General features: G+C 43.6%; 1 protein-coding gene across 2 annotated transcripts; it reads left to right on the top strand.

Annotated features, from left to right (window-relative positions):
- The first annotated feature begins 36290 nt into the window (after nt 1–36290).
- On the top strand, nt 36291–141985 carry IPMK (inositol polyphosphate multikinase). Of its 2 annotated transcripts, none has more exons than XM_073596340.1 (6): nt 36291–36725; nt 83761–83864; nt 89372–89468; nt 90230–90402; nt 129680–129761; nt 133245–141985. In XM_073596340.1, exons 1-6 carry the CDS (start codon nt 36569–36571, stop codon nt 133871–133873), a joined length of 1242 nt encoding a protein of 413 aa, XP_073452441.1. In that variant the 5' UTR covers nt 36291–36568; the 3' UTR covers nt 133874–141985. The 2 variants fall into 2 exon arrangements, with proteins under 2 accessions (XP_073452441.1, XP_073452442.1); XM_073596341.1 differs by having other exon boundaries at nt 36292–36725; nt 83779–83864.
- The last annotated feature ends 2194 nt before the right edge of the window (nt 141986–144179 follow it).

Below are 144179 nucleotides of genomic sequence, written 5' to 3'. Positions count from 1 at the left end.
GGAAATTTTTGTACGGAAAGTCTGAATCGGATGTTGAAAATTGTGTACACACTTTATGAAAATCGAAAGATCGTGCCTCGTACAGAATTTTTCTTCCGATTTTCTCGTAGTATGTACCCCACTTAAGACATGCCATAGACGTTGCTGGAGACATACTTTAGAAGACAGTCATAAACTGGAGAAATCCTATTTCAAACTCATAGAGATCAATGGTATTAAAGCCCCTTTACATATTCATACTTACACATTTCTGGATCATACACCTTCCAAGATCCCAAAAACATAAAAAGGAACTGACACCACAGGAAAAGGGAGAAGGTAAATTAAATAAACCAAACCATTCTATATTCTTAGGGCTCATGTACACGAACGTCAATCTCAGAAGAGAGACAAATACAATATGATTTCAGGTGCGCCCGAGCACTTGCTTCTTACAACGTTAATAACATAAGGGAACAGGCGCAAACACTATAATTTCTCTAATACCCAAAGGGGTATATAGGAAGTCCATTAAAAGCCATGAAGATAAGTTGGAGTCTATACACTGAGGGCTGCCACCAACATAGGAACAGAAGCTGAATAGAAGCTGAATTCCAGCACAGCTGAAAGTAAATAAGGGAAGAGGCCCCTCTTTATTAAAAACATCCAAATGGCAACTCACATGTAAATGGAGTACAGAGGCGGCTCTCTAATTAGGCAAAGTAGGCGGTCGCCTAAGGCCTTGGGTGTACAGGGGCCTCGCGGCCGCCTAAATTGCTTGACTTGTGTGTGGGAGTGGAAGGGAACGTCCCCCAGTTGATCGGTGTCCCCAGGCTGGCGGGGTGAGCGGCCCAGCATTCTGTCAGATTAGCGTGACAGAACAACACCGGCACATATTAGAAGTTCCACCCTGTAACATCCTCGTCAGCGGCGACAGCCAATAGCAGGCTCCACCTCTGTCCTAGCCGGCACCACATTGCATGATGGGAGATGTAGTTCCCCACAGTACACACTAGACTCGGCCGGGCGGTGCATGCACTCTGCAGAGACTACACCTCCCAGAATGCACTGCAGGGCTGGCGCTCAAAGTGGACAGTCAGTCGGCTTCTCCTGCTTGTAGTAAGGAACGGAGGACTCAGAGGAGCGATCATCTGTCCTGTCTGGCTTCTGCACCGGGATCATCTGTGGATGTGACTCCACTGTTTGGTGAGTGCTGCTGCTGCTGCTGCAATGTGATGTTACCTTAATAGTCAGGTGAGACTGAGAGTTTCTGCTTGTCATGACCATCTCCTGTATGTCTGCATAGTCCCTGACCATCTCCTGTATGTCCGCACAGTCCCTGACCATCTCCTGTATGTCCGCACAGTCCCTGACCATCTCCTGTATGTCCGCACAGTCCCTGACCTTCATGTAAATGGAGAAATATGTTTTTTGACTTTTGTTAGAGAAAATTCTATAAACTGTGAATTCATAGTTCATAGGATTTAGGGCTCCTAATATATGCAATTTTTTACAGTTAATTTTTGTCTCTTGAATTATTTTTTCCATTATGGGCGTGAGTGGGGCCTCATGTCTAGGTTTTGCCTAAGGCCTCACAAAGCCTAGAGCCACCTTTGATGGAGTATAACAGGCACATCTGTATAAAAAGATATCCCAAGAGGTAAGGGCTGTGAACCGTGTAAAAAATAAATAAATAAAAATAAATAAATAGAGAAATACAAAAAAAAAAAATGTCAATAAAAAATAAAAGTAAAATTAAAAATAAGATAACATAAAAATAATAGGCCAGTCTCACTGATAGGGTGGCTTTAGCACAGGCAGATGATCCATAATGTCTGTGCAGATGGGGAAAGATAATATACTACCAATAGAAATGTACAGGGGAAGGTGTGGGGTGCTAGACTAGAGTTCACTCACTGGTGAGGATATACCCGCCACCCCTGTAATACCTGAAGAAAAACAAGAGTTATTGGTCAATATAGAAGTTGATGTTTAAAAAAAATAAATAAATAAATATATATATCTATATATATATATATATATAGATATATATCTATATCTATATATCTATATAGATATAGATATAGATATATCTATATCTATAGATAGATAGATAGATAGATAGATAGATAGATAGATAGATAGATAGATAGATGATAGATAGATAGATAGATAGATAGATAGATAGATAGATAGATAGATAGATAGATAGATAGATAGATAGATAAAGATATATATAGATCTATATATATATATATAGATCTATATATCTAGATATATAGATCTATATATATATATCTATATATATATACATATTATTGTAGCAGGGCAGTACCTTGCCAGGATCCAGGTCTAATAAACAGCCAGTTCACTAATGAGTCACTTGTGTTCTGGGCTTTAAGTACTCACCAGACCAAGGCTCTAGGCTCCCAGCTGGAGACGACTCCACCCTGCAGACAGGAGGTCTGGGCATGGGAGTCAGTAAGGCTTCACCTAGAAGAAAGAGGTGGGAGCCAGTGTAGCACCTAGCTACTTGCTGTACGCACGGAGGTGCTGAGCGTCCGGTCTGTGGGAGACAGACCAAGGCCCTAAAGTGTAAGGCCTGAGCTGGAGAGCTGCATTTACAACCCAGGAGGGCTGAAAATCATTTACTTTGGTAGCAGGACTGAAATCCTAAACAAGTCCAATCAGTATAATCAAACACAGCTGGACTCAAATGAAGGTGTAGAACCATCTCAAGGATGATCAGAAGAAATGGACAGCACCTGAGTTAAATATATGAGTGTCACAGCAAAGGGTCTGAATACTTAGGACCATGTGATATTTCAGTTTTTCTTTTTTAATAAATCTGCAAAAATGTCAACAATTCTGTGTTTTTCTGTCAATATGGGGTGCTGTGTGTACATTAATGAGGAAAAAAATGAACTTAAATGATTTTAGCAAATGGCTGCAATATAACAAAGAGTGAAAAATTTAAGGGGGTCTGAATACTTTCTGTCCCCACTGTATATATATATATATATATATATATATATATATATATATATATATATATATATATATATATATAGCTATAGATATAGATATATATCTATAGATATAGCTATATATATATATCTAGATATATAAATATATATCTAGATATATCTAGATATATATATCTATATATATATATATATAAATATATATAGATATACATATATGAATGAACCTTTTCATACCGCAAAAAAGCTAAAGTACTAGAGAATGGTGGCAATTTCTATTCCCTCATTCAAACCTCCTGGCGAAAGGGCATAGAGATTATAAATGCAGAGGAGGATCTGGGCATCTGTTCTATAACCCACACCTGAAGACCAGCAGTAGATTATTTGTGGAATTCCGCAAAATGTCGTGGGGCACTATGTTTGTCCTTACCCTCTTCTATGCGTCTTCTATGTTCGCTGAAGTGCCGTCTAAGGGCGCGGATGGTACGGCCAACACAGATCAATCCACAGGGGCAGGACAACCCATATACAACAAAATCAGAAGAGCAATTGTAAAAAATTCTCTAACTGATAAGTTTTCCCTTAAGAAAAAAAAAATGTTTGCCATGCTGAACAAATTTGCATGTCTTACAAAGGGCCTTCTGACACTGGTACATACCAATTTTATTTCTAAGGTTTGGGGCCCTGCAATAGGTGACTCTGTGGTGATCAGGAAGAATAGTTTGAAGGTGGGGGTCCTGCTACAGTATGTTCCAATAGTTGGCAAAAATTATTTCCATTTTCTTGTGCTGAAAATGAAAGGTAGTAATGAATCTGGTGGAATGGTCACCTGATTCGCGAACCTTCTTGGGGGGCTTTCCTTTGAGATAAAATTTGAAATCTTGATCCACCAAAGGTTCAGGATAAATTTTTTTTTCAAAGATACGCTCTGTTCAACATAGTCCGTATCTTGCATACAATTCTGTCGTAAATGATAGAACTGTCCTTTGGGAATGTTTTAGATCCATTTGGGAAGATCTTTGCATATATGCTGTCCTCATGGTGACTTAATTCTAGGTCTAGGAAGGCCAAGGTGTTTATATCTTGAACATATGTAAACGATAAACCATACGGGTTATCATTACAGTAATTGACAAATTGTCTAATGAGGTTGACAGATCCATCCCTAATGATGATGATATCATCAATGTATCTTCCGAAAAAGACAATGCTGGCAGAGAAGGGATTCTGTCACCATATGTGGTTGGTTTCCCAAAACCCCATATCCAAATTGGCAAAAGATTGTGCAAAATTTGCCCCCATTGCAGTAACTTGTTTCTGTAAGCAGAAATCACCATCAAAATTAAAATAATTGTGCGTAAGACAGAATCTGGTTGCTTCCAAGATAAATGTGGCCTGTCTGGGGTTAAAGAATGGGTCTTGGGCAATAAAGGATTCTAAAGCTTGCAAACAAACATGTTGTGGGATCAAGGTATATAAAGAATTGACATGCAGGGAGAGCCATATGTAAGTGGACTCCCATCTGTATGGGGACAACAGTTCTAAAAGTTGTCAGGTCACCTGAGTCCAGGTGACAGATGCACACCGTTGGAGTCAGGAGTGCACCGCTATGGTAGTGGACCCTACGGCTGACTGCTGCGGATGGAACTCTGGGTAGTTCAGGAAGGCAGGTCCATTGGAGCACCAACACGCATCGCACTGGGAGCTAGAGAATAAAATTCCCCAGGGCGCGGAGTCTAAGAGCCAGCAGGTGTTCACCAGAGCCTCTAGTGGTGAGGATGGACTGCGCTGCAACTGGTTCCAGGTCGTGGCCCCCGGGTCTCCAAGCTCCCACTCACTGTAGGCTACAGGAAGATAGAGAGGAAGCAGCAGCCCAGGACAACAAGAGATAGTCAGGAAATAAGCCAAAGGTCGGGGTAACTAGCAAACAAGGATAGACAGAGAACACACCAAAGGTCAGGGTAACAAGCAGGCAGGGATAGTTAAGAACAAACCAAGATTGGTAACAGAGACAGACGTAGAGCACACGGCAAGCAGGAGACAGGAAACCAAACACACAATATTGCTTGGCAAGGCAGGCTTGGAGAACACGGTGTTAAATAGTGGTTCCTGTTAAGGCTAGGTGGAGCCACACTGAGGGAAGATTACTTAACCATGCAGGTGTGAGAGTGCAGTCCCTAAGGCTGATAGACAGACCAGGTAAGAGACAGACAGGGCATGTTATATGAAATAAAATAGTTCAACTCACCATAATGCTGAATCAGTGGGAGCCCTGAGCGTGTCACTTGCCAACGTCACCTGCTTTCAGATGCGGATTGTCACTTGCCACGACATCACCTGCCTCACATTGCGGATTGTCACTTGCCACGACATTACCTGCCTCACGTTGCAGATTGTCACTTGCCACCTGCCACACATTGCGGATTGCCACTTGCCACCTGCCTCACATTGCGGATTGTCACTTGCCACAACGTTACCTGCCTCACATTGCAGATTGTCACTTGCCACGACATTACCTGCCTCACATTGCGGATTGTCACTTGCCACAACATTACCTGCCTCACATTGCGGATTGTCACTTGCCACGACGTTACCTGCCTCACATTGCGGATTGTCACTTGCCACAACGTTACCTGCCTCACATTGCGGATTGTCACTTGCCACGACGTTACTTGCCTCACATTGTGGATTGTCACTTGCCACGGTGCCACCTGCCACACATTGCGGATTGTCACTTGCCACCTGCCACACATTGCGGATTGTCACTTGCCACCTGCCACACATTGCGGATTGTCACTTGCCACCTGCCTCACATTGCAGATTGCCACCTTGCCACGACGTTACCTGCCTCACATTGCGGATTGTCACTTGCCACCTGCCTCACATTGCGGATTGTCACTTGCCACCTGCCTCACATTGCAGATTGTCACTTGCCACAACGCCACCTGCCGCACATTGCGGATTGTCACTTGCCACCTGCCACACATTGCAGATTGTCACTTGCCACGACGCCACCTGCCTCACATTGCGGATTGTCACTTGCCACCTGCCTCACATTGTGGATTGTCACTTGCCACCTGCCACACATTGTGGATTGTCACTTGCCACCTGCCACACATTGTGGATTGTCACTTGCCACCTGCCTCACATTGCGGATTGCCACCTTGCCACGACACCACCTGCCACACGTACCAGATTGTCACTTGCCACCTGCCACACATTGCGGATTGCCACTTGCCACAACGCCACCTGCCTCACATTGCAAATTGTCACTTGCCACCTGCCTCACATTGCGGATTGTCACTTGCCACCTGCCTCACATTGCGAATTGCCACCTTGCCGCTACGCCACCTGCCACACGTACCGGATTGTCACTTGCCACCTGCCACACATTGTGGATTGTCACTTGCCACGACACCACCTGCCACACATTGAGGATTGCCACTTGCCATAACGCCACCTGCCTCACATTGCAGATTGTCACTTGCCACCTGCCACACATTGCGGCTTGTCACTTGCCACGACACCACCTGCCACACATTGCAGATTGTCACTTGCCATGACGCCACCTGCCTCACATTGCGGATTGTCACTTGCCACCTGCCACACTTTGCGGATTGTCACTTGCCACCTGCCACACATTGCGGATTGTCACTTGCCACGACACCACCTGCCACACATTGCGGATTGTCACTTGCCACGACACCACCTGCCACACATTGCGGATTCCGCTATGCTGCTCTGCTCTCTGCATACCAAGCCTCGTTTTGGGATCATCCACCGCACGCCCATCTCTACCATCAGCGGAGAGCAGCGAGGACCCTATGCTTTGCAGCACCACGAGCAGAGGCATCTGACGGTTCACCGCCCTTACCTCTTTGAATATCTTTTTACACAGATGTGCCTGTTATACTCCATTTACATGTGATTTGCCATTTGGATGTTTTTAATAAATTACTTTTACTCCTACACTTAGGGCGGCTCTTCCCTTGTTTATTTTCAGCTGTGCTGGAATTTGGCTTCTTTTCCTACGTTGGTGGCAGCCCTCAGTGTATGGATTCCAACTTATCTTCATGATATATAGACTTTTAATGGACTTCCTATATACCCCTTTGGGTATTAGAGAGCGCCTCTTCCCTTGTTTTTTTCTTACAACAATGTAGTTACTTTAGTTTGCCACTGCAATGTTCAAGCAGTTGCTTTAAGCTATTTCTGAATTGGATTTTCATTCACATTGACTTGTATGGGGACAATCACCATTTTAGGCCCTAGGTGTAGGGCCTATTACTCCGTCCCCCCGTGTGGCCTGTGGCCTCCTATGTGCTGTTCCTGCTGTGGAGGCAGAAACACCTTAATACCAGCCATGCCATGGTGGAGAAATTTGGGCAGATTTTTTCTGCAACCACATCCACTCATAACTGAAAAATACATTTAGAATAGAGCAACCCTTAGTGAAATGTATTTTACACATATTACAGTAAAAAATGGGAGTTGCCCTTATCTATAATTTTACTTCTTATTAATTTGTGTTTAGCCTCTAGTCTTTCTTTATACACCTACATCTTTAAATGGCTCTGGAGCTGTTGGCTTCTGTGATTTATAGTAGCAAAAGGATTTCTTGGAGGGCACTATGAAGCAGTATATTATTTACTTGACCCTATCCATAATAGGGAAATATGACTTACACAGCTGCTAATGCCAAAATAAAAATTGTGCACAGATATAGCCAGTACAATAGTAACAAGATGCCTAGCGCAATAACCACACAACGCACAGAAGTGCTTTGTGAACAGAGATGAATGAACTGATTTATCATTCAGTGAGGATTAGGCATGTTTTCCAGTCATATCTTTATTTGATGTTTTTACTGAACATGCATGGTCTGTACTGTCAGTGGCAAGTCACACAAGTTATGATTATGGTTGCTTAGATTCATAAACTGTTCAATTACTTACAAATCACACACCATCTATATACGTGTATTGTATGAGAGTGACAAATCAGAATTCCCCTTGAAAGTATCAGATTCCACTTCTTTGTCCGATTCCTGGCACACTGCTATACCTGAGTCATTCATCTCTATTACCCATATAAATCAAACAAAAAAGACAGCAAAATGAGAACAACATGGCCTATTTCACTGAACATGACACTGTCGAATCTAAAGTACAAAAATCAGCATTTGTTATCACTTAAAAGCCATCTCACCAAATTGTTCATATGTTTTGTGGCAAATGATTGACAAACCCCATGCATATGATGATTCCTGTCTTAAAGAATGATTTTGTTTCTAGCAGAGATAAGTGGACAACCCAAGAAATAGACTGAAATGCTGAGCGGTGGATGACAGATGGAAATGTGAAGCTTTCACTAAGCTCCTGAGCCTGTGGCAGTATATGTGGGTGTTAAACTCCTGTGGATTCCAAAATAAGAACATGGAAAAAAATATCTGCTGCGCTGATGAGAACATGGAATTAAAAAATTCTGACGATTGCATCTAAGGAAGAATTTTCATTTGATATTCCTGTGAGCCCAAATTAAGCAGAAGTAGAACAAAATCGATGAAAGTTATCCTTATAAAAAGCTTGTCGAAATTATCAGGGGCACATAATTGCCATGCAAGGTCCAGAGGCACATAAATCTATGATGCAAACCAGCCATAAAGTTGTCAAGGGTACAAATTTTCTCAAGAAGGTTTCACTCATGTAAACGACCTCAGATGGCACATGGTATAAAGCAGGGGTCTCCAAACTTTTCTAAACAAAGGGTCAGTTTAATGTCCTTCAGACTTTAGGAGGGCCAGTTTGTGGCCAGTGGGGGCAGAAAATGTGCTGGAGCCAGCATCAGTGAGAGTAAATATGGCCTTAGGGTTGGTGGTCAGTACGAGGAAGTGTAGTGCCTCTATTAGTAGGAGGACTAGTATCCCATCATTGGTATCAGTGGAAGAAATAGTGCCCCCTTGTTGGTGTCAGTGGGAGAAATAGTGGGTCATATCAGTGGAAGAAATAGTGCCCCAAGGGCACTTCCTGTCAGGGCTGCGCTCAGCCCTTCCTTCTTTGAGCTGGCTGCTCAGGTATCAGCTAATTGCCAGCTCCTATCTCTCCACAGGTACCCAGCTGTCGATGATATCCTGCTCGTCAGTCCTTCCTACTTAAGCCGTCCAGTCAAGAGGATCTCTGCCTTCGCCTTAGTCAACATCACAGAGGCTTGCTTGGCTGACTGCCCTTCTGGCTCCAGATCCTGCTTGCTGTTTTACTACGCTCATCTCCGGCTCCCTGACGTTTGGCTTGTCTGACTATCCATTCCGGTTCCTGAACTCTGGCTATGTTTTGATTACGTTTGTTCTATTTACTCTTATTATTAACAGCTTCAGATCCGGGCCATTGCCAAACGACGGCAACAGCGCGGATCTAAATTGCCGGGACGACGTCTATTGACGTCGTCCCGTGCATGAGCGGCCTGCGCGCCCCCTGCAGGGCGCGCGCGGCGCGCTCGGTGATCAGCGAGTCTATGAGACTCGCCTGATCACAGATCAGAGTAAGGGGTTGGTCCCGACCCCTTACCACATGATCAGCTGTCAGCCAATGACAGCTGATCATGTGATGTAAACAGAGCCGGTAATCGGCTATTTTTCCTCCTCGCGCTGACAGCGCGGGGAGGAAAAAAAAAACCCGATCACCGGCGGCCGTGATCGGGACATCAGTCCCGATCACGGCGATCTTCTAACACAAGGCAATAGGCAGCAGTGCTGCCTACCAGTGCCCACCAGCGTCACCCATCAGTGCCAACAATCAGCGCCACCCATCAGTGCCCACAGTGCTACCCATCAGTGCCCACAGTGCTACCCATCAGTGCCCACAGTGCCACCCATCAGTGCCCACAGTGCCACCCATCAGTACCACCCATCAGTGCCACCCATCAGCACCCACATCAGTGCCACCCATCAGCACCCACATCAGTGCAACCTATCAGTGCCCATCAGTGTCACCTACCAGTGCCCATAAGTGCCCATCAGTGCCACCCATCAGTGCCCCCCCATCCGTGGTACCTATCCGTGCCACCCATCCGTGCCACCCATCCGTGCCACCCATCCGTGCCACCCATTCGTGCCACCCATTCGTGCCACCCATCCGTGCCACCCATCTGTGCCACCCATCCGTGCCACCCATCCGTGGCCATCAGTGCCGCCTTATCTGTCCCCATCAGTGCCGCCTTATCTGTCCCCATCAGTGCCGCCTTATCTGTCCCCATCAGTGCCGCCTTAACTGTGCCCATCAGTGCCGCCTTATCTGTGCCTATCCGTGCCCATCAGTGCAGCCTATCAGTGCCCACCAGTGCTGCCTCATCAGCGCATATCAATGAAGGAGAAAAATTACCTGTTTGCAAAATTTTATAACAAACTATTAAACATGATTTTTTTTTTTCAAAAATGTCCATCTTTTTTTGTTTGTTTAGCAAAAAATAAAAATCCCAGATGTGATCAAATACCACCAAAAGAAAGCTCTATTTGTGGGAAAAAAAATGATACAAATTTCATTTGGGTACAGTGTTGTATGACCGCGCAATTGTCATTCAAAGTGCGACAGTGCTGAAAGCTCAAAATTGGTCTGGGCAGGAGGGGGGTTGAAGTGCCCAGTAAGCAAGTGGTTAAACAAGTGTGATACAACTGTACTTCTGTCTCTGTCTGATTTCATGGTTTCTGACACTTCCCTCCTATCCCCATTCCCCCATCCCTTCCCTTGTCTCTTGTCCAGTAGACACAGTAGTAATTTGTGAGTATTTTATAAATATGCCATGATAGATTTCCTTGCATCTGTGATATATGCTTATTGTATAAATGTTGAACATTAAATGTACTTATGTTTGTACTATTGTACTTCTAAATTTTTGCACCCTGCTCTGTTCTCCCCTGAAGAAGGAATTTTGTATATTCTAAAACATGTTGGGATCTCTACTGTGACAACTATCCATGGCTAGGTCATATACCCTACAGAACTAGTCAGTTGTTCTGGGTGTTAGAGCCTCAGGGTTGTATATCTGTATAATTTACTATTGTCATTTTGATTTTAAACCGTACTCAATGTGATTGAAAATTTGTGGATCACATTTTTACTGCTTGTGGATAAAGTTTGCTGATTTTACTCTATTGCACATCCATACTGTATCTATAACTGCCTTCAAAGTCCCAACGGGGTTACATTTTTATGTTTGTTCATTGACATAGGGGGATGTGGCAGGAATTATATAGACTTATATAGCACTAGGCTAGCATTTCACAAGGGCCTGATAAAGGCATGCAAAGGGCCACATCTGGCCCATGGGCTGCAGTTTGGAGACACCTGGTATAAAGGGTGGACAAAGAAACAGCAAGAAGGAGCACAAAAAGGCCATAGAAAAAGTGTTGGAAATACATAATAGGTATTTGCAGCAGTAAAAACTGACAAAGTTCACAGTGGGGCAAACTGGCCTTACAGTGATATTAAACTCTTGTTTAAAAAAAGTATGTATGTATTCTTAACTCAAAAACGTATTTTCGATTGCTCTCAGTCCCGTGAAAATCTCCAAATTAAATGTTTTGCTGCCGTGGCCTGGCTTCCTGTTAGAGAGTGGCTATATTCATTCAATATGGTCTCACTGTATGCATACTTGCCAAGTGTCCCAGATTTGCCAGGGCAGTTACGATTTTTAGCTATTTGTCCCACAATGTTTGTTTCCTGACCTGTGTCTCGGGAATCACAGTGTTGACAAGAGTAAATGTGTTTGGGGGCAGGCCATAGGACACCAATCACTGTCTAGTGTGGGGCTGTAGAGGCCAATGATTGTATAGTGAGCAGCAGTGGATGGGTATTACAGGATGCTTGAGGAGAGGCTTTCTTGCTCTCTGGATCCATCAGGACACTGTGCATAGTGTGTGGAATAGGTGCATCTCTCAGTGCCTCCCCTTGCTGTGTATCCAGTGATGAGTTCCTGGTTTCTCTAACCCTGTATGTAGATATCATTGCTTCTCATCATGTATGCCAGTTTAAGAGGTGATAGCACTGGGAGGAGGGAAGTAGAGGACACTATGTGTGGGGGTTTACATTAGACTGTAAGATCTGCATCTAAGCATGTGACATTTCACTGCCTGCTATCCATTCCATTTCTAGGAGCAAATACACACATGTACACTACTAGGGGCTTCTGGAGAGGACTAGGAACAAGTCTCTTACCCACTGACTATGGCCCAGGGAGAGAGCAGATCATTCTCTAATGATGGACCACCACTTAATGGACACTGAGAACGTGGTTTGGATTACTTCAGATGGGACAGTAATATTTATCCACAATATCTCCCATGAAATATATAAAAACTATTCCTGGTTTGTTTGATTCTGAACTATACATGTTAATTGAAAGAGCTGGTCACATTGGCCTCTGGGACTGTGTAGGAGATGGACAGTCTGCTACTGAGGTCTCCTGCTATTGTCTGAAGGTTTTCTGTGTTTATACTTATGTTAATGTGTATTGTACCTTCTGAGCTTGAAGCTGGTAAGTCTGACCTGCTTTAAGACATCTGAGTCATCCAGGTGGTTAATTAAGGTAATGTTTATAGTATGACAGTTGTTGTAATTATATTTCTGGCTACAGTTTGTATTGTTAGGGTAATATGATCAGGAAGGGGGAATGTCCTCCTGTGATATATATTTTGTGTGAGTTTGTTCAAATAGACATTCCATGTTCCAGTTTTGTAACTAAGCTACTCTCGCCTGGTTCTTGGTTGCAATATGTGGCTGTAATATCTGACATCTGAATGTCCAGACTGGAGGAAGCAGTGTACTGACAGTGTACTGACAGAAGCACTCAAGAGGAGTGTGGGAAGCACACTTCCGTTACACCACCCACATCCCCCTCTGCACTGCCCTGTCACCCTCTTCACTTTCTCCATCCCCCTCTTCACTTCTCTTTTCCCCTCTTCACCTTCCAAGTCCCTTCTTCACCCTTTGACCCCTATTTCAACACTCTTTACATAGTTGTGTAGGCTTTTCAGTGTTCAAACAGATGGTGAGGAGGCGATATGATGACCACCTGTCAACTGCCCACTCCTCCACAAATTGCTTTTCAAAATGTATTAATGAGCACTAACAGATGTAACTAGATAAACAAATACATAAATACATTTACTAATTAAGGGCTTGTTTACACTTGACTAAATCTCGAATGCTTAACAATTGCTCCTATAGTGTTAGTATGGGCGTTAGATCCGCGTTAATGAGCTTTAGTATGGACATTAGGCTGGCATTTTACAAGCATTAACAATGAGTTAAAAATGCTCCCCAAATACCCTATGGGCAGTTTTGAAGCGTTTGAGGAGCGTTAAGGCATGTTAAAACCGCTCTACAAATGCCTATTCCATTACAGTAAATTAACCAATTAATCTTAACACCCTGCAACCACACCACAAGTGCCTGCCAGAGCATTTGCAAAGCGTTACCATAGAGTTGAATGGGAGGTGTTGAAAGGCACTAAAGACACTAACGCTTCATGTGTGAACAGCACTGTGGGCCATCTATGTTAAATCGCAAACCAATGTGAACCTAGGCTAAAGGTGATTTGCTACTAGGGTTACAAAGCAACATGTTATAGTTGCATGTGCACCAGGGAAGTTACAAGCAGTATCAAACATTTTTCAACGTAACTTACGTATCTGTAAACTAGCCACAGAAGTTACGAATGGTTACAGATCATATGAAGAAATTACTGGGAAATCAAATAAGCTGTAGATAATTTCAGTGGTACAAATCTACTGTAGATGTTAGCAGATATACAACAGAGAAGTTTCCCAGCGTATGAAGTGGTTATTGCTGTTTTTTAGAATTACAAAAGGGACCTTTATATTTACAAGTGTAAAGAACAGTGAGTTAAGTTAGCAAAAACACAAAATAACTTATTTTTGTATGAACTGCCTGTGGATCACCTTCCTGGGTGTAGCAGAACTTACTAGTGGTTGTGAAAGTACTTTATAACTTATCGGCTGTATATTTTATATATACAGTGGGGACAGAAAGTATTCAGACCCCCTTAAATTTTTCACTCTTTGCAGCCATTTTCTAAAATCATTTAAGTTCATTTTTTTTTCCTCATTAATGTACACACAGCACCCCAAATTGACAGAAAAACACAGAATTGTTGACATTTTTGCAGATTTATTAAAAAAGAAAAACTGAAATATCACATGGTTCTAAGTATTTAGACCCTTTGCTCAGTATTTAGTAGAAGCACCCTTTTGATCTAATACAGCCATGAGTCTTTTTGGAAAGATGCAACAAGTTTTTCACACCTGGATTTGGGGATCCTCTGCCATTCCTCCTTGCAGATCCTCTTCAGTTTTGTGAGGTTGGATGGTAAACGTTGGTGGACAGCCATTTTTAGGTCTCTCCAGAGATGCTCAGTTGGGTTTAAGTCAGGGCTCTGGCTGGGCCATTTAAGAACAGTCACAGAGTTGTTGTGAAGCCACTCCTTCGTTATTTTAGCTGTGTGCTTAGGGTCATTGTCTTGTTGGAAGGTAAACCTTTGGCCCGGTCTGAGGTCCTGAGAACTCTGGAGAAGGTACTTCATCCAGGATATCCCTGTACTTGGCCGCATTCATCTTTCCCTCGATTGCAACCAGTCGTCCTGTCCCTGCAGCTGAAAAACACCCTCACAGCATGATGCTGCCACCACCATGCTTCACTGTTGGGACTGTATTGAACAGGTGATGAGCAGTGCCTGGTTTTCTCCACACATACTGCTTAGAATTAAGGCTAAAAAGTTCTATCTTGGTCTCATCAGACCAAAGAATCTTATTTCTCACCATCTTGGAGTCCTTCAGGTGTTTTTTTTAGCAAACTCCATGCGGGCTTTCATGTGTCTTGCACTGAGGAGAGGCTTCCGTCGGGCCACTCTGCCATAAAGCCCCGACTGGTGGAGGGCTGCAGTGATGGTTGACTCTCTACAACTTTCTCCCATCTCCCGACTGCATCTCTGGAGCTCAAAAAAAACAAGAAAAATAGCCCTGGGACTTTAGATGAGGTGAGAGAGGTTTAGCCAATGTCCACAGTGAACACTGAGACAAAATCAATTTATTCATTTCAAAATGTTATGTAACTAAGCGGTAACAACAATGATTGTGAGTTACCAGGCATAATAGCCAATGTACACAACACAGATGAACGTAAATATACAAAGATTTATTACAAATGTTATACATCAATGAGCAACAATAAAACTTGAAAGTTGCTGGGTCAGTAAGTACACATACAAAATAAGATGATAAAATGTACATACATGTGGACAGGGAAGTATGTAAACATAATGCAGACATCAATAATACCCAGCATGTACCGGCATAAAATAAGCATCAATAAAGCCCTATGCATTTCGCGAGACCCTGCTCGTTCTTCAGGGGCGGATGCATGAATGTTGTATCTGCAATGTAAGTAATAAGATCAATAAATGTATGTGGTTGGTAAATGGGGGCAGATGGAATGATTAGCAAGAGAGGCCTGATGCAGAGACCTCATACTTACCGAAGTCTGAGATGAATCGCCAAACGCTGGATATCAAGATGGCAGCAGTGTAATGCATCCAGCTTGGGAGCTGAGGAGGCGGAACAAAACAAAGGCCACAATAGGAGAACATCCGGAGGATCAGCACGGACTGGATAGGGGTATTTCTCACTGCGTTCTCCACTTAGCCCCTTAAAATTGTGTCTGGAAAATGTCTGCAAGGATGCATATATATCAGAGGGCATCATAAATGCAAAATGAACTTATTGTATAGGGTTCTAAGCTTTAATTTATATATACATAAAGATGTAAGTAAGTGCATTAAGCTTATAAGAGTATCTTGGTATGAACAAACTAACTGAGATATGGAATATAGTAAATGCATGAATGCATGGTTATAAAACTGGTATGAGCAGAAAAACTATGGGGCAATGTAGAATGATATAGTATTACATGTGTATAAAAACAATGTAACAAACCCAATAGATGTCAGGAAAGTAAAAAAGTTGTACCTCAATGGAGTGAAAAACATCCAATGGTTGTCAGTTTGTTCTTAGAGATGTGACCGCTCTATCCAATCGCCAAGTAGTGAATCAGAATCCCAACCATGCTGAACGTCCAGATATACCCACAAGACCCGGAAGGCTACACCCCCAGCATCATGTACGGGCGGTGACACATGGGCGTCCAAAAGACATCCACCATCAAAGGAGGGTGCACAGATGCAACAACCACCCAACCGTCCGGGATGACCCACACAGCCCACACCTGAGTTACCTCAGAGAGACGTCAGTGTATGGGCGTGGAAAACATGGCGCCGATGTGCAGGTGGCCACCCCCGTCAACAGACAGGAGAGGACAGCAAGAGATCAGGAACAGAGCTCCCCTATGCACATCGCAGCCCCTGAGCTGGATGAAAACCACTGCCACAAAAGACCAACAGCGAAAGGGGAACAGCTCAGCCCAGCAAGGCCCGCTGGGAGCAGTATGCAAATATAACTGGCCAAAGGGTGATAATACACTAGATGTAATATGGACAAAGGCTAATGGTAACAACAGACCAGTGTGTGGGCTGAATGGGTGTCTTCCACCCGGGTTCAATCAAAAAAAAGGAAGATTAAGGTCTGGTGTGACCCCTCTGACACCTCCATCCCTAATAGGAGCTCAGCCACAGTGATCTTTGGGTTCTTCTTTACCTCTCTCACCAAGGTTCTTCTCCCCCCGATAGCTCAGTTTGGCCGGACGGCCAGCTCTAGGAAGGGTTCTGGTCGTCCCAAACATCTTCAATTTAAGGATTATGGAGGCCACTGTGCTCTTAGGAACCTTAAGTGCAGCAGACATTTTTTTGTAACTTTGGCTAAATCTGTGCCTTGCCACAATTCTGTCTCTGAGCTCTTCAGGCAGTTCCTTTGACCTCATGATTCTCATTTTCTCTGACATGCACAGTAAGCTGTAAGGTCTTATATAGACAGGTGTGTGGGTTTCCTAATCAAGTCCAATCAGTATAATCAAACACAGCTGGACTCAAATGAAGGTGTAGAACCATCTCAAGGACGATCAGAAGAAATGGACAGCACCTGAGTTAAATATATGAGTGTCACAGCAAAGGGTCTGAATACTTAGGACCATGTGATATTTCAGTTTTTCTTTTTTAATAAATCTGCAATAATGTCAACAATTCTGTGTTTTTCTGTCAATATGGGGTGCTGTGTGTGCATTAATGAGGAAAAAAAACAAACCTAAATGATTTTAGCAAATGGCTGCAATAAACAAAGAGTGAAAAATTTAAGGGGGTCTGAATACTTTCCGTCCCCTCTGTATATATATATACACACACACTATATTGTCAAAAGCATTGGGACACCTGCCTTTACACGCACATGAACTTTAATGGCATCCCATTCTTTGTCTGTAGGGTTCAATATTGAGTTGGCCCACCCTTTTCAGCTATAACTGCTTCAACTCTTCTGGAAAGGCTGTCCACAAGGTTTAGGAGTGTGTCTATGGGAATGTTTGACCATTCTTCCAGAAGCGCACTTGTGAGGTCAGGCACTGATGTGGACGAGAAGGCCTGGCTCACTGTCTCCGCTCGAATCCATCCCAAAGGTGTTTTATTGGGTTGAGGTCAGGACTCTATGCAGGTCAGTCAAGGTCCTCCACTCCAAACTCGCTCATCCATGTCTTTATGGACCTTGCTTTGTGCACTGGTGTGCAGTCTTGTTGGAACAGGAAGGGGCCATCCCCAAACTGCTCCCATAAAGTTGGGAGCATGAAATTATCCCAAATTTCTTGGTATGCTGACGCTTTAAGAGTTCTCTTAACTGGAACTAAGGGGCCAAGCCCAATCCCTGGAAAACAACCCAACACCATACCCCCCCTCTTCCAAATGATTTGGACCAGTACAAAAAGCAAGGTCCATAAAGACATGGATGAGCGAGTTTGGGGTGGAGGAACTTGACTGTCCTGACCTCAACCCGATAGAACACCTTTGGGATGAATTAGAGCGGAGACTGTGAGCCAGGCCTTCTAGTCCACATCAGTGCCTGACCTCACAAATACGATTCTGGAAGAATGGTCAAACATTCCCATAGACACACTCCTGAACCTTGGGGAAAGCCTTCACAGAAGAGTTGAAGCTGTTATAGCTGCAAAGGGTGGGCCAATTCAATATTGAATCCTACGGACTAAGACTGGGATGTCGTTAACCACTTGACGACCGCCGCACGACGATGTACGTCGGCAGAGCGGCACGGGCAGGCAAAAGGACTTACAGGTAGGTCCTTGCCTGCCCGCGGGTGGGGGGTCCGATCGGACCCCCCCCCCGGGGCCTGCGGTGGTCGTCAAATCCTCCCCGGCGATCGGTGGTGAGGGGGAGGCCATCCATTCGTGGCCCCCCCCTTGCGATCGCTCCCAGCTAATGGGATCATTTCCCTGCCTCTGTATTGTACACAGAGGCAGAGGAAATGATGTCATCTCTCCTCGGCTCGGCATTTTCCGTTCCGGCGCCGAGGAGAGAAGACTGGAATGTGAGTGCACCAAACACACACACACAGTAGAACATGCCAGGCATACAATACACCCCCGATCCCCCCCCCCGATTACCCCCCGATCCCCCCCCGATCACCCCCCCCCCTGTCACACTGACACCAAGCAGTTATTTTTTTATTTTTTTTCTGATTACTGCATGGTGTCAGTTTGTGACAGTTACTGTGATGGGACAGTTACTGTTAGCCCCCTTTAGGTCTAGGATACCCCCCTAACCCCCCCCAATAAAGTTTTAACCCCTTGATCACCCCCCGTCACCAGTGTCGCTAAGCGATCATTTTTCTGATCGCTGTATTAGTGTCGCTGGTGACGCTAGTTAGGGACGTAAATATTTAGGTTCGCCGTCAGCGTTTTATAGCGTCAGGGACCCCCATATACTATCTAATAAATGTTTTAGCCCCTTGATTGCCCCCTAGTTAACCCTTTCACCACTGATCACCGTATAACCGTTACGGGTGACGCTGGTTAGTTAGTTTATTTTTTATAGTGTCAGGGAACCCGCCGTTTATTACCAAATAAAGGTTTAGCCCCCTGATCGCCCGGCGGTGATATGCGTCGCCCCAGGCAGCGTCAGATTAGCGCCAGTACCGCTAACACCCACGCAGCAGCATACGCCTCCCTTAGTGGTATAGTATCTGAACGGATCAATATCTGATCCGATCAGATCTATACTGGCGTCCCCAGCAGTTTAGGGTTCCCAAAAACGCAGTGTTAGCGGGATCAGCTCAGATACCTGCTAGCACCTGCGTTTTGCCCCTCCGCCTGGCCCAGCCCAGCCCACCCAAGTGCAGTATCGATCGATCACTGTCACTTACAAAACACTAAACGCATAACTGCAGCGTTCGCAGAGTCAGGCCTGATCCCTGCGATCGCTAACAGTTTTTTTGGTAGCAATTTGGTGAACTGGCAAGCACCAGCCCCAGGCACCGTCAGGTTAGTGCCAGTACCGCTAACACCCACGCACGCACCGTACACCTCCCTTAGTGGTGTAGTATCTAAACGGATCAATATCTGATCCGATCAGATCTATACTAGCGTCCCCAGCAGTTTAGGGTTCCCAAAAACGCAGTGTTAGTGGGATCATCCCAGATACCTGCTAGCACCTGCGTTTTGCCCCTCCGCCCGGCCCAGCCCAGCCCACCCAAGTGCAGTATCGATCGATCACTGTCACTTACAAAACTCTAAACGCATAACTGCAGCGTTCGCAGAGTCAGGCCTGATCCCTGCGATCGCAAACAGTTTTTTTGGTAGCGTTTTGGTGAACTGGCAAACACCAGCGGCCTAGTACACCCCGGTCATAGTGAAACCAGCACTGCAGTAACACTTGGTGACGTGGTGAGTCCCATAAGTGCAGTTCAAGCTGGTGAGGTGGCAAGCACAAGTAGTGTCCCGCTGCCACCAAGAAGACAAACACAGGCCCGTCGTGCCCATAATGCCCCTCCTGCTGTATTTGCCAATCCTTATTGGGAACCCACCACTTCTGCAGCGCCCGTACTTCCCCCATTCACATCCCCAACCAAATGCAGTCGGCTGCATGAGAGGCATTTTCTTTATGTCCTCCCGAGTACCCCTACCCAACGAACCCCCCCAAAAAAGATGTTGTGTCTGCAGCAAGCACGGATATAGGCGTGACACCCGCTATTATTGTCCCTCCTGTCCTGACAATCCTGGTCTTTGCATTGGTGAATGTTTTGAATGCTACCATTCACTAGTTGAGTATTAGCGTAGGGTACAGCATTCCACAGACTAGGCACACTTTCACAGGGTCTCCCAAGATGCCATCACATTTTCAGAGACCCGAACCTGGAACCGGTTACAGTTATAAAAGTTACAGTTACAAAAAAAAGTGTAAAAAAAAAAAAAAATATATATATATATATATATATATATATATATATATATATATATATATATATATATATATATATAAAAAAAAAAAAATAGTTGTTGTTTTATTGTTCTCTCTCTATTCTCTCTCTATTGTTCTGCTCTTTTTTACTTTATTCTATTCTGCAATGTTTTATTGTTATTATGTTTTATCATGTTTGCTTTTCAGGTATGCAATTTTTTATACTTTACCGTTTACTGTGTTTTATTGTTAACCATTTTTATGTCTTCAGGTACGCCATTCACAACTTTGAGTGGTTATACCAGAATGATGCCTGCAGGTTTAGGTATCATCTTGGTATCATTCCTTTCAGGCAGCGGTCGGCTTTCATGTAAAAGCAATCCTAGCGGCTAATTAGCCTCTAGACTGCTTTTACAAGCAGTGGGAGGGAATGCCCCCCCCTACCGTCTTCCGTGTTTTTCTCTGGCTCTCCTGTCTCAACGGGGAACCTGAGAATGCAGCCGGTGATTCAGCCAGCTGACCATAGAGCTGATCAGAGGCCAGAGTGGCTCCAAACATCTCTATGGCCTAAGAAACCAGAAACTACAAGTATTTCATGACTTAGATTTCGCCGGATGTAAACAGCGCCATTGGGAAATTGGGAAAGCATTTTATCACACCGATCTTGGTGTGGTCAGATGCTTTGAGGGCAGAGGAGAGATCTAGGGTCTAATAGACCCCAATTTTTTCAAAAAAGAGTACCTGTCACTACCTATTGCTATCATAGGGGATATTTACATTCCCTGAGATAACAATAAAAATGATTAAAAAAAATGAAAGGAACAGTTTAAAAATAAGATAAAAAAGCAAAAAAATAATAAAGAAAAAAAAAAAAAAAAAGCACCCCTGTCGCCCCCTGCTCTCGCGCTAAGGCGAACGCAAGCGGCGGTCTGTCGTCAAATGTAAACAGCAATTGCACCATGCATGTGAGGTATCACCGCGAAGGTCAGATCGAGGGCAGTAATGTTAGCAGTAGACCTCCTCTGTAAATATAAAGTGGTAACCTGTAAAGGCTTTTAAAGGCTTTTAAAAATGTATTTATTTTGTTGCCACTGCACGTTTGTGCGCAATTGTAAAGCATGTCATGTTTGGTATCCATGTACTCGGCCTAAGATCATCTTTTTTATTTCATCAAACATTTGGGCAATATAGTGTGTTTTAGTGCATTAAAATTTAAAAAAAGTGTGTTATTTCCCCAAAAAATGCGTTTGAAAAATCGCTGCGCAAATACTGTGTGAAAAAAAAAATGAAACACCCACCATTTTAATCTGCAGGGAATTTGCTTTAAAAAAATATATAATGTTTGGGGGTTCAAAGTAATTTCCTTGCAAAAACAAATATTTTTTTCATGTAAACAAAAAGTGTCAGAAAGGGCTTTGTCTTCAAGTGGTTAGAAGAGTGGGTGATGTGTGACATAAGCTTCTAAATGTTGTGCATAAAATGCCAGGACAGTTCAAACCCCCCCAAATGACCCCATTTTGGAAAGTAGACACCCCAAGCTATTTGCTGAGAGTCATGTCGAGTCCATGAAATATTTTATATTGTGACACAAGTTGCGGGAAAGAGACAAATTTTTTTTTTTTTTTTTTTGCACAAAGTTGTCACTAAATGATATATTGCTCAAACATGCCATGGGAATATGTGAAATTACACCCCAAAATACATTCTGCTGATTCTTCTGAGTACGGAGATACCACATGTGTGAGACTTTTTGGGAGCCTAGCCGCGTACGGGACCCCGAAAACCAAGCACTGCCTTCAGGCTTTCTAAGGGCGTAAATTTTTGATTTCACTCTTCACTGCCTATCACAGTTTTGGAGGCCATGGAATGCCCAGGTGGCACAAACCCCCCCCAAATGAACCCATTTTGGAAAGTAGACACCCCAAGCTATTTGCTGAGAGGTATAGTGGGTATTTTGCAGACCTCACTTTTTGTCACAAAGTTTTGAAAATTGAAAAAAGAAAAAAAAAAATGTTTTTTCTTGTCTTTCTTCATTTTCAAAAACAAATGAGAGCTGCTCACCATGCCTCTCAGCAAATAGCTTGGGGTGTCTACTTTCCAAAATGGCGTCATTTGGGGGGGTTTTGTGCCACCTGGGCATTCCATGGCCTCCGAAACTGTGATAGGCAGTGAAGAGTGAAATCAAAAATTTACACCCTTAGAAATCCTGAAGGCGGTGATTGGTTTTCGGGGCCCCGTACGCGGCTAGGCTCCCGAAAAGTCCCACACATGTGGTATCTCCATACTCAAGAGAAGCAGCTAAATGTATTTTGGGGTGCAATTCCACATATGCCCATGGCCTGTGTGAGCAATATATCATTTAGTAACAACTTTGTGCAAAAAAAAAAAAAGGGTCACTTTCCCGCAACTTGTGTCAAAATATAAAATATTCCATGGACTCAACATGCCTCTCAGCAAATAGCTTGGGGTGTCTACTTTCCAAAATGGGGTAATTTGGGGGGGGGTTGTGCCATCTGGGCATTTTATGGCCTTCAAAACTGTGATAGGTAGTGAGGAGTGAAATCAAAAATTTACGCCCTTAGAAATCCTGAAGGCGGTGATTGGTTTTCGGGGCCCCGTACGTGGCTAGGCTCCCAAAAAGTCCCACACATGTGGTATCCCCGTACTCAGGAGAAGCAGCTGAATGTATTTTGGGGTGCAATTCCACATAGGCCCATGGCATGTGTGAGCAATATATTATTTAGTGACAACTTTTTGTAAATTTTTTTTTTTTTTTGTCATTATTCAATCACTTGGGACAAAAAAAATAAATATTCAATGGGTTCAACATGCCTCTCAGCAATTTCCTTGGGGTGTCTACTTTCCAAAATGGGGTCATTTGGGGGGAGGGGGGGGGTTGTACTGCCCTGCCATTTTAGCACCTCAAGAAATGACATAGGCAGTCATAAACTAAAAGCTGTTTAAATCTCAGAAAATGTACCCTAGTTTGTAGACGCTATAACTTTTGCGCAAACCAATAAATAAATAAATATACTGACATTTTTTTTACCAAAAACATGTGGCCGAATACATTTTGGCCTAAATGTATGACTAAAATTGAGTTTATTGGATTTTTTTATAACAAAAAGTAGAAAATATAATTTTTTTTCAAAATTTTCGGTCTTTTTCCATTTATAGCGCAAAAAATAAAAACCGCAGAGGTGCAATTAGCAGTTAAAGTGACACAGTGCCAAATTGGAAAAAGTCCTCTGGTCCTTAGGCAGCATAATGGTCCAGGGCTAAAGTGGTTAAAGTTCATGTGCGTGCAAAGGCAGGCATCCCAATACTTTTGACAATATAGTGTATATATAGTACAGGGTGCCACACCAGGGATGGGTTCTGGATGGCAGGTATATTTCTCCTTTATTGGGTTGTGGTCCCTTTACGGGGACAATAAGAGACTTTTTGTGTACACTGGGTTCTCACCCATGCAGGGTAAGTGGTTCTGAGGTAGTCCATTTGGAGAGAAGAGGACTAATTGGCAGTTCTCTCAGGATTGGTAAGTCCTCATTTGAAGACTTTGGGTGGGAAAGAGCCTCCAAACCCTAATTACATGGACTTTGGTCCCAAAAGGGTTGATCCACCTGCAAAGGAGGCTTGAAAAAGAGCAAATTTATAAAGGTCTCTAAACTGTCAAAAAAAAGGGAGCGGAGAGATGAAATTACAGTCTGCTTAGCTCAGAAAGGATCTATGCTTTACAAAGCACACAGAAGGCTGTCAATCAGCTGGAGCCCCCGTCACCTTCTTTTTCTTGGTGTCAGGAAAACTTATCAGAAGTGATTCATGCTGATAGCAGAGGAATGAAGCAGGCAGAAAGGACACTTTGTGGTATACTGTATAATAATAAATGTTAATAACATGTTATAATAATATTCTCTAACTGAATAATGATGTATATATTTTGTATACTTTATACTGAGCTAATCATTTGTTACTTTATTATGGCTCTAAAAAAACTGATCCAGGAAACGCTGATAAAGGGAATCCAGCAAATATTGATATAAAGGGAGTTACAGTGATAAGGACTGCAGGGTGCCAACAGGATCACTCATGGAAAAGGTAACAGAGGCATGCCAAAGAAAGGAAGTATTATTCTGTGCTACATGCATGCTACAAATCCTTTCCCATGTTAATATACATATACAGTATTCTGACTATTGTGACACTAAACAATAGTTCCTAATAGCACTGGGTAAACAGGAAAATCACAGACACATTCGGTCTGATATACTATTGTTGTGCTAAGAGCAATGATAATGTACCAAGTAGAATGATCTGTACAGGTCAGTCATTTCTAACATACTAAACAGTGAAAGATTGACAGATACTGTTGATTTATCTTCATCGTTATATAAAACAAGCATTCAAACATCCATATAAATGTATTTTCAAGCCATATATCTGATGCAGTCCAACTTCCTGCATGATGGAGAGCAATAGACATACAGTATGAGTGTCTTTCTCATCTTGCTAATTATCTCATGTAATGTCCATCACAGTGGCTCAATGGAGTGACAACTTTGTGCAAATTAATCAGCTAACTCATCCAGCAGACAGCTAAATATAACAATATCCAATAACAAGTTCCATTTTGTATAAACTTAAGCCTGCCATAGACAATTTGAATCTTGGATGGTTCAGCAGGGACCGCCTGGGATTTGAACCATGTATGGGCAGGCTGATTGTACCCAAGTTGTTCGATGGGTACAACCCGCCTGTTGGATTTTTTATGCGATTATTGCCAGCGGATATAGCCGCTAGGAATAATCACTGTGTTCTCCCAGCAGGGAAGCCGTCCCATCAACAATGACTGTGTTGATGGGGGAATCGAGGAAATAGCACTATCTATGGTTGGCGTAAACTTCAAAATATGTTGTTGAACCCTTTTGAAAAATGTTGTGCAACCCTGTATTTGTGTTGCTGTTTCAATAAAACTGCATGTCCAAGCCTACGTGGCGAGATGGGAGGCAGATCTTAAAGCTCATAAAATGGAGGAGGAATGGTCTGGCACATGGTCCACCATTGCCACTTGCACTATTAATCAGTGGTGTCACTAGGGTTGCTGTCCCCCGGTGCTGAAAAAATTGGTGTCACCCCCTCCTCCACCAACTACCTCAGTACAGACCCCCCCTCCACTAACTACAGACCTCACTCCATCAATATAGCCCCCCTCCCTCAGTACAGACCCCCTTCCATCAATATAGACCCCCCCCACTAAGTACAGACTCCCCTCCCTCAGTACAGACCCCCCTCCATCAGTACAGACCCCCGCTCAGTGCAGGCCGCCTTTCCTCAGTATAGACCCCCCACTAAGTACTGACCCCCTCCCTCAGTACAGACTCCCCTCCCTTATTGCAGACCCCCCCATCAGTACAGACACCCTCCCTCAGTGCAGAGTCTGCAGACCCCCCTCCACCAGTATCAACCTCCCACCTCAGTGCAGACCCCCCATCGGTACATACACCCCCCCTCAGTGCTGACCCCTATCAGTATGGAATCCCCCTCTCAGTGCAGACCCCCCCATTAGTATAGAATCCTCCCTCAATGCAGACTCCCCCATCAGTATAATATCCCCCCCTCAGTGCCAACCCCCATTAGTATAGAATCCCCCCTCAGTGCAGAGCCCCCATTAGTATAAAATCGCCCCTCAGTGCCAACCCCCATTAGTATAGAACCCCACTCAGTGCAGACCCCCCATTAGTATAGAATCCCCCCTCAGTGCAGACCCCCATCAGTATAAAATCCCCCCTCAGTGCCAACCCCCATTAGTATAGAATCCCCCCTCAGTGCCAACCCCCATTAGTATAGAATCCCCCCTCATTGCAGACCCCCCCATTAGTATAGAATTCCCCCTCATTGCAGACCCCCCCATTAGTATAGAATCCCCCCTCAGTGCCACCCCCCATTAGTATAGAATCCCCCTGCACATGTCCACCCACATATACATAAAGTTTACAGACCTCAGAACAGCGTGGATGATACACACAGCCGTGTGTGTCCCTCGGGCTCCTCCTCCTCTTGTGTGGATGTAAACAGAGAGGAGGGGGAGGCGGCTTCACTCCGCTGCGCTGAGACACAGCGCAAGACCTGAGGTGCAGATCAGGGCAGCGGGGAGTGTTAGCAGTGCGTGCCGCTACCTACGGGTGTCACCCCTCTGGCTGGTGTCACCCGGGTGCGGCCCGCACCCCCCGCACCCACCTAACAACGCCACTGCTATTAATGTCACAACTCTCTAGTCGGCCTATAAGGTCTTAACCAGGTGGTATTTTTTGTCTTTTTAACCTTATACAAGCAATTAATCTCATGTAGTTGAAAGCTTAAAAACGGGCAAAGCAAGATGTTTGTTAAGGGACTTTTTCCAAACTCACATCTGGACCCTGGCCTGTTCTCTGTTCTAATCGGCTAGGTCATTTTATGAGTTTGTCCCATAAAAGCCCTATACAGCCCTACATACGAACATTCTACTTACTTTCACAAACTTTCACAGATACGAACATGTCCAATCCTGTAAAGCTGGGTACACACACTCAGTTTTATTCATTCAACCCAGTGGGCTGAGCAAAAAAAACCTGACAGATCGCCATATGAACACAAGAAATGTTGGCGCAGTGATCTACAATGCTGTGCATTTTGTGTTCTGACAGGGAGGCTCCCCCCCCACCAAAATACACTGATTAGCGCTCGCAGCCTTTGTCTGCAAGCACTGATCTTTGCATTTTATTTTTTGTCCTAGGGTTTACAACCACTTTAAAGGAGAAGTCCGGCCTGAGCTTGTTAGGCTGGGCTTCTCCTATGGGTCACAGGAGTGAAATTCGTTTTGCACTCCTGTGACCCGTTTTCAGCAGAGAACGCACGTTACAGGAATTAGTACAGCCACCACGTCATCACGACAATAAAGTCTGGATCCGCCAGGTGCCTGGACTGATGCCCGTCTCAGCCTCACAGCGAGCCGCTGAGAGCCTGAGACAGCCATTCCCAGCCCCTCCACAGCACAGCGCTCCAGTGAACGTGGGGGGGGCAGAGCGGAGAGCTGCTGACAGTCAGCAGCTCTCTGCTCGGGGAGCTGTGAGAACCGAGCCATCTGCGTTGTTTGATCGCTCGGTTCTCAGTGTAAAGGTGGCGGGTAACAGATGCAGCATCGATGCTGCATCCACCTAAGTATGAGTCTGGAAAAAAACAAAAAAAAACCCATACTTCTCTTTTAAAGTAGAACTTTAATCAGAAAAAGGAAGTCCTGCTAGATCACTTCATGTTGGCCTTTTTTGCAGGCATAGCTTTGTAAAATATTTAAAATAAATGCCTATACTGATAAAAAATCCAGTAATACACAGTCTCATCCTGCTCTGCAGTGGCGGCTGGTGCTCAAAATTTTTGAGGGGCGCAAACAAACTGAAAAATTCTGAAAAAAAAACCCATCAATTGCAGCCTCACTGTGCCCATCAAACGCAGCCACTGTGCCCATCAAACGCTGCCACTGTGCTATTAAACGCTGCCACTGTGCCCATCAAATGCTCCCACTGTGCCATCAAATGCTCAGACTGTGCGCATCAAATGCTGCCACTGTGCCATCAAATACTCCCACTGTGCCATTAAATGCTGCCACTGTGCCCATCAAATGCTCAGACTGTGCGCATCAAATGCTGCCACTGTGCCATCAAATACTCCCACTGTGCCATTAAATGCTGCCACTGTGCCCATCATCGCTGCCACTGTGCCAATCAAGCGCTGCCACTGTGCCCATCAAACGCTCCCAGTGTGCCATCAAATGTTCCCACTGTGCCCATCAAATGCTCCCACTGTGCCCATCGAATGCTGCCACTGTGCCCCCCCTCACCCGCCATCTGCCCGGCACTTACCCTGTCTCGGTGAAGCAGCAGGTGACAGCGGCAGGCAGCATCTTTCATGCTCCTCCATGTCCTCGATATCTTCTCCCGTCCTCTCCTATGATTGGACGCCAATCACAGCGCCTGTCGTTTCAGCCAATCAGGTGACGGGTAACAGCAGAGGCCAGGAGGCTCCACCTTGGGGATGTCACTGTATTCCTGCAGGACAGTGGCCGTGCCTGAAATAACTGCTGGAGGAGCGAGGTAGGGGGAAGATACAGGGGACGGAGATTCCAGTCCCCATCTACCAGGATGTGATGAGCAATAAAAGTAGTGGCTGTAATCTGTCCCGGCCCGCTCCTGTCACCTCTAACAGCAGCAGCGCTGGGCTCCCTCACTCTGGGATAAGCAGGGTGGTGGGCGGCAGTTCTGCCACTGCTCCTGGGTGGCAGTTTGCCGCCCCCCTGAAAGTGCCGCTCGGGACCCATGGTCCCACCGGGTCCTATGGTAGGGCCGGCCCTGGGTCCAGGCTACACTAAAGCTATGGCATTTGGAGGATCCTTCCATATTGAATATGGAAAGATCCTCTTATCCTGTAGTGCTCCTAGAACTAAAACCTATGTGGTGGTTAACTGGCTTTTACCAAAAACTGGGTACGGTCTGTGTGCTTGGTCGTAGAAGGAACAAATGTTTGTAAAAAATGTATGCAACAAAACAATGATAATAGCAAGGCTGGAACAGTCACCAGATCCCAAATCTAGTCAGATTGTGGTAAGAGCTTTACCATAATGTCGGTCAGTAAGATGGACTACAAGACAATTGCACCTTTATTGAACAGAAGCGATATACCTGTAATTGTGTTAAAGCAATTTAAGTGTGTTAAATCAAATAAGGAGACAGAATGTAAAATGAAATTGAAATCTGCCAATATGGAAAATATCACCCAGGAACAATTTGTTTTTATAGTATTGGGTATCTAAGTTACAAACACACAAGAAGTGGAATTATCCTGGTACCAGTAGACAGTGAACTATCAGTTTTTAGGGCTCAATTAAACTTGCTTCAACTTCAACACACAGTAAAGTGCTTACCGCTTCAACATAGTTTTTTGATGAGTTTTTGATGCTTTAGAGATGCTTCGATCATGCTTTTTTGAAGTTTTAATGAAGCTTGGCAAATGTGTGTGTGTGTTGAATTTCTATTTGTGTTAAAGGAGCCCAGTAGAACCTCAGCTCAGTAGTAGCCCCAGTCAGCAGATCCCCAGCTCATTATTACCACTCCTTCAGCAGACCCCCAGCTCATTATTACCCCTCCTTCAACAGACCCCCAGCTCATTATTACCCCTCCTTCAGTAGACCCCTAGCTCATTATTACCCCTCCTTTAGCAGACCCCCAGCTCATTATTACCCCTCCTTTAGCAGACCCCCAGCTCATTATTACCCCTCCTTCAGTAGACCCCTAGCTCATTATTACCCCTCCTTTAGCAGACCCCCAGCTCATTATTACCCCTCCTTTAGCAGACCCCCAGCTCATTATTACCCCTCCTTCAGTAGACCCCCAGCTCATTATTACCCCTTGTTCAGCATATCCCCAGCTCTTTGGTACCCTCGTTCAGCAGATCCTCTGCTCAGTATTACTTCTGATTTGATTTCAGATTCGCTGAGGAAGTCCATACGAATGATACGCGTGCGAGGGGCTTTGTGACGTCAGTACAGCCACCCATCTGGTTCTATTGTGTATATGCTGTTTACTCCTGCACTGGGGAACAGTGCCACCCTTGTGAGTAATATTCTTTTATACAATAAATTTTATACTTTTTTCGTATGGAGAGCACTATGTCCTGCTATTTTGTTTTTAACATGATACATACTTGCCGATGAGATTGACCTTTGTACACTGCAAGTGGACCTTCATCTTTCTAGTAACCCTGTGGAAGGGAAAGCTTGAGTGACCTTTCTGTTAGCGCAGAGGGTCCACTCGATAAGGTGAGCGGCCTAGAGTCCTGGTGCTAGAACACGATGGTGTTAGTACACAAATGCTAAAGTTTATCTTATCACTACACCCTTCCTTACCATCTGAGGATATTCTTTTCCACAAATGGGCAGTCATTCATCTCCTCGGACATTTGGGACTTTGCCTCATATGTTTTAATCTTGTTTTTATTTTTCTGTAGAAGTTCTATTAAGCGCTGCACTGCTATATTTTGTCAGTAGTACTTCCAGCTCTGCTGATGCCCCCTAGAGATGTAAAATTTCGGAAAAAAAATCTTTTTTTGGGAGGGAAAAACTGAAATTTTCTGAAAAATTGAAAAAATGCTACATTAGCACTTTTTTGTCTTTTTAAGATTGAAAGTCATTCTGTTACTTTAAAACATAAAATATGACTATGGACAATTTGACTTGGCATAAAATTATCACAACTAGCATATTAAAAATATAGTGTAGCCAAACACATATCACAAACAGAATTTACTTTTTTATAATATTTATTTGTAACAAAGGGAGCAACAACCTCCTGAACTGCTTACTAGTTTATGTGGAACAGCCAAAAAGCCTCCACAAAACACTTTTCAAAACCAAAAGTAACAATTTTTCATATTTCCTCTCCACAGTATTAAATAAAAATAAAAACCCCATTCTCATAAAAAGAATTGAAGATGGAGGAAGTGTTAAGAGAGTGGGACTAAGTTTCAATGGACATTTAATCAGAATCATTTTCTGAGCTGAAAATGTCAGTATCCGTCTCTGCTTCTGCAGCTACTCTTTTTTGTCTGTCATCACAATTAGGAACTTCTAAAAACTTAAGGTGAGCACCCTGTCTTAAAATATTTTATTCGTCATGTTAAAATAAAATATTCCACAATTTGTTTTTCTTTTTTCAATTTTTCCAATTTTTTGGAAAAAAACAAAAAAGCCTTCGGGAAAAAAAAAACGTTTTTTTTTTCTGAATGTTTCCGTTTTTTTTTCAGGCCTTCACATCTCTATGCCCCACTCAGTAGTATCCCCAGTTTTGCTGATCCCCCACTCAGTATTAACCCCTGGCTCTGCTGATCCCCCACTCAGTAGTAAAACCCCGGCTTTGCTGATCCTTCTCAGGGCCGTCTTTAGCGCAGGGCAAACGGGGCACTTGCCCTGGGCCCAATCTTTGTGGGGGGCCCTCGCTAGCCTTGAATTGGGGCCCCGATGACAGCTTTGCAGAGCGCACAGAGGACACGGGAGGATGTATTCCGCGCTAGCCAGCTGAGAGGGGGCGGGGCCGGGAGCTTCACTGACGCTCTGACCCCGCCCACGTGCAGCCTGTGTACTCGAAAAAGAGCTTCTGTAGTGAGAGCCAGTGATCTGAGTTGGAGTGTCAGTGGAGCTTCCGGCCCCGCCCCCTCTATACTGGCTGCTGAATACAGAGGTCCGAGGGCGGGGCCGGGAGCTCCAATGACACTCCCACTCCGATCACTGGCTCTCACTACAGGCACTCTATTCCCAGTACACAGGCTGCACATGGGCGGGGTCAGAGCGTCAGTGGAGCTCCCGGCCCCGCCCCTCTCAGCTGGCTAGCGCGGAATACATCCTCCCATCTCCTCTGTGCGCTCTGCAAAGCTGTCATCGGGGCGACCATTCACGGGTGACGTAGGCCCCCAACAAAGCATCAGTGGAGCTCCCAGCTGCTTTAGTGAGAGCAGAGAGTGGAAGCCCCGCCCACAGTCCTGAATGTATGTAGTAAGTTTGGCTGACCAGGTATGTCCTTACAACCATAAAATGCCTGACTGTTTAAACCCTGAGCTGTGTTATTTAACTGTAAAGCTGTGCATTGCTGAAAGTTCTCTGACCATCCCCTGTATAATGTCTGCAGTCTCTGATTGTCTCCTGCAGTATGTCCGCAGTCTCTGATTGTCTCCTGCAGTATGTCCGCAGTCTCTGATTGTCTCCTGCAGTATGTCCGCAGTCTCTGATTGTCTCCTGCAGTATGTCCGCAGTCTCTGGTAATCTCCTGCAGTATGTCTGCAGTCTCTGAGTGTCTCCTGCAGTATTTCCGCAGTCTCTGATTGTCTCCTGCAGTATGTCCGCAGTCTCTGATTGCCTCCTGCAGTATGCCCGCAGTCTCTGTTAATCTCCTGCAGTATGTCCGCAGTCTCTGATTGTCTCCTGCAGTATGTCCGCAGTCTCTGATTGTCTCCTGCAGTATGTCCGCAGTCTCTGATTGTCTCCTGCCGTATGTCCGCAGTCTCTGGTAATCTCCTGCAGTATGTCCGCAGTCTCTGATTGTCTCCTGCAGTATGTCCGCAGTCTCTGGTAATCTCCTGCAGTATGTCCGCAGTCTCTGATTGTCTCCTGCAGTATGTCCGCAGTCTCTGATTGTCTCCTGCAGTATGTCCGCAGTCTCTGGTAATCTCCTGCAGTATGTCCGCAGTCTCTGGTAATCTCCTGCAGTATGTCCGCAGTCTCTGATTGTCTCCTGCAGTATGTCCGCAGTCTCTGATTGTCTCCTGCAGTATGTCCGCAGTCTCTGATTGTCTCCTGCAGTATGTCCACAGTCCCTGATTGTCTCCTGCAGTATGCCCGCAGTCTCTGATTGTCTCCTGCAGTATGTCCGCAGCCTCTGAGTGTCTCCTGCAGTATGTCCGCAGTCTCTGATTGTCTCCTGCAGTATGTCCGCAGCCTCTGAGTGTCTCCTGCAGTATGTCCGCAGCCTCTGAGTGTCTCCTGCAGTATGTCCGCAGCCTCTGAGTGTCTCCTGCAGTATGTCTGCAGTCTCTGGTAATCTCCTGCAGTATGTCCGCAGTCTCTGATTGTCTCCTGCAGTATGTCCGCAGTCTCTGAACCTCTCCTGTAGTATGTGTATTAATGTGCCCCTTTACTTGCTCAATTATTTGGGATTGCTCCACTGCTCAGTAAGAGGTAATGATGTGTATGAACCTCTAGCAACCAATCAGCAAACAGTAGTGATCTGATTTAATCTCTAGCAACCAATCAGTAAGTGCTAATGATGTGCTGTAACCCCTAGCAACCAATTAGTGAGCGCTAATAATGTACATTAACCTCTAGCAACCAATCGCCAAGCAGAAATTATGTGTTGTAACCTCTAGAAACCAGCCATTGAGCAGTAATGATAGGCTGTAACCTCTGGCAAACAATTGAAATCGCTGCGTGATCTGCTGCAGTAAACTGATTTTGAGTCTACCTGCTATTTTTTGTATGTCTCCAAATGGAGGGGGGCCCCAAGAAAATGTTTGCCCAGGGCCCAATCAAAATTAAAGACGGCCCTGATCCTTCTCTCTCTCTGGTCCCCTCTCATCTCCCGCTATATTGCTCCCATGCTGCATACCACCTATGACAACTACTAATTTCCTCTGCTCCGGTCCCCCAGCTCTGCTGATCCTCTGCTGCTCAGTCCTCTACTTCTGTTTCTTCTCACCTTCCGCTATAGCGTTCCCATGTTGCACACCATGTGGTTATCTGCTCGTTTTTATATCGATAAAGCACTCTTGTTTTACCACTTACTACACGATCAGCACCCCCTTCCTTTTTGCTCTTCCACTCGTGGCTTTGAGCCAGAGTGTGTTTCATTTCAGAGCAAGAGTATTACGGTGTCGGGCTCAATTCCGCATCCCTGTGAACCACCTCTATTCACCATCAGAAGCGAACAAGAGACCGGAGACACCAGATGGTTCATCAGTCCCCCACAGAGGGCTAATCTGTCTGACTGTATGTCCCTGTGCAGGAAGGGGTCCACCATCTCTGGTAAGGGTTCCTATATACAGAGCCCTGCCTCCAGTTTGTGATCCATCTCTCCATCATCTACGATCCGTGGAGGTGGAGACAGGGACCTCTGAACCTTACCCGTACTGACCCCTATTGTCAAAATACACCCATCTTTGCCCATATCTATTCACGCTGTATTTGTACCACACTAAGGACATTTGTTTTTGGCTTTATTGATGCACCTTTGGTGTTGATGGACTTTTCTATGTTTATTTTATCAATTTACACAGTATTCATTGTTTTGTCACATCCTATTTATGCACTTTAGGTTGACTTGTGGATTTATGAGGTGTAATTTTTCAATTTATGATTTTTTCATCTGAATAATCATAATTTCTATTTGCAATTTAGCGCAACTTTATTTATTTTTTACACCATGTGTGCTGTCTGCTATTTGCTCTGCTCCAGTCCGGATTCCGCTCAACTTCCTCCTGCTCCACGCTGCACGCCAGATTTGATATCTGCACCAGATACTTCTAGAATATATATATAATATATATATATATATATATATATATATATATATACACACATGAATTGGAAGCGACTGCTAATAATGTCTTTCTGGTTCGCTTGTTGGTTTTCCAGGGCATCCTGGGATATCTCATACCTGCAATACTTCCAAACCAAAGCGAAGCTAAAGCTGAATAAAAGTCCCTCAAAAGCTGCAGGTGCTACTAGTGAGCTTTGCCATAGACTTCTATGGAGGCTTTGAAGATGCTTTGAAGCACCAAAAAAGCTACATGGGGTAAAATTTTTGAAGCAAACACAACATGTGAACAGGACTGTAAGCTTACCATTTTAGTGACAGGTGCTTTGATTGGGATTCAGAGCGCTTTAAAAAAGTGTGTCCAATGCCACATTTTGCAGCATGTGTAAACAAGCCCTTAGAGGATTGTCTAATGTACATTAGACATATTTACCTGCCCATTTCCCAGATCTCCATCCTGAAACATCCCCATATGCCTGCAGCAGCTGCTGGAGGCTAGCTGCCATAACCCCGGTATCCTCTTCTTCTGCGGGCGGTCCGCTTCAAGACAAAAGTGGTCTCTGTGGCGGATTCGCTGCAAGTTCACTTTTATCGGCAGGGCCCCCCTCCCGCCACGCTCCGGTGCCCTCCGCCGCTTACCGGAGCCATCTTAGCGGAGGAGGCGATCAGATCATCTCCCTAGCCTCACATGGAGATGAGTGAGGGGAAGATGGCCCCCACCCATCCCCATGTCATTGCAGGGAGGAAGAGACGTCAAATCGTCACTTCCGCCCATAGATCTTAAAGGGCCATTTTTAAAAAATGACAACATTTTTTTTTTATTGCAGTTTAGTGTAAATATGAGATCTGAGGTCTTTTTGACCCCAGATCTCATATTCAAGAGGTCTTGTCATGCTTTTTTTCTATTACAAGGGATGTTTACATTCCTTGTAATAGGAATAAAAGTGATACAATTTTTTTTTTTAAAAGAACAGTGTAAAAATAAAAAATAAAAGGTCAAATAAATAAGCAAATTTTTATTTTAAACGCGCCCCGTCCCGTCGAGCTTGCGTGCAGAAGCAAGCGCATACGTGAGTAGCGCCCGCATATGAAAACGGTGTTCAAACCACACATGTGAGGTATTGCTGCCATCGGTAGAGCGAGAGCAAGAATTCCAGCCATAGACCTCCTCTGTAACTCAAAACATGCAACCTGTAGAATTTTTTAAACGTCGCCTATGGAGATTTTTAAGGATAAAAGTTTGTTGCCATTCCATGAGCGGGCGCAATTTTGAAGCGTTACATGTTGAGTATCAATTTAATCGGCGTAACATTATCTTTCACAATATAAAAAAATTGGGCTAACTTTACTGTTGTCTTATTTTTTAATTCAAAAAAGTGTATTTTTTCCAAAAAAAGTGTGCTCGTAAGACCGCTGCGTAAATACGGTGTGACAGAAAGTATTGCAACGCCCACCATTTTATTCTCTAGGGTGTTAGGAAAAATATGTATAATGTTTGGGGGTTCTAAGTAACTCTCTAGCAAAAAAAAATGTTTTTCATTTGTAAACAACAAATCTCAGAAAGAGTCTCGGTCCTTAAGTGGCTAGCTCCCTCCTGTATCCAGTGAGGTAAGCAGTCATACACCTGAGTTGTAGACTGGTAACTGACCCAGCTCACCCTCCCCTCCATCACACACACATCACCGACACCGCCTCAGCAAACACCGCCTAGCCCATTGCTGTGATTTGCATGGCAGACACGCCCACTTAGCGACGTGCCGTTCGATGCCACGCCCCCTCTTGAGCTCTCTGAACGGGGATTGAAGCTCGTCTGCAGTGTGCGAAAGCGTACTCGTGACGTCAACAGGCGAGAAGTGGGCGGGCCCGGGCTGCCAGAAAAGTAACGCGGTGACGCAGGAGGCTCGGAGGTTGTCAGCTGCGCCCAGTCGTGCTGTCGGCAGCCGCGTGTGTGTGAGCCGGGGGAAGGGACAGTGAGTGTCGGCATGCTGGGGGTGAGGAGGATGGGCAGCAGACGGTGAGGGAGGGGACGCTGCTCCTCTTACCTGGGCGCACACCATCTCACCCCCCATCTGCTGCAGGATGGCAACCCAACGCCAGCACAGGGGCGCTGAGCCCCCGGACCCCCGACAGCGCCCTCCCGGGGACAAGGAACTGCACAGGAACGACAAGTTACTCAACGGCTGCGTCCCCCTCTCGCATCAGGTGGCTGGCCATATGTATGGCAAGGATAAAGTTGGTGTGTATTGCTGAGCTCAGCATCATCCCTCTAATATATATAGATGTGTGTGTGTGTGGTGGGGGCGGCTCAGCCAGCTGTTTGTGCCAGTTGGTCAGGTGAGCACAGGCTTGACCCAGCCAGGTGTGAGTGTGCGTGCCACCCAGCCAGGTGTGAGTGCCAGTTAGTCAGGTGTGTGTGTGTGTGTGTGTGTGTATGCACTACCCGGCCAGGTGTGAGCGCCAGTTAGGTATGTGGCAGTTGGTATAGGGGGTTGTGTGTGCTAGTTGGTTAGGTGACCATAGACTTGACCGAGCCAGGTGTGTGTGCCAGTCGGTCGGGTCTGTGCGCGCGCACGCCAGTCGGTCGGGTCTGTGCGCACGCCAGTCGGTCGGGTCTGTGCGCGCGCACGCCAGTCGGTCGGGTCTGTGCGCGCGCACGCCAGTCGGTCGGGTCTGTGCGCGCGCACGCCAGTCGGTCGGGTCTGTGCGCGCGCACGCCAGTCGGTCGGGTCTGTGCGCGCGCACGCCAGTCGGTCGGGTCTGTGCGCGCACGCCAGTCGGTCGGGTCTGTGTGTGTGTGTGTGTGTGTGTGTGTGTGTGTGTGTGCGCGAGAGCCAGCCAGTCGGGTCTGTGTGTGAGCGAGCCAGTCGGGGGGGTGTGTGTATATGTGCGCGCGCGCGCCAGTCGGGTCTGTCTGTCTGTCTGTGCGCCAGTCAGTCGGGTCTGTGCGCGCGCGCCAGTCGGTCGGCTGTGCGCGCGCTAGTTGGTCAGGTGACCATAGACTTGACCAAGCCAGGTGTTTGTGTGTGTGCATGCTGGTTAGTCAGGGGAGCATAGGCGCGTGCGCGCCAGTTGGTCAGCTGTGTGCGCGCGCCCCAGTTGGTCAGGGGGGTGTGTGTGTGCGCCAGTTGGTCAGGGGTGTGTGCGCACGCCAGTTGGTCAGGTGACCATAGCCTTGACCCAGCCAGGTGTGTATGCCAGTAGGTCAGATGAGCACTGGCTTGAGCCAAATGTGCGTGCCACCCTGCCAGTTGGTCAAGTGTGTATGGCCAGGTGAGTGTGTTCCCACTTGAGTGCTACTCTGCCAGGTGTGTGTGCCAGTTGGTCAGGTAGCCATAGGCTTGACCCAGTCAGGTGTGTCTGTGCCAGTTGGTCAAGTTTGCGTGCACGCCACCCAGCTGGGGGTGTGTGTGTGCGCCACCTGGCCAGGTGTCTGCGCGCCCACCACGTGTATCAGTTGATCATATGAGCACAGGCTTGACCCAGCCAGGTGTGTGTGCTCCACCTGGCCAGGTGTGTGCCAATTGGTCAGGTGAGCACAGGCTTGACCCAGTGTGCATGTCAGGTGTGTGTACGTGCCACCTGGCCAGGTGTGTGTGTGTGCCAATTGGTCAGATGAGCACAGTCTTGACCCAGTGTGTGTGTGTACGTGCCACCTGGCCAGGTGTGTGTGTACGTGCCACCTAGCCAGGTGTGTGTGTGTGAATGTGTGTGAATGCACGCGCCAGTTGGTCAGATGAGCACAGACTTGACCCAGTGAGGTGTGTGTGCACGCCAGTTGGTCAGGTGTGTGTGTACGGCAGTTGGCCAAGTCTGCATGCGCGTGCCACCTGGCTGGGGGTGTGCGCGAGCGTGCGCCACTCGGCCAGGTGTGTGCCAGTTGGTCCACCCAGCCAGGTGTATGTAGTCTTGTAGCTCACACAGGTTGGGTCAGTACGTTGCTGGAAATGAGCCATGGCTGGGTAAAGCATCCATTTCTTGTAGATGATCCTTGAGTTGTTGCTGTATGGAAAAAAGTAAAGTACAGGACATAACATTGGCAGTATATGAATTGTGTCATCTGATGAAGCTGATTTGAGCACCTTTTTAGTAACAGTTGTATGGATGGCTTTGTCCTAACACGTCTACACATATTATTTGAAGGACTGATAATTGTATTTTCTGAACACCACAACATAACCAAAACGTATTTAAGTTTTGAAAAGGCTAGGGAAGAGTTTAAACCCCTGTAGTTGAAGGCTAAGTTCACCTTTTTGTGCATTTATAATTTTTTTTTCCCCTCCCTGTCTTTCAGGGCAGCCAAAATGAGACCTTGGCACCTCCCCTTCCTTAGGAAAAACTGCGCCAGCCCAATACATTTTCACTTGCCCCTGCCGGACTTCGGTTGTTTTTGTTTCCTCCGGGGTGGGGGGGGAGACAGTTTTTGGGACCTGGCCTGACAGTCAGGGAGACTGTGGCTACTTGTAGCCCTGTAAGGGCGGCAGGGGCTCTCCCAGGGACGCGGGAGGGTACATAACCGCCGCACAGTTTGCCACCCCATCTTCACTGAGTGTGGGAGGAAGATTCGGGGGCCCACCATCGCATCCACAGGGAGGCAGCTCCGCTCTCCCTGTACACGGGTACAGGCAGCATTTGGAACCAGGCGGGCCGTGTGGCATGTAACGTCATTTCCGGCAGGGGGCGGATGCTTCCCTTTGACCCGCGACTTCCGGGTCGCGGGGCTGATAGTGGGCCGGGTGCAGTCTGGAGAGGAGTCGAGAACGCGGCACAAGCAGCATGAGATGCCACAAGCAGCAACCACCAACGTGTGGTCATGTCTGAAGCAGACGCCCAGACAGCGCACAGCGATGCTAGCTCCAGCCATCCTAAGGTAAGAGCACCCTGGGGAAGGGTCCTCTCTATCTAGGATTTCCCCCCTAACGAATGGTTCCTGGTAGGTTCAGATCCTTACTTTTAAAAAGGGTCTAGTGCACTCCCCAGGGTTGTATCCTATATGCAAAGGTGATGTTACTTATTTTTTTTCTTGCATGTATTTCAGGAAGCTGCTGAAAAATCAAGATCCTCACGTAGTTCTAAAAGAGAGTGCGCCTCTTGTAGTGACACCCTAGGGGAAACTTGGACAAAAGTATTGTGCAAGGACTGTATAGATGCTTTAGTCAGAGAAAGGGCATCAGAGCAGGAAGTGGGGTTAGCGGCTTCAGTGAAGGAACTTTCTTTCACCTTTCAGTCTTTTTCAAATCTTTGAAGGTTTTCAGCTTCCTTCTAATCCCTCACCTGCATCCCAAAGTACAACCCTTCCACAAGCACAGGGCTCTGCATCTTCCCAACCCCTCCACAAGCACAGGGCTCTATATCTTCCCAACCGGTTGCCACTGCCATGGTAGATGGATCTAATGGGGCCTCCAGAGTGGAGTCCAGGGAAGAGACCTGGATAGTGCCACCTCTGGTTCCCAGGAGGAATCGGAGGGAGAGGACTGGGACGGGGAGTCCAGGAAACCCTCAAGATATAAACTGGACCTCTTGGGGGCAATTTACACCACCCTTGGAATTCAGGTGGACAAGAAATCCCTGGCACTCCACGATCAGATGTACAGGGGCTTCGGGGAACAGGTTTTCCCAGTCCATGATGTCCTGGTAGAAACAGTAAAGGAGTGGCAGGATCCTGAACGGAAACTTTTTTTTTTTTTTTCCCTCTAGATCTTTGAAAAGAAGGTTCCCGTTTTTCAGAAGATCCATCAATAATAAGAACCCTAAACTGGACGTTGCCTTCTCCCAGGTCTCCAGACATACAGATCTGGCCTTTGAGGATATGGGAGCTCTTACAGATATTATGAATAAGGGAATAGATTCCCTCCTAAAGACCTGAGAATCAACTATAGGGCCTTTAAAACCAGAAATGACTGTCACAGTAGTGGCCCGTAACCTGGAGCATTGCCTTTCCCAAATTCAGGCTCATATTGAAGTGGAAACTATATTGTCATCTTCCTACTATTTTGCGAGGAGTGGCATATAGCGGATGCATCCGCAGACTATGTCTGCATCTCGGCCAGAACCGCGGCTCTAGCCAACTCGGCCAGAAAAGCTCTCTGGCTAAAAACTGGCCGGGCGATAGTGCCTCGAAGGGTAAATTGTGTGGGATCCCACTGATGGGAGATCTACTTTTCGGCTCATGTCTAGAAGCTGTGCTAGACTGCACAGCGGACAAGAAAAAAATCCATCCCGGTTAAGCGTAAACCCCCAATTCCAACAAAGAAAGGGTTTCGTTCACAGAAACCCCAACCTGGGATCTGGGGCCTCAACCCGGAGGGAGAAAAGATAACTTGGGGGCAAGGGCAGAGGAGGTGCGATATTTATTTTTTTCCTCAGGAACAGCCATGAAAAAGCCAATGACTCCAAACACGGTGGGAGGAAGTCTGGGGGCCTTCCTCCCATAGTGGGAGGCGGTTTCCCCCAGTCAATTTATCCTGGGGATCTTAAGGAGGGGGTACTACCTGGAATTTACAAGACCACCATTTACAAGACCACCCCCACACAGACTCCTTGTCACACACCTTCCCAGGTGTGCGGCAAAGGCCGAGGCCCTACTGGGGGCATTAAAGGATCTAGAGGAACAAAACGTGGTTCGCAGAGTTCCAAAAGGGGAAGGGGGGGGCTTTTAGTCACATTTTTGCGGTGAAAAACCCCTCGGGAAAATAGATTGATCCTGAGCTTAAAACCCCTGAACCAGTCGATTTCCTACAAGAGGTGTCATATGGAATTGATCTTTACAGTCAGAGCCTCACTACCCCAGAATTGTTACATGGTGTCACTAGATCTCAAGGACGTCTACCTCCACATCCCTATCGCAGAAGCTTTTCAGAAGTTTCTTCATCTAGCGGTGAACATAGGAGAAACAATCCATCTACAGTTTCAGGCGCTTCCATTCGGCCTATCCTCGTCACTCCGAATATTCACAAAGGTCATGGCAGAAGCCATGGCCGTTCTGCGACTCAAAGGAGTCTCAATTATTGCATATCTGGATGACCTGCTCCTCTTCGCAGTATCTCTAGAACAGCTAACCAGAAATCTGGAACTGACAAAGGAAACCCTGACAGGTTTGGGGTGGCTGCTGAACCTGGAAAAGTCCAGCTTGATACCATCTCAGCGCATTACCTACCCAGGGTACCTGCTAGACTCCACTCAGTTGAGTTTTTCTCCCAGCAGAAAAAATACAGAAATTGGACAAGGCAGTAGCCCCTTTCCAAAACAACCAGCAGGTCTGTTAACTTCAACCCTACCAGCAGTTCAGTGGGCAGGGCTACATTTTTGTCCCCTGCAATCCTTTGTCCTAAAAGTGTGGGACCACAGCCAGGAATTGTTAGACACCTTACTATAGGTTCCACCTCGGGTACAAAGATCCCTCTGGTGGTAGAGGAAAATGGTAAACCTGTCGCAGGGGTGTCTGTGGCTCATCCTGGTCTTCAGGGTGGTAACCATGGACACAAGCGGCAAAGGCTGGGGCGCACACCTGGGAAACCTACTGGCACAGGGCACCTGAAGGGACTAGGGGCTCAAAAGATCGTCCAGTTGGAAGGAACTGAAAGCCATCAGGTTGGCACTCAAGGCCTTCAGGAGGGAACTCCAAGGCCACCACATTCAAGTGTGCTCAGACAACTCCTCGTAGTCGCTTATGTAAACAAGCAAGGTGGCACGAGGAGCGGAATCCTGTTGGCCCTAGCAACAGAAGTCCTGTGCTGGGCCGAGGCCAACGCACTTTCCCTATCGGCAGTTTTTCTAAAGGGGGGGGGGGGGGAGAGAATGTGGTGGCGGACTTTCTCAGCAGAAAGCAGCTGAGAGAGGGCGATTGAGTTCTCAACCAGGAAGTCTTTAGCCTTATATCCAAAAGATGGGGACTCCCTGAGGTGGACCTTTTTTGTATCAAAGAACAGATGCAAAAACCCTGTTTCTTCTCACTGAACAGGTGGGAAAACGCACTAAGGGTAAATGCGCTAACGCCGAGCTGGTGTTTCAAAAAATGCTATGCCTTCCTGCCTCCGGTCTTGCTACCTACCGGCTGTGCTGAGAATTTCAGACAGAGAACACCTCTCTGATCTTGGTGGCACCACATTGGCCCAAAAGGGCCTGGTTCTCGATCCTCAAACAGTTAGCAGTAGAACCTCCTTGGTTCCTCCACTTCGGGAGGACCTCCTTTCACAGGGCCTGGTCCTCTGTCCCCAAGTACACCAATTGGAACTTGGCAGCCTGGTTACTGAGGAAGGAATAATAAAAACCAAGGGATTTTCAGAACGGCTGATATCCACTCTTCTCAATAGCAGAAAGGAGACTCGCCGGATCTACAAAAAGGTCTGAGTTCGCTTTAACGAGTGGTGCGCAGGAAACTCCAAGATGCAGGGCCCTCTAGCAGTTTTGGAGTTTTTGCAGTGCGGTGCAGATAAAGGGTTAGCCATTAGTACCCTTAAGAGCCAGGTATTAGTGCATATTTGGAAAAACCTCTGGCCACCACCCTTGGGTGGTCAGATTTTTCAGAGCTCTAGCAAGACAGACCAGTTCAAGGCCCACCCTTCCCCCAAGTGGGGACCTATCTTTGGTCTTACAGGCCCTAACGGAGCCATCATTTGAGCCTTTTAGAAAATTTGTTCACTAAAGGATCTTAATTTCAAAACAGTATTTTTGGTTGCAGTGACAACTGCCAGGAGGGTCAGCGAAATAGAGGCTTTATCAGTCAAACCCCTTTTTTGTGTTGTTTTTTTGGATCGGGTAGTTTTCAAAACTGATCCGGCATTCTTACCTAAAGTGGCTTTGAAATAGACCATAGATGTAAGGAGATGTATCCTGCAGTACTTAGAGCTGACGAAAACAGTAAGGAAGTCAAACTCTTTATTTTGTTTTCTGGGGCATGATCAAGCATCTTAACGCACCATTGCCAGATAGCTCAAGGTAACCATTGGCCAGGCCTATACATTGGCAGGAAAAGAAGTTCCTGTTGGTATAAAAGCACACTCTACTAAGGCTATGGCGGCTCCCCCAGCGGAGAGGGCTGGAACGACGCCCGAACAAATTTGCAAAGCAGCAATGTGGTGCAGGTTTGCCACCTTTTGTGAAACATTACAGGATGGACCTGGTGTCGGCGAAAGGTTTTGCAAGCTTTAGTCCCACCCTAAGTGGTAAATGCTTGTCTAGCCTCCCATTGTGGCTGTCCTGAAAGACGGGGAGGGAAAATTAAAGTTCTGCATTCCGGTGATTTCTTTTCCAGTAGTCTTTCAGGACAGCACTAGTTACTAATCCGGATTTATGGGGGGGTCTTGAGGAAGACATGAAAGCAGGCACAATAGTAATATGTGATGGTATGTTATTAATGTGTTCTTGTGTCTCCCCAGCTGGCCAGAGGTGCTCTTAGAAAAACTGAAGTCCGGCAGGGGGAAGTGAGTATTTATTGGCTGGCGCAGTGTTTCCTAAGGAAGGGGAGGGGCCAAGGTCTCATTGTGGCTGTTCTGATGTTACCGGTAAGCGTAACTTTAATTTTTCATAGGAGCCTGCAGAACATTGCACCCACGATCAGTGGATCACAGGTGCAATGCCGGGCTCTTGCACACACTGCTTGTACAGGTTTTCTGGTTCTGTTCTGAGAACTAAGACGTTTGCCACAGTGGCAGAGGGAATTTGTAGTTTTCTTATTCACAGATTCCTATGAATGAATGGCGCAGCTGTGCAGGTTCTGTGCTGGTCCAAATGTGACAAGCAGGTACAGGGAGGGTGCCCGCTGTCACATGGAGGGGGGGAAATCATAGATGAAGTAGAATGTTGCACATTGCACCATAAGGCTTCATGTACAGGGGACGCTTTTTACAACCTCTCCTGAATGATTTAACTTGACAGATAGTAACAGACGTTTAAAATGTCCGTTATGCGTATGGGAATCGGAAAGTGAAGCCTTGCAGCTTTACAGCCTGGTTCCCTACTGCACATGCACGAGTTGCACTGCGTGTGCTGAATGGTCCCTGCTGTCTTCTGGGACCTGTGTCTCCCAGAAGACAGCGGGGGGGACGGAGGAGAGGCCGGACATGGCGTAGTTCGCCACGGATTTTGCGGTGCTCTTTCACCGGAAGTGGGAGCAAATACCTATTTCTTTCTCGTACATCACAGGACACAGAGCCTCAGTAATTACTGATGTGTTATATAGGGTATCACTAGGTGATTGGACACTGGCACACCCTAGACAGGAAGTTCAACCCCCTATATAATCCCTCCCCTTACTGGGAATACTTCAGTTTTTTCGCCAGTGTCTTAGGTGTTGGTCACGTGTAAGATGTGCTGAGCTCCAAAGGAATATCCTATACTGGGGCAAGCCGTGCAACCGGATCCCTTCAAAGTGCTTTTTCCAGGCCAAATTGGATGGTACCCGGGCCTCGTGTCTGAAGAAACGAGGTTTTACCTGTAACGCTTCTCTTTTTAGAGAGCTGGTCCCCGGGATCCAGTATTTTTTTTATTTTTCAGCCATATCCCTGGCGGGGTGCTTTACAGGGCCAGAACTGCGGATCCCCCTATTCAAGGGGGCCCCAGTCTCTGAAGGTTTTTTCAAACGGAGCTCATCGTGAGAGGTGAACAATTGGGTCTGTATACAGAACCCTGCAGCTGGATAAGGTAAGGGAGACTCGTCAGGAATTTTTAATTCTAGTAGGTTTTCTCCTTTAAGTAAATATATGCTATGCCTATTGTCGCCACCGGGGGCTATTCATGCCGGTTTCCGTCGGTCTCAGTGTCAGCGCTGTACTCTCCTCCAGCCAGGCTCCAGGTAGAATGGTTAATGGGGGTTTCTTTCCTTAGGATTCTCCCCCCATGGCTTAGGAGGAGCGTTAATATACCGCGCCGCCATGTCATATCTCTCTCTCTCTCTCTCTCTCTCTCTCTCTCTCTCTCTCTCTCTCTCTCTCTCTCTCTCTCTCTCTCTCTCTCTCTCTCTCTCTCTCTCTCTCTCTCTCCACATCGCTGGCTATAAAGTGCACTCTCTCTCAGGTGCACTCAGCCTATGGAGGGACACAGAGCTGATGGGCGCATGTGAGGTGGAACACAGGCATTTCCCAGACAGCATTTACTTAAGCACCAGACTGGGTATTGGTAGCAGCGGCAGTTGCTGAACTACATCACTCAGCAGTCAGTGCTTTTTAGTGGTACCTCTACCTTGTTGCTTGGCACTATGGGTAGAACAGGGACAGTTACCACGAAAAATATGGGCTCTAAGGGATCTCCCTCAGGCTCTGAGGACCCCCCTCTGCAGCACCTTCCCCCCCGAAGGACCTGGGATGGCTGGCCAGGGTGAGCCGTCGGGGTCAGAGTCTGCATCTGCTTCTGGCACTTCAGCCCCTGTATACATTACGCAGGAGGCTTTTTCCTCAACCAATAATGGATTAGAGGAAAGACTAATGGCCTTAATCGCATCTTCACTTGGTGGAAGAAAACGCACTAGGTCTCCCTCTGCCACCCAGGACCCTCAAGGGATGAGACTGATGATTCCTCTTCTGAGGACTCAGGTGGAGAAGGGCCCTCTTCAGCTTCTCAGGATGAGAAGGTGTTAGTGCAAATTCTTGCTGGATTGGTCCGCTCCACATTCAAGTTACCCGTATCTGAGTCAGTTGAAGAACCCTCCTCTTCTTTGGGTTCACTGAAGCCTCCTCAAACTGCACATGCCTTTCCTGTTCATAGTCTACTGGAAAAGCTTATCTATTCTGAGTGGGATCACCCCAGATAAACATTTTTTTCCGCCCAAAAATTTTGCAACACTTTATCCTACGGAGGAAAAATTTACAAAAATGTGGGGTATACCGGCAGTTGACGCTGCCATTTCCTCCGTAAATGAAAGTCTGACTTGTCCGGTCGACAATGCTCAGATGCTTAGGGATCCAACTGATAAAAAAATGGAATTCCTGTTAAAAAATGTTTTTTCCTTGGCAGGTTCAGTAGCTTAACCTGCAGTGGCAGCAATCAGTCTGTCAATACTTGAGAGACCATGTTAAACAGGTCCTCAAAGTTTTACCTGAACAGCAAGCCTGGGGGTTTGCCAACCTACCAGCGGCTTTATGTTTTGCTGTTGACGCAATCAGAGATTCTATCATCCAAACCTCTCGCTTGGGTTGGTGCATATGCGTAGAATCTTATAGTTGAAAAATTGGTCAGCCGAAGCACCATGTAAGAAGCTTCTGGCTGGATTTCCGTTTCGTGGTGCAAGACTGTTTGGAGAGGATTTGGACAATTATATCCAAAAAATCTCTAGTGGGAAAAGCACTCTTACCAGTTAAGTAGGGGAGTAAACGTCCCTCTTTTAAATGGGCTCTTTCTTCAGTGCCAGGAGCATCCGCCTCCACGCAGTCACGACGGCCTCCTCCGTCAGGCTCAAGAAATAAATCTTAGAGTTGACCCCAGGGACAAAAGAAGTCCTGGGGGAGGAAGCCTACTAGACAAGACGCTAAAGCCTCATTATGAAGTGGGGGGCAAGACTGCTACAGTTCTCAAGGCTCTGGTGGGAGGATTTCCAGGACAGATGGGTGATCTCCACATTGACTCTGGTTACAAACTAGAGTTCCGAGAATTCCCCTCTCCTCGTTTCCTCAGATCAAATGTCCCCAGAGACCCAGAGAAAAAGAAGTCTCTCCTAGCGTTGGAGCGACTATTGTCGCAAAAAGTTATCGTGGTTGTTCCCACGGAAGAGCAGGGTCTGGAGTTTTATTCAAACCTTTTCACTGTCCCAAAGCCAAATGGAGATGTCAGACCCATTCTGGATCTAAAGGATCTAAACCGATTCTTAAAGATTCGGTCCTTTCGCATGGAATCAATCCATTCGGTGGTCTCCATCCTACAAGGAGAACTCCTGGTGTCAGTAGACATCAAGGATGCGTACCTGCATGTACCTATTTTCCCTGCTCATCAAAAGTACTTGCGTTTCGAAGTAGAAAAACGCCACTTTCAGTTTATAGCTCTGCCTTTCGGGTAAGCCTCTGCACCTCGGGTGTTTAAAAAGATCTTGGCTGCTCCTCTGGCCAGATTAAGGGCCCAAGGTATAACCGTGATAGCATACCTAGAGGACCTGCTCTTGATAGACCGGTCGGTAGCCTGCCTGGACCAGAACTTGGTCACCACAGTCAACTACTTGAAATACCTAGGTTGGATTCTCAACTTAGAGAAGTCTTCTTTAAACCAGTAAGAAGACTAGAGTATTTGGGCCTGGTCATAGATACAAGCCAAAAGAAGGTATTTTTACCTCAGGCAAAGATCAGTGCCATAAATGAACTGATTCAGGTAGTCAGGGCATAGAAGGGTCCCTCTGTTCGCTTTTGTATGAGGCTGCTGGGAAAGATGGTGGCTTCGTTCAAAGCAGTTCTCTATGCTCAGTTTCATTCGAGACTTCTGCAACACGGTATCCTGTCTGCCTGGAACAAGAAGGTGCAGGTGTTAGATTTTCCAATGCATCTGTCTCCTACAGTGCGTCAGAGCCTCAATTGGTTAATACCCGAAAATCTGCAAAAAGGGAAATCCTTTCTACCGGTTACCTGGACAGTGGTAACAACGGATGCCAGTCTTTCGGATTGGTGAGCAGTTCTGGAACAGTCAGCTGTCCAAGGGATATGGTCCAAAACCGAGAGGACCTTACCCATCAATGTTCTGGAGATCCGTGCAGCATATCTAGCCCTAAAGGCCTGGACTCTAAGGCTACAGGGTTACCCTGTCAGGATCCAGTCCGACAATGCAACAGCAGTGGCTTATATCAGTCACCAAGGATGCACCAGGAGTCGTGCAGCTCAGGGAGAAGTGAACCAGATTTTAGTCTGGGCAGAAAAGCATGTGCCATGCATATCGGCAATTTTCATTCCAGGGATAGAGAACTGCCAGGTGGACTACTTGAGTCGCCGGCAGTTAGTTCCAGGGGAATGGTCTCTTCACCCCGATGTCTTCTTGGCCACATGCCAAAGATGGGGGGTTCCGGATGTAGATCTCTCTGCATCCAGATTCAACAAGAAGATCGACAAGTTTGTGGCAAGAACAAAGGATCCTCTTGCATGCGGGGTGTGTTGGTGACTCCGTGGCATTGGTTCTCACTAATTTATGCATTCCCTCCTATTCTGCTACTGCCACGACTTCTTCGCAGGATCAGGCAAGAAAAGAAGTCGGTACTTCTGGTGGCCCCAGCTTGGCCCAGGAGAGCTTGGTATGCAGAAATAGTAAAAATGACAGGTTCCTCGTGGACCCTACTGTCACGTCCAGACCTGTTATGCCAAGGTCCAGTATTCCATCCTGCCTTACAGACGCTAAATTTGACGGTTTGGCTGTTGAAACCCACGTTCTGAAGAGTCGTGGGCTTTCTGGTCCTGTGATCTCTACCTTGATCAAGGCAAGGAAGCCAGCTTCCAGAATGATTTATCATAGAGTCTGGAAAACGTATGTCTCCTGGTGTGAAGCCAGGGGTTGGCATCCCAGAAAATATGTCATAGGTAGAATTCTTGATTTTCTGCAAATGGGATTAGAAATGAAGCTGGCCTTGAGTACCATTAAGGGCCAGGTCTTGGCCTTGTCAGTATTATTTCAACGGCCACTTGCTTAGCATTCTTTGGTCCGAAGCTTTATGCACGAGGTAACACGTCTTAATCCTCCGGTTAAGGCGCCCCTAAACCCCTGGGACTTGAATTTGGTTCTGTCAGTTTTACAGAAACAGCCTTTTGAACCAATACGTCAAATTCCCTTGGTCTTGTTGACAAGGAAATTAATTTTTCTGGTAGCCATTTCTTCTGCTAGAAGAGTATCAGAATTAGCAGCTCTTTCCTGCAAAGAACCTTACTTAGTCATGCACAAGGATAGAGTGGTATTGCGCCCTCATCCTAGTTTTCTACCGAAGGTGGTTTCAGATTTTCATCTAAACCAAGATATTATTCTGCCTTCCTTTTTTCCAGACCCCTGTTCTACGGAAGAGAAGTCACTACATTCTTTGGATGTAGTGAGAGCAGTCAAAGCCTATCTGGAGGCAACAGCTCAAGTTCGCAAAATGGATGTTTTGTTTGTGTTGCCAGAAGGTCCCAATAGAGGACAGGCAACGTCAAAGTCTACCATTTCAAAATGGATTCGGCAAGTGATTGTTCAAGCTTATGGTTTGAAACAGAAAATTCCGCCTTTTCAAATCAAGGCACGCTCCGCAAGGGCTATTAGTGCTTCGTGGGCAGTGCATTACCAAGCTTCTATGGCTCAAATCTGTAAGGCTGCAACATGGTCTTCAGTTCATACATTCACCAGATTTTATCAGGTGGATGTAAGAAGGCATGAGGATATTGCCTTTGAGCGTAGTGTGCTGCAGGCAGCGGTACGAGGTCCTCAGGTCTGATAACACTCTACTTCATTATTGTTCCCCTCCCCTCAGATAGCATTGCTCTGGGACATCCCATCAGTAATTACTGAGACTCTGTGTCCCGTGATGTACGAAAAAGAAAATAGGATTTTTATAACGGCTTACCTGTAAAATCCTTTTCTTTTGAGGTACATCACAGGACACAGAGGTCCCACCCCTCTTCTATTACACGTATATTGCGTTGATACAAAACTGAGGTATTCCCAGTAAGGGGGGGGGGGGGGGTTAAACTTCCTGTCTAGTGTGTGCCATTGTCCAATCACCTAGTGATACCCTATATAACCCATCAGTAATTAGTGAGACTCTGTGTCCCATGATGTACCTCAAAAGAAAAGGATTTTACAGGTAAGCTGTTATAAAAATCTTATTTTTAAACAGATGGGTATCTGCTCCCCCCTGAAAGGTGCCAAATGTGACACCAGTGGCGGGGGGGGGGGGGGGTTGCCGGATCAGCGGAAGTTCCATTTCTAGGTGAAACTCTGCTTTAATCTCCACTTTTCTAAAGAATAAATTCAGTTCCTCTAATCTTTCCTCATAGCTGAGCTCCTCCATGCCTCTTATCAGTTTGGTTGCCCTTCTCTGCACTTTCTCCAGTTCCCTGATATCCTTTAAGAACTGGTGTCCAAAACTGAACTGCATATTCCAGTACTTGTGGTGGATTGGACTGGGTGTTTTGTGTATACCTAAAGGTTTTTTTGTGAAGAAGCTTTATATTACCCTACTGGAGAATAGCAGCTTTCTTTTTTACATTTATTTCATACACATTCTTTATACATTTTGGGTAATTTCTTGGTGAAATTCTGTTAAAATTCCCTTGACATGCTATAATGAGAATGCAGCCTAATTGGAACACATTTGTTTTGCGGTCTAATACAAAAATGTATCATTGGTTACAGAAGCATCCCAAATATGCTAGTGTCTGTCTCTAATTTTATTTGTTTATGCACAGTGTGAGGAGGAGGGAGGGGGGTGGTAAATGAAATAAAAAAAATGTACTCTATATTTTAGTAGTAGTTATTAATATTATTATCAGCTTTAGCTTTCACCATGCAGGGTAATGTTAAGTTTGCTGCATAGCAGGCGTCCCTGGGTTTATGTACTCCAACCTTCCACTTGCTCCCCCACCTCCCATGTGACCTTACTATCTATATTTCACAACAGTGATGAGATGACAGAATTTGTGTGTGTTTTTTTATTTCCAGCATTCACTTGTGCAGTTTTGGTGATGCTGTTCACACCGTAGCCTCCTTTCTGTTGACTGACTGGAGAGAACTGCTTCTTCTGTTAACCCATGGTTCAACCTTTGATGTGTACATTAAGAGGGCTCTTCACTGGTGTAATGTGGTTTTTTATTTTTTTTCAGATTTTCTTTCAGATTCATACTTGCCTAGGTGGGTGCAGCAGTAATCTGATGCCGCATCGGTCCACCGGCGCCTCTGCACTGATAACCGAGCGTTTGAACAATGCCGATCGCTTGGGTCTCACAGCTCCTCAAGCAGAGAGTTTGTGACTGTCAGTCACAGCTCTCTGTTAAACCCCCTCCTTGATCACTTAAAAGCTGGCTGGCATGGGGGCAGGAGCAGCCGGCTCAGGCTCTCAGCAGCTTGCTGAGCCAGTTGTCGGTCCAGGGATCCGCCGGATCTGGGTGGATTCCAACTCCATGATCGGGATGATGCCCAGCCTGGGCTGACTCTGACGTCAGCAGAGAGCGAATTTCAGCCTGCTCTCTGCTTAAAATGGGTCACAGGAGTTCAAAACTAACTGTACTCCTATGATCCATATCTGTACAGCCAAATGCGCTTTGGCTGTACTTCTCCTTTTTAAACTTAAATTCCAGGTATGGGTATTTTTGTACATTTTTGTCCAGCTGGGACCGTTGTAGCTGTTCAGGATGCTTTTTTTTTTTTTTTTCCCCCCCACAAATAGAGCTTTCTTTTGGTGGTATTTGATCACCTCCCTGTTTTTTCAATTCTTCTTCTTTTGTTTTTTTTTTTTTTTTTTTTTTTTTTTTTTTTTTTTTTTTTTTTTTACTTTTTCTGCAGTAAAACAGCCAAAACATTGAAGAAAAATCCAATTTCTTCATCAATTTAGGCCAATATGTAATCTGCTACATATTTTGGTAACATTTAAAAAAAAAAAAAAAATAAGCGTATATTGATTGATTTGTGCAAAAGTTATAGCTTCTACAAACTTTGGGATATTTTTCTTTTTTTCTTACTAGTAATGGCGATGATCAGCGACACCGCCATTAGTGGGACTGCGATATTGCGGCGGACATTCTGATAGCTGACAACACTTTTTTGGGGACCAATGACACTAATGCAGTGATCAGTGCTAAAAAAAAATATGCACGGTCACTGTACTAATGACACTGACTTGGAAGGGGTTAACATCAGGGGTGATCAAAGGGTTAACTGTGTTCCTAGCTAGTGTTTGTGTGTACTGTGGGAGGTGCTTTCACTAGGGGAAGCCTAGTGACCGAACGACAATCTGCTTTGTTTTACATATGAAAAAGAATCAAAGGTGGGAACACCCAGAATAATCACAGCGCATCAACCCCTTAATCTGAAACCACCCCCCATACACAGATGCGCCGGTCAGAATTTAGTGCCCTGATGAGCTAGATCAGGGATCCTCAAACTACGGCCCTCTAGCTGTTGCGGAACTACACATCCCATGAGGCATCGTAAAACTCTGACTGATGGGAATTGTAGTTCTTGAACAACTGGAGGGCCATAGTTTGAAGACCCTTGAGCTAGATGTAAGTTCACCGTGTAAAGCAATATAAAACTGTATGATACAATATGAAACAAAATGACAGATTTAGCTTATGTACGCTAGATGCTGCGGGTAGCCTAGAGTGCTATACAGCACACGATTAACCACTTACCCTGGGCTCACACTGATGCGGGAACCAGTGCGATCACAGTGCTGGTTCCCCCATCGCTCCTCTCCCACAGGCAGTTCACACTGCCTTGTGCGAACTGCTGTGGGTGTCATTAACCGCTTGCTGACCGCTTCACACAGATATTGCTGCAGAAGGGCACATACAGGCATACTAATGTACCTGTACGTTGCCCTTTTAAGAAGTGGCTTGCGGGCACGCACCCGCTCCTTGAGTGTGATCGCGGGTTCCGCGACCGTCTCACGGAGAGGAAGAACAGGGAAATGCTGATGTAAACAAGCATTTCCCCATTCTGCCTAATGACAATGATCACAGCTCCCTGTGATCGGGAGCGGTGATCAGTGTCATGACACACTTAACCCCTCCAGCGCCCCCTCCTGGTTAACCCCTTCACATTTACACAGTAATCAATGCATTTTTAATCTCGCTGATCGCTATATGGTCCCAAAATAGCGTCAAAAGTTTCCGATCTGTCCGCCATAATGTCGCAGTCATGATAAAAATCGCTGATCACCACCATTACTAGTAAAAAAAAAAAATGCCATAAAACTATCCCCTATTTTGTAGACACTATAACTTTTGTGCAAACCAATCAAACGCTTATTGCGATTTTTTTTTTTTTACCAAAAATATGTAGAGGAATAAACTGAGGAAGTTTTTTTTATATATTTTTTTGGGGAGATATATATATTTTTTTTTTTGTTTATAGCGCAAAAAATAAACGCAGAGGTGATCAAACACCACCAAAAGAAAGCTCTATTTGTGGGGGGGAAAAAGGAAGTCAATTTTGTTTGGGAGCCACGTCGCAAGACCGCGCAATTGTCAGTTAAAGCAACGCAGTGCCGAATCGCAAAAAGTGCTCTGGTCTTTGGCCAGCCAAATGGTCCGGGGCTTAAGTGGTTAACAAAGTTAATGACACCCCCAGTTTAGCAGTGCGAACTGTGAACTCGCACAGGAATCGGATCGCATAGGTGAGAACACTCATGCAATCCGATTCTGCGTGGATAAACAAGACCCTGCACTATTTTCTATGCGAATCCAGTGCGAGTTCAGCCATACAACTGTGTGGCTGAACTCGCATTGCTCATAGAACGCATATGATCGGCACCTGCGAATCACATGCGATCTCTGAGATCGTGCTAGTGTGAACCCGGGCTTAAGGACCGAGCCTCTTTTTTTGAGATTTGTTGTTTACAAGTTAAAAATTTTTTTTTTTTTTTTTTTGCTAGAAAATTACTTAAAATATATATTTCTCACAAAAGTGAGTACACCCCTCACATTTTTGTAAATATTATATCTTTTCATGTGACAACACTGAAGAAATGACACTTTTCTACAATGTAAAGTAGTGAGTGTACAGCTTGTATAACAGTGTAAATTTGCTGTCCCCTCAAAATTACTCAACACACAGCCATTAATGTCTAAACCGCTGTCAACAAAAGTGAGTACACCCCTAAGTGAAAATGTCCAAATTGAGCCCAATTAGCTTTTTTCCCTCCCATGTGACTTGTTAGTGTTACAAGGTCGCAGGTGTGTTAAATTTGGTGTTATCGCTCTCTCTTACTGGTTACTGGAAGTTCAGCATGGCAAAGAACTCTCTGAGGATCTGAAAAAAATAATTTTTGCTCTACATAAAGATGGCATAGGCTATAAGATGATTGCCAAGACCCTGAAACTGAGCTGCAGCATGATGGCCAAGACCATGCAGCGGTTTAACAGTACAGGTTCCACTCAGAACAGGCCTCGCCATGGTCGACCAAAGAAGTTGACTGCACGTGCTCAGCCTCATATCCCGAGGTTGTCTTTGGGAAATAGATGTAGGAGTGCTGCCAGCACTGCTGCAGAGTTTGAAGGGGTGGGGGGTCAGCCTGCCAGTGTTTTAGACCATATGCCGCACACTGCATCAGATTGGTCTGCATGGCTGTCCCAGAAGGAAGCCTCTTCTAAAGATGATGCACAAAGCCCGCAAACAGTTTGCTGAAGACAAGCAGAATAAGGTTATGGATTACTGGAACCATGTCTTGTGGTCTGATGAGACCAAGATCGTTTTTGGTTCAGATGGTGTCAAGCATGTGTGGGGGCAACTAGGTGAGGAGTACAAAGACAAGTGTGTCTTGCCTACAGTCAATGTCGGAGGTTCAGAGAAGACCTTTAGATGGGAAAAGAATTTAGACCCTGATTACAGGGTTGACAATTAACACTCGGATGTGGGCAATTCCAGCCGTTGGAAGTAAAAATTGACCTTTTAAAGGGCCAGTCCCTATTTTTTGGCATGTTCTGGGTCAGAGCAGAACAGGCACTACACTGGGCCAGTGTTGGTGCCTCTTTCCTATTAGGGGAAGCACAGAAGGCCTACTGATAAGTGTTGAGTTCATGGTTGAGGAGAATATAGTGGAAACTTCCGCATTACAGTTTGTGTGAAGAGAATGAGGGGGAAAGTTCCCCTGATCCCATGCACCCTGACCTGAAAGTGTCAAGAGGTACATTTGGTGTGGCACATTTAAAAAACAAAAAAAAATGCTCATTAAAAAGTTATAGCAGTTAATAGGGCATCACAAGTGCCTCAGGCTGAAAAAAGGCTTTCCCACTTTGTGGTCAATAGTGAGTTGCTAAAAGTCCGGGGTGAGGTGGCTGTCCAGTTACTGGCCCCCAGCCCTTTTAGATGCATGGTACTTGACCTGGTTCATGACACATCGGAATGTTTTCAGAGGGCCAAGGAAACAGGAACAGACTGGTTCTACTGGTCTGGAATAACTGCTGTAAAATATTATAGTTCATATCCCACTTGTCAGATAACTGCCCCAGGAACATATTTTGGGAATCCCTTCATGCCTCTGTCCATAATCAAGATACCAGTTGAGATGATTGTGATGGATCTGGTGGGTCTTTTAGTGAAATAATCTTGGACACTGCAGCTCACAAATCGGGTTAAAGGGCCAATTGCAGCGTCCCTTTACCATGTGAGTCAGCTGTGTCTAATCACAGCTGATTACATGTAAACAGTCTTGCCGGTTATTAGCAGTCCTTTCCTCCCACGCTGCCCCTTTGGGAGGAAAGGAGAGCCGTTATCCAGCAAGCCTGATAGCACATTGTTTTCACTGGTAAAGCTTTATTATAATGTATAATTCCTTATATGCAATCCTATGTACCCACAGTTGATCCAGAGGAAGGTGAAAAACCCAAGCAAAGCATGATCCAATTTGCTACAGCAGGGTAAAATATATAAGGGGTCCATATAGTGAACTTTGGTGTTATTCACTTTACAGTCTCAACAGAGGACAATGGGGCACTCTTTACGCCTAGAGGAAAAGGGATTTAATCTCCAAATACGAAAAGGTTTCTTCACAGTAAGGCAATGAGATTTTAAATAAAATAAATTCAGTTCTTCTAATCTATCCTCATAGCTGAGTTCCTCCATTCCTCTTATCAGTTTGGTTACCCTTCTCTGCACTTTCTCCAGTTCCCCGATATTCTTTTTGAGAACTGGTGCCTAAAAATGAACTCCATTTTCCAGATGAGGTCTTACTAATGATTTGTACAGGGGCAAAATGATCTTTGGAGTCCATACCTCTCAGTACAGGAGAGGATTTTGCTTGCTTTGGAAACCGCAGCTTGGCATTGCATGCTATTGTTGAGTTTATGATCTACCAAAACCTGCAGATCCTTCCTTCTCCACTACAGATTCCCCCAGTTGTATGTCCCCTAGTATGTATGATGCATGCATATTCTTAGCCCCCCCAAGTGCATAACTTTACATTTATCTACATTAAACCTCATCTGCCACATAGTTGCCCAATTAAACAGTGCATTGAGGTCGGCTTGTAAGTTGGAGACATCCTGTAAGGACGTTATTTCACTGCATAGTTTTGGTATCCTCTGCAAAGACTAAAATGGTACTTTTAATCCCAGACCCTATATCATTTATAAAGGTATTAAAAAGTAGGGGTCCCAGCTAGAGGTCGACCGATATGGGTTTTTCTCTGGACGATGCCGATATTTTAGAAATCGCGGTGGCCGATGGCCGATATAAGATGCCGATTTTTTTTTTTTTTTTTTTTTTTTTGGGCCGATATATTAGGCAGATTCTTTTTTTTTTTTTTTTTTTTTTCCCTTCATCTCATAAAATCTAACAGTTAGACCCCTTTCACACTGGGGCGTTTTTCAGGCGCATTTGGGCTAAAAATAGCACCTGTAAAGTGCCTGTAAAATGGCTCCCCTGCAGTCTCAGTGTGATATCCTGAGTGCTTTCACACTGAGGCGATGCGCTGGCAGGATGTTTAAAAAAAGTCCTGCAAGCGGCATCTTTGGAGCGGTGTATACCGCTCCTCCACCACTCCTGCCCATTGAAATGAATGCGCACCGCTGCCGAAGCGCCTGCAAAGCGTTTCGGCAGCAGCGCTTTAGGGGCGCATTTAACCCTTCCTCAGCCGCTAGCTGGGTTATAAGTGCCCCGCTAGCAGCCGAATAGCGCTGCTAAAATGACGGTAAAGCGCCGCTAAAACTAACAGCGTTTTACCGTCAACGCATGCCCGCTCCAGTGTGAAAGCAGCCTTAAGTAATACAGAAAATTTTTTACATTTAAACATTTATTAAACAAAACAAACCTCCAATCGGTTCACTTGTATGTATAATTTAGATTAAAAAAAAAATAACGATATCTTAAATACACAAAAACAGGTAGTCAAAACTTTTGGACGAAAAAAAATGGGCTAACTTTACTGCTTTTTTTTTTTTTTTTTATTTCATTAGTGTATTTAAAAAAAAAAAAATGCGTTTGAAAGACCGCTGCGCAAATACCGTGTGACATAAAATATTGCAACAACCGCTATTTTATTCCCTAGGGTCTCTGCTAAAAAATATATATATATATATATATATATATATATATATATATATATATATATATATATATATATATATATATATATATATAATTGGGGGTTCTAAGTGATTTTCTAGCAGAAAATACAGGATTTTTACTGTCAGAAAAGATTTAGTCTTTAAAGCGGGGGTCCACCTATCTATCGTGTTTTTTTTTTTTTTTTTTTTTTTTTTTTTTTTTTTTTGAGTTCATTCACAAACTTTTCTTCTCAGCATTACATACTCACATATTGTGTGTAATATGTCCGCCTGTGTCAGATTTCGTTGGCAAGAATAACTTATATTCCCTGCAGGCGGTTTCCATCTTCATTGTGGGCATTTGAAGCCCACAAGCATTTATTTCCTGAATGTGGTGAATGCTGTGCTCCCAGCATTCACCACTCGTTCCCGCACATGCTCAGTGGCATCCTGGGAAGCCTGAGACTAGCTCCCAGGAGTCTGGGAGAGGCTAGAAACACGCCTACTCCCATGGGAGGAGAACCAGGAAGTGCAAAGAAGAATAGAAAAATAAAAGGTAATTACGGCGATTTAAATTTTTTTAAACGGCATGTCAGCATCTAGGCAAGGAAGAGAATACATACAGATATTGTTCAAAATTTGGGTGGAACCCCGCTTTAAATGGTTAAACTAAGAGCTTCTACACACAGAGTTCAGCTCATTGATAAAAGAACCTGAAAAGATACAATGTATCTTCTTATCAGACTTGGCAGGCTGCCCAGGGAGAAGAGAAGTCTTTCTACAGATAACCTCAGGAAACTTGCATTGACTTCTATTACAGAAGTCATTTGCAAGTCCCGCTGAAGTTATAATCGGCTTTTTTTATCAGCACAATTGGCCGATGCCGATTAAGTAAAAAAAAGCCAAATATCGGCCAGCCGATATATCGGTCGACCTCTAGTACCAGCACTGAAGCTTGGGGTACACCACTGATAACCTTCAAGATGAGAATCAATAATTTGGTCTTTTTAGCCAGTTTTCTGTCCATTTTACCTTACACATTAGCCTTGTGTGGGGAACTGTATCAAATGCTTTTTGCAGAATCCAAGTATACCATGTCCACAGCCACCCCTCTGTCCAAGGTTTTACTTACCTCCTCTTAAAAAGAAATCGGGTTGTTTGACAACTTCTGTCTTTCATGAACCCATGCTGTCTGTTGCTTAACCGCTTCCGGACCAGCTGCCACAGTTATACTGCTGCAGGTTGGCTTCCCAGTGCGAGCCATCGTAGCTGTACGTTGGATCTTTAAGACTCCTCCAGCGGCGTGTGTCCCCAGAGCCGATGCGGGCGCAATGACCGCTGGGCACCCACTATCGCTTGTGACAGAGCGAGAAGCGGGATCTGTGTAAACACACAAATCACAGCTCTATCAAGGGAGAGGACAGATCGTGTGTTCATACTAAGTAGGAACAACAATCTCTCTTCTCTAGTCAGCCACATTCCCCCTCAGTTAGAACACACCTAGGGAACACAGGTAACTCCTTGATCGCCCCCTAGTGTTAACCCCTTCCCTGCGAGTGACATAAATACAGTAATTGGTGCATTTTTATAGCACTGATCGCTGTATAAATGTCAATGGTCCCAAAAAAGTGTCAAGTGTCTGTCACAATTTGCAGATCACTGCCATTACTAGTGTTACAAAAAAAATTGCTTTAAATCTATCTAACTTTTGCACAAACCAATCAATATACACTTATTGGAATATTATAGCAAAAAATATTTGTTTTCAAAATTGTTACTGCAGAGGTGATCAAATACTGCCAAAAAAAGGACGTCAATTTTTTGTTTGGGTACAGCGTCGCATGACAGCGCAATTGTCAGTTAAAGTGACGCGGTGCCGTATCGCAAAAAATGGCCAGTCGTTAAGCAGGAAAATCTTCCGGGGCTGAAGTGGTAAAAATATTTTCCAGCAAGAACTCATGTATGTGGTCTTTTATTAAACTCTTCAGTATCTTCCCAACCATAGAATATAAACAAACGGGTCTATAGTTACTTGGCAAAGACTTTAATCCCTTTTTAAATTTAGGCACCACATTGGTCCTACGCCAATCCAGTAGTACTATTCCGGTCATTAATGAGTCTCTAAAAGTTAGATACAATGGCTTTGAAATGACAGCTCAATTCTTTTAGGATCTGTGAGTGGATGCCGTCTGGTCCAGGTGCTTTATCCATCTTTATTCTGTCTAAATATTTCTGGACCATATCACTTTTGAGCCACTGTGGATCATTTGGGGCTGTGCCAATACCACCCCCCCCCCCCGCACTACCATCACCACCCCTACTAGATGGGCTGCTCTCCTGGCTGTTAGGGGTAGCAGTGACAGCCAGGGCTGCCACCTCTGTTTGCCACCTCCACATCTTCACTCAACTTAATAAATTGTTTTGGTGCACAAACACAGGATCAAAATTGTGACTTTTGACTATCACTTTTAAGTCCAGTGTTTAGACTAAATTGGTGCTGCTGCTTTTGGCTGGTCTAAGTATGAGTTTACTATTCCCCTTGCAAAAAAGATTTCCTGAAGTTTCATTTTAAACTAAAGGTGTCAATACTCCTGCGCATGAACTAGTCCTTCTGGCACACAGGGATCGACCGGTCGCTGTAAGCTAAGCTGTGCACACACAGCTCCATATTATTATTATTATTATTATTATTATTATTATTATTATTAATTTTTTTTTTCTTTTGTGGGATCGCTGTGAGCAGGCAGATAAGTGTATATTTTTATTGCAGTAAAAAGCCAGCCTGCTTGCAATATGTAACAACCTAGTTCTGCTTTTAAAAGTGTGTGGTGTGGTGTGTTTTTTTTTTTTTTTTTTTTCTCCTTTTTCATTACCTGCTGGGTTGTACTCCATCTCCAGGTGAATGGACACTGGTAGACCAAAGGGCTTTAGACAGGAAGTGATCCCCTATATAATCCCTCCAACACAGGAAGCATTTCAGTTTTTTACCAGTGTCTGCAAGGCGGATGGCACGGTTTGTTTGAGCTCTCTGAGCTCCATGTCTCTAGTCCCACAAACGGTTCTTAAAGTGGAGTTCCACCCACTTTTACAACTCTTCAGCATCCCTCACTAAACTGTGCACTGTAAACGAATTGGATATATATATATATATTTTTTTTTTCTCAGCACTTACTTTATATCTGCTGTATTCATTTTTCACTTCCTCCTCCCTGGCTGTGGCCCATTGCATGATTTCCTGTTTGCAATGCCTTCTGGGAAGGGGCGGCAACTTCCTCTGACACTGCCATTGCTACGGAAACCTGACCTGAAACCTATTACACTGCTTGTGCTGCACTGAGCATGTGCGAGATCTGCAAGGATGAGATCCAGAAAGAAATAGTCTGGCTTTAGATGCCCACACTTAAGATGGCCACGACCTGCTGTAAGTTTTTAAAATAACAAACTACTGCTATAAACAAAACAGACCTTAGTTTACAGACAAACTTTACTAGAATACATTAAGCTTGTGTATTACAGGGTATTTTTATTTAAAACGTATAATTTTGGCCGGAACACCACTTTAAATGAATCAAGGGATTGACCGATCTGATCCATTTGACACAGGCTTTATATGCTTGGATAAATGGTACCCGAGCCTCGTAAAGAAGACTCAAGATCCTGCGAGGTTTTGCCTGTAATGTGGCCTCCGGGTCTCTGGACCCTGCGAAGGGTAATCCTGGAAACCACAGTGCTAGGGCATTTCTGCAGGGTGCTGTACGGGTCCAAGGGAGTGGACCCCAAACATATAAAAAGGGTACCCAGAACTTGAAGATCCTCAAGTGACAGGAACCTGCCGTGATGGATGAAGTTTGTGCTCTTAGTTTCTAAGCTGCCCTGCGCCTGGACGGGTACAGGTAAGTGAAACACCTTTACTTATTATTGTGGGGTGTCCCAGTGATTGTAACAATCAGTCAAGCTAGCTAGAGGCTGGACACTTGTGTGTGGTGACAAGACGGGGAGAGTTTTGGGCTAGCTGTGGGTGTTTGCCAAGTGTACCTTGTGTACCCTTTTTTTTTTTTTTTTTTAATTTTGCCTTGATTCACTTGGGTGCGTGTGTTCGCAAGAGTGCCGCTGTGCTTAGTTTGTTTGGCTGCCATGGCACAGTAGCCTTTATCTGGGCTCACAAGGATTCGTGTCATACTCAAATACAGCCACGCCCGTTCGCCGGGACTGCGCACGCACAGTAAATTACGGCACACACCCAGCTTATTTAAGTTGTATAGGCCAAGCATACGGTGCTTCCAGAAGGCAACTGTGGTACACAGAGCAGGCTCTGAACAGACACTTGCAGCGATTAATTTTTCCTTACCCGGGTCACGTGAGTCATCAAGTGTTGCTTGGCAGGCTAAAGGTGCTTAGCAGGATTGTTACATGGGGGCTTGGCGAGCCCTATTAAAGGGTCTCCCTTCTGAGTTGTTTTAATACTACACCTAAGTACTCTTTTTGTGGCTGGTAAATGTCTTCAAAAAAGAGGTGCAGAACTAACGATACAGGGAAGGGCATACCTATGTTGTCAGTATTTCCTGATGAACCTAGTTGTATCCCTAGTGTTGTAACCCCTGAAAGACCAGAGGCTTCCGAGCAATCTGAGCCGCTGCGCCTATCTGGTATTGTGCCTACAGTCAACACTGCTGCTTAACCCTTTATCACCAAGGATGAACTGTCCTCAACCCTAGCCGGGTTAGAGCACAGGATTGCTGGCATGATTGCCTCCATCCCACAGGGAGCGTGACAGATCCCCCTCCCTGGAGCCACCTAGTCTGGAGTAGAAATGGGTTGAGGATGGGGAAGAGCTTAAAGCTCAGGACTCTGTGGAGGGCCCAGCAGATGAGTCTGCTTCCGAGCAATCTGTACAAGAAGATATCCAGCTGATGTCTACCTCTGTCACAGAGGCTTTTGATCCTGACCGAAATGGTTTGTTCTGCCTTTGTTGCCTCCTGCAGAGGTGACTGAGCCCCCCTGGTGGTCTTTGGGATCCCTGAGGTCTCTTCTGGCTGCACAGGCTTTCCCCCTTCCCCCTTCCCACTACACCCCCTGTTGGAACAGGTGGTGTTTGCTGATTGGGAACATCCTGACGGGATTTTTGTTCTTCCTAAGAGGTTTTCCCTTTTTATATCCCATGGATGAAAAGTTTGTTAAAAAAATGGAACATGCCAGGGCTTGAAAGACCCTGTTGACAAGAAATTGGAGTCATTACTAAAGGCTTCCTTTTCTTTGGCCCGTGCAGCTATTCAGCCAGCTGTTGCAGCCATCGGTATCTGCCAGTCCATAAAGGATCAGGTCAAATGGCCTAATAGGCCTAACCAGGAGGATGATCTGCCTGAAAGTAAGAAAAATCTTTCTCGAGAGCTGTGTTTTGCTATTGACACCTTTTAAAGCACTGTGGTCATCAACCCTGTCCTCAGGGCCCACTAACAGGCCAGGTTTTATGTATTGCCTTGGGGAGATGCAGACTAGAATACTGAAATCGCTGAGCAGCAAATGATATCACCTGTGATGTATTTCAGTTATCTTGCAAACCTGCCTGTTAGTGGGCCCTGAGGACAGGGTTGATGACCACTGCCTTAAAGGATTCAATACAGCAGGTTTCTCGTTTGGCTCTCTCGTCTGTGCACATGTACAGACTCTTGTGGCTTAAGAACTGGTCATCCAAGCTTCCTTGTAAAAAGTTATTGGCAGGTTTCCCTTTTCATGGGGAACGTTTATTTGGTGATCATTTGCACAAATATAGCCAAAAGATTTCCGGAGGGAAGAGTTCTGTACTCCCTGTGAAGAAAAGCACCAGACTTCCCTCGTTTAAAACCTCAGGGACTTCTTCCTCCAATGTTTCAGCATCAAGGCGGTTCCGCCGCCAACAGGGCATTAGGGCCAAGGGCAAGCCCCAGGGCCAGGGCCAGAAGATGCCCTGGGTCCAAAATTCTTCTAAACCCAGCACCAAGCCCTCCTTAAAGAGGACGCCCCCACTCCATCAAGTGGGGGGGGAAGGCTGCTGCACTTTGCAGACATTTGGAGAACAATAATTCAGGAAGAGTGGGTCACCTCAATTATGTCACGGTTGCGGGGGGGGTTCCCCCTCAGAGGTTTTTAAGATCCAGTGTTCCCTCGGATCCTCCAAAAAAGAAACTTATTGCTTCAGGCACTACATCTAGTGCATCTTGGAGTGATTGCAGAGGTTCCTGTATCCGAAAGGGGCACAGGGTTTTACTCAACCCTGTTTATGGTTCAGAAACCAAAGGAGGACACTAGGGATCTTGTTTCCAAAATGGGCTTTAACAAGTATCTACTGATAGTCTTTTCGGATGGAGTCTGTCCGCTCAGTAGTAGCCTCACTCCAGAGGGGAGACTTTTCTAGCCTCCATTGATATAAAAGACGCGTATTTACACATACCTATCTTTCAGCCTCATCAGATTCCTATGTCTTGCAGTAGAGGAACGTCATTTTCAGTTTGTGGCTCTACCCTTCGGACTTGCTAAAGCTCTCCATTGTTAAAGGTCCTAGCACCAGTACTGGGTCTTTTTAAGGGCCTAAGGGATCCGATCCTAGTGCTCGGGTATCTGGGCGACCTCCTGCTCACTCATTACAGGTTCTAGAGCAGAGCATAATATGCACAGTGTATTTGAAAAGCTTAGGCTGAGTCATAAATACCGAAAAGTCAGCCTTGAAACCAGCTCAAAGTCTAAAGTGTTTAGGTCTGATCCTAGATACAGGTGGCAAGAATACTCTTGCTTGAACCGTAAGGTTCAGGTGAGTCAGATAAGGGGCACCAGACAACCCTCCATTTGGCTCTGTATGATTCTTCTAGGGTGGATGGTTTCTGAGGCAGTGCCCTATGCACAGTTCCATTCCAGGCCTTTACAACAAGACATCTTGTTGGCCTGGAACAGAGGACAAGCCCTGGATTATCCAGTGTGCTTATCTCCTTGGGCATGCTTAAGCCTAAACAGGTGGTTGCAGGATCAGAACCTGCGAAAGGGAAAATCCTTTCTCCCGGTAACATGGAGAGTACTGACTACAGATGCCAGTCTCTCAGGCTGGAGAGCGACCCTAGAGGGGCTCAGGGGAAATGTCAGGGACAGAACAGATCCTGCCCATCAATGTCCTGGAATTACGGGCAGTACGTCTGCCCTATCAGGGTTCAGTCCCACAATGCCACTGCAGTGGCCTATATAAACCACCAAGGCAGTACCAGGAGTCGTTTAGCTCTGGAGGTGAACTACATACTAGCCTGCACAGAGGGACATGTGCCAATGATATCTGCAGTCCATATCCCAGGAGTAGAGAACTGGAAGGCAGATTATCTCAGCTGCTGGCAGATCTGCCCAGGGGAATGGTTCCTACACCCAGGGGTGTTCCAGGAAATTTGCCAATGTTGAATGGACAGAGGTTGACTTACTGGTTCAACAAGCTACAGCAGTTTGTGTCCCGAATAAGAGATCCTCTGGCAATCGGTGCAGATGCTCTGGTAGTTCCATGGAGCCAGTAATCCCTGGTTTATGCTTTCCCTCTGATCCCTCTCCTTCCACATTTTGTTACGCAGGATTCTGAGAGAGGGGGTTCCAGTCATACTGGTGGCACCAGCCTGGCACAGAAGTTCCTGGAGATTGTGAGACTGACAATAGATGGGCCATGGACACTTCCACATCGCCCCGATCTACTGTCTCAAGGTCCTATATTCCACCCCAATTTACAGTCTCTAAATTTGACGGCCCAGGGTGCTGAAGGACCGTGGCATCTCGGGACCAGTAGTGTCTACCCTAGTGAATGCCAGAAAAGCGGTCACTAGGAAAATTTATCATAAGGTCTGGAAGATTTGTATTGCTTGGTGTGGAGCCAGAAAGTGGCTTCCTTGGAAATGCGTGATTGGGAGAATTCTCTTTTCTACAGTCAGCTGTTGAAATCGGTTTGGCTTTGAGTACAATCAGAGGTCAAGTTTTTCGGCCCAATCAGTATTCTTCCAAAGGCCTTTAGCCTCCCATTCACTGATCTGAACCCCCCCCCCCTCCCCCATTAGGTCACCTATGTGTCCTTGGGACTTGAACTTGGTGCTGTCTGTGTTACAAAAACAACCATTTGAAACTATTAGGGAAATTCCATTAGACTTGCTGTATCACACAAGCTAGCCTTCCTGATGGCTATCACCTCGGCTAGAAGGGTGTCAGAGTTGGCAGCCCTTTCATGCAGGGAGCTGTACTTGATCCTTCACCATGAGTCCTGTTAAGACCTGTTCCATCCTTTTTGGCAAATGTGGTGACAGCCTTTCATTTAAGTCTTTTTTTTCTCTCAGCCTCGTTCGGCGGAAAAGAGACTACTGCATTCTTTGGATGTTGTCCGAGCAGTCAAGGTTTATCTGTCTAGATCTGACTAGACTCCTTTTTGGTAAAAAAAAAAAAAAAAAAAAAAAAAAAAGACCCAAGAAAGGGCAGGCAGCTTCCATTGCCAATTGGATCAGTCAATTGGTCATTCAGGCCTACAGTCTGAAACTTAAAGCTCCTTCCTTTTAGGGTGAGAGCTCATCCTACCAGGGGTGTAGGAACCTCCTGGGCTTTTTGCCATCAAGTATCTGTGGTTCAGATTTGTAAGGCTGCCACCTGGTCTTCAGTGCATACATTCACAAAATTTTATCAAGTTGATGTTCGAGCAGCCGAGGATTTGGCTTTCGGCCGCGGTGTACTGCGGGCTGCTGTATAAGTTCTGATGGCTATTGTTTGGTAGGTTGTCTCCCTCCCCTCAAGGCTATTGCTCTGGAACGTTCCAGCCAGGGCCGTCTTTAATTTTGATTGGGCCCTGGGCAAACATTTTCTTGGGGCCCCCCTCCATTTGGAGACATACAAAAAATAGCAGGTAGACTCAAAATCAGTTTACTGCAGCAGATCACGCAGCGATTTCAATTGTTTGCCAGAGGTTACAGCCTATCATTACTGCTCAATGGCTGGTTTCTAGAGGTTACAACACATAATTTCTGCTTGGCGATTGGTTGCTAGAGGTTAATGTACATTATTAGCGCTCACTAATTGGTTGCTAGGGGTTACAGCACATCATTAGCACTTACTGATTGGTTGCTAGAGATTAAATCAGATCACTACTGTTTGCTGATTGGTTGCTAGAGGTTCATACACATCATTACCTCTTACTGAGCAGTGGAGCAATCCCAAATAATTGAGCAAGTAAAGGGGCACATTAATACACATACTACAGGAGAGGTTCAGAGACTGCGGACATACTGCAGGAGACAATCAGAGACTGCGGACATACTGCAGGAGATTACCAGAGACTGCAGACATACTGCAGGAGACACTCAGAGGCTGCGGACATACTGCAGGAGACACTCAGAGGCTGCGGACATACTGCAGGAGACACTCAGAGGCTGCGGACATACTGCAGGAGACAATCAGAGACTGCGGACATACTGCAGGAGACACTCAGAGACTGCGGGCATACTGCAGGAGACAATCAGGGACTGTGGACATACTGCAGGAGACAATCAGAGACTGCGGACATACTGCAGGAGACAATCAGAGACTGCGGACATACTGCAGGAGACAATCAGAGACTGCGGACATACTGCAGGAGATTACCAGAGACTGCGGACATACTGCAGGAGATTACCAGAGACTGCGGACATACTGCAGGAGACAATCAGAGACTGCGGACATACTGCAGGAGACAATCAGAGACTGCGGACATACTGCAGGAGATTACCAGAGACTGCGGACATACTGCAGGAGATTACCAGAGACTGCGGACATACGGCAGGAGACAATCAGAGACTGCGGACATACTGCAGGAGACAATCAGAGACTGCGGACATACTGCAGGAGACACTCAGAGACTGCGGACATACTGCAGGAGACACTCAGAGACTGCAGACATACTGCAGGAGACACTCAGAGACTGCAGACATACTGCAGGAGACACTCAGAGACTGCGGACATACTGCAGGAGACAATCAGAGACTGCGGACATACTGCAGGAGACAATCAGAGACTGCGGACATACTGCAGGAGACAATCAGAGACTGCGGACATACTGCAGGAGACAATCAGAGACTGCAGACATTATACAGGGGATGGTCAGAGAACTTTCAGCAATGCACAGCTTTACAGTTAAATAACACAGCTCAGGGTTTAAACAGTCAGGCATTTTATGGTTGTAAGGACATACCTGGTCAGCCAAACTTACTACATACATTCAGGACTGTGGGCGGGGCTTCCACTCTCTGCTCTCACTAAAGCAGCTGGGAGCTCCACTGATGCTTTGTTGGGGGCCTACGTCACCCGTGAATGGTCGCCCCGATGACAGCTTTGCAGAGCGCACAGAGGAGATGGGAGGATGTATTCCGCGCTAGCCAGCTGAGAGGGGCGGGGCCGGGAGCTCCACTGACGCTCTGACCCCGCCCATGTGCAGCCTGTGTACTGGGAATAGAGTGCCTGTAGTGAGAGCCAGTGATCGGAGTGGGAGTGTCATTGGAGCTCCCGGCCCCGCCCTCGGACCTCTGTATTCAGCAGCCAGTATAGAGGGGGCGGGGCCGGAAGCTCCACTGACACTCCAACTCAGATCACTGGCTCTCACTACAGAAGCTCTTTTTCGAGTACACAGGCTGCACGTGGGCGGGGTCAGAGCGTCAGTGAAGCTCCCGGCCCCGCCCCCTCTCAGCTGGCTAGCGCGGAATACATCCTCCCGTGTCCTCTGTGCGCTCTGCAAAGCTGTCATCGGGGCCCCAATTCAAGGCTAGCGAGGGCCCCCCACAAAGATTGGGCCCAGGGCAAGTGCCCCGTTTGCCCTGCGCTAAAGACGGCCCTGGTTCCAGCAGGTAATGAATATTAGCCTGACTCTGTGTCCCATGATGTATGAAAAAGAAAATAGGATTTTTACGTCATACATGCCTGTAAAATCCTTTTCTTTGTGTACATCATGGGACACAAAGATCCCTTCCCTCTTTTTTGAAGATTTAGTGCTTGCTACAAAACTAAAGTACTTCCTGTATGGGAGGGGTTATATAGGGGATCACTTCCTGTCTGAAGACCTTTGGTCTACCAGTGTCTATTCACTTAATGGAGTATAACCCAGTAGGTAATATTAGCCTGACTCTGCAAGCACAGAAGTTCCTACACTTCTGGGGCCCCCCAAGTGCCACACCTGGTTCCTCCTTTTCGATTGCCCCTGCTTTCCATGGGGGCACTCTTACAGGTGCGCTCCCGAGTCCGACTGCTGCATCCATAGACAGCAGGAATCGGCCCTGCCCCCGTTTCCTGTGTCACTGGATTTGATGGACGGTAGCGGGAGCCAATGGCTCCTGCTGCTATCGATCTATCCAATGAGGACCCAAGACAGTGGCTGGAGCTGCTGTGCTGGTCGCTGGAACAATCGGGTTCAGGTAAATAAAAGGGGGGCTGCTGCACTACAAAAGGTTTTTTTTCACCTTTAATGCAAAGAATGCATTAAGGTGAAAACCTTGAGGGTTTACAACCCCTTTAACAAAAGTAATTGCTCGAGCTGTGAGCAGGTGAAGCATTCTGCACAGCACACATCACACTGATCACTGCTGCAGTACTAATAGGCCAAGATGAGGTTATTAAACGTTGGGGGGTGTGTGTGTGTGTGTTTTTTTCCCCCCTTCTTGTGTTAAATACATAATTGTGCAAAATAATGCAGTATAATAATTCTGTAGAAAGCCTTTTCTTGTGCAGAGGTTTAAAGTTGACAAAGTGCTTACATACGGGATATTAAGAAAACTTCCTTCCATGTGTGTTGCACATTTTAAGCATTTGAAAGTGTACCTGTTTTTCTGTCGTGTCATCTGTGCTAGCTGCAAAGACACAGAACTGGCTACATGCAAAAATGTGAGCATAAGGCCTCATTCACAGGGGTTCTGTATCCTCTGCAGTGTGAATAGGCCATTTGTTTATGTAACTGAAACCGCCTAGAGCTGCATGTGGGCAACTAATGTAAAGCTGGCCATAGTTGTTTTTTTTTTTTTTTGTTTTTTTTTTTTTTTCTCGTTCAGCCAGCATTAAAAAAAAAAAAGAAAAACTTCCCCCCCCATCCACACAAACAAACAAGATGGATGGAGGAATCTGTGGAGGTGAAAATGCAGCACGTTTCCTTGATGCCGATAAGGCCCCTTTTACACTTGCGCGACTTGTCCTGCGACTTGGGACTGCAAAGTCGCATGACACGTCATACCCCATGATTTCCAATGAATACCATTCATATCTATGTGACTTCAAAGTAGTCCCTGCACTACTTTGGTCTGACTTTGATGCGACTTGAGGTCCATAGACAGGCATTGCTTCAAGTTGCAGCGCAAAATCATGCGACTTTCAAGTTGCACAACTGTGAAAGCAGCCTAAGCAAGACTTATGCTATACCAGGATAGCTGGGGCTCTGATGAACACGGCCTTAGCATCCACCCTTTCTCCCCCTAGCCCATTCCCTGATTTCCTTGTGTTTTTTGCATTTGGAAAAATTGTGTGTGAACGTTGATACAATGAAGCATCATGTGCTTTTATGTGGCACCTTCATCTCCTTGGGTGTGGGAAAGCACCAGCAAATTTGCGCTAGGAATATAAAATGCTTACAAATGGGCATGACGCCCAGCAGCGAACTTCTCTTATGCTCCCATCTGTTAAAGCGGTTGTATAACCTCAGTGAATAAAGCATTAAAAAAAACAAAAAACCCTGTAAGGCAAATGCATAATGAGCTGGTATGCATCGCATACCAGCTCATAATGAAATACTTAACTTAGAACGAGGACTCCGTATCGCAGGCCGGTCCATGCCGAGGGAGCTGATATTTTGTCCGCTGCGTGTCTTCCGGGTTCGCGGCTCCGGCGCTGAGAGTGGCTTACCTGTACGTAAAAATTTAAAGAGTGTCAATACAACCATTTTAAATAAAAGCAATTGGCTATGCAGTATATGTTTTGAAAAGTGCAAAAGCATTCTAGTTGATCCTACCAGAAATCCAACTGGCTTGTAAGTTTGGGCCAGCTTGCCTAAAACTAATATGGATAGGTTTTTATTTTATATGTACCCCATACATCTCTCTTCAGTAACCATCAGCTGGATTTTAATATAGGCATGGTTCACATATATGCGAATTGGATGCATTTTGAACCGCATCCAACTCGCATAACATGTGAACGGCTTTCAGTAGAGCCGGTGTTGTATCGATTTGCGTCCTTCCTCAAAAGTTCCCACGCCAATGCGCAGAATGGAAGGGCACTCAAGCTGAGTTGTCGATCAGCTGGAGCGACGTCACCATAGCGCATGTGCACATCATAGGAGGGCATTTTCGACGGGAGATACCATTTCACAGGCACAATTGAAAGCTATGCAAAGAGCGAAGGGACACCGTAGATGTCAGATTGTGCCTTGCTGTAAACCCGCGGTGCAAAATCGAGGCACAATATAACAAATACGGTGTCCCTTGACTGTTTGCATAGCATTAAATTGCGCCCGAGAAATAGTATCTCCCGTCGGAAAAAAGGCTCCTATGATGCGCGCTATGGTGACATCACTCCAGCTGATCAGCAACTCAGCTGTAGTGCCCTTCTGTTCTGTGCATGCGCGGGCACATAACAGAACACTGGTTCACATATGTTGGGGGGCTGCTGCGGTCCGGAGTCCTGTGTGTTTTTTCACTCCTGTTCGGTGCGATTTCAAGTAAAAATTGGCACCTGAACACACAACTGCACCAGACTCCTTTTTAAAAACCCCCTCTGGATCATGGTTGGACAAATGTGAACCAAGCCTTAAGGTTCATTTATTCAATAAAAACTTATGTAGTTGATATTTGACCATCCACAGAGTTTGAGTAATCGGTTATACTGATGTTATTGACATGCATTTTCTGAGTTGTCTGTGAGGCTTATCGCCATAGGCATTACAATATACACAGCTACTGATATCATCAATCTGTAAAAATATTAGGTCTGTAACCATAGGGTTCAGCTGACTTCCTGTAGTGTAACTGTTTTACTTCATGGTTTTATGTAAGCATATAGCCTCGATTGTAAAATGTTTCAAGCTTTGTGTTTGTTCATTGTATCTTTTGTGGTGTCTTGGTGAAGGGGTGTTGTGTGTTTTTTTTTTTTTTTTTTTTTTTTTTTTTTTTTTTTTTTTTTTTCTGTTTAAACCTAGTAACAGAAGTACATTGCAGCCTGAAATGAAAGCCGACACAACTTTTGTTTTATCCAGCTGTATTTACTCAGTGTCCCTTATAAACCTCCAAGTGAAAGATAGAACACCAACAACATGTCAGAAAAAAATTCAAAAACCAAATCACTGAGTTTGCAAAGATCCTCCCCCCTTATGTCAGTATTTTGGTGAAACGCCTTTTGCTTAAGGCCTCATTCCCACAAGGCGGATCCGCTCAGCTCTGTCCGCCAGCTCAGCAGGAGATCTATCCGCTGATCTCCGCTGAGCCGGCGGATGACAGGTCCGTCTCTGCTCACTGAGCAGGGAGGGACCTGTCAGAGCGCCGCCGATTCCTATGGAGGGATCGTACGAAAATGGAAAGCATGTCCGTTTTCATCAGATCTCATCCAATCCGCCAAGACAGATGCGAATGCAGGGAAGGAGTTAACACTAGGGGGCGATCAAGGGGTTCAGTGTGTTGCCTAGGGAGTGTTTCTAACTGGGGGGGAGGGATGGTATTGCCTGGGTGAGGAGACGGATCGTTGTTCCTAAGCATTAGGAACAACTGATCAGTTTCCTCACCCCTGACATAACGGAGATCTGTCTATTTACATTGACAGACCTCCGTTCTAACTTCAAAACGTGTGTACCGCTCTAGGGATTGGCTGGAGCGGTACACACGTTTTGAAGCACAAGTGAGAGGGCGCTGAGAACGCCAGAACTTTTTTCTCAATACTCTGCCTGTTTTTATTATAGTGAATGTAAGAGCATTACTTAAGAATAAATATCCCCCCCCCCCCCCCCCCCCCCCCGTTTTTAAAACGTTTACGCTAGTGGAGCCTTCTTTTCTTCCCCTCCCCTATTTTTGTTTTATCTCCCCCACTACTGAGAGAACCAGCTTGGAGGCACAGAGAAAGAATAATGGAGGATCAGTAATAGAGAAAGCAAGGATTCCAGTGACAGCAACCACACCAAAAAATCCCTAATTACTGAATGCTTCTTTCCTACAATCTGAAGGTGAGGGTTCTGAGAGACTATTAGAGGAGACACCACCAGCAGGGTCACACACATATTATACCCTATGTGCCAAAATTGAATAGAAGAACTCCATATATATATATTTACAGACTTTTGTATGCTACAACCCACTTATCTCCTAAAAAACTTTCATTCCCCATTATAACAGAGCGCTGATGAAGATTTCTTCACATTATTTTTTATGTTATTATATTTGATGTCTCAGGATATGATTTATTGCACTTATTTGCACATTTTATTAACCACTTCTAAATAATGGTTGCATCAAATTATTGTTTTTATTCACGTTAAATTTGTAGTTAACTATCACAATTAGAAGATAGTGGCCACAGCTATATCCTGCAATATAGAGACATTTGGTCCTTGCAGTGATAGCCTATTGACCAGTATCTTAAATTGGCACTATTTTATATTTTATATTTTTATTCATTACACTGATTAGATACACGTGGATATTTAATTTTTTTTTTTTATTTACTTTAATATTGCGCAAAATTTATCTCTATTATATACTGTATTAAGTGTTGGTGTGAACACCCTTATTTTGCTGCAATATTGCTACTAATTCACTATGCGATTTTATGCATTCTTCACTTTGAAATAAGTTTTCATCCGACGAGCGCGAAGGACACATTATTTACTTTATCTAGAGGTGATCAAATACCACCAAAAGAAAGCTCTTATTTGTGGGAAAAAATGATAAAAATGTAATTTGGGTACAGTTTTGTATGACTGCGCAATTGTCATTCAAAGTGCATCAGCGCTGAAAATTGGTCTGGACAGGAGGGGGGTTTAAGTGCCAGGTGGTAAAACAGTTGCCCAGGTGGTAAAACAGTTGCCTTTTATACCTTCCAGTTGGCATGTAAGATTTGCTCCCTCTCTCCCTTTTGAACAGTTTACACAGACATCACATAAAACACTGTTACTCTTCCTATTCCTCCTTGACTGACTTGGAGAACAAAAAGGAACATCTGTTTCTGAAAAAATGGGAAGAATATCTTGGCGCTAAGTTTTTTTTTTTTTTTTTTTTTTTTTTTTCTCGGCTCAAAATCGTCTGGGAGGACACTTTTGTTCCCTTACATGTGCTCTAATCTGGACACTCAGTGATGTTTATCCAGCAAAATGACAGTGAAGTATTGCTAAATAGGAAAGAAGCAGTTATGACATAAGCCTGGTCCCCCGTTTATAGGGCTTTCAGTGAACAAATTTCTGAGGAACCAATCGATCCCTTCCAGAAGATTGCAATTGATGGTGGTGTTTGTTAATGTTTTCACATGTAAAGTACAGAGCTTAGCTTTTTTTTTTTTTTTTTTTTTTTGCACACTCTGGCAGTCTGCCACAGTTTTAAGAACATTGTAACTCTTCCATCTTAGATCAAAGGGCTAAAACTTCTGTGTTTGAATATGCAGGAAGTTTAACCACTTAAAGTCTAAATCTTTTTCTGACACTTGATTCTTACAGCAGTTAAAATCCGATTTTTTTTTTTTTTTTTTTTTGCTAGAAAATTACTTGGGACCCCCAAACATAAAATATATATATATATATATATATATATATATATATATATATATATATATATATATATATATATATATATTTATATATTTATTTCTAGCAGAGGCCCTAGGGAGTAAAATGACGATTGTTGCAATATTTTATGTCACACTGTATTGGTGGGTTCACACTGTAAAGGTGGGTTTCTCCACCTTTGTAAGGTGGAGGGAAACCCTTTTACATATATTCTGAGAGTGCCCCAAATTGCAAGACTTTTGGGAATCTGTAGAAAAACAAAAAGGACCAGTACAGGTGCACCTCTACATGGGAACCTGGTCAGATGCCTATTGCTTGATATTCCATTTTCCAGATGAAAAGATAAATATAAAAACTGGTTGCTTAAACATCTCCTTAACGCTGCCAAAGCCTCCATCCAAGCAATGTACAAAAAACTTCAGTGTCTTTCCAGGATCATAGAGATTCAAAAAATCGAACAGCTTACTATAACTTTGAAGGATTTGAAGGAGCAGGATGAGAAACGCTGGTAAATTTGGTCTTTATAAAAGAACCAAGACGTCCAAACTCCCTTGGCATCCACATCAAGGTTTGCACCTTTTAAACCCCTGGTCTTTTTTTCTCTTTTAAATAAAAAAAAAAAAAAAAAAATCAGAGTTCAAGCATGTACCTTTGAGCTAATTACTAAGCGAGTAAGGCCCCTATCACACTGGTGCTGTGGGGGCGTCGACGGTAAAACAGCGCTATTTTTAGTGCTGTTTTACCGTCGTTTTTGCGGCTGTATTTGGCCGCTAGCGGTGCGGTTTTTGCCCCCGCTGGCGGCCGAAAAAGGGTTAAAAACGCTCTCATAGCGCGGCTATAGCCGCGGTATTGCCGCGGTATAGCCGCGCTGCCCCATTGATTTCAATGGGCAGGAGCAGTGAATACACCACTCCTTCACCGCTCCAAAGATGCATCTTGCAGGAGTTTTTTTCTTCTCTTGCCAGCGCACCGCTTCAGTGTGTAAGCCCTCGGGCTTTCACACTGAACAAACAGCAGCGGCTGTTTTGGGTTGGTTTGCAGGCGGTATTTTTAGCGCAATAACGCCTGCAAACCGCCCCAGTGTGAAAGGGGTCTAATAGAAAGCAGAATATTGTAATGGCTCCGTTTTTATTTGTCATTTATGGGAAGCTGAGCTGTAGGGGCAACTTCAGAAATCGGCGCCATCTGTAGGGTTTACCAATAAGCTGAGCTAACCTATTTTTTACAGCAGGCATGTCCAAAGTCCGGCCCATGGGCCAATCGCGGCCCGCATTCCGGTTTCGGACGGCTGCCTGTTAATTTTGACATGTATATCTTTTGTGGCCCCCAACAAATCCCCGGGGGCCACAAAAGATAGATATGCTTTCTGCCTTGGAGCGGGTGGGACGAGTGCCGTGCATTCAGGAGGGAAGTATTTCCTGTTTACACGGCGTCCTGTGTAAAAGGAAGTCCCGTCTCCTACGTTGCCATTGGACAATTGTTTCCTCCATCATAGGAGGCGGGACTTTCAATTAAAGAGGCTGCTGATGAAAACAGGAGTTTCTCCTGTATGTCTGTTGGCGCTCGTCCCGCCCCCTCCCTGTCTCCTCTAAGGCTGCAGATGAACATGAATCAGGCTGCACTGACGGCAATGGTGAGTCTGCATTCATGGCAGTGTAGTGGGGGCTGCATTCGTGGCCATGGGGTGTGGGTTGCATTCGTGGCACGTGAGGCTGCAGATGGGCACTGATTAGGCTGCATTGATGGGCACTGACCCTTATTTTGCTTCACAGTTCTTTATTTAAAATGTAAGATTTTTTTTTCCTGAAACTTCCTTTTTTAAAGTTAAGGTGCGTGTTATAAGCTGATAAATACGGTATATCCAAATAACACGCCTGAGCTCATCTATTTACCACACACAGCACAAAGGCAAGAGAATTCTTGTTGGACAGTGTATTAGTGCTCGAATGAACACACTTAGACCGAATTTTAATGGTTTAACCACTTGCTTACTGGGCACTTAAACCCCCCTCCTATCCAGACCAATTTTCAGCTTTCATACAACACTGTACCCATATGAAAATTTTATCATTTTTTTTCACCACAAATAGAGCTTTCTTTTGGTGGTATTTGATCACCTCTGCAGTTTTTACTTTTTGTTAAAAAAAATATAAAAAACTGAATTTTTAAAAAAAAAAAAATTTAATTTTTTTTTATATTGTTATAAAAAATTTAAAACAGGTAATTTTTCTCCTTCATTGATGTACGCTGATGAGGCGGCAGTGATGGGCACTAATAGGCGGCAGTGATGGGCACTGATCAGTTACACTGATAGGCAGCACTGCTAGGTGGCACTGATTGGCACTACTGGTGGACATTGATGGGTGGCACTTGTGGGCATTGATGGGTGGCACTGTGGGCACTGTTAGGTGGCACTGTTGGGTGGCACTGATGAGGCAGATGTGCCTCTTCCACTTCGGGACCGATGTCCCTCACATCTGAGCCGGTGATCGGCTTTTTTTTTCTACTCATGCTGTCAGCGTGAGTAGAAAAAAAAAAAACGATTACCGATCTTTTGTTTACATCATGTGATCAGCTGTCATTGGCTGACAGCTGATCACATGGTAAGGGGCAGGGACCGGCCCCTTTCTTAGATCGGTGATCACCCGAGTCTCAGTGACTCGGTGATCACAGCGCGCTCGGCGAGCGCGTGCACAGGGGAGGCCGTCATATGACGGCCTCCCGGGAATTCAGGCCCGCGCTGTGGCCGTCATTCGACCATAGCGCAGATGCCAAGTGGATAAAGAATGTTAGGCAAAATGGTCGGCCCTCAAGCATGTTCACTTCATCAAAACTGGCCCTCTTTGAAAAAAGTTTGGACACCCCTGGTTTACCGAATGGGAGACATGGAAAACCATCCGCTAATAGGCTTGTGCTGTTTTACATGTTACCTTCCCTGTCAATCAAGTGTCATGTGTTTGTTTATTCATGTACTTGCCTGGGTGCAAGTTGCAGTTTGCAGTACCATACAAAGTATTTAGGCATATTTCTAGGTGCAGTGGAATTATAATACTATAAATACCGCTTGCATGGCATCTGACACTTGAGTGAGAGCCATAACCATGTAATTGCTATTCAAGTATCAGACTGTCATTATTATACATTGAAAGCATTGTATACTTCCATCACTTTGCATAGTGTCCTGGGATACTTTTTAAAACAAGTTTAAACAGTTCCTGAGGTTGAGGGTTAACGTCTCATTTGTCCATAACAGTGATGGGAAGCTTCCGTAAGCCATGGCAGGTCAAGATATGCCTGATGGTGTCTTGGTTATTGAGCCTCTAGGAGCCTACTCTGATTGTTGGGTTTATGAAGTGTGTAGATATGCATACAGTTACTGCTGGATGCCTGCTTTCAAAGGTCAGGGACTGTTCTGTTTAAAAGATAGGTTTGCGTAAATGAGGCTGTACAGTTTGTAAGATGTACATAGCTCCCAACTGTCCCTGATTATGAGGGACTGTCCCTTATTTGAAACGATTGTCCCTCATTTTGGTTTGATCTATATAGTTGTGTATATAAAATGCACTTTTCTTTATCGTACATCATAGGACACAGAGCCTCAAGTAATTACTTGGAGGGTTATGGGCCTACCTTCAGGTGTTGACACTGGTATAACCAATACAGGAAGTTGACTCCCCTATATAACTCCTCCTCCTCCTTCCAGGAGTCCTCAGTTTTTTTTGCCAGTGTCTAAGGTGTTGGTCACGAGTGAAGATGTGCTCTGAGGAGCTCCAGGGAGGGATCTATGCTGGATTTAAAAAAAAAACCTCCACAACCGGATCCATTCTCGCCACTGAGGCCATAGGGTGGTACCTGGGCCTCGCATTGAAGAACGAGGTTTTGCCTGTAAGCTTCTCTTTGAGAGCTGGACTCTAGGAACCAGGCCTCTCTTTGGTTTTTCATATTACCTAAAGTTGTTCCTGAGGGGTGCTATACAGGTCCAAAGGAGCGGTCTTTGAAGGTTTAACTACGCTGCCCGCCGTGATGGGTGAAAGTTGGATCTGTCTGTTAAATCAGCAGTATCCTGCAGCGAGGATAAGGTAAGGGGAGAAGCCTAGGAACTGTAAAAAGTCCACCTATGCCTTTTTTCTCCAAAAAATACATATATAATGTGTATATGTATGTGTGTGTATGTATATATATGTGTATATATATATATATATGTGTATGTATGTATATATCTATCTCTGTTTGCCTTAAAAGGGAGTATATTACACTTACCTAGTACGATGCTTTTTCAGCAGCTCTGTGTCTGGCTATAGCAGCGGGTGTGGTCCCTGCAGCCACAGGGGAGTTCTTAATTCAACAGATGGTGTTCCTCTTCTGTGGGATCTAAAGGGGTTACAGCAGTAGTTTATGAACATACAAAACCAGCCATTTGCATTTTTTTGTATAAAGTCTTCCTTTTAAAACTAGGAGCTTAACAAGCGCTGCTGGTAAAAATTCCCCTCCCCCTCCCCACTCCTCCTGGAGAGGTGCGGTAACAGCTGACACTTATGTGTAATCGGGTTCTCACCTGAGGCTTAACACAGACGCTCTCAGTTCATATGCTGAAGACAGAAGTCTGTCACACTAAGACACAGGAGCGCTGGGCATGTAAAGGTGTGTAAACAGGCATATCCAGCACAGGAAATATTATGGTACTCAGCATCAAAGGCTGATCCTTATGGTGGCATTGTTTTCTTTTGCTAAAACTACTGTTCAGCAATGACAACAAGATGCCATAAAAGACCCTATCCACCAGGCGTCTCGCCTTGCGCTTGTGCTAAAACACATGCTTAGGACCCTGTGGTTAAAAGGGTCGGTCAGCCGAAGCATCTTGCAAAAAAAGGGTGTCTGACTAGTTTCCCTTTTCATTAGGGAAGGTTTGGTGAAATACATCCAAATGATTTCTAGCAGTAAAGCTCTTTTGTCCAGTAGAAGGTATAAATGTCCTTTTATTTAAAGTGAAGCCACAACAGCTCACAGGTTAAGTACTCTGATGGCCAGCGTAGCCATGGGAGGCTTCCTGAAAGACGTGGGACCTCGTCTTCACGTTGGCTCCTTGTGACCTTGGACAAGTCACTTAAACAGATTCCTTCCCCTACGCAGGGGCAGCTGCCTCTAGGCACCGGTGACGGCCTCCACCGTCAGACTCTAGGGCATGATTTCCAAGAAATACTGTTCAGATCTGTGCGACTTCAAGGTAGTCCCTGCACTACTTTGGTACCACTTTGATGCGACTTGAGGTCCATAAACCTCTAGAATACACAGGCATTGTTTCCTGTTGCATCAAAATCGCGCCCCAACGTATTCTCGGCGGCAAAGGATCACAGTAAAATCACGCAACTTTGGGATTGCAATAGTGGAAACTGAGCCTAAGAGGAGAAAATATTCAGCCCCTGTATACAAGATTGAAGATGCGTTTTTCCTTCGCCCTGCAGGGCCTAGAAGGAAAATTAGCGATTTTAATCGCATCCGCTATCCAAGGATGAGAAGTGTGTTAGATCCCCCTCCCCCACCTGAGATCCCTTATCAAGGGAACAGTGGGTAGAGGATGAAGGATTACCGTCAGGTAATCGGGAAGAAAGGCAAACCGAGTACTCCTCTGCAGGGGAGACAACTAGAGTTGAACTTTTTTTCAGCCTCGCAATCTGAGAAATTGCTGGTACAAACCTTTTACAGAGATGATTTGTGCCTCTTTCAAGCTACCTCTAGTAGAGTCAGCTGATCTGTTTTTTCTTAGGTTCCTTGGAACCTTCACTGCCTTTTTCATGCGTTTCCTGTACATGTACAGAGCCATGCAGAAATTCAACAGATCCATTCTAGGTCTAAGAATCTAAATCAGTTCCTGAAGATCCGCTCCTTTTTATGGAGTCAATCAAGTCAGTAGTTTCTATCCTGCAAGGAGGAAAACTTCTGGTGCCTATCGGCATCAGGGATGCATATCTGCATGTCCATATATTTCCCGCTCACCAAAGGTTTCTGCGGTTCGAAGTAGAACCGCAGCATTTCAGTTTATAGCCTTGCTCTTCGGGCTAGCTACAGCACCTCGAGTGTTCACAAAGGTGCTAGCCCCACCTGTAGCCAGGTCAAAGGCACAGGGCTTAAACAGTCTTGGCATACCTAGACGATCTATTGCTAATAGACCAATCGCTGTTCGGAGTAAGGTGTACGCATTACAACCAGTTACCTGGAAAGTTCTGGGTTGCATTCTCAACCTAGTAAAGTCTCCATTAAAATAGCTAAAAAAAGGCTGCAGTATTTGGGTCTGATCATAGATACAGCCCAGAAAAAGGGTGGTCTTGCCCAGAAAAAAAATAAAAAATAAAAACCTCTATAAAAGAGTTGGTGCGGATAGTCAGGTCAAAAGGGGGTCCCTCCATTCACCTTTGCATGAGGTTGTTAGAAAGGATGGTGGCTTCATTCTAAGCAGTTCCCTTTGCCCAGTTCCATTCTAGACTGTTGCAAAACAGTATTCTATCTTCTTGGTACAAAACGATCCAAGCTTTGGACTTGCCAATGCGGCTGTCCCCAAGGGTGTCCCAAAGCCTCAATTGGTGGTTACTAAAGAATGTCCTAAAGGGTAAATACTTCAAACTACTTTTCTGGAAAGTGGTAATGACAGAGAAGACAACTGTCCAAGGACAGTGTTCAAGAACCGGAAGAGCCTTGCCCATCAACATCCTAGAGATTCAGGCAGTGCAACTGGCTCTAAAAGCCTGGACTTCCAGGTTAAGGGATTGTCCCAACAGGATCCAATCCGTCAATGCCACGGCTGTGGCCTATATCAATCACCAAAAGGGGCACCAAGAATCTCTCACGCAGAGAGAAGTGAACCATATTCTAACTTGGGCAGAAAGAAATATTCCGTGCCCATCGGCGGTCTTCATTCCAGGAATAGAGAATTGGCTCGCGCACTACATGTGCCGCCAGCAGATTATTCCCAGGGGAATGGTCTATTCACCCCGACATGTTTCGGGCTGTTTGTCAAGGATGGGGGACTCCGAATATAGATCTTCTAGCATCCAGTGCAACATAGTTAGTCGACTTTGTGTCCACAACAAAGAATCCATTCGCATGCAGAACAGATGCGTTGATGATACTGTGGGATCAGCTTTTACTGATCTATGCATTTCCCCCTATTCAGTTGCTGCCTTGACTTCTTTGCAGGATCAAGCTGGAAAGAAAACCGGTAATTCTGGCAGCACCAGCATGGCCCAGAAGGTCATGGTATGCAGAGGTCGTAAAGATGGCAGTGGAGGATCTGTGGTCCCTTCCACTAAGGCCAGACCTGCTCTCACAGGGGCTGATATTCCATCCTACTTTACGCATGCTAAATTTAACGGCCTGGCTATTGAGACCCACATTCTGAAGACGTGGGCTTTCCAGGGCAGTTATTTCTACTTTAATGCTAGGAAGCAGGCTATTCAGCCCCTTATGTTTCCTGGTGTGAATCCAAGGGTTGGCACCCTCAGATATATTAGAGGCAGAATTCTTGCCTTTCTACAAGTAGGCGTAGAGATGAAGTTGGCCCTGAGTATTATTAAGGGCCAAGTCTCTCAGCCTTATAAATTTTATTTCAAAGACCACTTGCTACGCATTCTTTAGTCTGGGGTTTCATGCAAGGAGTGATGCGGATTAATCCGCCAGTTAAATCACCCTTAAGCCCTTGGGACTTGAATTTAGTTTTGTCAGTGTTACAAAAACCGCCATTCGAACCATTACAGCACGTTCCCTTAGTCCTTCTGACTAGGAAGCTGATATTTTTGGTTGCTATATCCTCAGCAAGGAGGGTTTCAGAATTGGCTGCTCTTTCCTGTAAAGAGCCATATTTGATTATTCATGAGGACAGAGTGGTGTTACGCCCTCGTCCAGGCTTTTTGCCAAAAGTGGTTTCAGGCTTTCATCTGAATGAAGATATTGTCCTGTCATTGTTTTTTCCAAAACCTTGTTCCAAGGAAGAAAAGTCACTACATTGTCTTGATGTGGTGAGAGCAGTGAAGGTCTATTTAAAGAGAACTGCTCAGATTCGTAAGACTGACGTCTTATTTATTCTGCCAGAGGGTCCTAAAAAAGGACAGGCAGCGTCAAAATCCACTGTGACTAAGTGGATTCGGCAAATTATAATCCGAACTTATGATTTAAAGGGAAAGATTCCCCCTTTTCAAGTTAAGGCGCACACTACCAGACCAGTTGGTGCTTCTTGGGCAGTGCGTCACCAGGCCTCCATGTCTCAGATCTGCAAGGCTGCGACTTGGTCTTCAGTGCACACATTTACAAAATTTTATCAAGTAGATGTAAAATGGAATGAGGATATCGCCTTCGGGCGCAGTGTGCTGCAAGCAGCAGTATAATTCCTCAAGGTCTGGGGGTGCCCTACGGGTTGTGTCTCCCTCCCCTCAAGTAGCATTGCTATGGGACATCCCACCAAGTAATTACTTGAGGCTCTGTGTCCTATGATGTACTCCAAGAAAAGGATTTTACAGGTAAGCCGTTTTAAAAATCCTATTTTTCCCAGTGCTAAACCTTTCATCCAATTTCTAAATTGCTGCATTTGTAAATTTAAAAAGCCAGTATAAAGGAATAGTAGAGGTTAAAAAAGCACTTGTGGATTTACTTAATAATTTTGTATAATTTTCCTTTTTAAGGGTTGTGTCCTATGCCTACATACTTTTGCTTATAGGTGTACCTCGTTCCCATCTCTAAAAATTGGAATGTATGAGATGTACAGTGCCTTCATTGTAATGAAGTAACATTCAATTGTGATTCAAGTGTTGGAGCTTATTTTCTATTCGGAATACACATACATTTTAGTTATAAATAGAAAAATGAGGAAAAGGGATATGGTAATGGGGAGATGGGCACTTCATTCTCATTGAATCTTTCATAAGCTAGGGAGGGCCTGTTGTCCAGTCTTAAGGGTACCTTTTTTGATCCTTTTGTGGAAGATATCTTGAACCAGAGGTTACAAAAGTTTATTCTTGTCCCAGACGCCAAGTTTCATTTTTGAGCAGAATACACAGGATATGCATAGAACCCCCACCCCCCAATTTAGGAAGCATGCTGTCATATTGGGCAATAAACACCTCCAGGGTCCTGTTATTCATGTGCCCATGATCTAGTTCTTTTTTTGCTGGCTGTGCAGTCTTCATCTGTCTTAACACCAAGTACTTATTCAATTTGCTTCTGGAGCAGACGTACTGTATCTTAGTTCATGTCCAAGCTGCATTGATATCAAATGTTATCCAATATTACACGGTTAAGGAATGGAAGTCAACTTTTCCAGTTCTGAAGGATCATTGTTTGCTTTAATATTGGACTGTAAAACACACTTTTTAAAAAAAATTTTTTAAACTTTTTTTATGTAACTTGCATTACAGGAAATATTTCTCTTTTAGGCATATTGCAGCATCCTGATGGGACTGTCCTGAAGCAACTGCAGCCTCCACCACGTGGACCAAGAGAACTGGACTTCTACAACATGGTAATTTCGTGCCTTGCTTAAATGGCTTTGTAGATAAAGTACAGTGATTACAGCTAGGTTACATAATGTTAAAGTAAGTTTCTCTTGACTAAGTTTGTTTAGTAGTTTAAAATACATTTAGCATACAGTATAAAGTGGAAGTCAGCAAAGTATAAAATAACCTGTATAATGCCGTTTGTAACTAACATTACCAAAGCAGTTTTGTACGTCTCCCCATCGCAGTTTTATTACCCTTTAATCCATTACTTTTCCACTTTTAACACATTTTAATGTACAGCAGTGGAGCACGGGGTGTCCTAAATTTTAGTGACAAGTGTCTAACTCCAGCTTAACACCTTCCCGCCTGGTCTATAGTAAAATGACTGCCGGGCAGGACTGCATGGCTGTTCTGGCATGATGTCATATGATGTCCCATAACGCACCTCTCACAGGGCCACTCAGCAGCATGATCGGTCACCGGCTGTGGCCACCAGACAATCGACTGATCACTGCACCAGCCCGCTGCCAGTGTCATGTGATCGCTGTGACCAATCACAGCACATCACTTGACCATTGTAAACAATGGATGGCTTCCTTTCATTCCTCCATTGTATACAATTGTGTTGCTAGCTGTGATTTGTAACAGTGATCACATAGTACAGACAGGCAAATCACAGCCCATCTGTACCATGTGATTTAGCTTTGACCAATCACAGCTAATCACAACAAAAGACACTGAATGAACCAGTTTAATTCTGTAAAAATGGTTGCTTATACCAATGAAATTAATGCACTCTATGCAATCATTGTGTGTGTGTATAAAAAATCCTGATCCCTTTCCCCAGAGTAGTACAGTGTTACTATAGTGACACTGTATTGCTCTGGTCTCAGTGTGTTAGAAAAAAAATTGTAAAAAAAATGTAATTGAAGAAAAATTTTTTGTTTTACATACTGTCACCAGTCGGTGTCCATGATCACCGCCACACCAGTTTTATATAATAGGGCTGAACTGCACTGGTGACTGTATGTAAATTTATTTTCCAAATGGTGACAAAAAATTACAACTTCAAAAAATTCACCATGTCTCTTACTAAATATCTTGGACTGTCTACTTTCCCAAAAGGGATCATTTGAGGGTATTTGTCATTTTCGGGCCTCAAGAAAAGAGATGAGGTGCCAGTATATCATAGATATGTATAACTTTCCTACACGCTAAATAATAAACACTGATTTGTTTTTTCACCAAAGAAATGTAGCAGAATGAATTTTGACCCAAATTATTTTTTTCCGTTTAGCAAAAAATAAAAAAACCTATGGTGATTGAATGTGTGAAAAAAAGATAAAATTTCATATGGGTACAGTGTTGCATGACTGTGCAATTGTCATTCAAAATGTGACCGTGCTGAAAGTTGAAAATTCCCTTGTCAGGAAGGGGATAAATGTGCCCATTTTATTGAAGTGGTAATATGAATAAAAGTGGTTAGCCCTCCCGAAAGTTTTAGGCCAGCTTGCATTCAGCAGCAATCTACTGTCCGTAACTTAAGGTAATCGCTGGCTTTGTTCAGGCTCAGTGACCACAGCTTGCTGCCTCAACCCACCTGCACATTCAGCCACAGAAATCGGCTAGATTCCTGCAGCAGCTGGAAAATTTCAGGTTCTTTCAGGTGAATGTCAGTACAAGAAAGAAAGCTGTACTAATATGTAATACTAAAGCTAAGGCTGGCGTTCAGCTTAAAGGGCATTATAGATCTTCCTACCTGCACCTTGTGTATTTCTTGCATAAAACGTGCATTGGCCACGTAGCTTCATGGTGACATTTGTTGGGCTGTACGAAGAGTCTAGCGTAAAGCTTCACATTTCGGTACCTGAAGATTAAACCTGTGGCATGGCACTGCACCAGTTAATCCACAATCTGTCTTTAGTCAAAGAACAAACTTCCGGTGAAGACTATCCCACAATCCCCGGGTCTCTAGTAATTCGTTTTGACACGGGCAGAGCAGTTATCAAGGGGGATTAATGTTTCCTCACAGCACTCTCCCAACTTAAGCTGGTCATAAATTATACAAATTTTTTCTTATACAACTTTCTTTAGATTTACTTTCAACTATGTAGTGCAAGGTTACGCCTGATTGCATACGAATGAAAGTGTTTAGGTTTGACCTTGTATATGTTTTTGGTAAATCTAAAGCAAAATTATATAGTGTATGGCCAGCCTTAGGATGTAACAGATTCCTGCCACACTGTATAGGCAGTAAATCCACAGTACCACCTTACTTATCACTGTTTCTTATAGTCTCTCCCTGCTGATTAGACAGATAATGCTGATTCATTCACAGAGAGGCGGCTGGAAGCGGAGCAGTTGCATAGGAAGCAGCTCTTCTGAGTCAGGAAATGACTGTCACCTGATGATGCTTCATGATGTGGCAGATGCCTGCAAAGTGGCTTTTGTAAATTTGCATGATGACTAATAGAATTACAATAATAATTAGTGTTTTTGTGGAAACAGGAGAGCACAGACAGGTATAGAACGCAATCTCCTCCAATCCAAATGAATTTCCTGCAGCAACTAGGTTTTTCCATAAACTAGCATTAATTGGATCCCAGAACAATGACAGTCTGACAGGGTACATATAAAATTAATACAATGATCAGAAGCTTTCAGAGTGCCCAGTTTTCCTGACATACATTATTTTATTTATTTCAGGTACTTTTATAGGGCCATCAATTTACGCAGCGCTTTACATATACATTGTACATTCACATCAGTCCCTACCTTCAAGGAGCTTACACTCTAAGGTCCCTAACTCACATTCATACACATACTAGGGACAATTTAGATAGGATCCAATTAACCTACCAGCATGTCTTTGGAGTGTGGGAGGAAACTGGAGTAGCCAGAGGAAACCCACGCAGACACAGGGAGAACATGCAAACTCCAGGCAGGTAGTGTCGTGGTTGGGATTTGAACCAGCAACCCTCTTTACTGTTTGGTGAAAGTGCTATCCACTACGCCACTGTGTTGCCCACATTAGCAAGCATATATGTCCGATTTAGAATATGCACTTGGGTAGCTACCACGTATGCTATAGTAATACTATATTCTAGCCCAGCCCTTCCATAATATTTCCTTATCTTAACCACTAAACATTCTCCTGAAATATCAGTGGCTGAGCCTGGATGGGATTCTGATTGGCTGACCAAACACTTTTCAGCTTATTAACCACTTCCCACACTGCAATGTACCCATGCGTCGCAGGACTTTGGGTTGTTATACTGGGATTATACCTACAGCTGCTGGCATCATCCCAGTATATTTGAGTGTGTGTGTGTTTTTTTTTTTTTTTTGTTTTTTTTAAGCTGGCGGAGCACTTTTCTGTGAAAATAATCCTAGCAGCTAAATAGCCACAGGATTGCTTTTACAAGCCCCCCTGGTGGCCTTCTGACACCTTCCTGGGCTCTCCTGTGCCACCAGGGAACCTGGAACTGCAGCAGGCGATTCTGCTGGCTGACCAGAGCTGATCAGGAGCCAGAACGGCACCGTTTTTCTCTATCCTGTAAGAAACCAGAAGTGACGTGTATTTAGTTTCGTTGGTTGTAAATAAACAGTTATTAGTTTGAAAAAAGCCTCAGCTTATTGGTATGATCTGAAGCTTTTAGGGGCAGAGGAGAGATCCGGGGTCTAATCGATCACCACTGATCTGCTTTTATATGAAAGTCTGACAGAATATCCTACACCTGGAGTTCTACGTAACGTTTCACCCAGCTTTGTTTTTTAATGAAAACATTACCAGACCCTCTTTTGACTATTTTGTGATATTCATTTAATTTCTTGTTGCTGTTCAAAAGGCTCAGTGAACCAGATTAAAAGCGCGCTATTATGCAATACAGTGAATTAATAAAATTATGAAAAAACTGAGATTGCTGCTGTCGTGTATGTGCTCCCACAAAAAAACAGTAAATGAAATATAAATGCGACAGTGCTGCATCAATAGTACGATCAAATAAACAAAATAACAACAATCTGCAATAAAAGTGTTCAAAGATAAAAGGTCCAATGAGCCAAAAAGCCTCTGAATACATAGTGCTCCCACCACCACATGTACTACTCGCTCACCTCCTTGCAAGACCCTAAAGAGGGTCAAACACGCCTTGCACAATGTGCACAAGGAAATCCTCGCTGGTCCTTGGTAACCTCTGTTGGATTTTCAAAACCCAGGTAATAATGCAAATCTGATAAGGGTTCTCCCCACTGTGCTACTTCAGACTTGGATCCAATATAATCCACGTTAGCTGCCGGTAGTTTCAACAATACATGGGAAAAAAAAATAGAAAGTGCCTCCAATAGTGCAGTATCCAAGGGATTAAATATGAACCTCTCCACCCCAGCTAGTATCCAACTTGCATGTATTTAAAACATTAAAAGCATAAGTGATACATCAGAAAGTCCTCACTCAATTGCGACAAGGTTCCACCGCCAGGCTCCACCTCTACTAGTTTCACTACCTCACACGTGGCTTCATCTGGAGGAATGAACACGTGGCTTGTATACTAGCTGGGGTGGAGAGGTTCATTTTTAATCCCTTGGATACTGCACTATTGGAGGCACTTTCTATTTTTTTTCCATGTATTGTTGAAACTACCGGCAGCTAACGTGGATTATATTGGATCCAAGTCTGAAGTAGCACAGTGGGGAGAACCCTTATCAGATTTGCATTATTACCTGAGTCCAACAGAGGTTACCAAGGACAAGCGCGGATTTACTGGAGGGATTGTTGCACATTGTGCAAGGCGTGTTTGACCCTCTTTAGGGTCTTGCAAGGAGGTGAGCGAGTAGCACATGTGGTGGAGAGAGCACTATGCATTCAGAGGCTGCGTGAAGTAAAGAAGTACTTTGTATCTCTCTGCATGTTAACGGAAGAAATTATAACTTTATATTGGGCTTTTTATCTGTGAGCCAGATATTTTCAAGATCAGAAAAATATTGTCTTATATGTGACAGGTCTTGAGGGCCTAGTTTCCATTTGTGCTGTTAGCCTCCCTGGGATCTGCCTCATATCTGAAATGACCAATGGCGGGTACCCAGGAAAATCAGTTTTGGCAGGTTCATCCTTTACCCCCAACTTTTTTTTTTTCTCCCAAAATATTTTTCAGCTTTCTTTTATGTGCATAATGTGTGCTGACCAGACTGCAGAATTATAAGCTGTATGCCTGACTTAGATGTGGATTTTGTCCCTCTCTTTTTTTCGTCAGAGCCTTCATCTGGCCTGTAATTATTCATTGTATTTTGAACTACGGCAGCTGGCCAGATACAAAACTCGAATCAGTAAAATACGTTTTCTCCATTAGATGCTTATTGAGCACAAAGTTCACTTCATCGCTACTGTGTGTCTGATGTTTGTTCCCAGGAAATAAGTATCGTAATCCTTCTTTTTAACACTTCACAGATGCTGCCTGTGAAAGGATCACAGCCAGAAATGATTGCAGAATAGTCAGTGACATTGTTTTTCCCACATTTATGTCTTTCACAGGTTTTCTCAAGTGACTGCACTGATTCTAAGCTCCGTGATCTTAGGACATTTTTGCCAAAATATTTTGGCACATGGTCTCCACCAGGATCTGCAGATGGTATGTGGATGTGTATATAGTATAGTACAGGTTTTGTTCCTGATTTTAATCTGTACCTGTAAACTGATGTAAAGAAAAAAATGCAGGCCTGTATTTCTGTATTTAAATAATATGGACTATGAACCCTGGTAATGTTTGTGGTTTCTCACCCCCCCCCCCCCCCCCGGTGCTGGCCCCTCCTTATCCTTTAAGGGGTTTCAGACGGGGGGGGGGGGGGTGCATGCATGTATGATCATGTGGCTGCCGTGATTGGCTTTTACGGCGGTCACATGATTGGATCACTTTGGTACAAATTGGTACGCAAATATGTGGTGCCAAGGCCCGCCCACCAAAAGGCCGCATATTTGCGCTCCACCGGCACCTAGGGGGTTAAAGGGTAACATGCCCTCTGGGTGATTGAGGTACATTGCAAGGGTTTTTAGCTATCTTGGTTTCAGATTCCTACCTTTTTCTGTTCTGAAAGGGGGGGAGGCTGTTTAGGTAAACGTGGGGGTGACCTTTTCATTTTTAATCAACCAGTGCAATTGCAGTGTTCTAATCAGGAGACTTGCAGGGTCTGTGTCCCTTTTTAGAAGTGATTAACCCTTTTGGCAGTATCTCACCAATGATAGACTTCTGGTGAGCCAATCAGTGAACCAATCACACAAGCAGGAAGTATTTACGGAGACTTAAAATATAGTGCACAGATGGTTTTTAGGGGCAAATATTTTTATATTAGCGACTTTAGGAACAAATGCTAATCTATAAAAAAACTTTTACAGATCTTTATTTAAAACTGGAAGATATAACTAGGAAGTTTAATAAACCATGTATCATGGATGTGAAAATTGGCCAAAAGAGCTATGATCCATATGCGTCAGCTGAGAAGATACAGCAGCAGGTCAGCAAGTATCCTTTGATGGAAGAGATTGGTTTCCTAGTTCTAGGCATGAGGGTAAGTGATATCTTGTTATGGAATATCAAATGTTGCTGTTTGCAGAGCAGGGAGACAGACCAAAGAAATTTTTGCCTTCGCTTCTCATGCATCACCTGACTTTGACCATGGTAAAAACTAGAGGTGCACCGGATAGAAATTTTGGTGCCGAAACCCAAAGTTCAGGATGCACTTGGCCGAAACCGAGTATGTATGTGTGTGTAGATAGAGAGATATATAGATAGATCAAATATCAATATGTCAAATATATAACTATGCAGTATCTCACAAAAGTGAGTACATCCTCACATTTTTGTAAATATTTTATTATATCTTTTCATGTGACAACACTGAAGAAATTACATTTGGCTACAATGTAAAGTAGTGAGTGTACAGCTTGTATAACGGTGTAAATTTGTTGTCCCCTCAAAATAACTCAACACACTTCCATTAATGTCTAAACCGCTGGCAACAAAAGTGAGTACACCCCTAAGTGAAAATGTCCAAATTGGGCCCAATTAGCCATTTTCCCTCCCCAGTGTCATGTGACTCGTTAGTATTACAAGGTTTCAGGTGTGAATGGGGAGCAGGTGTGTTAAATTTGGTGTTATTGATCTCTCTCATACTGGTCACTGGAAGTTCAACATGGCACCTCCATGGCAAAGAACTCTCTGAGGATCTGAAAAAAAGTATTGTTGCTCTACATAAAGATAGCCTAGGATATAAGATTGCCAAGACCCTGAAACTGATCTGCAGCATGGTGGTTTAAAAGGACAGATTCCATTAAGAACAGGCCTCATCATGGTCGACCAAAGGAGTTGAGTGCATATACTCAGCATCATATCCAGAGGGTGTCTTTGGGAAATAGACGTATGAGTGCCGCCAGCATTGCTGCAGAGGTTGAAGGGGTGAGGGGTCAGCCTGTCAGTGCTCAGACCATATGCCACACACTGCATCAAATTGGTCTGCATGGCTGTCCTCCCAGAAGGAAGCCTCTTCCAAAGATTATGCTCAAGAAAGCCTGCGAACAGTTTGCTGAAGACAAGCAGACTAAGGACATGGATTACTGGAACCATGTCCTGTGGTCTGATGAGACCAAGATAAACTTATTTGGTTCAGATGGTGTCAAGCGTGTGTGGTGTCAACCAGTTCAGGAGTACAAAGACAAGAGTGTCTTGCCTACAGTGAAGCATGATTGGGGGAGTGTCATGGTCTGGGGCTGCATGAGTGCTGCCGGCACTGGGGAGCTACAGTTCATTGAGGGAACCATGAATGCCAACATCTACTGTGACCTACTGAAGCAGAGCATGATCCCCTCCCTTCCAAGACTGGGCTGCAGGGCAGTATTCCAACATAAAGACCCTAAACACACCTCCAAGATGACCACTGCCTTGCTAAAGAAGCTGAGGGTAAAAGTGATGGACTGGCCAAGCATGTCTCCAGACCTAAACCCTATCGAGCATCTGTGGGGCATCCTCAAACAGAAGGTGGAGGAGCGCAAGGTCTCGAACATCCGCCAGCTCCGTGATGTCATCATGGAGGAGTGGAAGAGGACTCCAGTGGCAACCTGTGAAGCTCTGGTGAACTCCATGCCCAAGAGGGTTAAGGCAGTGCTGGAAAATAATGGATGGCCACACAAAATATTGATACTTTGGGCCCAATTTGGACATTTTTACTTAGGGGTGTACTCTTATTGCCAGTAGTTTAGACATTAATGTCTGTGTGTTGAGTTATTTTGAGGGGACAGTAAATTTACACCGCTATACAAGCTGTACACTACTTTACATTGTAGCAAAATGTAATTTCTTCAGTATTGTCACATGAAAAGCTATAATAAAATATTTACAAAAATGTGAGGGATGTACTTACTTTTGTGAGATACTGTGTGTGTGTGTGTGGTGTGTGTGTGTGTGTGTGTGTGTGTGTATATAGATATAGATATCTATATAGATATATATAGCGAGATAGAGATAGAGATAGATATATATATTTAGTTATATATTTGACAGCCTTAATTATTATGAGTTTATTCTTGGCCATTATTAGCATCTTTAGCATATGGAAAGCTCAAGAAAAATTGCTTCCCTTTTTAAATTCTATGCATGTCTTCACACTTGTCCATTGTGCTTCTGTTGTGGTGTTTAAAATCTTGCTTGCTGCGTTTCTGGTCAGTTAAAAAAAAAAAAAAAAAAAAAAAAAAAAAGCACCTCCCTTCTGAAATGCTTTGAGAATGCACCAATAACGCACCCGTGTTTGCGGTTTTTGAGTCGCATGATTTATTAAAAATGCACCATAAGCACAGTGAAATTGCGTGTGTTTTCAACACATTTTTTTTTTCATCGGCAAAATGCCAAAAACAGTTTTCGGACGATATGTTTCGGATGCCATAATTTAGGTGCATCTAGTAAAAACCTTCCCACCATATTGAAAAGTAAAAAAAGTTGGGAGCCCCAGATATTGAGCATCCTGAACTGCCTCAGCCCTTTACTAAAAAAAGATACAGTTTGTAAGGGAAATCGCATTAGTGTTTTACTAGCTTTTTAAAATATTATCCAAAATTAAAAAAGCCAAAGGTCCAAAACTTTTAAGTAAGTTGCAGTTAATTCTGTATAACAAATGTATTTGTAATAAAACACCATAAAGTTCATGTGCCTATACAGCTTTAAACCCATTCAGTGAGCATGCTCCAGTTTCCTATCAAGTCTCCTTGTTCACTCCCCTATCCCATTGTATATTTAAAATATCACTTATTAATGTTGTAGTTTTGGTGTGATGACTAGTGGAATTTCTATATTTCTACTGACGTCTTGATTGCATGTAATGCATTGATTTTTCTTGTGTTTGTGGTGGCTCTGCTGGTGCACAACGTGGAGAAGAGGTTTATTGTCTAACAAGTGTAGAGTGTTTAATCCCTCTCATAAAGTGGGCCATAATAGAAATCTTTAACATGGCGACATTTAGCCATCTGTAAATACTGTATAGAGCAGGTCACAATGCATTTGCATGCAAAGTGTTACAGTAAGATGGTATCCTGTCATACACAGATTTGGGGAGCTCCCGGTTGGAGAGACAGTGTAACGAATTCAGCTATTTTTGATCAACTGTGTGCCAACATGACTATATTGCTGGAGCTATATGCTGCAGTCTAGATGGGTGCTAACCTATTCTTTGTTTATGCGTAGAACTTGTCTATGTTTGTGATACCCACACTGGACACCCTAGTGCTCAGCTGTGTAAATTTAGTATGGAGTTTACACTCCATGTGGTGTCTTCTCACCCCCTACAGCATCTATCAAGTGTGTCGTATTGATCTGTAACTGTATCGGCCACATCTTCCTCTTCCTCTTCTTTTTTTTTTTCTTTTGTCCATGAATTTCTTCATTGTTGTCATTTGAGCTAACATTAACTGTATATACTACAAAAAATTTCTATTTTTCTATATTATTTATACTAGTTTTTGTTGCCATATCACCACTAGGGCCTTTAAAATCCCACAAGGGGGGAACCTTGCTCTCTATATATTGTAAATTTAGTGTAAACTTAATGTTCTACTGCCAATCCATACTCGCCACCATCTTTTGTTTCAGAAACCAATAAAATAACGACATACTCTTAAGAGTCCTATTTAAGAATTTTTTTTTTTTCCCCAGTGTGTGTCTTCGTTAGTCTATTTTATATACATCACACCTTGTTTTAAATTGCTATAGAAAGCATCAGTTCTCGCATTTTCACTGCATTCTTTTTCTTTAGTCTTTAACTATGTGAGCCTATGTAAATAAAAATAGGATTTGTGCCTGCCGTAACATCCTTTTCTTCATTGCATGACATGGCAGTGATTTAAAACATCTTTGCTGCTGGGTTATAGTGCCACTTACAGGATTATTTTGAGGGAGCGCTGCACTGACTCGATCAATCACTGCTTTAGGATATGCAAAAGTGTGGGCAGGTAGGGTTTGTTTCCGAGGTTTGTGCCTGGCTTAAGAAGGTGGTGGTGGGCCCTGTTAGGGCCTGGGCTGATGCCTCAAGGTAGGGCCTTGTGGTCGACTCCGCGTATGCTTAAGAAAAAGTGAAAGTAAAGAAGCACCTGGTGTCCAGAGAATGTCTGCTGTTGAAAACTATTAGAGAATGGTCCTGTTGGGGGGACTGCCTATGGCACATGGATTAGGTGTCCGAACGTTGACTGTAGGTTCAGAGGCAACAGGCTCCTTTACCTACAGGAGTAGGACACTAGGCACAAATGCAAGGCTTGGGCCACATGTCAAACACACAGCCCATGGGCTGAATATGACCCGCCAGGCCAAATTTATGTGGCCCTCACCTCTCCTGCAGCACCCCATCTCAGCAGTTGGGCAGCAGAGAGGACGATTCACCCTACAGATCATTTGCACATCTTTGCAGCCACAGCACCCCTTCATCGCTGCATCCCCTGGTCTCAGCATTCAGCAAAGTCTGCCAGCTGATTCCATTGCTCCTTTGGTCCTCCAGATCTTTTCACTTTCTGCTTCCCAGCTCTGCCCCCAACTTCTTCCCAGCAGCAGTACAAGGTAGGCACTGTGATGTATGGGGGGGTGAGGGACTCTTGACTTCTGATGGTGGGGTGCTCTGGACATTTGCTTATAATAGTGCTACAATTCTATGCCAGTTGAAAAGGTTTGCACGCCATAGGTATCGTCCACAAGAAACTTTTATTGGAGACTGCTCAGATAAAACACCATGAAGAAAACTAGTTATGTCTGAAAAACGGGGTCACACACCACTCTTCAGACTTGCATCATCTGCTGCAGGAGTGCAAGTTGGCTCTGTGCCAGTCTGCACCTGGCCTTTTTACAGCTTAAGCCTTAAAGTGGATGTAAATCTTCATATACCCAGTGAAGTGAACAGCCCCAGATGATACACAGGGATGAAACCAATCTCCCTACATAAGTTTTACATGTATATCTTCTTTCTTCAGCTTTCTATATTCTTTAGAATCCTTACTTGGGGTTTGAATTTTCACTTCCTCATTCAGCACTGGGAGTGTAGTTTTGGCTTTCACTGTGAGACAGCCCAGTGGAGGAAAGGCATAAACCCCCACTTCACATAGACAGAAGAACGAAGATACTTTCAGAGCTGTGTTGTGCGAAGACAAACTCTCTGCTAATCTATTTATAGCAACCTCCCAGGACACATTTTCAGTTGGTTTTGTCTCCCGTCTCAGAACTTGTCAGAAGTTATGCTGATAACAGAGGAACGAAACAGCAGACAGACACAGGATTGAGTGATAAGGAAACACTACAGATATGTGCCTAGGTCAAATTTCATGAATGGGGTTTACATCCACTTTAAGGAATGCTTAAAACCAGTAAAAAATCGAAAAATTATGATAGAGTAGATTTATATAGTCCTACAGATACAACAGGCCCATTGAGGGCAACCATAATGCTGATGTGGCCCATGATGAAATGGAGTTTTACACTCCTAGCCTTGGGGGTGGCCTTTCCTGGTGGCCAGACACCCCCATCTGCAAGAGACGGCTCAGTCATAAAACAGGGTGGTTGCTGTGTCACTCAAAGGCAGCAAAAACTATTTTATGGCAAGTGCACAAATTCTACTTTCTTTTTTCCTTCATCAAAGGACAAAATGGAGAACCAAAAGATCTTGACTGTTATGTCTCAAACCAGTGTCTACCATTCAGTGGGAACAAACAACCCGCAGGCAGAAAAAAAGTCACTGTTGACTTAAAGACCCTGTGACCAAAACATCTGCGATTCCAGCAAAATTAAGTTAGTCAAAATTTGTAAAAGTGTGAACTGAGGACCAGGTGGCCACCTTGCAATCCTATGACACAAACGCCTAATTATGAATACTCAGGCACGCTAACTGCTCTTGTGAAGTGGACCTTGACCGCAAAAAGGAATTGATCTGACTCTTGGAGGTTGTGGCCCAGAAGGCTGACCCTGCGTTGCTAGAAAAAGGGAATCCTTTTTTTCCAAATGAAGCAAGATAAATTTACAGAGCCTTAGCAACAATCCAAACATATCTTTATGTATTCTGTCTCTATTCTCTAATCTTTAAGCACAAATATTTATGTATTACCTTAGATTGTAAGCTCCTTGAGGGTATAGGGACTGATGTGAATATATAATATATATGTAAAGCGCTGCGTAAATTGACAGCGCTATAAAAGTACCTGAAATAAATAAATAAATGTATTGGCCAGAGACAAGGGGAAGTATGATATTCTCATTAAGATGAAAGGCAGGCACCACCTTTTAGCAAAAAGTCTCGAACCATTGTTTCCTTGTGTAAAACCAAAAATGGAGGCGTATGAGAAGACAAGGAGGCCAACTTCAGAACTGAAGGCAGCTTTTTGCTAAAGAAATATCAGATGCTCCTAACCATTCTCAAGAGTGTTCTGAAGAATTGTGCCAAATTCAAGTTCCATGGTAACCTCAGAGATCTGACCAGAGGAGATGCATTATCACCTTAAAAGCGCAGACTAGAGAAAATGAAGGCCAAACTGTCATTTAAAATAGCCCAATAAAGCCAACACCCTACCGTCAATGGTGCCTAAATCGGAACTAAATCCTACAGGGGGCACATTTGCAACTGGGGCTATTTCTATAAGTGGGAGCACTTCTGACTCTGCACTCATCTGAAGATTTCTTCTTTGTCTCTTAACAGGTATGTTTGTGGCTGACTGCCATCCACCCAGAATTGAAAACTGAAAATTGTTTGTTTTCCCTTGTCTAAATTGCTATGGTATGTGCTAACTGAACCATCTCCACCCAAAAACTGAAACACTGCTACCTGCTTTGCTTATGTGTCTTTAATAATTGCTGGTATTTTATTTTTGCTTAACAGTCTGTAGACCTGTCCACATTACAATGCTTTATTGACTCCCTTGTCTTGCCCAGAATTATGGCCCATTAACTTTAGTGCCCTCTTGCTAGTCTGTTTCTGAAGTAAGAATTTTGCCCTGTTAACTAGCCAACCTTTGTTACCTCTTGATTGCTAATTGAAATCCACCCACCCCATTCAGTGTAAATATAAGCTTCTTTTGGGGGAAGCATCTGCAGGGGGCACATTTGCAACTGGGGCTCTTTCTCAAAGTGGGGTTATTTCTATAAGTGGGAGCACTTCTGACTCTGCATTTCAGCGAATGCACAAAGCAAATGAACACAAGAAAATACTTTGAAAAACACCAGACAGACATCAGGTGACCTTGTTTACCCCTTCAGCTCTTTCTCCTTGTAACATGCACTCTCTACCACTCCTTTTGACAGCTGTGTCCTCTATCCTTAGGCAATCTCTCCTTCACCCCTCTTCTCCGCCCCACAGCATATATATCACCCTCACTTCTGTCCTCTCCTTATTACTGCACCCACCAACTCCTGCTAATTCTAAATCCACACACACTAAAAATCTTCAAGACCCTGGGCCACGTACCTTCATAAAAAATCCCACTCCCATATTAGCTCCCTCACTCTCCTGCTTCTCCTAACCTCTGGAGATATATCCCCAAACCCTGGGCCTCCATCATTTAACTGTACCCCATGCACCCATCACCCTGCACCCTCTGGTAGCAGCCGCAAACACAATTTAGTTCCCATTACTATTCTTCCTAAGACCAGTCTCCCTTTCTCTTGTGCGCTTTGGAACGCCCGCTCTGTCTGCAACAAACTCACCTCTCTCCATGACCTTTATTGCCAACTCATTTAACCTACTCGCCATTACCGAAACCTGGCTCCACGAATCTGACACTGCGTCTTCTGCTGCGCTATCCCATGGTGGTCTTCTCTGTCGGAATCCTTCTAGCCCCACATAGCACCTTTCAGGTACTACACCCACCTCCCTCTGTCACTCCCCGCTTTCGAAGCACACTGCATTCATCTTTTCACTCCAGTTTCTCTAAGGATAGTTGTGATCTACAGGCCCCCTGGACCAGTATCAACCTTTCTTGATGACTTCTCTGCCTGGCTACCCTACTTTATTTCTTCTGAAATCCCCACAATCATTCTCAGGGACTTCAACATCCCTATTAATACTAACACTCCTGCCACTTCCAAACTTCTCAGCCTAACATCCTCCTTTGACCTGAAGCAATGGATACATGCTCCTACTCACTCCGAAGGCAAATACCCTTGACCTCGTTTTCTCTCACCTTTTGCACTCCATGTAACCTCTCTAACTTTCCATTCCCTCTCTCTGATCACCACCTTATTAGTATCACTCTCTCCCTCTCCTCCTCTCCCTCCAACCACCTCAAAGTTACCCGCAGAAACCTACGTCATCTCAACCCTTCTCTACTCTATCTACAACCTCTACGACAAAATCTCACCCCTATCCTGCACCAACCTAGCCACTTCTGTCTACAACGCCTCACTGGACTCACTGGCCCCCCTCACTACACACAGAATCAGACCCCCAACCCCTTCAACCTTGGCAAACAGATGATACTAGAAGTCTGAAAAATGTAGTCGTGCTCACGAGCGGCTGTGCCGTAAGACTAAGTCTCAGATTTCAACCAATATAATTCTGCCCTCCAAAAATACAATTCCAGCCTCCTCGCTGCAAAGCAGACCTATTTTATCACTCATTAGCAACTTATCATCCCATCCCTGTCAACTCTTCTCTGCCTTCAACGCTCTACTTCGGCCTCCACCCGCCAACTCACTCGCTGCCCAGAAGATCGCCAATTACTTCAAACAGAAGATTGATACAATTTGTGAACAGATCTCTACTGTTCCGATACCCTCCACGCTTTACACTTCATGCCCACAGGCACAATCATTACTTCCCTCTTTCAATCCCGCCACTATAGATAAGGTTGCTAAACTTCTTGCTAAGGTCCACCTTACCACTTGCCCTCTGGATCCTGTTCCCTCACAAGTGCTACATTTACCCTCTGGCTCTATGCTACACTCTCTAACCCACATCTTAAATCTCTCCCTCTCTTCTGGCATCTTCCCCAACTCTCTAAAACATGCACTTGTCAGATCCATACTTAAAAAAACCCTCACTGGACCCATCCAATCTTAACAACCTACGCCCCATCTCCTTGCTCCCCTTATCCAAACTCCTCGACGTCTGGTCTACAACTGACTGAGCGTCCACCTCGCTGATAATAGCCTTCTTGATCCCCTATAGTCTGGATTTCGTCCTCAACACGCCACAGAAACTGCTCTCCTAAAACTAACAAATGATCTACTAACAGCGAAAACCAATCAACACTATTCTGTACTCCTACTCCTGGACCTCTCTGCTGACCTCCTCAAAAAAACTCCACGCCTTTGGCCTCCGTGACTATACTCTTCGCTGGTTCTCTTCCTACTTATCCAACCGCACCTTTAGCGTTTCCTACAACTCTACTTCCTCTTCTCCTCTTCCTTTCTCAATTGGGGTCTCCCAAGGTTCTGTTCTTGGACCTCTCCTATTTTCAATCTACACTTCCTCCCTGGGTCAGCTGATAGCCTCACATGGCTTCCAATACCACCTCTACGCTGACACCCAAATCTATTTCTCTACCCCTCAGCCCACCCCATCTGTCTCCTCACGTAACACTAATTTACTATCGGATATATTAGTCTGGATGTCACACCACTTCCTCAAACTCAATCTATCCAAAACCGAACTTCCCCACATGCTGAGGTTCTAGGTGTAGTCCTGGACTCTAAACTCTCCTTTAAGCACCACGTCCAATCACTGTCCAAATCCTGCTGCCTCAACCGCCGCAACATCTCCAAAATACGCCGCTTTCTAACCAATGACACAAGATTCTTAATTCATTCGCTGGTCATCTCTCGCCTCGACTACTGCAACTCCCTTCTCATTGGCTTACCTCTACATAGTCTCTCACCTCTTCAATCCATCAAGAATGATGCTGCCAGACTCATCCACCTTACCAATCGCTCTGTCGCTGCTACCCCTCTCTGTCAATCCCTCCACTGGCTTCCGCTCGGCCAAAGAATTAAAAACAAGATACTAACTACGTACAAAGCCATCCACAATTTAGCCTCCAGCTACATCCTAACCTAGTCTCTAAATACCAACCTACTCGAGACCTTCTGCTCTCTAGCTCCCTCATCACCTCCTCTCATGCTTGCCTCCAGCCTCTCCAATCCTATGGAATGCCCTACCCCAATCTCTCCGCTTATCTCCTACTGTTAGCTTTTAGACGATCCCTGAAAGCCCTTCTCTTCAGAGAAGCCTACCCTACCCACACCTAACAACTGTTTTTTCATTTTCTCCATTTTCTCCATCAGCTCACCCCCCCACAGTTATTACCTTTTTTTTTGTTTCCACTTGACCCTCCCTTCTAGATTGTAAGCTCTAACGAGCAGGGCACTCTGATCCCTCCTGTATTGCTTTGTATTGTAAGTGTACTGTCTGCCCTCATGTTGTAAAGCGCTTTGCAAACTGTTGGCGCTATAAATCCTGTATAATAATATAGGGTTTTCTTTTTTTTTTTTTCTGCCACAGAAGTTACTTTCTTGGCCTCTGTTTCAGCTTTAGTTGTCCATAGTGCTCCACACATGAAGTAATTGTGATGGCTATGCATTCACGGCATGCTTTGAATGTAACTATTTTGGGAGATCATTAATGGATTTAGGTTTATTTCCACTTTAAAGTTAGCTGTTAAAGCACTCCCTTTTGGGAAAGCCAAGATCTATGCTACCAGAAGAATGGGGATGAACTTGCAGTGACTTGCACCATGATTTATAAACCTTCCAGGTATGATAGTACAGTATATTCCTCTCAAAGTTTTACGTTTCTGAGCTTTAATCTTCGTAGGCATCACAGATGGACCCCGTCCCTCAATACCTGGCTCCTAACAAGCAGACTGTTAAAAGCTAGGGTCTGCTAAGCAAGATGAAAAAAAGGGACCTTGACGCAATAGATCTTCCAAAGAGGGGGCCAGGGAGCATCCATGACCAGACTTTCTACATCTGCATACTAGGGGTGACGAGGCTAATCCACAGCAATGAGGATGATTAGAATCCTGTTGGTTTTCAGCTGGCATGGAAACTGCATAATAAGGCTGTGCAACCAAGGCATCTGTTGCATCTGCCCAGGGATCCCTCACCCTGCCAAAAAATCTGTGTACTTTTTACAGATTAGACAGGGAGAGATCCATGATTGGCATCCTCCCCCCCATTTTCAGCAGATTTGCGGGAAGGCATTCCAGCTGCGGAGATATACGAATGGATTATAAATTGACAAGTGCATGATTGATGAATTTGTGGATGGTGTTTCTCATCTGCACCATGGAGTCTTTCTAATATGTATGTGGGGAAAGAAACTTTTGTTTAGCTCAGCATGCCAGAGCTAAGTGAGTCTAAACCGGAGAAAAAGTCTATTCTTGACGCAATGGGATCTGGCTCGGTTCAGCTCTGTAAGCTTTTTGTATGCATTTGTTTAGGCGCTCCTTGTCCTAGGAAGTTTGTCCTTGTTCAGGAAAAAAAGGAGACCTACAAACTTGGAAAAACAAGTTTTAATTGTTTTTCTATTGAAAACCTTGCCCATTTCCTTATTTATCATATAACAGTCCACATCCAGCAAAGTCAAGCTATTTTTATTAAAGCTGCCTAGAGATAGTTAAAGTGATCTTTTCTGTATGGATCAAAGAATGGTCGTATGTCTGTAAGCAGTCTCCCTACTGTCTTAATGAGCATGGTTGGCTTTTGCTGGCAATTTGCTATTGGTGCATTCCTGCCAGGTAGGCCAGCATTGTGGATGTCTGAAGATTGCTTCTACTCCCTAGGCAAAATCATGTAGGTTCATCCCATTCAAATTTTCATAAGACCTTTTTGGTGACCAGATCATTCATGCACAGTCCAGATGCTGTCTATGTGAATATGCAGTGAAGGTTGTTCCTCCTACTTTTGAGTGCCTGCAGATCATCACTCGCTAACCAAACTTGTTGTAGAGATGTGCGATAGTTGGACGAGTGTGCTTTAGCCTGTATAAAAGAATGGTAGAGCTCCAAAAGAGAAGAGATTGTATTTGTGTTGCATGAAACTGCTTCTCTGGCTCCTTTTGAACCTGTTTGGCTTTTTAATGATTTTGGCCTTAATTTTCATCTAGCAAAGAACTACCTCAATATGTACGGAGCTGAAACCTTTTGGGGGTTTTGGATGAAAGCCCCCAGTGTATGCCGTAAACCTCACCAGCCTAGGTATTTTTATTTCCTGATCAAAATGAAAACTAGAGATAGAGATCTCTCTGCTCTACCTGCCTTTACACGCATATTAACTTTAATGACATCCCAGTCTTAGTCCGTAGGGTTCAATATTGAGTTGGCCCACCCTTTTGCAGCTATAACCGCTTCATCTCTTCTTGAAAGGTTGCCCATGACGTTTAGGAGTGTGTCTATGGGAATGTTTGACCATTCTTCCAGATGTGCATTTGTGAGGTCAGGCATTGATGTGGACGAGAAGGCCTGGCTTGCACTATACGTTTGAGGCCAGGACTCCGGCCCCTTAGTTCCAGCGAAGGGAAATCTTAAGGCAACAGCATACCAAGATATTTTGGACAATTTCATGCTCCCAATTTTGTGAGAACAGTTTGGGCATGGCTCCTTCCTGTTCCAACATGACTGTGCACCAGTACACAAACTGGGTACATAAAGAAATTGATGAGTGAGTTTGGGGTAGAGAAACTTGACTTGCCTGCACAGAGTGCTGACCTCAACCCAGTAGAACACCTTTGGGATGAATTGGAGTGGAGACTGTGAGCCAGGCCTTCTCGTCCACATCAGTGCCTGACCTCACAAATGTGCTTCTAGAAGTATTGTCAAACATTCCCATAGACGCACTGTTAAACCTTGTGGGACGGCCTTCCTGAAGAGCTGAAGCTGTCATAGTTGCAAAACTCAATATCGAACCCTATGGACTAAGACTGGGATGCCATTAAAGTTCATGTGTGTGTAAAGGCAGGTATCCCAATGCTTTTGACAATATAGTGTATCTATAATTTTTCTATATCTATATCAATTTTTTTTTTTTTTTTTGTGTTATAATCTTCCGAAAAAGCCTTTACACATTACAGGCCTGTCTGGCAGTGAATTGGGTTAAATGCCTCTAATGGAGCTTATCATCCATTATCCCTTGTGAAAAGCTTTTACACCTACTGTTCTAATTCCCGATTTGGGTGTTGGAACATAGTCAAACATAATAAGCCTGCAGGGAACTAATTTTCTTTAGAGAAATGTTCACTAGATCCCTTGGATGAGTTGCATGTTGTCCGTGCAATGCTTATTTACTCTAGTTTCCTTTTGTTCTATTATGCATAAAAATGAAAAATGTCAGCCAAGTTTGAATTTGTTTTGGTGCAGATTAGGTGTGTTTTGGCAGGAGTTTATTATAGAATACCCTATAAATTGCAAAACGTGGCATTTTTTCAGCCCAAGGTGTTTGCATGCAGTTCTTGGGGTGAAGAAGAATTTTTATTTTACAGATAAGCAGGGCATTTTAAAATGTAGGATTTATAAAGTCCCTAAATATAACCAATTTAATCTATTGTTACGCTTGCAGTAGGAAAGCTGCAGGGCATTTTAAAATGTAGGATTTATAAAGTCCCTAAATATAACCAATTTAATCTATTGTTACGCTTGCAGTAGGAAAGCTGCTAATTGTATAATCCAGATTGGGATATCCTGAGAAACTGTCAGTGCCCACCCCCTCTGATGACATGCCAACTGACAGCACAGATGACATAGTACATAATATGGAAGTGTCTTATCGTAGAAACTTTGACCTGCTGCAGGGAAGGGGAGACCAATTTTTTTTTTTTCTCACGTTCAAGCGAGCCATAATCTGTACAATTTAAGTAATATTTGTTCCTCATAGGTTTCACTGCTTTGTGCCTTTTTCTGAGATGTTTATCCTCCTAAGAAAAGGAACCGAAGTTCACTAATGTCAGACTAATGTGGTGCCTTGCCTGTGTACACATGTTGCTTATTCATTCTTGGGAATATCAAAACGGCATAAAGAGGTTCCTATTGTATTCATAAATTATCTGCCAACTGTCCAGACCAAATCTGACTAGAAATGTCTTAGGTATTGTCTTGGAGTAATTCTTATTCCAGGTGTATATGAGTTTGGAATTTTTAGAGAAATGCTTAAATGCATTACAATTTAAAAGACCGTTGCGCAAATACAGTGTGACATAAAATATTGCAACAACTGTCATTTTATTCTCTAGGGCCTCTGCTAAAAATATATATCTTTTAGGGGTTCTAAATTTTCAAGCAGAAAATACTGATTTTTAACTTGTAAGCAACAAGTGTCAGAAAAAGGTTTAGTCTTTTAAGTGGTTATACTGACCTCATTCACAGACCAGAGTTCATTCCTTTGAGCTAAAAGAACCAAAAGATATTTTGTTTATAGTTCTCTCCCAGCGCTGACAATGTTGAAACGTAGACACTCGGCTAGTAGGGATGGGCGAACGATTCGGCCCAAGCATAAGTTTGGGCCGAACTTTCCGTGTTCGGTAAACAGCCGAACAAATGGGTCATTCGACCGTTTGTTCGCGCCCAACCCTCCCCCCCCACCCCGAACCGACCACAATGCATTGCGGTGCTGAACAGTGCATTGCAAGCCCTGATTGGCTGAAGCAGTGAAAGCTTCAGCCAATCAGGGCACAGAGCACCGTCAGAGTCATGATTGGACACAGTCATCATGACTTAATCCAATCCTGGCTCATTCCAGCCCCACGGTATAAAAGTATTCTTTCAATGGCAGCCATTTTCAGTGTGATTTTGGCATGGAGAGAGAGAGAACAGGGCTCTGTTCAGTGCTATTAGTGCGCTATTTTGCTTTAATTGTGTCAGTGTAGAATATTCATTTAGTGTCATTCTAGGGATAGTGTGAGTGTAGTGAGGAGGACCATCATTCAGCTTTGCATAGTGTGTAGCTAGAATAGGGACAGCTCAGATAGTTTCACTGTAGTGTAGTGAGAAGACCGTGTCATTTATACATACATTAGTATAGAGTAGGGACAGCTCAGATCGTTTCAGTGTAGTGAGACCATGTCAGTAATCTTGACATTAGTGTATAGCTAGAGTAGGGACAGTTCAGATAGCTTCAGTGTAGTGAGGGTTGAACACCATCTCTTTGATTGCTTTACTTCCAGTTTAACGCCATATCATTTTGTGTGCGTTACTGCCAGTTTAACGCCATTTACTTCTGTGTGCGTTACTGCCAGTTTAACTCCATATAGTTCTGTGCGTCACTGTACGTTTGGCGCATTGTATTGCAGTGTATTATATTGTATCCGTGGAGTGTGCCTGTGTAGTGAGAGTACTCAAATTAAAGGGCACCAAACACCTCTTTACATTGATTAAAGTGCATCTACGTACAGATTTCAATTTCTCCTTTACATTTGCTTTATAAGCACCACCCCCTCCCTCCCAATAGATGGGAGGATAACAAGGAGAGGCAGACATTCCCTTGGCACTGTAAGGGGGCCAGCAACAAATGTGTCCACAGGCAAAGGTCGATGTGGTGGTCAGTCCTCAGGCAGGGCATCATTTCCTCTGTTTAGTGAGTTTGCCCATGCTATCCAGCCACAGCATGCAGAGGAGGTGGTGGACTGGCTTACTAAACCTTCCTCACCCTCCTCATCCTCTGTCACACAAGCAGAGGCAAGTGTGCAGTCCCCTGCAGTTGCCAGAGTGGATAAACCTGTCTCCTTGTCCACATCTATTCCTGCCATAGCCCTAACATCAGCCATTGAGGAGTCAGCTGAGTTATTTGACCACAGCGTCAGCCACTTGTTCCTTGATGATGCCCAACCATTACTGGATTCAGATACTGGTTCTGAGGTTGAGGATGACAGGCACATGAGCCTAGAGAGAGAGGGAGGAACACTGGTAGACAAATTGGCATTAATTTTCCCCAAGCCGCAGCGTATTGCCAAGTTGTCTCCAGTGGTAATGATGAAGATGGAGGAGATGGCGATGAGGATGACGATTAGGTCACTGATGCGACTTGGGTGCCACATGGAGCAGAGGAGGAAACTGAAGGTGAGGCGGCACAACCCCAAGGAGGTCGACATCAAGAGTTGAGAGCAGCCACGCTATTCCATCATTCTGTAGCTGTTATCTCCCAGCCCACTCCCCACAGCTCAGCTGTCTGGCCCTTTTTCAGCACATCTGCAGCAGATCGCATTGTTATCTGCAAACTGTCACAGGCACATCAAACGTGGCGAAAACACCAACCATTTGGGTACCACATGCCTAACAAGGCATTTAACATCCAACCACTCAGCCCGTTGGCAAGAGCACCTAAAAGCCACACACAAGGCACAAATCTGTCCCCTCTCCTCCTCCTTACCCACTTCAGTCTGCCCCTGCAATACCGAGTCATTACCTTTCAGCAGCCTCCACTGACAGGGATGATGGTATAGCACAGGGTGTCCAAGGTCCTAGCAACTCATTTACCAGAAGCACACCACCAGCTGTAGACTGACGGCAAATTTCTCTGCCCCATCTTCTGCAGCGGGAAAAAAAAAGTCCCTGCCACCCACATGCCCAGCACCTGAATGCAAGCTTGTCAAAGCTGTTAGCTCTCCAACTTCTGCCTTTTAGCCTGGTGGATTCTGCCCCCTTCTGTGAGTTTGCACAATGTGCTGTACCACAATGGCAGGTTCCCAGTCGATACTACTTTTCACGTAAGGCCATTCCATCTCTCTACCATCACGTGGAAGGGAATGTTCTGGCATCGTTGGGCAAGGCAGTCAGCCGTAAAATCCACCTTACTGCTGACACATGGTCCAGCAAACATGGGCAGGGATGATATATTTCATTCACAGCACACTGGGTAACGCTACTTGCAACTCGAAAAGATGCAGGACAGGCAACAGTGCTGCAGCTTGTTGTGCCCCCACGTCTCCATACAGCTGGTGGTGATGATGCCCCCTCCTCCTCCGCCACCTCCATGCCCTGCTCTGCAGAATTGTCCTATGAACATCAGGTACCCCCTAAGCGTTCATAGGGCTTTTCCCAGAGTCGGGCTAAAAGGTGCCATGCAGTGCTTCAGCTGGTGTGTTTAGGGGACAGGAACCACACTGGAGCAGAGATTCTTGCAGCTCTGGAAGGGCAGGCCCAGAGGTGGTTCACACCACGCCAGCTGGAGCCAGGAATGGTGCTGTCCGATAATGGCTTAAACCTCCTGTCCGCCCTTAGACAGACAGGGAAAGTTGACACATGTGCCATGCCTGGCACATGTCCTTAATTTGGTGGTGCAGCATTTCCTAAGTACGTACCCAGGGTTGCAAGATGTACTAAAGCAGGCCAGAAGAGTCTGTAGCCATTTCAGGCGGTCATACACAGCCAGTGCTCGGTTGGCCGAAATTCAGCGGGAATTCCACCTGCCCGTTAAACCGCCTGGTTTGTGACATGCCCACCAGGTGGAACTCAACTTTGGGAATGCTGCAGCGGCTATACATGCAGCAGAGGGCCGTCAACGAGAACTTTTGTCAGTACGGCACGACAGGGTCAGGCCGCCTCGGCTTTTTTTCACCACGCCAATGGCTGATAATTAAGGATGCATGCACTGTATGGTCACCATTTGAGGAGGCCACAAGGATGGTGAGCAGTGACAGTGCATGCATCAGTGACACAATCCCTGTTGTGTTCCTGCTGGAGCAGACTTTGTGTGGCATTATGGACAGGGCACTGGAGGCACAGCAGCAGGAGGAAGAGGAGGACTTCCTTTCCTCTCAGGGCCCACTTTATGCAGACACCATCATTCCTATGTCACAGAACACACAGGAGGAGAGAGGGGTGGAGGAGGAGTCTGGCACTTTCATAGGCTTTGAAGAAGAATAAGACGTGTCAATCTGTAAGCGATGGCTTTCCAACCCCAGGACCTTTGGGAGTAGTACGTGGTTGGGAGGAGGAAGTTCCAGATGCTGTCATCCTGAGTGACCCTGAGGAGTCTGCTTCTCAAGCCTCTGCAAATTTGAGGTGCATGGGCAACCTCATGCTTCAAAGCCTGCGAAAGGACTTTATGTGGCATAAAGGAGAAGGATGATTACTGGTTGGCAACCCTCCTTGACCACCGTTATAAGGGGAAGGTCTCTGAACTCATCCTGTCCCCACAGAGTGCAGAGGATAAAATCTCTTGAGGACACATTAAAGAGGATTTTATTGAACGTTTTTCCTGACTTTAGTAGGTTACAGTGTGGTGGAAAACGTCGTTTTGAGTCTTCCGTTGGTCAAGAAAGGACCGTTGGAGAAGGCATCCGCCTAAGTGAGGCATTTCGGAATTTTTTTTTAGTCCTCACCGCCCAGGGCTGTCAGCTTCCACATCCCATCGGCAGTGTCTGCATCACATGGTGGACGATTACCTCGGGGCCGAAACAGACGGAGAGCTTTCCAGCTGACTATCCACTGGCTTACTGGGCCATGAGAATAGACCACTGGCCAGAACTTGCCCAGTATACTATTGAGTTGTTGGGCTGCCCTGCATCCAGTGTGCTTTCGGAACGGGCATTCAGTGCTGCAGGAGGTTTTGTTACTGATCATAGAACGCATCTGTCCACAGACTCTGTGCACCATTTGACTTTTTTATAAAAATTAATCAGTCCTGGATTACCGGCTATGAAGCCCCTGATGCCGATGTCGCTCCATAAGTCTTTTTGGGATGTGGAATCTCTGCCGGACTTCGAGGCTGCTTAGCTTTGAGGGTGTTCAATCATTTAATCTGGAAGAATGGTTTTTGGTATCGGTTTCATGGGCACAATTAACACCCAAAGACCAATTTTTCTGCACCTGTCTGATAGGTGCATATCATTGCAATTTTTTCACAGCAAGGCAAATTCTTGCTTTCATCAAGATTATCTCTATAGGGTTACGGTGGGAAGGCGCCACAACACCCAAAGACCAATTTTAATGCACCCGTTACTTCTATCCAAAGTCAAAGTGACTCCAGAATGTATCCATAAAAATCTCTAATCGTGTTCCCAGTGCACTACATTGTGGCCTCATCATACACACTGGCTCCCCAGCTGTTGCTAAGCAAAATTAAAGGCAGCTTGCAGGTAAAATGTCGTGTGTGTTTTTTTTTTTTTTTTTTTTTTGAATACATGTCCCCCAGGGCAGGACCCGGACCACTATAACCTATGTATGCCTAACTAGAAAATTAATTTCCTGGAGAAAATGAGTGGGAATGCTGAATTGCTAAAGCTAACTGGATGAATAGCTTAAATCCGTAAGAAAAAGTTGAAGTGAGAATAGTTGGAAAAGTAGAATGGTTTTAAAATGAACATAAATTTCATTTAAGTTTAACACCACTAATGTATGAAAGATGTGGAATATTTAAAGGTTTTTTTAAAAGCTTTTTGATCATTAATCCCCACACCTAATGAGTGAGAGACAGTGTGAGAGAACCCTTCAAACAAGCCTTAATAAATCAACAACAGTACATGCTATTGAAACAAGTGACTTCACCGTTAGAGACACACGGCCTTTGAATGTATCAGTATAAAATGTATGCAGATAAACTTAAAAATGTGGGCATGTCAGCGATTTAAAAAATAAGTTGGCTGTGTGTTTCGCTGGCAAATGTGAAGAATTTTATACAGGACAATCAATGGAAGAAAGTGTAGAACTCTGGTAATTTGGAAGCTCAACCAGCCAAAAGTAAAAGGTGTATCACAAAACTGAGCACGTTGCCTGAAACTAGACAAAAATACCTACGTTTTGATGTATAAATTGTGTATGACAAGTAGATCTTGTGGGCGTGAGAGCAATTTATAGAGAAGGAATTAAGATAATTTTTTTAAGGCTCTGTGCTCTAGTTATGACATCATCCACTCTAAGCAGCCCAAAACACACTGTTTAATCGATAAAATTTCCTGAAATGATCACTAAACTTAAACAACTTTTTCACAAAAATTGTAAAAGATATCAAACTGAAAAGATATAGCCAGATACCTGAATATTTTGTGAACATTTTAAAGTTTGTTTGGCGTCTGTAGGTGAAAGTATGAAGGAGCTGAAACTTTTGGGAGCGGAAGAAGATTTTAAGGATTTGAAGCATGCTCTCATTCACTTCAATGTTAAAAAAAAAAGTGTTAAAAAGCTTATAATTTTAAAAAGTATAAATGGTAGAAAAGTTTGAAGTCCCATCATTAGCTGAAAGAGCTGAACATTTTAAAAATTGAATGGTTTCAATAGCTGAAAGTATGCAGAAGTTACGCAGAGGCAAAAAACGCATGGAATAATAACAGAATTGAATAAAAACGAATTACAATAGTGGGACTGCTGAAGCAGTCCCACTAATTACTTGCATTTAAGCCTTCAAAATGGGCACTTTTGATATTTGACGTTCGGGTCCTATTGACTTTAATGGGGTTCCTCATTCGGGTCCGAACTTTTGCGGTGTTAGAAAGTTCTGGTCCGAACCGAAAAGGGGTCCATTCGGTCCATCCCTATCGGCTAGTACCTCCTCTTCTTGGTGGAGAGAGTTTGGAGAGAGTTTGTCTGCTCTAAGTGTAAAGCATATACTTTATCACATTTACTGAAGTTCCCCCAACGCCTCCCCTCCAGAATAAATAACTTTAATCTATGTAATTTATTTAACTTGAATTTGGAATGATCTGTGCAGTGTCTCAATCTGATGCTCTCCACACGAGCGTAAAGCCTGTTGACACAGGAGCTTGGGCTTACTAGTTTTAATTTGTGTTGCCAACAGTCAGGATGTGGACATTGATTTTGGAGTGTAGTGCCTATAATAACATGGTGCTCTTATTTGATGGTATGCTGTGTTTAGAAGATGAAGCATGCATTTATTTTTTTATTTTAAGCAGTGTTATCACCAGTCTGTCTTCTTGGGGGAACATGTTCTAAATTTTGCTGCAAGATGTTTTGTCATTTATATTTTAACCTTTTACTAATGGTAAATGGGTATGGGCCGAACACCCCCCTGTTCGGTTTGCAGCAGAACATGCGAGCAGGCAAAAAATTTGTTCGAACGCGGTTAGTCTATGGGACACGAACGTGAAAAATCAAGTGCTAATTTTAAGGGTTAATATGCTAGTTATTGTCATAAAGTGTTTGGGGACCTGGGTCCTGCCCCAGGGGACATGGATCAATGCAAAAAAAAGTTTTAAAAATGGACGTTTTTTCGGGAGCTGTGATTTTAATAATGCTAGTGAAACAATAAAAAGTGAAATATTCCTTTTAAATTTCGTACCTGTACTAGGTCTATAGTATGCCTGTAAAGTGGCGCATGTTTCCAGTGTTTACAACAGTCAGAGCAAAATGACATTTCTAAAGGAAAAAAGTCATTTAAAAGTACTAGCAGTAGCGCCGGCTGCTATAATGAATTGTCAGGTCTCTGCAATACACATACAAGTCATTGAAAAAAACGGCCTGGGACTCCCCCACAGTGCATTACCAGGCCCTTCAGGTCTGGTATGGATATTAAGGGGAACCCCGCGCTGAAATTTAAAAAAAATGGCGTTGGGGTCCCTCTCAAAATCTATACCAGACCTTTAAGGGGAACCTCGTGCCAAAATTTTTAAAAAATGGCACGGTCTTCCTAAAAATCCATACCAGACCCTTATCCGAGCACGCAACCTGGCAGGCCACAGGAAAAGAGGGGGGGACAAGAGAGCTCCCCCCTTCCTGAACCGTACCAGGCCACATGTCCTCAACATGGGGAGCATGTCCCCATGTTGATGGGGACAAGGGCCTCATCCCCACAACCCTTGCCCGGTGGTTGTGGGGGTATGCGGGCAGGGGGCTTATCGGAATCTGGAAGCCCTCTTTAACAAGGGGACCCCCAGATCCTGCCCCCCCCGTGTGAAATGGTAATGGGGTACAAATGTACTCCCTACCATTTCACAAAGTGTCAAATATTTTAGAGACGAGATGTTTTTTGACAATTCCTTTATTAATGTCGTCTTCTTTCCCCGCTTCTTCTTCCATCTTCTGGTCTTCATTCGTTTTTTTTCCTCAATCTTGTTCTTCCCCCGCTTCTTCCTCTGATCCTCTGCTGCTTCCTTCGGTCTTCTCGTCCGCATCTTCCTCCGGCTTCTTCCCCGCTTCGTTCGCCGGTCGATCCACATCCATGGGAGATTCCCGCAGTGTGATGCATTTGTTCTTCTGATAGTTCTTTTATAACTGAGGGCGGGGCCACCGGGTGACCCCGCCTCCTCTGATGCATAGGGACTTCCCTGTGGTTTTCCCCGTAGTGTCAGAGGGTGGCGGGGTCACCCATTATGTAACCGGGCGACCCCGCCCCCTTCTTACATCACAGGGAAAGCCATAGGGAAGTCCCCGTGCATCAGAGGGAGGAGGGGTCACCAGGTGGCCCTGCCCTCAGTTATATAAGAACTGTCAGAAGAATAGAAGCGTCGCACAGCGGGAACCTCCCATGGATGCATATCATCCGGAGAACGAAGCGAGGAAGAAGAACCCGGAGGAAGATGCAGAAGAGCAGAGCAAGAAAACCGAACGAAGACCAGAAGAAGATTGAAGAAGAAGCGGGGAAAGAAGACATTAATAAAGGAATTGGAAAAGGAATTCCCCTTAATATTCATACCACACCCAAAGGGCCTGGTAATGCACTGTGGGGGGAATCCCAGGCCGTTTTTTTCAATGACTTGTATGTGTATTGCAGAGACCCGACAATTCATTATAGCAGCTGGTGCTACCGCTAGTACTTTTAAATGACTTTTTTTTTTTTTTTTTTTTTTTTCCCCCCTTTAGAAATGTCATTTTGCTCTTGGACTGTTGTAAACACGGGAAACATACGCCACTTTACAGGCATACTTTAGGCACCCCCCCCCCCCCCCCCCCGGTACGAAATTTTTAAGGAATATTTCAATTTTATTATTTCACTTTAAGCATTATTAAAATCACTGCTCCCGAAAAAACTGCCGTTTTTAAAACTTTTTTTTGCATTGATGCATGTCCCCTGGGGCAGGACCCAGGTCCCCAAACACTTTTTATGACAATAGCTTGCATATTAACCTTTAAAATTAGCACTTTTGATTTCTCCCATAGACTTTAAAAGGGTGTTCCGCGGCTTTCGAATTTGCTGCGAACACCTCAAATTGTTCGCTATTCAGCGAACAGCCAATGTTCGAGTTGAACTCATGTTCGAACCAAACAGACAGCCCATTCCTAATGGTAAACCATAATTAGAATGATTAGCACATCTTTAAATCATAACACTAACCCTGCAATCCTGCTGTATACATGTTCTGGCTGTCAGCTTTGATGTGCTTTTAGACCTACAGATTGCAGGCAGATATTGTCTGTAAAGCTGTATTATGTCATGAGATCCTAGGAAGGACTCTCTGCTTGTGTAACAGAGCTATATTTTATTCTTAACAGTATCAGATGGACAGGAGAGGTAATTGTAGTTAGGGGAGGAACAAATGCTTGGATTAGATATAATGTATTATTCAAGTTTTGAAGACTTCGTTTTTGGCTGAACGTCTACTTTACCTGACTCTAAATCTACTGGCAGCCACATTCTAAGACTAATCTATCTAACGCTGTAAAGCAAAAATCACAATCCATATCTTTTTCTGCAGCTGCTCTAGTCCCACGCTAAGCTGTCAGCAGCTTCTGTGTAAAGGCGTGTGTAGGAGAGTCAGCTGACAACTGAAACCCCATTTGTAAGTCTATAGGCGATTGACACTTCCCAGGCATTTCCCAGTCGTCTGTCTCTTCCACACAGCAAATCCAAAGAAGGGCAACGCTGCTCCAGGTGATTGTAATCAGATGGATTAAATGGGCTGGGTGCAAACCCCGGCTCGCCACCAAAGTAAAGAAGGAAAGATTCGGCTGCACACCACTATAGATCCAATGTTGATTTATTCATGCCAACATGACTGCCACCAAGACAAGGACACAGAAGAGGTAACGAGTTTCACATTTAGTGCTTCTTTAAAACCAAACCAAAACCTTTTGAAGGACTAGTTAAATGTGAAACGCGTCACCTTCATGTTCTTGTCTTGGTGGCAGTCATGTTGGCATGAATAAATCCAACATTGGATCTATGGTGGTATGCAGCCGTATATATATATATATTTTTTTTCTTTACAGCATCTGCCGCTGTAGACCAGACCGAATTGGCTGCTGTAGAAAAGGGATGTGAACACTGATGTGTTTTGGATATATGTCAGGCACAGAAACCACAATATATACTGAGTGTACACCGCTATTTTTGTAAGCTCCTTTTTTTTTTTTTTTTTTTTTTTCTTCATGTGACAACACTGAAGAAATTACACTTTACATTGTAGCAAAGTAGTGGGTGTACAGCTTGTATAACAGTGTAAATTTGCTGTCCCCTCAAAATAACTCAACACACAGCCATTAATGTCTAAACCGCTGCCAACAAAAGTGAGTAGACCCCTAAGTGTAAATCTCCAAATTGGGCCCAATTAGCCATTTTCCCTCCCCAGTGTCATGTGATTCGTTAGTGTTAGGTCTCGTGTGGGGAGCAGGTGTGTTAAATTTGGTATCGCTCCCACTCTCTCATATTGGTCACTGGAAGTTCAACATGGCACCTCCTGGCAAAGAACTCTGAGGATCTGAAAAAAATAGAATTGTTGCTCTACATAAAGATGGCCTTGGCTATAAGATTACCAACACCCTGAAACTGAGCTGCAGCATGGTGGCAAAGACCATACAGCGGTTTAACGAACAGGTTCCACTAAACAGGCCTTGCCATGGTCGACCAAAGAAGTTGAGTGCACGTGCTCAGCGTCATATCCAGCGCTTGTCTTTGGGAAATAGAAGTATGAGTGCTGCAGAGGTTGAAGGGGTTGGGTGGGGGTTGTCAGCCTGTCAGTACTCAGACCATATGCCACACACTGCATCAAATTGGTCTGCATGGCTGTTGTCCCAGAAGAAAGCCTCTTCTAAAGATAATGCACAAGAAAGCCCGCAAACAGTTTTCTGAAGACAAGCAGACGAAGGACACGGATTACTGGAACCATGTCCTGTGGTCTGATGAGACCAAGATCTACTTATTTGGTTCAGATGGTGTCAAGCGTGTGTGGCGGCAAACAGGTGGTGAGTACAAAGACAAGTGTGTCTTGCCTACAGTCAAACATGGTGGTGGGAGTGTCGTGGTCTGGGGCTGCATAATTGCTGCTGGCACTGGGGAGCTACAGTGGAGGAGCGCAAGGTCTCTAACATCCACCAGCTCCATGATGTCATCATGGAGGAGTGGAAGAGAAACTCCATTGGAAGCCTGTTAAGCTCAGGTGAACCCCATGCCCAAGAGGGTTAAGGCAGTGCTGGAAAATAATGGTGGCCACACAGTATTGACCATTTAGGCCCAATTTGGACATTTTCACTTAGGGTGTACTCACTTTTGCCAGCGGTTTAGACATTAATGGCTGGGAGTTATTTTGAGGGAATAGCAAATTTATACTGTTGTACAAGCTGTATACACTACTTTACATTGTAGCAAAGTATAATTTCTTCAGTGTTGTCACATGGAAAGATATATAATAAAATATTTACAAAAATGTGAGGGGTGTACTCACTTTTGTGAGATACTGTGTATATATGTATATAGATATCTCTCTCAAAATATGTATGTATGTATGCTTATAGTGTGTGACAGGCATGAATGTGTCTTAGATCCTATATGTATGCTTAATTACAGTTCAGAAGTTTTATTATTCAAATACAAAATCTAAAAACGTTTTTGATAGTCACAGTAGATGCACATAAAATATCTATCTATCTATCTATCTATCTATCTATCTATCTATCCAGGGAACCAGTGTCTATACATTGAATCTCAATGTGTTTTGCAAGCTAGCACTTGCTTCCTCCAGGAGAAATATATGTAAAGATCTGAAAACTGAGACCAAGCTGTTAGAAGATGAAACAGAAAAAAAGAAACGCTCGCTTGTTTGGACACGCGAGGTGCAAAATACTTGAGCCAAACTGCTCAATGTATAGACCTCTGTTCCCTGGATAATCAGTTCTATTATGAATCTATAGTAAAATATAAACATATATAGTGTAGCACTAAAATGGGGAAGAAAAACAATGAACTGTGATAAAATATATATATATATATATATATATATATATATATATATATATATATATATATATATATATATATATATATATATATATATATATTATACACAAAATAAGTAAACTGATAAAGTCCAGTGTTCACTGAGGGTGGGTTAAATAATAAAAATTCAAAAAATGTCTAGCTCATGCACAATGATGAATCTTCAATTGAACAAGGACAGCACAAACAATATAAAACTAGCTGTGCAGTTGTGGATGTGAAGAAATCCTCTGTCAAAAGGAATAAAGATGGGTGCACTTACCGGATGTGGTGGGACCCACTTACCAAACTGTAGTGGATCATTCAAGCTTATGTGGGCCAAGTGCCACAGGGTTAGGATTGACAGGAAAACAAACACTCCAAACAGGATGTTTCCATTCCTCATCTGTGATGGTCCAGCCGAAGTTCCTGGATCCTTGTGACTCTTGAACACAATGTGAAACTTCCACCCTATGGGGGAGCCATCTGGAGGTTGTTGATATATAAAAAATGGGCTCAATCGAACCGGGATAAAAATAAGAGAAAATGGAAGGACTCCATATGGTGTAGGTAAAAAAAAAACCCAGAAATGTATGTATGTGGGGTGCAAGCATAGCAGGTCCCACGCGTTTCGTCCTAAAGGATTTCAACTGGAGCATGTAACTATAGTGGCTTCATGTGCATCTACTTGGAAAATATGTTGCCAAACCTTTTACTGTGACTGTCCAAAAATGTTTTTAGATTGTATTTGAATAAGACAAACCACAATTCATTCATCTGTTAAACACCCTAAAGTAACTTGCAAAAAAAAAAGTAATTTGTGCAGGTAATGTGATTGCTATCCCTCTCCTTTTACTCTGCGCGACCCAGATTGGTGGATGGGGCTAAATTTCAGGGCATGCTGTGTCCTGGTGACATTGCTGCTTATTCCTGTGCTGTGCCCCCAGCCATGCCACCCAAGGAGTTTGTATAAAAAGTATTGATTTGACTTGTATAAGAAATTGTATCCTGCGCTTTATTTTCTTGGAAAATTAAGCAATTTGGTGGAAACTCTGCGCAGACTACAGTAAATCAGCTTGCAGATCATTGCAACCAGGGCCTAGAAAGTCAAAGTAACTGGTAGGATTGATGTGTACTCCATCCATACTGAAACGTTTTGGAAACAAGGGGCACACGTAGTTAGACTAATTTTATAGAGAGGCTTTTATGATCCATTTGTTTTTGGCTTTACAGACACTTTAAGAACTTGGAATGTGAGAAAATGTTTGGAATTTATATGAAAATGACAGGAAACTGTTTTCACATTTTTAAATGGAATTTTCATTTCACAGCAGCACGCACAAAGCTAATCTATCAAAATAGAGGAAGAATAGTTTAACAAACATTTTGAGTGATTTTCTGCTTCAGCCAGAGGCTAAGCTGTTCTTGCTGTACTTGCTATATTAGGGTAAATGCACACATGACCTAATGCATGAAAATCTTGTGTCAAGCAGCTGGTTTAGTCCAATCATTCTGATCACGCATCGGTAATGAAGTGCGATTTGAGTCATTATGCTTTCTCTGCTGCCCTGGGCCACAGTGTCAGCACAATGGCAGTGTTGGGTGAATTTTGGTAAATAAGCCAAGCATATTGTGCTGCTAAACCCCTGCCCTTTTTTTATTCATAGTGTTCCCAGTGCCCAACCCATAGAGGGCACAAAAATGCCATTCTTACCTCCTGCAAGGACAACCTACATACACCCCTATCTCTATCACCCAAGGATTTTGTTTGCCACTTGTCCACTGTGCAATAACCTCAGCTGGCCCTTTTTTGAACTGTATCTTGTTACGGCCGAGCACGGGAGATTTACACATTCACATAGCCAGATGCTGGTCAAATATAAGAGCAAAATGTTTGTGATACAGTTGCTGTTCTGTTTTGTATTATAGTGTTCAGGGGAAGTTTTCAATTAAACTAATAGAAAGCAATTCAGAAAATTGGTATGGTCAGTGTTTGGCCACCCCTGGGGAAATACATAGACTATACATACATGCCAGGTTATCTTTATTTACAACAGATTGCACCACAGATGCTTAGAAAACCGTTTGCATTTTAACAGGTAACACACGCTGAAACTTATTAGATGGTTGTTAGTTTACGAAAGGCTCAGTTGACTTCAGGAAATGTGCAAGGTATATTTTCTACTTGTGTGTTGTTGAGACCAGAGACTTGTACTGATACTAGTTGTGTGACAGGCCTTTCATGTGGCAGAAATGCATCTGCTCTTTAAAAGGATATGTTCACCTTTTGGTACATGTTCCAGACAATTTTCCTGCAGCCTCTTCCCTTTTGATCTCCCTTAAATCCCCCCCCCCCCCACCCCCTCAGTGACAGCGCACGGGGGGGGGATTCTTTCCACACACCTACTGTCACAATTTGATAAACTCTCCACCGTGCAGGCCTCCGGTCACACTTCATGGCAATCATTCAGTCTCCTGTGAGCCTACAAGCACTGTCTGTCATTGTAGCTGATGGCTTGTAGTTCTCAATGAGCTGCGAGGGAGCTGGTGAGCGTGCTCATAAGTTCATTGATCTTCCTGCTGTCAGGTAACTACCTGCCTATATGAGCTATGAGTAGACAGCTATGCTGAGTCCACAGGCGCCTGAGATTGCACATGCAATCTGCTGATCACAAATGCAATGCTCTTAAGCCTCCTTTTTTTTGGGGGGGGGGGGGGAGTGCATTTATTTTAAATATGAGCCGCTCCTTTAACCAGGTTCATAATCTATTCTGGTAATTGCCTTCACCATTTTACCACTAAAGCAACCTTCTCCCACTCAGACTGTTAACATGGGAGGGAAAAAAGGCAGTGGTCTGTCAATCTGCCTAGTTTATTCGTGGTGTTGGTGGAAGAGACAGTATGGGGCTCATTATTCATTCTTGGTAGGTAGCAAGAATGTTCTCTTTAGTTACCACCATTTCCATCCCCAGCCATCAGAATGCATCTGAAGCAAGTTGGCACAGAGGGTAAAAGAAAAAGCACTGGAAGTTTTTAAGGCTACATAGATTTTTTTTTTTTTTTTGTAACAAAAGTTCCTGTGTAAATGAAGGGATGCACCAAATGGGTTTTTTTGGTGCCAAAACCGATACCGAAAATAAATCTTCCTTGATCCCGAAAACCGATACCGAATCGAAATAGGCTTTTTTATATATTACCCAAAAAAATTATTGGATATACAAAATTGTTACATTCGTATTGGTTATATTATTTATATTCAACGTAATCATTAATTTTATGAAGAAAATAATACTACAATCCAGTAATGTCAAAAAGTACTTTAAAGTGGAGTTCCACCCACTTTTACAACTCTTCAGCATCCCTCACTAAACTGCGGACTGTAAACAAATTGGATATTTTTTTATTTTTTTTCTCAGCACCTACTGTATATCTGCTGTATTCATTTTTCATTTCCTCCTCCCTGGCCGCGGCCCATCACATAATTTCCTGTTTGCAATGCCTTCTGGGAAGGGACGGCAACTTCCTCAAACTGCCGTTGCTATGGAAACCTAACCTGAATCCTATTACACTGCTTGTGCTGCACTGAGCATGTGCGAGATCTGCAAGGATGAGATCCAGGAAGAAATACAGTCTGGCTTCAGATGCACACACTTAAGATGGCCACGGCCGGCTGTAAGTTTATAAAATAACAAACTACTGCTATAAACTAACAAAACAGACCTTAGTTTATAGACTAACCTTACTAGAATACATTAAGCTTGTGTATTATAGGGGTATTTTTATTTAAAAAGTATAATTTCGGCTGGAACACCGCTTTAATAAAAAGTAACCCACATAAAATTGGACAGTGGACACAGAAGATAAAAATAAAATAAAATAAGACTGCAGTCAGTGCACATTGCACCACCATACCAAATAAAACGGGCATAATAAAATAATATATAATAATAATATAATATAACAATGCCAAAGACTGACTTTTTTTTATATTTTATTGGTTTCCAACTTACATCAGAACTATTCAGTTCTCTCTCCCTAAGGTGTCAGCAGCTGGATGTGCGATAAGTGTATGTAATGTATGTAGCTGCAGGTTACATACATAGTCATACAGTAGACCGTACTGTGTTCCGCCCCCGGGTATGGGCGGAGACATCCTGGAACACAGACTAGTCTACAGCAGTGGTGCTCAGCCAATCACAGCAAGCAACGTAGACTAGTTTGTGTTTGTGGAAGTCTCCGTCCATACCCGGAACACAGTGCGGTATAGTGTACATAGTACTGTAGTATGTAGACAGCCACAGATCCAAAACATACAGTTTTGCACATGCAGCGGGCTGACCGCTTAGGGAGAGACAATGACATAGTTTGGCCCAACAAGAGAACTTCAACAAACTATGTATATAAGCAAGTACTTAAACCACTAAGCTACTGCACACCATCATATGACGGCGGGACGAGGCAGCTCTTGTTCTGGGCGGACGTCATATGACGTGATCGCCCTCCCGAGCCACTAGGGGGCGCGCGTCGCTCGGGACCCGGTGCACGTGCCCGGCGGCTGCGATGTCCACCGGGCACCCGCGATTGCCGGGTAACGGAGCAGGACCGTGGATCTGTGTATGTAAACACAGATCCACGTCCTGTCAGAGAGGAGAGGAGACAGATGGTGCGTCCCTTGTACATAGGGACACCAATCGGTCACCTCCCCCAGTCAGTCCCCTCCCCACACAATTAGAATCACCTCCCTAGGACACGCATTAACCCCTCGATCGCCCCCTAGTGTTAACCCCTTCCCTGCTAGTCACATTTATACAGTAATCGATGCATTTTTATAGCACGGATCGCTGTATAAATGTGAATGGTCCCAAAAATGTGTCCGATATGTCCGCCTCAATATCGCAGTCACAATAAAAATCGCAGATCACCGCCATTACTAGTAAAAAATAAATAAATGAAAATGCTATAAATTTATCCCCTATTTTGTTGACTCTATAACTTTTGCGCAAACCAATCAATATACGCTTATCGCAATTTTTTTTTTTTTTTTTTTTTTTACCAAAAATATGTAGAAGGATACGTATCGGCCTAAACTGAGGAAAAAATTTGTTTAAAAAAAAAAAAAATTTTTGGGATATTTATTATAGCGCAAAATAAAAAATATTGTGTTTTTTCAAAATTGTCCCTCTTCTTTTGTTTATAGCGCAATAAATAAAAACCGCAGAGGTGATCAAATACCACCAAAAGAAAGCTCTATTTGTGGGGAAAAAATGATAAAAATTTAATTAGGGTGTAGTGTAACATGACTGCGCCATTGTCATTCAAAATGCGACAGCGCTGAAAACTGAAAAATAGCTTGGGCAGGAAGGGGGTGAAAATGCCCTGTATTGAGGTGGTTAAAGAACAACTCTCTCAATTAACCATAACAGAAATATGGCAGAAAGCCGTTATTCTGTTTCACAGTTTCTGTAAATATAGTATAGTTCTATGCTATAATAAAATTTTTAATATTTTCTTTCAACTTAAGTGAGAACTAGTATTCCCCCCCCCCCCCCCAAGTTCTCTCCCTAAGGTGTCAGCGGCTGGATGTGCGATATGGAAGCTACGGGTTAAATACATAGTCGTACAGTAGACTGCACTGTGTTCCAGCCCCGGGTATGGGCAGAGACATCCTGGAAGTGGAACACAGACTAGTCTACAGCAGCGGTACTCAGCCAATCACAGCAAGCAGTGTAGACTAGTCTGTTTATGGAAGTCACCACCCATACCCGGACCACAGTGCGGTATAGTATTGTAGTATGTAGACAGCCACAGATACAGAACATACAGTTTTGCACATGCAGCGAGCTGACAGCTTAGGGAGTGACATAGTTTGGCCCAAGAGCAACAAACTATGGTACAGTAGTTCAAAAGCTGGAGTTCTCTTTTAAATTGAAGTGCAAAAAACTGTAAAAAAAAGCTACAACCAACAAATGGCAAAACTAGACAATTGTAACATACTAGGTAGTCAGTCATACTATGTTGTATGTTCCAATTGTCCAATAGCACAGTCCAATACCAATTCATTTACTATGTTTAACATAGTAAATGTTCATCAAGCATGAGATGCTAGACTGAATAGTCTCTCACTCTCTGCACTGGTGCTTGGGGCAGATAAATATCTGCGTGCATTTTGTGCAAGCAAGGGAAAACGTTCTTTGTTGATCGCCAGTACTCAAGGGGATTGTCGCTTCTGGCAATAGGCTGTTCAGCTAAATAAATGTCCAGCTGTTGGGTAGCTGCACTTGTTGTGGCACCGCTATGGGTTGGGGTGCATTTGTGTAAAATTTCTTCAAACATATCAGATATGGAGGGATTGTGTTCCTCTTCACTTGTGTTCGACCGTTTCTCATTTTCCTCTGTGCGACACCTCGAAACTCCTTCACTAGATGCTTCCACCACCTCCATTTGTGCCAGTATCATTTCCCGTGCATGCTGCTTTTGCTCCACATTAAAGTAATGCTCTTTAAATCGAGGATCTAGAACTGTTGCAATGCAATACAGAGGCTTGGACTTGGTGTCTTGAAACCGGTTGGTAACCGCCTCCAGTAGAGTGGTTTTAGCCATTTTTATGCCATGGTCTGTTTCTACCTCTTTTCCAAGCAGACGATTCAGTGCAGCAATCAAGGGGATAACTTCAGCAATGGAAGCATTAGTTGAGCTTATTTCCTTTTGTTATCTGTTCAAATGGAGATAGAGACACATTTTTTTCAACTAATGTCGACTGATGTGCACTCAATGTTGCTGGCAGCTCGTAATCTGCAATGTATACAGCTAAAACATGCTTTTGTTCAAAAAGATTTTGTAGCATATAGTAGGTGCTGTTCCAACAAGTGGCTACATCATGCTGCAGTCGTTTCGGTGCCATTCCAAACTGCATCTGCAAAGCTTGTAATCTGGAATAAGCAAGCGGAGAATGCTTACTGACCCACAATTTTTTCATCCTTTTTAATACAATATCGGATATGGTGCGCTGACTTGGCAATCCTTCATTCACAGCCGATTGTAGTGTGTGTGCCATGCACGGTATGCTTTAAAGCTCACTGTCCTCCATTGCCTTTGCCATGTTCCGTGCATTATCTTGGGCAATCAAATGCAATTTAGACTTCCTAATGTGCCAAGTGTCAAGCATGGTTTTTAAAGCATCAGATATTGCTGCTAGAGTATGTGATCCAGCAAACTCGCATGCGTTAAGTAGGATGTTTTGCAATTGAAATTTGTCATCTATCCACTGCGCTGTCAGACTGAGCATGCTCGTTGGACTGACATTTGAACTCCAATTGTCGGTAGTAAAACTGATTGCTATGATGTCAGTAGTCATGAGCTCCTGAATGTGTTTTCTAACACTGCTAAACAATTCATGTAGACTGGTATCTGCAAAGTAGCGTCTGCTTGGTAGTTATTAACGCGGCTCAATATGTTGCATGAGCCTATGGAATCCAATGTCCTCCACAACAGATAATGGCGGATTGTCTACTTTAAAATATTTCCACACTGCAGACATGGTCCACCTTTGCTGGTAACGTAGAATAATATGAAAGAATGATTTATAGTGGGAGTGAAAGGTGAGGGGGGGTGGGGGGAGGACTAAATCAATTTAAAAGCTAAAGCCCAGGAGGCAGCTTTAAAAAATAAAAACTAACCAATCTTTTTTTTTTTTTTTTTTTTTTGGTGCTGCTCTTGGCATACAAGGTAGTTATGTCTGCACTGCAGCACATCTGACTTGTATCAAAAAAATATAATTGAATAAATTTGATTTGAAATGGAATGGATTGCTTGCAAATTGCAATTGCATGCTATTTTATTCTTTTGAGCTATTCTGTAGTATACTTCATGCGCCTTGTTGAAAAAAATTTGTCACTTTGTCTCAGAGTAGTATTATAAGTTATACGACACTGACATGACAGCGAGCGCATGACTTTTTTAAACATGACAGTACGTAATAAATATAATTAATATATTATATATGAAATATAATATATATTTATTGCATACTGTCATGTTTAAAAAATTCATGCGCTTGCTGTCATGTCAGTACTGTATAACTTATACTACGCTGTCAAAGTGACACAATAACAGCAAGCGCATGAATTTTATACTGTATACTACAGAATAGCTAAAAAAAAAATAGCTTGCAATCTATTACATTCCATTTCAAATCCTATTTAATCACGGTCAGTTCAATTATATAATTTTTTTTTTTTTTTTTTTGCTACAAGTCAAATCAGATGTACTGCAGTTCACACACACAGTCATTTTAAATAGTCAGTACTAGTACTATAATAAAATAATCAAGAAATAAAATTACTAGTTTGTTTCTGTCAGTTTAATATGGCAAAAGCAGCAATTCTCACTGGCGAATAGTAATGGTAGCCATCCAGAAGTGACAGTGCCCACTCTTGTACTTGAGTATGCTATGTGCAGCCCTCTATGAAGCCGTCTCTCGCTTCCCAGCAGCGTCTCTCAGGTCCCAGCAGTGTCTCACAAGCATGAGGAGCGTCCGCGGGGAAGGTGCCAGCGTCTCAGCAAGGAACGTGCTTATGAGTGCGGTGTTGCAGCGTCTTAACCGCGCCCACACGAGTGACGTCACCCGCTGGTTCTGACGCCTCTACTGCGCATGCGCGATTTTCGACGCCAGTATCGGCAAGAATTCTTTCGGCTTTTTTGCTGAAAGGGCCATTTTCAGCCGATATGTTTCGGTGGCCGAAATTTCGGTGCATCCCTAGTTCTAATGAAACCCAATAGCAAACGTTTATTGTATTGCAGATTACCAATTCTTAGGTGTGATGGCTGCATTAGTTTACTTTTAGAGGCTTGCTTTCTTCTATTTTTATCTTGTGATCCAGCCAGCAAGTCTGTTTTGCTCAAGCTTTCCAGCAGAATGTATCACTTTACATAGATGAGACAAAGCAATTAACACAGGCAGGTTTGTATAAAATGATCAGCTTTTATTCATGCAAAACCCTTATCCCTAAAGTGGGGGGGGGGGGGGGGGGGGTTGCTTTAATTTCTTATAAAGTGTGAGCTGGAGTTTGGCTTAAAATTTTATTGTATCCAAATCTGCAAATTAACACGAATGTAAACGTACAGTGCTAAAGTTTTTTAAAGCGTGGCATGTCTGGTATCCATTTACTCGAAATAACCTCATCTTTTTATTCTCTAGGGCCTCTGCTTAAAAAATATATCTATAGTTTGGGGGTTCTAAGTAGCTTTCTAACAAAAAAAATGATTTTTACATATAGGAGAGAAGTGTCAGTATTCGACTGAAGTGATTAAATGGGCCTCTTGCATAACAGTTTCTGAAGAGAAAACTGTTTGCTTCTGATATCAACAATGATTGCTTACTAGCCAAAAATGGACACATGCTCATCAAGTTCTTCCTTTCACTGCAGCTGTCCATAGAAGGCAAAACCTAAAGCCTCTATACTCATATGAGCCCATATCGCCTTACAGGGGAACAAAATAATTCCATCACAAAGATGGGCCAACAAATAACTCTTTGGTGTTTCCAGTGCAGTATGTGAAGGCAAGAGATGGGAACAAAGCTTTTTACTTCAACTCCGGGGTAGGCCAAAATGCTTAGCAGCAGAGCTATAACCCATGTAATTGAGATAGTGGCAGCTGTGATATTTCACCCCGTATTCAGGGAGTTGGGTTTAAAATTTGTTTTTTGAGGGCTCTTTTTTTAAAAGGGTTCAGTTTTTCTTTTTTGGCAGAAGGGGAAAGTTTAAATCTGATGGTTTCTTTTGCACTCATGCACTTTGAATACATATCCAGTTTTAGGTCTTTATGCTTGATGTGGCCATACGGACCTTAATGGGGCTTCCCACACTTTTTTGTCGGATTGCTGATTTTAAGTTGTGTAGCATGTAATTGGACATGGAGCTACCAAAAACTGTAACCAGAACTGTGGTCTGCATTTTCTGCATCCCATCCGCACTATTTTATGAGTAGAGTTTAGTCACTGCAGAAAAAAGAAAAAACGGACTTTACCTACGGTGACTAATTTTATCCATAAAATGGCAAGGACAGAAAGAGAGCACATGGACCGATAGTTGTAAACCATGAACTTAAGAATAGTAGGCAGCAAGGGAAACTAACACTATGCTGTCAGGAGGTTTCCTGGACATTTTCTCTAATCACAGACCCCAGTTATATCTGTCAATGGAGAAATCTGGTGCTTTCTTGTATATTTTTCAGTAAGGAGGTTTCCCAGAATCATCTCTGTATTTTATCTAGTTTACCACTAGATGGCAGTGTCACACAGTGTCTGCTTAATACTGCGTATTTTATTGTATGACTTTTAATTCCAGGTAGAAGTGCAGTTTTGGTAACAATTTTAGTCTTCGCTTAATTACAGGCCATTCATCCCTCACTCCTGCATTTTTTGACCACTGGGCACTTAAACCCCCTTAATAACCAGACCAATTCTCAGCTTTCGGTGCTCTCACACTTTGACAATTACTGAGTCATGCAACACTGTACCCAAATGATTTTTTTTTTCTTTTTTTTCACACAAATAGAGCTTTCTTTTGGTGGTATTTAATCACCGCTGGGTTCTTTATTTTTTGCGCTATAAAAGAAAAAAGACTGAAAATTCTGTAAAAAAAAAAAAAAAAATAAAAAAAAAAAAAAAAAGAATTTTTCTTATCTGTTATAAAATTTTGCAAATTAGTAATTTTTTCTTCATATATTTTGGCCAAAATTTATACCGCTACATATCCTTGGTAAAAATAACCCAAATCGGTGTAAATTATTTGGTCTTTGTGAAAGTTAGAGTCCACAAGCTATGGTGCCAATCTCTGAAAATTGATCACACCTGAAGTACTGACGGCCTGTCTCATTTCAAGAGACCCTAACATGCCAGAAAAGTACAAATACCCCCCAAATGACCCCTTTTTGGAAAGAAGACATTCCAAGGTATTTAGAAAGATGCATGACGAGTTTTTTGAAGTTGTCATTTTTTCCCACAATTCTTTGCAAAATCAAGATTATTTTTTTTTTTTTTTTTTTTTCACAAAATTGTCATATTAGCAGGTTATTTCTTACACACAGCATATGCATACCACAAATTACACCCCAAAACACATTCTGCTATTACTCTCGGGTACGGTGATACCACATGTGTGAGACTTTTACACAGTGTGGCCACATACAGAGTCCTAACATGCACGGAGCACCTTCAGGCGTTTTGGAGCACCCAGTCCAATTCTGAAATTCCTCTCCTACGTGTAAAAATCATAATTTATTTGCTAGAAAAATACATAGATCCCCAAAACATTATATATGTATTTTTAGCAAAGACCCTAGAGAATACAATGGCGGTCGTTGAAACTTTTTATCTCGCACGGTATTTGCACAGCAATTTTTTCAAACGAGTTTTTAAAAAAAAAAAAAACTGTTTTGTGCTTAATAAAAAAAAAAAAACAAAACAGTAAAGTTAGCCCAATATTTTTGCATAATGTGAAAGATGAAGTTATGCCGAGTAAGTAGATACCTAACATGTCACCCTTCAAAATTGCACACCTTCGTGGAATGGCGCCAAACTTCGCTACTTAAAAATCCACATAGGAGACGCTTTAACATTTTTTACTGGTTACATGTTGTGAGTTACAGAGGAGGTCTAGGGCCATAATTATTGCTCTTGCTCTACCGATCGCAACGATACCTCACATGTGCTGTTTGAACACCATTTTCATATGTGGGCGGGACTTACGTATGCGTTCACTTCTGCATGTGAGCACACGGGGAAAAAAAATTATTATTTTTTATTGTTCTTTTTACTTTATTTTAGTTTGATGCTTTTTTCCAAAAAATACATTTTTTTTTTATCACTTTTATTCCTATTACAAGGAATGTAAACATCCCTTGTAATAGGAATATGGCATGACAGGTCCTCTTTACAGTGAGATATGGGGTCAATAAGACCCCACATCTCACCTCTAGGCTGGGAAGCCTGAAATAAAAAAAAAAAAAGATCCTGGCTTCGATCATAGCGGTGAGTCGGTAGAAGCACCTGAGGGCGGCGGGGGGGGAGGGCATGTCCCCTCTCGCCTCCCGTAAGAACGATCAAGCAGCGGAACAGCTGCTATGATTGTTCTCATGGTGTAGGGAATCGCCGGCTGAAAAAGCTGATATCTGAATGATGCCTGTAGCTGCACTCATCATTCAGATATCCCTGCACAAAGTCAAGGACATCGTATGACGGCGGGCGGGAAGTGGTTAAAACACATTTTTTTTTTTTAACACAAAGTTGTCCATTTATACAATATTTCTAACACATAGCATGTATATATCAAAAATGACACCCCAAAATAGATTCTCCAGCTCCTCCTTAGTACGGCGATATCACGTGTGAGACTTCCACAGCCTGGCCACATACAGAGACCAAGTATAGCTGAGCATGGCAAAGAATGGCTGGGTATCACAAGTATGGCGGGGCATTGCAGAGCATTGCACAGGGAATTGCAGAGTATTGCAGAGTAGTGCTGGGTATTGCTGAGCATGGGGGGATGGCTGAGCATGGAGGGATGGATGGATGTGACTGCACATGTCACTGAGCAGCGTTATGGGCACTACACATATCCAAGTGAAAATATCCAAGTGAAAATAGAAGAAAGAGCCTTAACAAAATAATAAAGAAATGCTGTCACTACACCCAACAAAAAGTAAACTGGAATGTGTTTGCTTTTGAGTTTAATACCAGTGTAACTGAACCTTACTGAAAGTACAATTATCCTTTAACATAACCAAATCCAAACCTATACATTTCATTAGCAAAATATTTTTAGTAAAATAGAGGTGGTTGATAAGTTAAGAGTGTAGTTAAAGATTTTCTATATAAATTCAGCTTCTGCTTTTTCTTAATCCAGTTATATTTTCTGTTATGCAGTTTTCACAAGGGGTAATCTCTGCTTATGTATTTTTTATTTTTCATCATATGTTCAGTATACATTGCCTTGTGTAAGGTTTGGTAATAACCAGCACATGTTCATGTAATAGTGATACCAGGTAGCTGTTCTTGCACAAATTCACAAGAACACAGACCACAAACCTGAAGTATTAGGCGGCGATTACCTGTTGTACAGGGTGAGAACTATAATAGCAAGGTGTATAATGGCTAGGATTGCTCATGGCAGACTGCTAAGACCATATATTGTTTGTAGCTATTTGAAATTGCTTAGTCTGCTGATAAATAACCTAATATGAAGGATTTCTGTTGCCTTTTTCATTAGGTATACCACGTTGATTCTGACAGCTATGAAACTGAAAACCAGCATTATGGACGGAGTTTAAGTAAAGAGACTGTGAAAGAAGGTGAGTTGTATCTGAACAAAACCGTAATGCAGCCTGTATGTGATGACAGTACCTACTTTTTTTTTTTTTTCCTTTATAAGAGGATATAGATATTTTGAGAATTTTTTTTTGCCTTAATTTTCCACATTTTTTTTTTCCCACAAAGTGGCACAAAATTGTGAAGTGGAAGGAAAATGATAAATGTTGTTCAAATTTTAAATTTTTTTTTTTTTTTTTTTACAAATCTCTAAAAAGTGTGGGGGGGCATTTGTCTTTAGCCCCCCTAAGTCAATATATAATAACTTTTTTTTCGGGTATTGCACAGGGCTGCCCTGACCCTTCTCTTCTAGCTGAGGTCCACCGCTGGCACGCTAGGCTCCACCTCTTTTTGATGCACTACTATAGGAAGCCGTTTACTATAGGGTACACCTGTGGGCTCGCTCCCAAGCTGGGCTGTGTGCATCTATAAACACATGGCCCCGCTTTGCCTTTTCCCCTGCTTCCTTGTCACAGGATTTGATTGACAGCAGCAGGAGCCAGTAGCTGCTTGTGTGAAGAGGGAGAGATTAGCACTGGCTGCAGATGGGCACAACGCTTGATCAATAAGAGTGTGGGGGTGATATACTTAGACATTTTGTACCTTAATGCAGGGAATGCATTAAAGTAAAATGCTTGTGCTGTCTAACCTGTCCCTCCTGTAAACTGTAAAATACCTGGCTAATCCTGCCTGGTTCTGCCCTCCCCCTATAAACCACATTTTATCATGACTGCTGAGGCCTGACACCGTGGTCAGTGTAAATGCCTCTGTCATCCGCAGCTCTCCTCCTGTGTTGGCCCGCTATCGTTGTACGTCGACACTTGGAAGAGGAATATCGTTATGGCAGCAGCTAGCTGCCATAACCACGGTATCCTCTTCAGTGGGCGGGCCACTTTCAGATAAAAATTGTCTGCGGCGAATTCGCCGCAAGATCATTTTTATCAGCAGCTGGAGAGGGCCCCCCTCTCGCCGCGCTCCGGTGCCCTCTGCCGCTTACCGGAGCCGTCGGTAGTGGCAGAGGCGATCGGATCCTTCTCGGTCTGTGGTATGGAGCTGACTGAGGGGAAGATGGCCCCCGCTCGGCTCCATACCATTGCAGGGCGGTAGTGACGTCAAAACGTCCAACCATCCATGGAAGGGATGCATCAAGCTCAGATCTTTAACCCAAACAGCAGTGTATACATTCCAAGTAATTAACAGATCAGCGGTACTTCAAAGACCATCCCCTGAGCTAATCCCGACAAGCTCCATTGCTACAAGAATTCTTTTGTTTCATAAGAAAAGGGGTTTGGCAATCATTTGTTTTCTTGGGACATTCAGTACTGTGCAAGTTTTAAGCAGGTGTGAAGGAATGCTGTAAAGTAAGAATACTTTTAAAAATCTATATTGTGATTGTTTTTATCAATATGCAAAGTGAGTGAACAGAAATATATAAATCAAATAATTTGGTGTGATTACCCTTTGCCTTTTAAACCAGCATCAATTCTTACACCTGCGCAAAGTCAGGGAATTTGTAGGATTAGTCAGCTGTATGATTTAAACAATTATACCAAGCAGATGTTAATGATCATCAATTTAATATGTACGTTTAAACAGTCATTAGCTGAAACAAACTTCTGTGTAGGAGGCTTAGAACAGTGTAAGGAACAGCCAAAATTTGCTACTAAGGTGAGCTTGTTGAAGACCATTTCATGTCACATGTCACACACCATGCCAAGAATGAACACAAGAAGAAGAAAACAGGGTAGTTATACTGCATCAGCAAGGTCTTTTCCAAGCAAAGATTTCAAACCAGACTGGTGTTTCAAGATGTGCTGTTCAAGCTCTTTTGAAGAAGCACAAAGAAACCAGCAACATTGAGGACCATAGCTGCAGTGTTCGGCCAAGTAAACTTAAAGTGTTACTAAACCTACAACTGTAAAATCAGCCTGTATGTGCAGTAAAGCATGCTTGTTATAATCACTGTAGAACCTAAGGGGTTAATCCTCTGCATTTTGTAAAAAGGCTGTTTGATCCGGTCTGCACAGATCCTCCCCTTCCACTGTTTCAAGAACATGTCTGGATAATACAGAGCCTTTGGAGTCAGGCTGCACATGCTCAGTTTGGTGTGTATTGCTAGAGGGGTTTATTTTACTCTTGGGAGAGTTCATGTGATCAGCACAGGGCCAATCGGCCCTGTCCAGACAGAGGGTCAGGGGTCCTGGATCCTTATGGGACAGCCAGTGCAGTAAAACTGCTCCTACAAGCTTTAACAGGCACTGATAGAAGCCACAAGATTGTTATATACTGCTGATGAGAAAAGGTATTTAGAAGTTTATATTTACTAAAATAATTGCATTTCCATGTTCTGTGTACTGTGGGGGACCAAATATTGTGAATGCAAGGTCATGGGTTTAGTAATACTTTAATTCAGTAGATGAGAGACGCATAATGTTTGGTTTGCTTCCTCATCCGAGAATGACAAACCGTGCCATCAGCACAGAGTTGGCAGAAACTAGTGGGACCCAAGTATGCTCATCTACTGTCTGGAGAAGTCTGGCCAGAAGTGGTCTCCATGGAAAAATTGTGGCCATAAAGCCATATCTCTGACATGGAAGCAAGCCTAAGCGACTTGACTATGCACGGAAACATAGGAACCAGAATGCAGAAAAATGGCGGCAGGTGCTCCGGACTGATGAGTCAAAATTTGAAATATTTGGCTTTAGCTAGAGGCAGTTTGTTTGGGAAAGTGCTGGAGAGCAGTACAGTGAGTGTCTGCAGGCAACAGTGAAGCATGGGAGAGGTTCCTTGCAAGTTTGGGGCTGCATTTCTGTAAATGGAGTTGGAAATTTGGTCAGGATTAATGTCCTTAATGCTGAGAAATACAGGCAGATACCTATCCATCATGCCATACCATCAGGGAGTCGTGTGGCCGCAAATGTATTCTGCAGAAGGACAAAACTGCAAGTGTGTCTGTAAGAAATGATGCCATTTTGAAGGTAAAAGGTGGTCACACCAAATTTTGATTTGGGTTTTGTTTTCTGTTTTTTTACTTGCCGTTATTTTATTCAATAAAAATAAACTAACACTTTTACTTCTGAAAGCTTTCTTAATTTACAGATTTTTTTTGCACAATATTGTAGGTATGCATTTGCAATACCCAGAGGGAATTCTTTCATTATGAAACATTAAATTTGTAATACGGTTTTTGTTTTTATTTTAAATGCTTAAATTGCCATAGCTCTAACAGCCAGTTACATGTGCAGAAACTTTTATAACACATGTTATAGCCTTCCTTGCTTATACAGTGTGAGTTGAAAAGTCAAGCAGTATGGTGCCATAAGTGTTGGTGCATATGCTATGTGAAAAATAAGAATAAACATATTAGCAGCTCTACTGTTGCAAGGAATAGGGAGATTAGTAATAAGTAAACAATATCTGTATTTGATTTGGATCCATGTGTAACTTGTTTTTATTCTGCTTGGTAGGCATTTCCAAGTTCTTCAGCAATGGCTGTTGTTTGAGGAAGGATGCCGTGTCTGCTTGTCTGTTGAAAGTTAAACAAATTCTTAATTGGTTTGAGCACCAAGAAACCCTCAATTTTTATGCAAGCTCTCTGCTCTTTGTTTATGATGGCTCCTGCCGCCAAAATACCAATTTAGTTGATGGAAACCGGCTGGAGAAGGTCTTTTCTAAAGAGTTGTTTACAGATGTTGAGGTACCAGAATGCAATAACAACATAAATTTGTTGGGCGCTCTGAGCAGTGGGAAGGGAGAGGAGCATGAAGAGAAAATACTGTCTAGAGTCTACCCTATTCACAAGAAGACCTACCCTAAGAGGCCACACAGCCAGGCCTTCCTGGAAGGGGAAACTGTAGAGCAAGACCGAGCATGGAAAAGTCACAACAGTTCTGCACCGGAACATCTAAATGGAAACCTCCTGTCTAAACTGGAAAATGTCTTCTGTCACATTTCCTCAGAGTCCAGGGAAAACTCACAGATTGATGTCAGGATGATCGATTTTGCCCATGTATTTCCAAGTAATGAAAAAGACGCTGGCTATATCTATGGATTGAAAAATTTAATTGTGGTCTTGCAGAGTATTTTAAATGAATAACTTTTTGTGACATTGTGATTGGGAGCCAATGACTGGATAATCAAGAACGTACCTTCAAGATTTTTTGCACTTGTAATTTGTGGTAATTTTATCCCCCTCCCTTTTTATTGTGAATCTGCATTGCAGTCTTTCATCTTGGTGGAAGGGGGTCTATCTTTTTATAATAATACTCAGGAATATTGACGTGATCTGTAGGTGTTCAAAGAATTCAAAATCTGTGGTGGGCATGGAGTTGCGGTAACTTTACTTCTCTGGTAGAAGGTAGTTAACAGGAAGGCAATATTATGGTGCTATGGTAAGGATGCCTACCTTTCTCATATGGTTTTGGCTAAATCGACATTTGGGACCATTCTTCCAGGAACACATGCATAGTAAATGTGCAGTAGAATTTCTCATTGCCTAATCTGGTCAGTGTCCATGAAAATAAAATGCCTTTGTATAGAGGCATTTTGGAGGTTTATCTCAGCTAAAATAATATAGCTTTGTTTTTTTGTTTTAGAACTGGAAAAAATCTGTGGAAAAAATCTCAATTCTCTTTTTTCTTTTGGAAAAATGTAGGTTCTTCCTGCCTATTTGTTTATCCGGCTGCTGTAAGCCTATGAAAGGGTTTCTTTCAGTTAGAGCTGGACCCCACTCATCTCCCCTCATGAACTGTTCTCTTATCCTCCTTTTTTTCATTTTGTATTCTCACTACAAAGTTTTTGTCTATGCTTGCTTCTATAGTGAGCGTCATAGAACAACACCACCATTAGCTGCAATACTGGCTTTCACTTATAACCACCTTGAACCATTTGTATTAGATTTCCTACTTTACCCAGAATGGTCAATGTCAAAGTTTGAAGCAATGGTATATTTTTTAAAATAATGAATTCTTATAAATTTATAATATAGTACATGTTAGACAAGTATCTTGTGTACATGGCCTGGGAGCTTGGTGAGGGCTTCCCTAATAGTCGCTCCCCATTTAGTTATACAAATATTAGAAAAATGCATCACACAACCATGTTTTTCATTGAAAGATACATTTTCTATAGACTGCAGTTTTGTGAACTGAGCCAGTGTGAAATGCAGTTGTAAATTATTTTAACCATCGTAGGAAATGAGCTATGACCTTCCTGAAGTCATTTGATGTCACTGGTTTCTGTTATGACTGCAACGTAATGTATATTCACAAAAATGTTTCTTTACTTTTGTTTATGAACTTTGAAACCATAAGGAACTTACCAGATTGTATTCTGGGAAAGAGCTTGGCGCGATAAGCAGCAACCAACAAATCATGGTGGTTGCGTTAGCGGTGTTCTCTGGTAATGTACAGCTATAAGAGGATATTTAGTTTAATGCATCTTGTATGATTTTTTTTTTTTTTTTGGTGGTGTATTGTGCTGTTAATTGGCTGTTTTCACCATAGTCCATTTTTGCCCCAAATGATTCTAAGTTTCTGAAGAGCGATTGATTGTCTCTTTATTTGATTAGTGTGATTGATATTAATGAGACTTGTCCTGATGTGCTGAGATCCAAATTAATATGTGAGTGTGTGTATATGTACGCATGTTTCTGCTGCGTCCACCTAATATTCAGAACCTCAATTTCAGTATGTGTGTTTAGTATCTGCTGTAGATTCCATGCTACTTTGTAAAACTGGATAACCTTCTACCTCTTGAAAGAATGTAAAACCTTACAGAACACCTGTTATCCCTGAAATGCCTCTAAAAGGAAAGGATCTAATACCTGCACATACATTTTATTTTATTTTTATTATTTATTTTCTTTTTTTTTTTTTTTTTTTTTAATATACCTCATTTTCTGGTATCCTGACAGCTGTGGATCTCACAACAGGTATGAACATTTTAACATTTCATGCTTCATTGAGGACTAGTTTGCCACCTCCCATTGATGTCCTACAAACCAGGTGGTGGGTTAACAGCAATTTGCTTACGTTTGCCAAGATTTGAAACTCTTGGAACAGAGGCCCAGTGGAATTGTTGGAATGTTACCTGCACCCTAGTGCTGTTGCCATTTTAGACGTTTTTCAAGGGGTAAGAGTTTGTGTGTGTCTGTGTGTTTTTTTTTTTTTTTTTCCTGCACTTAAAATTGTAAAGGTTCTGTCTGTCTTAAATGAGTGTATGACTGATTGCTTTGTATAATTCCTGGCCCCATGATCCTTGATGTTGTAGCATACCAAGCTTTGCTGTATGTGAAGTGGTGATGCACCCGACCTGGCTTTTTTTTACCATTTTATAGTAAATTCTGTGGCGGTAATACTGCCCAGGGTGGGTGTTCAGAACCTTTTTTGTTTTGGATAGTATAGCCACATCCCAATATGGGGGGGATACTTTATGACCTGTAGACACAACAGGAGGTGAGAGGAAAAGTGCGTAAGCGATTGCCTAGACTATTGTCCTAACTGGAAGATTTAGCCTTGCCTGTTCTGCTGAAAATTGCTTTGATATTTTGAGTATTCCATAATTTTCTTTCTTGCCCACAGTTGTCCCCAGAATAGGATGACTCTACCCAGCAGCAGCAGACGGCATTAATAAAATTGACTGCGGTTCTAACGCTTTCCTGCTGCATCCCGGCAACTTTCAGAAAAGAAAAAAAAAGCTTTTGGCTATACAGCTTTATTATTTTTAGGTCTTGAAATTTCAGCTTTCTGATCTTCCATGCATCGTTGGTTTAACTTTTTAATGTACTGCTGTGTTAATGGTACAGACCACTCATTTAAAGTGTTACTAAAAGCTGCTTTTTTTTTTTTTTCTTTCTTTTTTTTTCAGTTTACTCATCTGCTGTTTGCAATGGTATTGCACAGAGTTGCCCCAATCCTCCCCTTCTGGGGTCCCCTGCCAGTGGCTCCTCTGTGTGTGCAGAGAAAAAAAAAAAAAAAATATATATATATATATATATATATATATATATATATATATATATATATATATATATATATATATATATATATATATATATATATATATATATATATATATATATATATATATATATATATATACATATACACACTCTATATCCGCAGTGATTGGCTGTGCAGAGGCAGCATGTCAGCAAAAGTCTGATCATTGGAGAGCAGGCTGTGCACTCATGCTTAGTGTGGTTGGTTTTTAATAGGAAAGCAGATGGACTGGCAGGAACACTGGGGATTTCACACACAGAAAGCAATATAAAGAGAACAGGATATTTTTTCATGTCTTTATGGACCTTGCTTTGTGCACTGGTATGCAGTCATGTTGGAACAGGAAGGGGCCATCCCCAAACTGTTCCCACAAAGTTGGGAGCAAAAAATTGTCCAAAATGTCTTGGTATGCTGACGCCTTAAAAGTTCCATTTACTGGTACTAAGGGGCCAAGCCCAACCCCTGAGAAACAACCCCACACAATAATCCCCCCCCCCTACCAAATGATTTGGACTAGTGCACAAAGCAAGGCCCATAAAGACATGGATGAGCAAGTGTTGGGGTGGAGGAACTTGACTGGCCTGCAGAGTCCTGACCTCAACCCGGTAGAACACCTTTGGGATAAATTAGAGCGGGAACTGCGAGCCAGGCCTTCTCATCCAAAATCTGTGCCTGACCTCACAAATGCACTTCTGGAAGATCGGTCAAACATTCCCATAGACACACTCCTAAACCTTGTGGACTGCCTTCCTAGAAGAGTTAAAGCCGTTCTAGCTGCACAGGGTGGGCCAACTCAATACTGAACTCTACGGACTAAGACTGGGATGCCATTAAAGTTCTCGTGTGTGTGTGTGTAAAGGCAGGTGTCCCAATACTTTTTAGTAATATATAGTGTAGGTTTGAATTTAAACTGCCGTATTGAGAATTAATCAGGAAACTACCATTACATAAAGATTTCTAAATAGGAAGGCAAAGCTTTAGGCTAGCCCATTGCGCTCCTCGCAGTTGGCCACTGAGGGCTCTTTATTTTTGGAAGGCTAAACTTTTATCATTGTCAAGCTATTCACATAATCAATTCTAGGCTTCAAGCGTCTGTAAAAGGCTGCAAAAGGTACGCACGGATACTGCTGGGTTCCTGAATCAGCGATGCTTTTTACTTTCTGCGTCTTGGTTCACTACAGGTTGTTTGGCCTTTTATAAATAAGCACCTTAACTTTGTTGAACTTAATGAAAACCATGGAAATTATAGAGTAAAAAGGTCTATGCCATTCACCTATAATTTTAAAATATTTTGCTGCTTTTTTCCTAGAAGTTTAATTTATTAACACAGCTGCTCAAATGGAAATAAAACTGACATATAAAGGCTTTATTGGCTAATTCAAAGCAGTGTCTGGAAGTTGGGTCTTACAGTAATCCTGTCACTTCTAGAGAACCATAGGTTCTTTACTCCACTCCAACCAGAATAAACCCTTTTAAGCAGGACAACAAAAATTGGTCTGGCCTTTAAAGTGTTACGCCTCTTTTGTTGAGGAAAGGAAAACCACCCTCCCTGGGTTGTTTATGTACACTGCAAGCACTTTAACAAACTTTGTTGCAGATTTTTACTTTTTTCTGTTGTAAAGAAATAGTTTGTTTCACTGCATTCTTTCCAGACTGAAATGGGAATACAGTTGTCACAAAGATTCCAATGGCTTTTTTTTGTGACAATTGGGGCTTTCATATGCATATACTGTATAATGAGCAGAAGGCAATCATTCTTCCAAGATGACCTAACAAATTAAAGGCTGCATATTTTCATCTAAATGTTCTATTACATACACTGATCAGTCATAACTTTATGATAACCCACTTAATATTGAGTAGATCCCAATATACCTCCTAATAAATTAAAGGCGGAATTTTTTTTATTTAAATGTTTTACAGAATTACATACACTGATCGGCAATAACTTTGATTACTCGCTTAATATTGAGTCCTGTCAAAACAGCCTTGACCAATCGAGGCATGGGCACCATTAAACCTCTAAGGGTTAGTTGTGGTATCTGGCACCAAGCTGTCGGTACTGTAAGTTGTAAGGTAGAGCCTCCATGGATTGGACTTTGTTTTTCTAGCACCAAGTTCCAAAGATGTGCTTGAGTCCTGGAGAATTTGAAGGCCAAGTCAACAGCTTGAATGCAGTGTGTTTCTCAAGTCATTCTTGCATTCTTGTGACAGGGCTCATTATCCTCATTATCCAAAAGATGTACTTGCCATTAGGAAATGGTTTCCATGAAGGGGTGTACTTGGTCTGCAACAATGTTGAGGTAGGTGGTATGTGTCACGTATCATCCACATTTAAGGCAGCACCCAAGGCTTCCCAGCAAAATTGCCCAAAGCATCACACTGCTCTGCTGGCCTGCATTCTTCCCATCTAGATGCCATCTGTTCCCAGGTAAGTAGCGCACATGCACCCAGCCATCCACATAAAAGTAAAAGAAAATGTGATTTATTAGACCAGGCCACCACCTTTCATTGCTCTGCAGTGCAGCTCTGATGCTCATATGCCCATTGTAGGTGCCTTTGGCTGTGAACATGGGTCAGCATGGATACCCTGCCCATATACCACAAACTGTAAGGCTCATTTTTTTTTTTGTGCTTTCGGCACATCGCTTTCGAGGACAACATGCCTACTTGGTGCCTAAAATATCCCACTCACTGTCAGATGCCATTGGAACAAGGTAATTGATCGTTCACTTGTGATCGTTCACTGACCCGTCAGTGGTCAAAAAGTTATGGCTGATCAGTGTTTACTACCTTGACTATTATTGACTGCTTTGTTGACATTTTTTTCCTGTGCTGGCTATTTGTTGCAATAAGCTCTATTTTACAAATTGTGTCCCAGCTGTTAAAATTGCATCCAACTCATCCAGCTTCTGCTGTAGTTTGCCTTCAATGAAATCCCTGAGCAGCGACCAAGACTGTTGATTGACAGCAGATCCTCGAAGGTGCAGTTAACATGCAGAGGTACACACACAGTTTGGGGAGCTGAGAAACTTGGTGCAATGTGCCTTGTGCTGTAGAAAAAAATCAATTGAAAAGTGATTACCTACATTAAGGGCGCATACACACCCACACCTTTAAACGTCACTTTTTACAGGCGTTGAGGTTTTTTTTTGTGTGTTTGTTTTTTTTGTTTTTTTTTTGTTGTGTTTTTTTTTTTTTTTTTTTATCTTGTAAGCCTATGTGCACACAGATGTTTTCAGGATGAAAAAAAGAAAACCCCAAGGGTGCGTTCAGGAAAGGAGCTGAAGAGCAGAAAAATCATGGAGCACATCTTAAAGCGCATACACTAGATGTGTTAAACGTTTGAGCATTAATGCAAACCAGTGGCCAGAATAAATGTAATATTCTGCCCATTAGAATGCAATAATGCTCAAATGCTAGACGCGCCTAAATGTATGTGGGATACATGGCTTTCAGCACACTTTAACAACTTCAGCCCTGGAATATTTTACCCCCTTCCTGACCAGAGCACTTTTTACAATTTGACACTGCGTTTCTTTACTGAAAATTGCGCAGTCATGCAATGCTGTACCCAAACAAAATTTTGCGTCCTTTTTCCCCCCACAAATAGTTTTCTTTTGATGGTTTTTAATCACCTCCTGCGTTTTTTTATTGTTTGCGCTATAAACAAAAAGCGACCAATTTTGAAAAAAATATTTTTTACTTTTTGTTATAATTATCCTCAAAATTAAACAAATTTCTTCATCAGTTTAGGCCGATATATTCTTCTGCATATTTTTGGTAAAAAAAATCGCAATCAGCATTTATTGGTTTGCGCAAAAGTTATAGCATCTACAAACTATGGGAAAGATTTATGGTATTGTTATTTTTTACTCGTAATGGCAGTAATCTGCGATTTTTAGCGGCATTGCGACGGACAGATTTGACACGTTTTTGGGACCATTGCCAATTGTACAGCGATCAGTGCTATAAAAATACACTGATTACTGTGTAAATGTCACTGGCAGGGAAGGGGTCAACACTAGGTGGCGTTCAAGGGGTTAAATGTGTGTTCCCTCAGTGTTCTAACTGTTTAGGGATAGGACTGAGTAGGAGAGGAGACCTATTGCTGTTCCTACTTGCTAGGAACAAACATGTCTCCTCTCCTCTGACAGCACAGGGATTTGTGTTTACACACACAAATCCCCGTGCTCATGCGTGGCCAGCGGAGATCGCCGGCCACATGCAACGGGTCCCCCACTGTGCAGCGCCCTCTGGTGGCGCGAAAAGGGGAAGGACGTACCCATACGGGATTTTGCCCAGGAGAAAGATTCTGCCGCAGTAGATCTGTGTGAGTCGGTCGGGAACTGGTTAAACAGCATTTTCCTGCCAGGAGTTCTGGCATTCAGAGGAGCTTAAACAGATGCTCCTGTGTGCATTTAAAAAAAAAAAAAAAAAAAAAAAAAACCCTGCATAACATAAGAACTTCTGAATATGCCTTTTCTTAAAGGGGTTGTAAAGGTTCGTGGTGGGGTGTTTTTTTTTCTGTGTTTTTTTTTTTTTTGTTTTGTTTGTTTTTAAATAACAAATCTGTTCTACTTCCTCTGTGCAAGGGTTTTGCACAGAGTGGCCCAGATCCTCCTCTTCTGCCGGCGCTCCTGGCTCCTTCTTCTCGAGTGCCCCCACGGTGAGCCGCTTTTCATGGGGGCACTGGTGCAGGCACACTCCTGAGTCATGCTGCTGCATCCATTGACACAGAGAGCAGGACTCGGACCTGCTACCCAGCTCCCGTGTCACTTGATTCCATTGATTGCAGTGGGGGCCAATGGCTGCTATAAAATGTTTTCAACCATACACAGCAAGTTAACCACTACTAGATCTACAGTGACCTGGATAAATTAAAACCTTCACAGACCAGAATTATTGTGATAGATACTTGGTATTGTAGTTGCCAGTTTTGCCACATATAGGTGTATGCCTTTCTATCCATTAACCGGGTTATACTACAGATTACCTTCTCTGTTACTAATCTCCTCTTCCATGGTGTTAATAAATTGCCCCTAAAGCTGATTATCATTATTTTAATGAACTATAAACAGATTTTGTTTTTTTCCAATATTTTGCACAAAATTGTGGGTTTGTTAAATTATTTCTCAGATATTTTGAGAGCTATTTTCTGTAATATACAATTTGAGGTAGATCATTAAAACAACTGGAATGTCAAACATCTTTTGTTTTATTTGTATTTTGAGAGTATATGTATGCACAAGTTATGAGAATATGTTGCATTTATGCCTGACCAAATTTCCTAAGTTCCAAATGCCTGTTTTAGGTCAGGAGACTGGAGTTACTAGTTACTAGGAGTAATTCGAAGGCTATATGCATACATAGACCATGTTTTGTTGGCACTTCTGTCTTATAGAGTTGGGTTACCCTTAACCACTTCAGCCCCGGAAGCTTTCACCCCCTTCCTGACCAGAGCACTGTTTACAATTTGGCAATGCGTCGTTTTAACTGACAATTGCACAATCATTCGACGCTGTACCCAAACTAAATTTGCCTCCTTTTTTTCCTACAAATGGAGCTTTCTTTTGGTGGTATTTGATCACCTCTGTGGTTATTTTTTGCGCTATAAACAAAAAAGAGCGACAATTTTGAAAACAATATTTTTTTACTTTTTGCTATAATATACCCCAAAATTTTATTAAACTAATTTTTTCATCAGTTTATGCCAATATATATTCTATATATTTTTGGAAAAAATCGCAATAAGTGTATATTGACTGGTTTGCGCTAAAGTTATAACGTCTGCAAACTATGGGAAAGAATTATCGTTTTATTTATTACTAGTGATGGCAGTGAGCTGCAATTTTTAGCAGTATTGCGACGGACAGATTAGAGACTTTTGACACTCCAAACGTGTGGCCCCAAATCCATTGTGGTGTTGATCAAAATAGTGTATAGTTTTATCCTTGCACTACACAGCCTGATTATCTTTTCAAAATTTTTATGGCATTTGATCATGGGTAAAATTTGAGCTGTGTATAGCTGCTATAATCTTGGGGCTACAAAGGTCACCACTTTTGATTGTCCACAGGTGTTTACATCGCTGATGGAGAGATTTAATCAATATTGTAACACTAGCCTAAAGCTAGCCATTCATGGATCGAAATTTGGCAGGAACTGGATGAGTTTTGATTCGTATGTAGCCCCTCTCTGCTCAGCAGAAGCTAGTGGTTAGACCTTCTGTTGAACAGTCCTGCTGGAAATCCAGCATTCATTCATTGCATGCAGCCAATGGGCTGCAGTGCTGATCATTGAATTCTTCGATAAAGAATGATGTGGTCCAAGGCACCAAAAGTAATTGGCCTCCATCCCAAATTTTAGAAAAAGAAAAGGGAAAGTGGTCAGCGGGACTTTAAATGAGACCAGTCACTATATAAAGTAAACATGTGGGATATAAAACAGTGTTGCTTTTATGGGTTCCAACCAAGGGGGGGGGGGGGGGGGGTTTGAATGAGAGATGTATACCAAAAAGTAGTCTTGGCAAAGAACATTTTATTATACCGCGTGAGATCATTTATAACATACTGAATAACACAAAAATACATACACAGAATCGCATACACGCAGGGCATGCTGAAAACTGCTTTTAAATATTGACGCCATGGTACTTGGCATATCAAATTAAAAACAAATAAAATTTGGTTTTAGGCTGGGTTCACACTGCTGCAGTGGCAAACATCGTATGTGATTCACAGCGCACTGCTGTTCACATCACATGCGATGTCTGTGCTGTGCGATATCAGCCATACAGATAGTATGGCTGATATCGCACCGCATTCGGTCCAAGCTCGCACAGGACCCTTTTTTTTGTTCGGACCAGAATCGGATCGCATGGGTGTTCACACCTATGCGATCCGAAAATGTCCGAATTGTCAGTTCGCAGTGCGATATGCGGGCTGAACTGGGGGTGTCATTAACATTGTATGACACTCCCCAGCAGTTCGCATATGGCAGTGTGAACTGCCGTGCGAGTTGGTGCGATGCGGGAACCCGCAGTAAATTCGCTGCGTTCCCTCACCGCAGCAGTGTGAACCCAGCCTTACTTTGATATGCCTGTGTATGCATTTTTTTTGTTCAGTATGTTATACATGATCTCTCACGATATAATAAAATGTTCTTTGCCAAGACTGCTTTTTGGTATACATCTCTCATTCAAAAACTCCCCCTTTTTGTTGGAACCCATAAAAGCAACACTGTTTTTATATCCCACATGTTTACTTTATATAGTGATTGGCCTCATTTAGAGTTCCGCTGACCACTTTCCCTTTTCTTTATCATTGAATTCTTGGGCGGGGGAGTCCTGCTGTCAGAATTTGAACTCAGCAGGGAGGATTTCCCCATCCACCTTGAATG

This window comes from Aquarana catesbeiana, linkage group LG08, assembly GCF_042186555.1.
Source record: "Aquarana catesbeiana isolate 2022-GZ linkage group LG08, ASM4218655v1, whole genome shotgun sequence".
Taxonomy (NCBI): Eukaryota; Metazoa; Chordata; class Amphibia; order Anura; family Ranidae; genus Aquarana; species Aquarana catesbeiana.
The sequence above is the reverse complement of the archived record's forward strand: the minus strand, read 5'-3'. Positions and strand labels throughout refer to the sequence as shown.

Bases quoted from the DNA above. Each gene is read 5' to 3' on its own strand.
- IPMK (XM_073596340.1), top strand. From the start codon at position 36,569: ATGGCAACCCAACGCCAGCACAGGGGCGCTGAGCCCCCGGACCCCCGA. The intron at 89,469-90,229 runs GTATGTGGATGT...AAACTTTTACAG, and splicing joins TCCACCAGGATCTGCAGATG to ATCTTTATTTAAAACTGGAA. The intron at 90,403-129,679 runs GTAAGTGATATC...CTTTTTCATTAG, and splicing joins TCCTAGTTCTAGGCATGAGG to GTATACCACGTTGATTCTGA.